Source organism: Suncus etruscus, chromosome 10 (assembly GCF_024139225.1).
Source record: "Suncus etruscus isolate mSunEtr1 chromosome 10, mSunEtr1.pri.cur, whole genome shotgun sequence".
Taxonomy (NCBI): domain Eukaryota; kingdom Metazoa; phylum Chordata; class Mammalia; order Eulipotyphla; family Soricidae; genus Suncus; species Suncus etruscus.
Window position 1 is genome coordinate 78,321,402 of NC_064857.1, and position 144,179 is coordinate 78,465,580.

Consider the following 144,179-nt stretch of genomic DNA (forward strand, 5'->3'; position numbering starts at 1 on the left):
GAGTGACCGGGTTAGGTCGAAGGTTGAAGTGACTCAGGAAGGTGAAAACTGAGTAGAGAGCCTACGAATTTAGTAAAGCATGTAGATACATGGGGTGGGGTACACAACCTAGCAATGAGTTCTTGGAAATAAAGAAGTTATATTGACATTAAACCTAAAATAACTAGACACATATAGTTGGATCCATAATATGGGCATGGAAGCTAAAGCCCAATAAGACTCTAACTGTTACCAGTACAGGTGCAGGGAAGATTGGATTCCCCTTACCCTATTCTAGAGAGAAGCTTCAGCAGGAACAACGGGTCAAGATAGAGACATGAAACCACAAGTTTCAAGCTCTTCTCTTTGACAGTGCCAAAACAAGGCACTCATCTAAGTAGAAACCCCACATAAGGAAAGCTTGGAAAACCCTCTGAAACCAACTCTACAAAGGCCAGTTAAGCACTCTGTTTTGGAAGGTGGCTGGCATCTCCACTGGAGATGTAGACTCTCAGCTCTCTTGTTCCTTCTTTATAATCTTTTAAAAAATGTTTACTTCACTATTCATCACTGCCTGAAATTTTTTTCTATGACTCAAAGAGGCAGACCTGGAAAGCCTGGGTAGAAATTTAGGACTGACTCCTTCCTGCAAAGAGCAGTTCTGCACTCCAGCCTGGATTTCACAACTCTTCAACTACCCCATGTCAGGGATTGTTTCCCAGAACAGGCAGAACAGACTGAACCCATGTGTGGTTTGATGACCACCTGATGATATGTGAGGTCCTTCTTACCATACAGGTATTCATTGCAGGCTTTGATTTGCCCAGTCACTTCCCCCAGGTGAACCAGGTGGGGAAAGAAGAGAGCAGAGAACCTTCTAGAAGCTGCCACCACTCCTCCCCACTATTTCACAAAAGTCACCTGAAACACTAGAACAAGCAATTTGACCTTGAGAGATGGAACCAGAAGCCAGATTCTGCCATCTGCCAGTGGCACCTGGAGTAAGTTACCCACTCTAAATCTCCACTGCTTCTGCTCCAAAACACACACCATCCCAAAAGGTGGCTGGTCAAATGTACTTGCACCCTGGCAATGTCTGACTGGAAGGCTTTACCAGTGAAGAGGACAGGGATGAAGCGAGCACCTGCTCCTCCATGTGCAGCTGAAATGGGATTGCAGGTGTGCAAATCAGCTCCTTCCCTGCCTCCCTCCCTGTCATTCATCTCCAGGGCTCTGGGAGGCCCTCAGGAGCCATCCCTTCCCTTCTGCAGAGGCAAAGGATGTGCCCTTCAGTTGTTTATTTCTTTGTTTTAATTCCAGATTGTCTGCTTGAAATTGCCTGGAAAGATGAAGTATCCTGAATGATAAGCTACAAATTAGGAATTCTACAAGGAGTGAGGGGTGCAGATTTTCCATTCTGCCTCTTCCATTTGACACGATCCCCTTCGGGCCTCCTGCCTGTTCTCAGAGCCCACCGACATATGTTTTTTGTGTAGACTACAGTGTAGGGAACAATAATGCAGCATGATTCTTAACCAACAGCTGCCTTGGTGAGAGGCATTAGTTACTTTCGGGGAAAATAAAACCCCAAAACACAGGCATATGTTGTTTCCACACGGGAGACTGAGGTAAGAAGGCAGGCAGAAAAATAGCCAAAGAGAATAACTAAAGCTGGCTTCCTGTTTTTGTCAGCCAGGGTCACTATTGGGGTCTCATTTACATACTTGCCAGGGGGAACTCAGAGATGCTCTAGGCAGGCCTTGGGGCATCATTTGCATAATCTCACTGAACTTCCAGGGGAGCATCTGTAGGAGGAAGTGAGGTTTAGTCACTGGAGGACCAAAGAAGACCACTTAGAGAGTCAAAGGATTTTGGCAAAGAAAATGAGCATTTTCTTTTGAATGGCTCCTATGACACCATTCAGGAGACACCAGGAGACCCATGAGATGCAAAGATGGGGTGTGTGTGAAGATATTCCCCCATAGGTCAAGTCACAAGAGCCAAGGAGCTAGATTGTAGAGATGTTTGCTCTATAGTGCCCCCCCAGGGTATCGCCCATCTCCCCTCCACCTCTTTCAGGGTCATCTCCAGCTTGGTGATTCTCAAATCAGCAGCCTATTCATTTCTGCTGTTGATAGGAAACATCTCTGATCCTTGCTAAAACTACAAAAAGGTTGGAAATGGAGGACTGAGACAATCTGTTGTAGTGAATCCTTTAGGTGTTAATGATGTTCCAGTAATGACTCTGGGTGTCCTGGAATTGAGGGGTTAACTTTATTGTCCCTAGGGTGGAAGCTGTCTGCAAAAAGCTCAAGTGCACTGCCTAAAACTAGGTTTTTTGATGTCTCCATTAGACCATAACTATCAAGCTTCTGCATCTGCCTGGCCTAGAGCAGAGTCAAGCTGAAGGGTCTGGTAATTGCCTTATATTTCTGCCATATCATCGGGGCCTGAAATTTTTGGATCATCAACCTCTTCCTGAAACTCTTTCTGAACTATAGTGACTTTGTGCTGTCTGCTATCTTCTTTAGATTGGCAAAAAAAATTCAAACCTTCCCTCTCAATGGTGTGTGTGTGTGTGTGTGTGTGTGTGTGTGTGTGTGTGTGTGTGTGTGTGTGTGTCTGTGTGTGTGTGTGTGTGTGTGCTCAGCTGTTCGATTTTCTGCTGATCTCACAAGAGAAAATGGTTGAGCTGTGGACTCTAGGAAAACAGGGTGGAGACTGAACTCTGGTCACCAAGATAGAGATAAGTAAGGAGTTGGGTGTGAGCAAATTATTGGGGCTCCTCATCTCAGATGCATCTAACACAACTTCTTTTCTGAGACAAGTTTCCTCTGCTTACCTAGAGGATCATGAAGGGGATCACAAATTTTGTTAGAGACTTGGAAGCCAAATGGCCCCATTTCACAGATTTCTCTGTTATTCATGGGAGAGTTATTTATTAGGTAGAAAAATATTACCCATTCCTGTAATTCAACTTTTTCATCTGCTAAGTGGTGGCTTAAAATGCAAACCCCAAGGGAACCAGAATGATAGGACAGTATGTAAGTGAAAGGACATTTTTCTTTCATGTGACTGACCTAGGTACATATGATATCCTTGACAGATCCCCAAGTACAAATTCAGGAGTAAGTTCTGAGCCCAGTTGGGTATGAGCCCAAAACAACAACAACAAAAATAATGGGCAGAGTGCCATTACTACCTGTCAAGACTTCAAATCCTACACGGCCCACAAGATCTAAGTATGATTGTAACATATTATTTGAACCTAGCAGTACTGGTCCCTGTGAAGCCCTGTGTGTCAAATGATAGCATCATAGTGAAGTCCAGTGTGTATAACACTAAAAAAAGAAGGAAGGGAAGTGTGCTCCTGGAGAACACAACTAAAAGTATATCTGAACATCCTAGCCAGGAAATGCAACCCCCCTGAGAGTATTTTGAGAACACCAAAACCATACCTTTCCTCAACTAAATAGTGTATTCCCTGATGATATCATATGCAAACAAACGAGCACAAATGTCAAGAACACACTGGCCAAGCTGCTGTAGAACTCCCAGCAAGCAAACTAAGAGTGTATAAGCATTAATACCAGGCATGTGTGCAAATCCCAGGAAACACAGCAATGATAAAGGCAAGAATGAGTTTAGTTAGAGAAATAACTACATTTTGAACTGTCCTAATATTGAGAATGTATGAGGGAAATGTAGAGCCTGTTTAGGGTACAGGCGGGGGTTGGGGGGGAGGAGGGAGATTTGGGACTTGGGTGATGGGAATGTTGCACTGGTGATGGGTGGTGTTCCTTTTATGACTGAAACCCAAACACAATCATGTATGTAATCAAGGTGTTTAAATAAAAAAAAAAATTAAAAAAAAAAAGAATGAGGAGGAAACTTAAATTTAAAAGATTAAAACTTATTTTTAAGTTTCAGTTAAAATTAAATAGAAATACCCATCAGATAAGAGGCTAATAACTAAGATACACAAGATACTGACAGCCTTTTATTTATTTTTGATATATTGATGTATATATACATATATATACACACACACACACACACACACACACACACACACAATCCTTCACCAGTGCAACATTCCCATGACCAATATCCCAAGTGTCCTTCCTCCCCACCCCAAACAGGCCTGTACTCTAGACAGGCTTACTACTTCCCTCATTCAGTCACCTTTTGTTATGATAGTTCTCAGTATAATTATTTCTGTTACTGAACTAAATGATCCCTGTGGTGAGCTTCATGTCAGGAGCTAGACCCTCCAGTCCTCCTCTATTTTGTCTCTGAGAATCATTACACAAATGTTTTTCATTTTTCTCAATACCCATAGATGAGTGAGACCATTCTGTGTTTATCTCTCTCCCTCTGACTTATTTCACTCAGCATAATAGAGTCCGTATATATATCCATGTATAGGAAAATTTCATGACTTCATCTCTTCTGATGGCTGAATAATATTCCATTGTGTATATGTACCATAGTTTCTTTAACCATTCATCTATTGAGGGGCATCTAGGCTGTTTTCCGAGTCTGGCTATTGTAAGCAATGCTGCAATGAATATAGGTGTGAGAAAGGGATTTTTATTTTTTTTTTTGTGTTCCTAGGATATATCCCTAGGAGTGGTATAGCTGGATCATATGGGAGCTCAACTTCCAGCTTTTGGAAAAATCTCCATATCGCTTTCCACAAAGTTTGGACCAGACAGCATTCCACTGACAGTCTTAATGAGAAAAAAAAAAATCTAACCCCATCAAAAATGGGGAGAAGAAATAAACAGACAATTCCTCAAAGAAGAAATACAAATGGCCAAAAGACACATGAAGAAATGCTCCACATCACTAATCATCAGGGAGATGAAAATCAAAACAATATCACAGAGACTGGCACACATCACAAAGCACAGAAACAATCAGTACTCTAAGGGATGTTCTAAAAAAGGAACTCTCATTCACTGCTGGTGTGAATGATGTTTAGTCCAGCCTTAATAAAAAGCAATATGGAGATTCTTCAAAAAACTTGAAAATTGAACTCCCATATCATCCAGCTATACCACTCCTAGAGATCTACCCTAGGAACACAAAAACACAATACAAAAATACCTTCTACACACCTATATTCATTGCAGTGCTATTTACAATAACCAGACTCTGGAAGCAACCCAGATGCCCAACAACAGATGAGTGGCTATCAAATCCATAGTACATATACACAATGGAATACTATGTAGCCATCAGAAAAATAATGAAGTTATGACATTTTTCTATACATAGATGGACATGGAAACTGTTGTGCTGAGTGAAATAAGTTAGAGGGCAATAGATAAATACAGAATAGTCCCACTCATCTATGGGATTTAAGAAAAATAGAAGACATTATTGTAATAATATTGTAATAATACCTAGAAATAGAGATGAGGGCTAAAGCTACTACAAAGAGTGATGAGTGCAGATAGAAAAATAACTTCACTAACAACTATCACAACAATGGTAGTGAATGAGAGAAGTAGAATGCCTGTCTCGAATACAGACAGGAAGTGGCAGAGGAGGAAGATGGAGGGCATTGGTGGTGAGAAGGTTGCACTGATGAAAGGGGGGTGTTCTTTATTTTATAACTGAAACTTAACTACAAACATGTTTGTAATCATGGTGCTTAAATAAAGGTATTTTTAAAAAATAAATATAAAATTAAATAGGGAGTGGAGTGATTGAACAGCAGGTAGAGTGATTTCTTTGAACATGGCCAACCTGGGCTCCATCCTCGGGATTTCAACTGGTTCTCTGACCCTTCCAGGAGTAATTTATGAGCACACAGAACCAGGATTAACCCATAAATGCCATCATATGTGGCCTAAAATACAATAAATAAATAGAACTTACGTAAAATGCTTATCCCATAAGGAGGTTAAAAACACAAAATAAGGTCACATATTGTAAAGTGTTTTTCCAAAACATGCTTACGTGTCATAAAAATCATTGCAAGTTTCCTTTAGTAGAAACTTTCCTGGGTTAATGCATAATATTTATTTTCTTCCAATTTCTTGTGAAATAATAAACCAAGCCTTATTATATGAAAAAGTAAAGTTACCCGGCCTTGGAAGGCTATGGCCACAGGCATGACCCTACTATGAAATTTCCCTCTAAAGAAGTGGGTCTCATCCTGTGCCATTTGCATTATGAGTCCTGCAAAAAGCTTGAGGGGGGAGGGGTGCAAAAGAAAATAAAAAAAACCTCATGCTTGAAACCTACTCTCAGAGATGTGGATTTCACTGGTTTAGGAGTGAGTTGAATGAGTCATGAAATAAAATGGAGGGGCTCTAAATCCATATCTCTCATGAATAGAAGCCGACCTGACAATGCTACCTACCATCCAATTCCATCTCTATGACATTTTGAAAAAGCCAAAACTACAAAGCAATCAAAAGATGAGTTGGATGAGATGTTGGAGATATATGTGAATAATAAGCACAGAGGAATTTTAAAATATACTAATGGCAACTAAAAATATACTAATGGCAACGTGTCAATCAACCTTTGTCCAAACTTATTTATTGCAAACTACTCCTCCACCAAAAAAGTAAGTTGTGATGAGAACTATAGACTCTGGGTGATTATCATAGGTCATTGCATGTTCATCATAATCATAAATTATAATTTCTAGTAGAAATTCTGATAATGAGGAAGATGTGTATACCTGGATTTATGGATACAAAAAATGATCTATTCTCTCAGTTTTGCTATGAACCATAACTGTTCTAGAAAACAACATCTTTAATTAAAAAATAAGTTTTACATTCTAGTTACTTCGTTGATTACAACAGTAATTACCCCTTTCAAACTGTGTTAATTTAACATGGCCCTAACACAAGTCTCAGCCTTCTGGTAAACCCAAGGTTTATTCTGGTTTATTAAGGTTGAAGTGTGTATTCAAATTCATCCAGTTAGATATAATACCTAAAAAAATCTCTGGGACATCCACTCTGAGGCCTGGGGTAGGCTATAATTGAAGTGATATTTCTATCATCAAAAGTGAGGGCAGGGACAGTAATTTTTTCATCCCAGTTTAGACAATGAGATTCTAATCCATTTCCAATTCAGTTCTGCAGGGCATTTCTGGGAATTTATTTTTTAAATCTTTCTAGAGTTATGCCCTTTCTAGCTCCTTCAGTGACTCTGAATCTGAAATAAAGCAGTTGGATTCCAGTCCCAGTTCTACTGCTTACTAATTGTGTGATCTCAAGCAAGTTTTACCTAGTTGCCTTAAGCATTCGTTTTCTTATCCCCAAAATTAGAGAAAATAGGTATCTGTCTCATAGGACTCTAGAGAGATATAAATGAATTAATGTATGCAAAGCATTTAGAAAGTAGCCTGACACATGTTCAACACATTAACGTTAATCATTATGTTGTTGTTGCTGTTGTTATTAATTTTAAAATATCTCTAGAGTAGTTTTTCTTCACTACAACTAAGAACAATGATTATCACAGAGTGTATATATAGGATTTGTGTTGATTTTTAGGTAAATAAGTATAAACACATTTAAGATTGTGGCAGGAAAAAAATCTTTTAAAAATTATGTGGATCGAGGGACCATGGTTGTAAGATAGAAAGAACAATCAACTTTATTGGAAATATATAAAATAATCTCCAATAGGGATAAGGGCTTTATTTAAGCAACTTTAGCAAGGAGCAGAAACTGTAAGACTAAAAGCAAACAAACTACAGATAAGCATGGTATTCTACTTGATAATAATTTTTTCAAAAGAATGTGGATTGGGCCAGAGCAATAGTGCCATGGGTAGGGTGCTTGCCTGGAGGCAGCCAACCAGGACTCAATCCCCAGGATACCATATGGTCCTCCAAGCCTATTATGAGTGATCTCTAAGCACAGAACCAGAAGTAAATCTGGAGCACAATTGGGTGTAACCCCAAAAAAGGGGGGTATAGATAATAATTCTGATACTACTGTTCATGTGTACTTAAACAGCTAAATAGATGAATGGTAGATTATGAAATCCAAAATTCTCCTTATTGTAATAGAGGATTACAGATAAAATTGTTTTAAAATGATCCCTTTTTTTTTTCCCTTTGGTTTTTGGGCCACACCCGGTGACGCTCAGGGGTTACTCCTGGCTATGTGCTCAGAAGTCGCTCCTGGCTTGGGGGACCATATGGGATGCCGGGGGATCGAACCGCAGTCCATCCAAGGCTAGCGCAGGCCAAGCAGGCACTTTATCTCTAGCGCCACCGCCCGGCCCCTTAAAATGATCCCTTACTGTAAAATGGATTAAAGTTACAGATAGTATGAATGCAAGTTTATTTTGATATAATGATTAAACATAGAAATATTTATTGAGGTCAGAAAAATAGTACATGGGGCTGGTGAGGTGGCACTAGAGGTAAGGTGTCTGCCTTGCAAGCGCTAGCCAAGGAAGGACCACGGTTTGATGCCCTGGCGTCCCATATGGTCCCCCCAAGCCAGGGGCAATTTCTGAGCACTTAGCCAGGAGTAACCCCGGAGCATCAAATGGGTGTGGTCCGAAAAACCAAAAATAAAAATTAGTACAATGGGTAGTGTAGCCAACCTGAGTAAAATCCCCAGCATCCCACATGATATCCTGAACCTGATCCTGTGAGCCTGACAGAAGTTATTTCTGAGTACAGAGCCAAAAGTAACCCCTGAGTACAGGCATGAGTGTGCCTCCTAATAAAACAAAAAAAAATCTATCATAGTTATGTATATGGGGTATTTATAGCAAATATTTCTTTGTTTTAAAATGGTCTAAAAGAAATAGTGTCCACTGGCACACCTAGTTTCCAAATGTGTGTTTTCTAATACCATTTTGCAATATAAAGAATCAAGACTACATGAATAAATGTCTGATTACAGAGCTGGAGAGATAGAACAGTCGGCAAAGCAGTAATCTTGATTACAGCTTTCACAGGTTTGATTCCCCAGTACCCCAATAAGGTAGCCTAAACATCAACAGGAGTGATTTTTGTGTTGAGAGTCAGCAGTAATCCCTCAGCATTTCCAGGTGTGTCCCCACACACAAAAAATGCCTTATTGTAGAGTTAATGAAGGAAATAAAGAAATGAGCCTAGAGAATATAGTCCTGACAGAAATTAAGTAATTGTTTAAGCAAACCCAAGATAATGAAGCAAATCAACTACAAGAGCTCCCAATAAGCAAAGTCAGAACAAGTTAAGCACAAATAATGTATTAGAATACAAACTAATTGTATAGGAAGACAATTCCTTGAAGTCAGACATAAATAAATATCAACAATTGAATAAATAATCAAAGAAGTGGCAATTGTACAGCATTAAAGAATCACAAATAAGTTACATAGATAATCAATATTAAAATAAAATTTAGGTCTGGATAGATAATACAATGGGTAAGATGTTTACCTTGCACTTGGCTTACCTAGGTTTGAACACATTGATCCCACTGTGATCCAATGAGCATTTCCAGGGGCAATTCTTGAACCCACAGCCAGGAGTAAACCTTGTAGACTGCTGGGCCCAACATCATAAAGAAACAAAACAATGAAGTTTGATTCTCTATTACTGATATGTGGACTAACCATGACCAATGTCCTTTCAAAGAGTCTAGTATGAAAAAAGGATTGGGAAGAGAGTAACTTTGTAAAGGAAAAATATCTGATAAGCACTACCTCAACAAAATACCCAAGGTCAATATCAACAGTAATACATCAAGATAATATTTCTGATATGGTCAATTTAATATTCTCTTGATGTGAGAAAAAATGTTGTTGCTTTTATAGTCTTTTTTTCCCAAACTCATAACACCATTCTAATCATGAGAAAAACATCAGACAAATGGAAGAAATTTATCAGGATAACTGTCAATCTCATCACCAACGAAGGAATTCTGAGAAACTATAGCAATCCATAGGAAATTAAGAGTCAGAAATAATTTTAAATTTTTATTATAGAAATCAGTATAATTCACAGATTCTAACTAATTAAAAATAGTAGACATTTTAGGCAAAGAGAGATGCATGGTAAATGTCTTATTTTGATACAATTTATTTTGTTTGGTTTTGGGGAGCCACAACCAATTGTGCTCAAGGCTTAGGGATCATTCCTGGCAAAGCTCTGGGTGCCATATTTGGTGCTGGGAATAGAACCTGAGACAGACACATACAAGGCAAAAACCTTTTCTGCTAAACTATCTTTCCAACATAGTACCAATATTAAAAAACAGACATTCTACCAGCTGCAAGGCACATTCCTTTCAAACACGAAATTCTTTCAAATTCTACAACAGAAAGAATTTGACAAAGGAATGAATAGCATCTACAACTTTGCAATTTGAATTGACAAGGAAACCTGGGAAATCTTTATTGACCAACTCTGGAAAACAAATGTGATTCTAAATCTGATTTAAAGAAGCCCCAGAAATGTTAAAGAGAAAAATCCTAATAAAATTTAAAAAAAAAACTTAAAAAATACTAGCAACTGAGAAAATTATAAAGAAGCATTAAAAATATAGATATTCAACCAGCTTGAATGGACAAGAAATTCTTTTGGATTCTACAACAGAGATAGAATTTGAGCAGGTAATGGATAGTATTTTCTACCACAGCTAAAACTTGAGACCTGGGAAATCTCTATGACCAAGTCTCAGGATCAAAAGTGGTTCTAAATTTGATTTGAAGAAGCCCCAGGAAATTTTAAAATAAAACCTAATTAAATTTTAAAGAAGTTTGAAAAATAGTAGCAGCTGAAAACATCATCAACCATCTCTTGAACAGTTGTGCTGTCCGAACCCAGCTAAAGTAAGATGGGTCCCCAGCTGAGACATGGGGGGATCAGATGATAGAATCAGGCTCGTCCTAAAACCCCAGGATGGTAAACCAGGAATGAAGAGAACAAAATCAGAGCATTTCTAAAGATACTATTCTGCAAAGTATTGCACAATCTCAACTACAGCAACAATTTAGAAGAACATTAGAATTTGAGAAGTGGTACCAGTCCAAATGCAAAGCAAAAGCAATTGGATCATTGGATTCTTAAAATAATAAGTTCCTAAAGCATATTATTACTCTTGTGTCTAGTTGTTTTCTCAAGTCAGATTCTGTTTCAATTTTATTAGTCTTCAAAGCATTATAATAATATTCAAATGGCATAGAAAGGTATATTTCTCTAAATAACACAAGCCTAATTATATGCACAAATGTATTGTACATATATTATAAAAGTTTTGGAAATTAAGATTTAGTCAGTTCAATTTTTTATCATATTAAAAAACACAATCATCATTATTCTATTTGATCTTCGAAGCCATTATGTAAGATGTTAAAACCAGGTATTAGAACTGATCATTTATAAGCCAAAGAAATAGGACCAGAGAGGTTAAATGATTTGCTCAAGGACACAGAGTAAGCTAGAAACACATACAACATAGTTATGCTAATGAAACAAATCCAAGCGCATAAAACATTTATAGGAATAATTAGAACCTTCTGATCTCCACAGTTATATTCCCAAGCCTGAAAGATGTCCCCCTTACTAAAGCTGCTCAGGCAAGCAAGTCATTTTGCCTGCCTAAGAAAGACAATGGGCTTTTTTCAAGGGTGGAAAACAAACTTGCCTTCTTCAAGCTTGCAGATGAAGTAGAAATATTGGTGCAAGACATTCACAGTTCATTAACTGTCATCCAGAGCAGGGAAGATTTGTGGCTTGCTTAAGGGACCGTTAGGCAGGGATGACAGACATGCCAATAGGTTTAACTCCAGCATCAGGCCAAGTCAGCAGGCCAGCAGGCCATCATCATGCATACAAAAACAAAGAAGACATCAGACGTTCCCAGAGCAGAATTGTGTAAGTCCTCAAATTAAAATAAATAAATAAATAAAACACCAAGTTTCTATAGGAGTATGCCTTTAGATTTTGATATGCTTCCTAGTGGCTTCTGTTTTAACATATATATATATATATATATATATATATATATATATATATATATATATATATATACATATATAATATCTAGTCACCACTTTGGAAGACTTATGTTTTAGTAGATTCAATAAATTACTATCACCATAAACCGCATGGACCTAATTCTTAGATTTATAATCAGTATTTCACAGGTGCCCAAGAAAAGAACAAAAACTGTACTAAAATCCATGACAGAAAAGAACAATGAACACATTTATTTAATGACAATGCAAAGAGCTCTTTTTATTTCCACAGAAAGACTTGGTACTCTACCCATGAAAGGTGCTTTATTCCTAAATAAATTTCAAAAGAATTGACATATTTGTTTGCAACAATCCTCAGAGACAAAGAGAGGAGGGCTAGAACTTCCAGCTCATTTCATGAAGCTCACCACAAAGAATGGTGAGTGCAGTTAGAGAAATAACTACATTGAGAACTATCATGACCATGTGAATGAATGAGGGAACTGGAAAGCCTGTCTAGAGTACAGGTGGGAGTTGGGTGGGGAAGAGGGAGATTTGGGACATTGGTAGTGGGAATGTTGCACTGGTGAAGGAGGGTGTTCTTCACATGACTGAAACCTAATCACAATCATGTTTGTAATCAAGGTGTTTAAATAAAGTTATTATTAAAAAATTGACATATTTGGCCCAAATTTGTAATCCCTAAGGATATAAAATACACTGGAACTTGATTTTAGAAGACAGGGAGTGGTGTCTGTTAGCTTGTCTCAAAAAAAGTAGTGATTGGAATTATTCAAGTGGGCTTTTCTTTGATAATTGTATGAGATAAAGTTAAAAAAACTAGAGGTTCCAGCAACTGTGGTTGGGTTGCTGGTTATTTTTATTCCCAACATTGCTGCATTTAAGTAGAAATAAAACCTTCTTGTGCATTTAGATAAGCATTGTTTGATATTAAATGACACTGATTACTTTTCCAAGTAAATAAGAAAGACCTGCATTTCACAGAAGGCAAATAGTTAATATTGCTGCACATTGAGGATGGCAACCAAGGCCTATGCTGTTATTTATGGTAACAAACAATTACTCTTCACAATAGAACTAAAAACAGAAATCTGATTCACAAATATGCTTACTTATTTCTCCCTGCTGTATCCATTGTTAGTTGTGCTAAATCTAGGAACATATTAAGAAAGAAGAGAAAGAGTGCTGTGTAGGTGCCCATGAGCAGGGTACATGTGCTTACATGCATATATTGTGTTAGTCTGAATAGTCAAAATGGAACTCTAACTTGCTCTTGCAGACTAAATGTCAATAACATCTGGGGAATAGCAAAAAATATAAAAAGGTCTATGAATTTTTTATTTGAAATATAAAACATAGAGCTGGAGAGATAGCAGAGAGAGTACGAAGCTTGCTCTATATGTGGTCAACCCACTTTCAATCTCAGGCACCAACAAATGGTCCCCCAAGCACTGCCAGGAGTGATCATTGATCACAGAGCCAGGAGTAAGTCCTGAGCACAGGTGGGTATGGTTCCAAATAAAGACAAACAAAAAATATAATATAATCACTGATAAATGTTTTGGGTAAGATTACTAATATAAATAATCTTTCAATGACTGATACACAAAGTATTGTAATCTTTTAAGCTTATAAGTCTGTGGTCAATGTTAAAATATTAGGATTCACCTTAGATTCAAATTGATAGGAAACTACTTTACTTTTATTAGTGGAACATTTTTATTATTATAAAATATACAGACATAATGTCCTCTATCATTTAAATGAATTGGCACTTGAATCTCAAACAGTATTTATGTCTCTGATCTTAAAATCAATGGTAGAACTATTAAGAAGACGACAGATTTAATGTAGCTGTCAATGCCAACTCACATATGATCTTAGTTATGCATGATCCATTCTTACTTTCATCTAAACCAGTTTGTTTAGTCTTTTTTTTTTTTTTTTTTGGTTTTTGGGCCACACCCGGCGGTGCTCAGGGGTTACTCCTGGCTGTCTGCTCAGAAATAGCTCCTGGCAGGCACAGGGGACCATATGGGACACTGGGATTCGAACCACCACCTTTGGTCCTGGATCCGCTGCTTGCAAGGCAAACGCCGCTGTGCTATCTCTCCGGGCCCCAGTTTGTTTAGTCTTTAAAATCAAAGATAATGTAGTAGAATTTTTTTAAGACATGCAGGATATTTTGATTTAATTTTCAGGTAGTTCAACTAACCAAACTTTTTTTAAAGGTTTTGCAAGTAGTGAGTTATAATCAGAATGATCTTCCCCAAGTTAAAATTAAAATGTTCTTACCTTTGGGCCAGAGAGATAATAGAGCAAGTCCTTGCTTTGCATTTAGCTCACGTGTTTAATCCCAGCATCAAATATAGTCCTCTCTCTACCCTCTACCAGGGGTCTCAAACTCAATTTACCTGCGGGCTGCAGGAGGCAAAGTCAGGGTGATCCTTGAATGCAAAGTCAGTAGTAAGCCTTGAACATTGGAGGGTGTGACCCAAACAACTAAAACAAAACAAAACAAAAAAAGATTAGGGCAGGGCCACAAAATGTTGTACAGAGAGCCGTTTTCGGCCTGCCAGCCGCAAGTTTGAGACCCCTGCGAGTCTACACCCTTCCCACCCAGCTAATTCCCTAGGCCTCCAGGAGTTATATCTAAGTTAAAGAGTAAGCCCTGAACACAGCCTGATGTGGTCATAAAACTAACTAAACAAATAAAGTATGTTCCTACCTATTATTTTTCACATTTTATTTTTTTTCAGGGCTGGTAGTCTAGCTCAGGATTCTCAAACACTTTTTATGTTTTTATTTCTTATTCATAAATCTTTGATATGATTAAGGCTTATTTTAAATATTTATCATTTACAATCTCTCTCTTCCTATATATTCGTAACTATGTTCTAAATTTTTTATATTCATTATAAGTTATTTCTGAGATTATAATTCTTTTTTCTGGGTTCATGTGTTGTGAAATCTTACTATTTTAATTATTCAGGCTTGATAATACTATTTCAATATGTGCTAATTTCATTTATATTTTCAATTGTCTGGCAAATACTTATTTTAAAGTTTCTCACCTGAGTGTTAAAATGCGTTGTCTAGGGAGCAGAAGCAATTGCACAGTGGTAGGGCATTTGCCTTGCAAAAGTCCGATCCGAGACAGACCCCAGTTCTATTCCTGGCATCCCATATAGTCCCCTGAGCCTGACAGGAGTAATTTCTGAGCATAGAGCCTGGAGTAACTCCTGAACATAGCCAGGTGTGACCCAAAAAACCCCAAAAATGTGTTGTCCACTTCAAACACCATCCTAAATGCTGCTTATATTCAATTTTAAAATTAACACATCAGAACTGAATGGGTCTGAGTCTGACTATGTAAAAGATATAATGTGTCTCTAATGATAAACTGTTCACCAAAAGCATCCAATGATGTGACTAGAAAGAGGGTACTTAGGAAGAAACTGCATTTTCCAGGATCCCTTGTATCTCGTTATGGCCACATGGAAGTGAGCAGACAGAAACCAAGAGAAGTTGCTCAGACATGTTGTCACTTCCAGGATCAGGCACTGTGAAAAGTTGTGCCTACCATGTCTCCTGTAACTTCCTCACTCTCAACAGACCTGGATATTGTGGCACAAACATAAGTCAGCACCATGAAAGAGTCCTGAAATCTCTTATCCTCCAACAACCGATACCTGCCTCTATTTATTTAGCAAGAAATCTATTTCAATGTACTTAACCCACTATATAGTCTAGGTTCGATATTTTTATGCTAGCCATAGAGTAGAACAAATAACTATCACATTTCTTCCCATTAGCCAACTGTTCTTTTGTGTTCTCTAGGACTATTTAAATGATTTGTGATAGGTTGTGGATTTCTTTATTAGTTTTATTCAAAGATACTTTAAACTTTTACTTGTTTTAGTAAATGGAGAATTTCTTTTATGACATTTTCTAATTGGCAATATGTATCAAAGCAATGGATTTATAAATGTAATTGTTCTCTTCTGTTACCTAAGTGAATTGTTTGCTGCTTATTTCTGTTACTTACTTTATAGCATTTATCATGTAAAATCAACTTTATAGATTTATTTCTCCTCATTTTTAAATTCCTATGTTTTGACATTGCTATATAATAACACATAATAATGAATGTCATAGAAGACACTTAGATATACTTGCACTTTGTGTGTCCTGCATTAAACACAATAGTGATGTTGAGCTAAATTTAATATATTTTATATTAATATAAATAATATATTATTAATCTTTATTGTGCTAAAATTAAAGCCTTTGGTTTCTTTATTTTGTGCAATAACTCAAGCTAAATTTTATCACATAATTTTCAATGTCTATAATTCTCTTTGGGTCAATTACTCATTTGTAGATCATAAATATATTTTATAGTATTAATGAGACATGTTCCCAGAATAAAACCCATTTGCTCACATATTTGGATCTTTTAATGTCATAATGAATTATTTCTAATGATTTTATTTGGGATAGTTTCATAAACCTTCATATGAGAGATTTATCTACAACTTCCTTATTTATTTTTTCAATTTGGGTTCCATATTGGGAAAAAATTAAGGTTTCAGAGATTAAACTTAAGCCTCATATATTCAAAGCATATTATGTTACTATGCTCGGCCCTTTGAGCTGTCTTCCAGCTCTCTTCTTTTACAGTCTTTATTAAGATTTGATATCTATAATTTACTCATATTATTAATTACTCATATTAATTAATGTACTCATATTTATCCCTTCTTTATTATTGAAGTTAATATATAATTTCCCTTCTTTCAGACATGTGGTTAATGTGCCAATAATTTTTCATGGCTTCATTTACATTTCTTTCAAGAACAAAGTGAGTCTATGGAAATGGTGGGATACAGACATGGCAACTACATTTGTGGTGCATATTTTAAGCTACCAGTGCTTCTGAAAGTACAAAAAAGTTGGGGCTGAGGGTGCCCACAGTCACTCCAAAAACGTTATGGTGCTGTCAATCCAAATACCAGCATACCTGGATTTGGGTCGCAATGGTACCTCTGCAGAAAGTCATAGATGAGTGGTGAAACACAAATTTCTCTTAAAATCTTCTATTAGACATATTTTTCACTTTTAAAAATTGATACAAATACAACTGAAGTTTTCTATAGTCACTCCTTTGGTTATCTTTTATATGTATTTATAAAAGCTATATGTTTTGATTATGTTTTGAAATCATAAAATTTTGACCATAGTTTATTTTGTAGTAAAAAATATTCTTAACTAGATATAATCAAATTTGTCTATCACTGCTTTAGATTGCTTGACCAATGACATTAAATCATTGAAGGTACCTCTAGAATCAATACATGAAGTGCACTGGCTATGTTTTCCTCAATAAAATGTATGGATTTGGGTCTAATGTTGAGATCTTTAAGCCATTTGAATGAACTTTTGTGAATGCATGACATAGTTATCTGAGTCAATTTATTTATTTATTTATTTATTTATTTATTTATTTATTTATTTTGCATGTTGCTAATCTGTTTGCCCAACAACATTTGTTGAGGGAGTTTTCCTTGATCCATTTCATTCACCTAGATCTTTTGTAAAATATTAGCTGTCCATATATCTGAGGGTTTGTGTCTGGGCTCTTTCTTCTATTGCATTAGTTCAGAGTCTGCCTTTATTCCAGTATTCTGTGGTTTTGATTACTATATAGTCTTACAATAAAATTTCAAGTTTGGGAAAGAAAATTTCTCCATCTTCTTTATTCCCAGAAATGCTTTGACTACTCAATTTTATTACTATGTAAATTTTATTTTTTATTATGTAAATTTTAACAGCATTTGGTCTAGGTCTTTTCAGAACACCATGGGAATTTTTATAAAATGCACAGAATCCGGATGGTCATTTCAACAATATCAGTCTTTTCCCTTCATGAATAGCGTATATATTTGTAGATAGGAGAAAGTAACTGCTTATCTTACATCAAAAATAAGACAAATATCTAAGATATATAAAACACTGGAAAATTTCAACGAAAACAACACCATCAAAATGTGGGGAAAAGAGCTGAATAGACACTTCCTTGAAGAAAAATACAGATGTCTAATAGGCCTATGAAAAAGTCCTTTCATCACATCATGAGAGAAATGGAAATAAGAACAATGATATATAACTTCACACCATTAAGAACTTCATACACATATAGAAGAGAAGAAATGTCTTATTCAATGCTGATGAAGATGTGGAGGAAAAGGCACTCCTCCATTGTTGGTGGTATTCTATTTGATTCAATCTCTATGGAAAATATAGACACCAAAACGGGTTTTTAAGAACTCTTTCTTATAAATACATGATTTAATAAAAAGTTTAAAATAAAAAAATTAAGAATTGAGCTTTCTTACCACCCAGAAATTCCACTTTTTGGCATCTACTCCAATAGCCCAAAAAATTATTTTGAAATTATTAAAATACATGTTCAATATATCACTATTCACAATAACCAATATCTGGAAACAACCCGAGTGTTTAAGAACACATGTGAATGGAAAGAAAATTGTGGTATATATAAACACAATAGAATACTACTCAGCTAGGAGAAAAAATGAATCATGTCTAATATTAAGGTTTTTACCTAGCTTGAGTTAACTTTTATTTATGGTATAATACAGGAATCTGAGTTCAGTTTTTTGCATGTCCCTAATGAATCTTACCAACACCACTTGTTAATGATATTTTCCATGCTCTGCTTTGTACACCTACATCCTTGGGGAAAAAAATTAGTTACACTGATACAACAAGAAAGTGAGTGAAGTCAGTAAGAAGGAGATAGACAAATGCAGAATGATCTACCTCATGTAAAATAGAAAAAAAGCATAGCAATGAAGGTGACAATGAGAGAGATAGCACAGCGATATGGCATTTGCCTTGCATGTGGCCAAACGGAGATGAATGTGAGTTCAATTCCCAGCATCCAAGCCTGCCAGGAGTTATTTCTGAGAGCAGAGCCAGAAGTAACAAGTCAATGCTACTGGGTGTGGTCCAACAACCAAAAACAAAACAAAACAAAAAAAAGAAGCATAGTAGTTAAATTATGAATGAACACTAGCACCAGACCCTGAGTGTCAGCATATAAAACCGAGTTGATCAAGAATTGGGGGGGGGGGGGCAGAAACTTGGGTTATGAATGGGAAGGCACCTTGAGACATTGGTTATAGGATGCTGATACTAATGGTGGATATGGTGTTGGAACATTGTATGCTTATCTTTGTTACTATAAATATTGTAATGATGGTGTCTAAAAAATTAAAAGTAAAGATTTATTTATTTATTTATTTATTTTTATTTTAGGCCACACCTGGTGACACTCAGGGGTTACTCCTGGCTATGTGCTCAGAATCTCGATTCTGACTTGTGGTCCATATGGGATGCCGGAGAAGCGAACCGCAGTCTATCCTCAGTAAGCCATGTGTAAGGCAAACACCCTATCACTGTGCTATTACTCCAGCCCCAAGATTATACTTTATCTTAAATTTTATTCCTATTGCACTATAAAAGACAAATGTGTCCATTTCACTAGCATTTTCCTGGAATGTTTTGACATTTTTCTCTAGTCCCTCACCTAAGATTTTTGGGGTTTATATTCTTTAGACTCAAAAGATAATGTACATTTTCTATTTTCATGGTATAGAGCATGAGTGATGTCTCTCTAACCTTTTTATGTTATCAGACTATTGCTTTTCTCAATATTTGTATTCACTGGGCCTATCAAAGAGGAAGACAGATAAATTTCCCTACTAATCATGATTCTCCTTCTTATATTTTTAATTTCTAGTTTATAAAATTGGATGCTATGTTATCTGATGTGTAGGTAAATATGACAGTCAAAATCTCATGAGTTGCACATATAAAGATAAAAAGTCTTTCGTTAGCTTACTAAACTCTGTTCTTGCCTAAATTCTACCACTTTGATACCAAGTTCATAACTCTTGCTTGCATCTATTTTTGTTGATGTTTTGAATTTTGTTTTTGTTCTCTTGCAGGGGTATTGGGGGTGTTCACTAGATTGGTATTTTGTATTTTTAAACCTTATGAAAGTATAATTAACAAATATAATTGTAAGGTACTTGAAGTATATATGAAGATGCAATTTAAAATACATTGTGAAAGTTGTAAGTTTGCTTGTCTTTCATTTTGCTGTTTCCTCTATAACATAGCATTTCTAGTCCACTCTGAAGTTCTTTCTTTTGATAAGTGAATCAAGCTTATTTATATGAACATGTGAAGCATATTTATCCTAGACATGCCATTTCATTTTATAATCTTTTTGTTCCCATGTGTTACTCTGTATTATATTTTCATTGCTTCAGTTTTTGGATATATAAAAAAAAGTTACTCATAATTATATATAACCTCTTCTTCCCATTGCATAGTGAATGTATATACTAATTTATTACTCTAAGTGAGGAGAAAATAAGTGCATGTCCTCTTACACAACTGCCCATTCTTAGTTACCATAATCTTCCTTAATGTTTACCTTTGTGTACTCAAGCATGCCAATTTGCTAACGATTAGTATTAGATAGTAGCAATTGACTATTATTTAGTTAAACAGTGAGCAAGACTATTGTATTTCTCACTTCATTCCATTCCATTAGCTGTAGCATTTCTACATAGTCAGAGCATGAGACCTGTTCTGATTCATGGCTCTCATCTCAAGTACCTTTTAGTGCTAATACTTGAATGAAATACGCTCAATAATCCCTGTCATTTGATATAATTTTCCCAGTCATCTCTTAGCTAAAATAAGTTTATCTTCTAGAAGTTTCATCAAAAAAGAACTCAGAGCGGCTGGAGTGATAGCACTGCAAGTAGGGCATTTGCTTTGCACATAGCCAACCCAGGTTTGATCCCCACTATTTCATATGGTCCCTGAAACTACCAGGAATAACTTCTGAGTGCAGGAGTTACCATTCGTGCTGCCAGGTGTGGCCTAAAAACCACAAATAAAAGAAAGAACTCATTAGCAACTCATTTATTTCTTTTTTTACAGTTTCATGACTTACATAAATAGACTTTATATTGAGTTGCATAGAAAAAAATTTATTCCTACTTTCTTTGGTTGATTCCCCTTTTCTCCTACCTCTATCATATTCTCTAGTGACCATATTCTACTGTTTATGTCCACTGTTTTATTTGTACTATGTTTTGTTAATTTATATGCTTTGAAAATAATTTAGTGATGCATCATTATCGATGGGAATAGAGTTTCACTCTAGCAGAATTTAATATTTGGCTAAATTTTATTTCTTCACTGTTGTTTTGATCTTTAGCCGAGATATTCATCTCACATTTCAAACCTTTACATCTAACAAATTAACTAGTCAATGTCTCTATGTTTGCCAGGTCAGTTTCTTTATCACATGATATAAGCGTTAGACATAATTGTTGAAGTCATTTTAACTTAAGGGGGGTGTTCTTTATATGACTAAAAGTCAATCGCAATCATGTTTGTAATCAAGGTGTTTAAAGATAATAAAAACAAGTTATACTTGTTCAATTACATTCTTTCAAATATTTGCTTTTTAGTTTTAGAAGCTATGGCTATGCAAGTGCCTTATTCCCTGGGTCATTCTTTTCCATCCATAATCTGTGTCTAATGCTGTATCTTCTTTTCAAAGGCGCATCTATGGTGGACCCAAAGATGCTTCAGTGGCTAAAGTGCCTGTCTTATAAATGTGAGACCAGGTGTTCAATTACTATTGATGCCCACATGCACCCAGCATGGTCCTGGAACTCTGCTACCAGCCATTCTTGAGTTCCTTTAGCAATTTTCAGCTCCCCTAAAACAAGGCAAGTGCTAAAATTAAAGAATGTGACCCCAGAGAATGTGTGACAACCACAAACAAAAAGATATGCATGTATCCCAACCACCCCTGTGAGGACATATGTGAAAAGCGCAAAGGAAGCCCCAATGAGTTCTACAGACAAAATGTGCCTAAGCACAAATATGTGACAAGTGCAAATCCTGGCAAGCAAGTGTGAAAGCACAGAGACTAAAGGAGTGTGTTCCCCAATAAGCACTGCAGTTAAATGTGCAACTATCACACACAAGTACTTGTAGGATCCCTCCAATTACAGAAATAACAGCTGTCACAAGAGGAGGAACAGTAGCAATCAGTAAGGTTACGTTCATGTTTGTGATTTCTCCTGTTTCTTCCTGAGTCATTCACTCTCCAATGTGCTTCCTGAATTTTTTTTTCTTCTATTATCTGATGGTTCCATGTCTGTCCTCTATCCTGAGATATGGATCCTCATATTTTGTTCTCTTTCATTATCTGGTCATCTTTTTTTCTGAGTTCTACCATTTTTCATCAAACTGTTTATTTGTAGAGGTGCTTGATTTGTTGTAGGATATTTTTTTCTATTTGTTGATCACAAATGTGTGATCACAAATTTTCTTGTTTTGTAGAAATATTTTTCTGGTAAGTGTTCTTAATTTGATTGTACCTTGTGATGCTCTTTTATTTTTTAATTCTTCAATTACCTTTGCATTAATATAGTATTTGCTCCTTAGTTTCCTTCAGTCATCATTGAAACCTGGGAAAGCTTTTTTCAGGAAGTCTCTTTGCTGGAGGGAGGCATGTCCTTCTTGGGATGACAACACCATCTGTGATGCCACAGAAAGCACACAGTCTTGCAAATGTGGCTCCCTGACACACTCTCATTGTCCTACAGCCATTTAGTATGACAGCTCCCACACATATCTGATCAAACCAGTTCTCTTGTTCATTGTCAATAAAGAAGAATACTTCTGCACCTCAGGCTGTCCTCCCCTCCTTGGAGAAAATGTTAAGTTTCTGAAATAATTGTCATCTCACCTTCCCCATCCCTCTGCTCTTCACTTCTTGTATTATTTCCTTCTGGTCTCAGCACCTTTGAGTAACCGTTGGCAACATATTTGTGGATATGTGAACATCATATCTTCTAATTTGAACAAAAATAAAGACTCCTTTCTAATTCTTTGCTTAAATTTACTTTTGAAATGTTGATGATTTCCAAAGAAGGAAAAATAAATGTCAACTTATGAAGTCTTGCTCCTCACTGCCCTCCTGCTCACCTAGCACTCTTGCCCAAGCTGCCTTGGAACCAGACCATTTATTTCCCTTCTTTCCCTTTGGCAACCTTGGCAGATTCTGGTATGGGTGTTTGTCCTTTAATACTAGGGTCCTTTTCAAAATAGATTCATCCATTTACTCAAAAGTGAATTCACACTCTAACCTGCCAGGCCAGGCAGGATGGCAGGATGCCCACATTTGTTCTCATTATTCCTCTCCTATGTGTATGTACATGCCTCATTCATTATTTTCTTTGCAGCCCTGTTAGCTTAGGCATATTATTTTCTTTGGGAAAAATTGCTTTCATCCCCAACCCCCATCTTTACAACAACTTGTCCCTCAATTGAACTCTGGCTGAAAATAATGTTATCTTACTTTTTAACTCCTATAATATTTTTCAATAGCTGCTTTCAATACTTTGTCTCTCACTGACATTATAGTTATTATATTCACATTTCTTATCTTTTTTTCTAGCATGAAGGCTCCAGAGGAAACAGTCCTGCTTGATATATTGTGGTTTCCCATAAAACATCCAGAACAATAAATATACTCTATATGTAGGTATTGAATGAATGAGGTCATTCTGAGCACTTTGTAAGATTAGAAGTAAATACTGCTTTATAGATTAATAATTATGCTGGGCTTCAGGAATACCAGTATTCCATGTGGTCAGAGATTAAGATTTTACTGTGGTTTAGCCTTTACATAAATTGAAAATTTTAAGTTATCATTCATCATTAGAGGTGCCAAGTGATTAAACTCCAGCTTTTTATAATTTTGAATGTTCCCTTCTCTACTGTTATTACAAGAATCTCTTCCTCCTCCCCTGGGTGGAATTACTCTCACCCTCTCTTTTGTCCTCAGACTTGACCCCTAAAAAAACCTATCCTTCCCTAAAAGCTTCTTCTGGACTCAGAAAAAGGTTTTCTTACTAACTCTCAGAAAAAAAAATGTGTTGACATGAATCTTTTAGCTGAGGTAACCTTACTCATGGTAATTCTCTGAGTTATTAAATAGCTCATCTTTCCAAATAGTTCAAAATAATTTAGAACAGAAATATACTATAACTTTTGCCTAAAATTTTAATTGGATCATGTCCAATCATTTTACTATAAGACTTTCTTCTAAGAACTTTAGTCAGCAACCCATACAAAAATATGTTATGCAGAGCAAATGACCACATGAATTCGGTAATAACTTCTCAGACACAAAAGCTCTCACATCCTCTCTCAAATACTGGTCTAGTATTCTTAGTAGAGATGTAGTGGGAAAGGAGATGCCATTTACTCTTGATGGGAATGTCATATGGTATATCCTCCATTAAAAATAGTATAGAACTTCTTCATAAAAGGAAGACTAGAACTCTCATATGGCTTAGTAATTCTACTCCTAAGTATATACTCTCCCCCCTAATACAAAGGCATTAATTAGGAAAGAAATATGCACATCTATATTCACTGACACACTTTATATAGTAATCAGAAAATGGCAACAACCCAACTGTACACTGACAGATGGGTGGGTAAACAAGTTATAGTTGATATACATAATGCAATATTTCACACTTTGAGAAAGACAAAATACGCATTTCACTATAACTTAAAGTATCTGGAAGGTATCACAGTGAGCAAAAAGTCAGAGGGAGAAAAACAAATGCCAGATAATCTCACTCATCTAGAATATAGAGAGTCAAAATAAGGGAGTAGCCAGTATCAAACAATGACAAATCCTTGACAATGGATTGTAGATTTTACTAACAAAAATGATTGGAGGGTAATTACATAAGGAAAACAGAGGAGGGTCATGGGCATATGTGTGGTATTAGTGTTCAGTACCTTGGTACATCAATACTAGAAACTTGAATATCTTATTACCCAAAGTATAATTTAAAATGACTTGAGAATCAAGAAAACCAATTATACACCATAATTTCCTGCTGAGAGGAAATTACATAATTCTGAGAGAATAAGAAATGTTTGTTCCATCACAATGAAGAATTCAACAACATAATTTATCTTCGACCAGTATTTTTGTTTATAAAACACATGAGAAAAAAAACCTCCAAATTCCAAACTCCATGGAATATAATCCATTTGTTTTAGAACACAAAGGCTGAATATACTTAAAGCCTTTACTTATAATAAAAGTCCATAGAACTAAATGTTTACTTTCACAAGAAAAGCTTTCTCACCTCTGGATGAAGGGGTGGTGGATATAGACCAGAATAGCATCATTCGCTTAGATCTTTGAACTTTAGGACTCAAAAGTGAGCAACTTGGGTGGCTGCAAATACACACTTGGGTCTCTATGAAAAGTACATGAATTCTGCATAAATAGCTGCATGCTGGGCTGATGTGTGGGCCAATTGGTCCCCCATTTTGACCATAAGGAACAGAGATGGTAAAGAAGGCAGGGTATTAGGAAGCTCTTTCTAGAGACATTGTAGTGTGTGTGTGTGTGTGTGTGTGAGAGAGAGAGAGAGAGAGAGAGAGAGAGAGAGAGAGAGAGAGAGAGAGAGAGAGAGAGAGAGAGAGAGAGAGAGAGAGAGAGAAGAGGTGGAGGAAACTTCTTACCTGGTTATAATGACCTTAGTGTTCCTTGCCAAGATTCATTGGGGAGAGGGTCAATTGTAACTGTACAAGACAATAAAGCCCCAAATATGATAACACAGCACAGCACATAAGTTAAGAACATCGTACATAAACCTTACACACCATACACAACACAGTACCAAAATTGAGTAAGTCGTGAGTTCTCAGGTGACCGTAAGGCCAAAATTTCCCTCCATTGAGATTAAGGAAGTAAAGCTAAACGCAGACTGCCACCTGGTGGTAAGATCTTCCACTGCACTAGGTTCCGGTGGTGAAAGACCTTGTGAGATGCAGACCCTGGGGGTCCAAGCAAGGAGCATGATCATGTGCCTGTTTCCACTTCATGCAGGTCACTATGCCTCCTGGCTGCTCAGGAAGCTAGTTGCTTGAGTCTCCACCCTCTGATGACTCTTGCTATAAGTAGTAGGAAACACAGAAAATACCATGGAGAGTGCCTGTGAAAGGGAGAGTGGAAGCCACTGGTTCAATTCTTCTCTTCACACATGTGTCTAAAATACATTTATAAGATTTGTTAAAGTCCTAAACAGCTTTTCATCCTTCCTGATCTTTCTCAAGGAAACTTTACCCCACTTTTTCTCTCTGTTCCTTCTTTAGGAATCCCCTCATCCTATAACTCCTAGGGCAGGGCAGCTTATGACTGGCATGGTAGCCAGCATTTATTTGTGTGACTCAGGAAACTTGGTCATTCACTCACTTTTCTTTCTCTTGCAGGTCATGACAGGAACTTCACTGTATCCTGCGAAGTGGAATCGCTGAACAAGACTGCAGGAGAGGCTGCAACTGGACTCCTGGGTTCAATCTTCAAAGCATTTCAGCCTAGCAGCTGTCGTTCTGGACAAGCTCCTTGGTGAGGGAATCAATGAGGCAGCATTTATCTTCCTGACAGAAGGGCCCCCTAAGAGGCTGTTTGTTTTCTGGGCTGGCACTGCAGCTGAGGAAGAGTCCTAGAGGGACTCCCGCCTCGGTGACTTTGCAAAGAGGCAGATTTTCCTCCCCAAAGGGAACCAAAGGAGGCCACTAAAGGGACAGGACTATGAGGTAACAGGGCTACAGAGAGCTCCCCAGCCCTGCCTGCCTTGGGAGAGCTTGGGGCTGTGGGAGCTACAGACCGTTGGGAGTTGGTACAGCTGGCAGCCTTGCATCTGTGTCCTTAGAAGGTGTCAGGGGTGCATTGGAGGTGTCTGTGGTACATGCTTTATCTCAATGACACGGTCCTGATTGGGATTTCATGCAGTCACTTGCAAGACCTATGATTTTTGTACTATCACTTAAACTCTTGGAGTCTCATAGATTCCATCAAAACAGGGATAACGAAGCCCTTCTTAAGAAGGAATGAACACAACAGTGCTAGGCTAAGTAGACTCCTTACAAATAAATCCCCTTTACAGTTCTAATATATAGAAAATGAAATTTATCTTTTAGGTTTGTGTGTGTTTGTGCATGTATTTTCTTTCTTACACACCTCCTGTATTATTACAATGAAAATTGAATTTCTTCAGATTTTAGAAGAACTAAAAAAATGCAATGGGAGGGGACTGGAGAGAGAGTTTAATGAACTGGTCACAGGCTCTGCATGCTGTTTGACCCCCAGCACCACTGAAATGTTACCAAGCACAGAGTAGAAAGTAAAACCTTATCATCACCATTCTTAGTCCTTAGTCTTATTTTCTTCAACTGACATATTCTTGGATAGCTTCACAATTATTTTCTGTCATTGTTTAAAGATAAAGGATATGATCCTCATAAAATATACATAAAATTGGATGTCTTGCAAACTGGGAAAATCTTATTTTACATCTGTTTATGCTGTGTCTAGATAATATGTCATCATTTCATAAGTAAACAAGATTTTGCCATTGAAATATTTCTCATTTTTCCATAAATGCAATGCCCCCTGGAAAATAGAAAAAATTTATTTATTAAGCAGTTAAATTCATTAGTTGTTGGATTTTTTATTGTTGTTGTTTGCTAATTTGTGGGCTTTTTGTAGATGTGTGCTCCCTAAATTTATTTGCATCAAATAGTAGAATTTAATCTTCAGAAGGGTACAGTTGGATGGATGTTGACAGTGTTGCATTCATAGACCCAACAGTGTACCTGTCTGATGGAGAAGAGTCCTAGGAGCACCCTAGATCTCTTCCTGCTGTCCCTTTGCTACCCAGCCTATCCTCATTCTCAGCCCTTACCTACCTCAACACTAATCCTCACCCCTAGTATCTTACTTTTTTGCAGTCATATAAGTAAACTTATATGACATTAGGTATATTGGGGGTGTGGCTTCATTCCCCTGAAAGAATGTGTTCATCATCTTTTTCTGAAATGTTGTGATGCACATCAGCATTTCATTATTCCTGTGGCCAAGGAGAGGTCACAACAACTTATAGACACCAAGATATCCATCTTTTTGCCCCTTCATTCTTCACTTGGTGTAGAAGCCAGTGCACACAAACTAACAAAATCCATGCTATTTATTTACATCTGTGCCATACTCAACATGATTATAAGATAGAAAGGAAAAAAAAATGGTCTCAGTGCCAAGAAAGGGAGAGTGTCACTGGCTAGTTCAAAAACCAAACTGGCTGTGTCCCTCAGTACCAGACTGCTCATTCGGGGCCTCCTTGGTGGTATGATGGAGCTAGAACTTTAGCAGTGAGAGTGACTAAAAATACAAAAAGAAATGGGAGGTACACCCTGACAAATTCCATCAGACTGTAAACCAATGAGAAATGAAGAGTCATCAAAAAAGTAAAAGTTAAAAACCTTCCCAAAGAAACAGTACCAGGCTGTTCTCATGGACGAGAAGATGAGTAAAGTGATGAAAAATAAAGTCAAGTTTTGCCAAGAAAACTGGGGAGTATCAAAGGAGTCCACAAAGAGGAGTTGATCTTGGTCGGAGTTTTATAGCAAAAGGAAGCGGGAGTGAGGGAATAAAAAAGAACCCAGGAGTGATCTAGATGAAAGAAGATAAGAGAACAGACTAGGGACTCATGCTTAAGGAAAGATAGGGTTTGAATGATTAGGCAAGAGACAAATCCAGAATGCCAAAGCACTGTGAGGAAGGGAACACTGGGAGGAAACAAAATGAGCTACACACCAGAGACCAAAGTAAAAGAGCAACCATAATTGTATTTAGATTTCTTGAGTGCCATGAGAACTGCAGGACAGTTCTGCACACCGGAAGGATATCCCTAACTTATTTCTGAATAGGCCCCCTCTGCTGTGTTGCAAATATTCTGTATTGGGAGGGGGTTTAAATGGAGAGCAAGGGGTTCTGAAGCCAAGGACCAGGTAGGAATTCTTTATTTCAACTAGATGATGAGTGACAATGACATGAGTCTGAAAGAGGAGTAGAAGTGGCCGTAGATGTCAGAATGTGGCTGCATTTTAAAAGTAGAGTTGACAGTTTGCAGAAATAAGTCATCAAAAGGAAAGGTATTGCCTTTATCTGAGATGGAACAATTGCAAGAGGAAGTGTGGGATAGAAAGTAAGGGGTCTAGTTTGGGATGTGTTAGGGGGTAGAATACTGTAGGAGAGGTTGAGTATTGGGTATATGCATGGTCAGGGAGGCTGGGAATTGGACATATAAATTAGGGTAGCATGCATGGTAGGAAAAAGTAAGGGTACACATTGAATTAGTCAGGGAATGAGGAAGTAATGGCCATGAAAAGGCACCTTAGTGGCTCAAGCATATTCAGAGAGAGGTTTGCACATGGCATAGGAAGAAAAGAATGTTGCTCAGGGGCAGAGAACTTGCCTTGCATGTTTCAGGTCTTGGGCTCTATCCTCGGCATCACCAGAAAAAAATTTACTCTTGAGTCCTGGGAACTAAGATCTTGGTACATCTTGGTGCTGGTCTCCAAGACTGGTGCTACCATATTGAAAATTGCATTGAATAGATACTTAGTTAAGTAGGGCTATAGGGTTAATCTTAAGCCCACAAAAACACAGACTTTATTATCATAACAAAAAGGAATTGGTTGGATTTTCTGTTTTGATCTGTGATGGTTTATCATCCCCTGGTGGGATCCATACCATTCCAATATTTGCAAAGCTGTTCCCCCTGCTCTCTTCAGAAGCAGCTTCTCATGAACAGTCGAGATCTGGGAATTGGTACAAACTGTTTTCAGAGTGGGGAGAAGGCAGAGTTGAAATAAATTCAAGTTCCAGTGCTCAAGTTCCCTTTCAAGCTTTAATGAAAATAATGACATCTTGCAGTCCTGGAGGATGCTTCACAAGGTCGAGATTATCAGTCATTAACCATCCATGGCCTCTGTTCTCAGGAGAGAGGAAAACTCAGCAAACTACAATGAGTCTACAATGAACAATGAGCCTCCATCTGGTACTCAGATACTGTTTGTTTATAACATTTTAAATCCCCTTCCCCAGATCCCTCCTTTCTTCTGTGACTGAGGGTGCAATAACTGAAAGTCACACACATACACTTGACTACAGTGCTCACACATATCCAAAGCAGTATTGTCCAGAGCTCTCACTCTCAAGCTTTGATGCTCTTATACACTTTGTGGCAGGGTGGCAGAGGTTAGAGGCTACACTGTGCCATTCAAATCACCCTCGGCCTGGGGGGCAGTGTCAGGGGTCAAAGTCACTGTATCAAATGTACAAAATTCCACTTATTAGAACAATTTAGTTCTGTTTTTAAATAGTTTCTCAGGGAATGAAGGATCTGATACCTGCTCTCCCAACTCAAGTGTCTTCCTCCTAAAATAAGGCACTCTTCAGGTTTCTCATCTCAAAGAAGGGTCTACTGCAAACTTGGAGCCTGAGATCATTCTATGTGTATTCTAAGAAGTCTATCACCTACCTGCTATGTCCTTTCTCCTCCTCAGTGACCCTCTGCTTCCTTCATCCTTCTCATCAAAAACACTACCTTTCTGAATCATTCTCCCCTAGGCCTTTATCTTAATTGCCCCCCACCCCCCAGATTTTCTCTCCTGTTCTCTCCTCCAGTCTCCTTGTCATAAGAGGGGCTCATAAAACCATTATCCTGTCTAACTTCTACAGTCATTTTCCATCTCTTTGAAGATGAAATCCCAACTTGTGGACATGACTGTCTGGAACTTCCTCTTTTAACCCATTTTTCTTCTTTTTCCTCTTCTATCAGAATCATCTTTCTATATGCTTCAGACCTCCCAGTTGCTGGATTCCTTCAGTTTTCTTAAGCAGCCTCAGTTATCACTTGCCTCTGTGCTTCAATACAAAAGCTTTTTCTGCTTTGATTATCCTAGAACTTTTCCCTGCAAAGATCCACCTCTACCTTGAAGACCCAACTCAGGCAGCAATCCTCTGGTTTATCTCCTCTGCCATCCTCCTCTCAGACCTCAGCTGGCTGCATTCATTCTCCTCACTTTCATCATGTTCCATCCATTCTCCATCCTCATACCATTAAATCACTACTACTAGATGAATGTTATGCAACATATTTAACTCATATGTAATTACATGGGTGAACATGCACACACACTTGCACATGCACACACACACACACACATAACTCTGCCTTTGTTTTCTTTTCTGCACCTAGCACAGACACATTCTTGCTTCAATTAGTGAACCCAAAATTTCAAGTTTATTGAGTGAGCCCTGACAATTCAAGAAGAGTAGAATGCAAATGGAAGTTATAAAGTTATAAAATGCATGTGGATTTTGCTACAGCACCCCCTCATTTATAACTTTCCACATCTGGATTCCTCTAGATAGAACAAAACCAGAATCCACGACTGAGAAGTGTGAACTTTGCCAATCACTAATCAATGTCTTGGAGCAGTTGCTTTAATGATAGATTACGTTGGACACTTGGCACAAAATGACTTTAATAGTCGTTCAACTCCAACCCAATCTTAAATAAAGATGGATGGTCTAGCACAAACCTATGAAGAATTGTCAAAGATAAATGCTTTCCTAGTTTACCCCAGGAGACTCTAGAGCATGAGAAGTCTGGTAGAGAGGAAGTAAAACCAGTGAGCTGTGTTCACTTTGGCTGAACCAGCAGTCTCGGAAGACCAAGATGGGACAGTCTTCTTTAAGAGTTAGAAGAGATGAAATTCATGTGCAGCATTAGCTACAGTCTTTAGGAAAGCATCTTCTCCCACTCCCCAGTGCTCCACCACACAAGTAGCGCAAACCTTGAACCCTGCACCTAAATGCAGCCTAGTTAAGGCTCTGCAACATTTTTCTTTTATTTATTTTTATATATAATATAATATAGTACAATATATAATAAAATATATTTATATGTGCTTATAATAACTATATAGTATAAATTTAAATATGTAAATAAAATAAGAATATATCATTACTTTATTTAAGCATATTACAAAATTGTTCTTTGTTGACTTTCAGTCATAGAATGTACATCACCAGTACACATTTCCCACCACCAATGTCCCTGGTTTCCCTCCCACCAACCCTCCCTCACCTATTTCTGGGACAGGCATTTTATTTCTTGCTCTCTGACTGACTCTCTCTCTCTCTCTCTCTCTCTCTCTCTCTCTCTCTCTCTCTCTCTTTGATACTGATTTGCACTATTCTGCAGCAGTTTTCAAACAAGAAGGAACAGTGGGGTCAAGTTTCACAATCCAGTCCAAGTATAATTTTCTTCAAAACAAGAGGGGCTCAGGTTTTCTGGGTAACTTTGGGCATAGAGGGTTCATAAAAAGGGTCGTGGGCACCCAAGTTGCACTTGCTTTTATTTTCACATCCTGGCCTGGCCTCTTCTTTGACGTGAATGTTCTACCCTGGGAGTATTTTCTACAATGTCTTCTCCCTCTTCTGCATGTTTACTTTTGGGATACCCATGTCTCTCCTGTGATTTCTGCAATGTCCTCACCTAGTCTGGATCTGAATGAGATTTCAAAGGCGTCTGAATCAAACCTGGCTGAGGAATTCCCCAGCCTGGCTGCAGGACAGGACGTGCATCCAACAGCAAATGTAATGGACGAATGATCCCTGTCAAAGGCGGGATTGTTCTCGGCAGTTCCATGAAACTGTCATTTTCCCCCAGAAGGCAGAGCATGCCTGCTTTTCAGGAAATGATACTCTGCAATTTGAAAGTGCGCAGGACTCTGGCGCGGTCTCTGGGGTGCCCAATAAAGCTGATCTGCACACTGATCTTCAATAATGCCCATGAATAAAACATGAATAATGCACATTTCAAACATGTCTTGAATAACAGTTTAAATAAAAATAGATGGTATTATGTCATGTCTGCTGAGGGAAGGGGTTCAGAGTGCAGAGCCAACAAATTAAACAGATGAAGAAAGCAGGGCAGTGGGGACTCATCAGAGAAATGGGGCGTTCAGTAAAGGAGGTGCTCAGTGGAAAGAGACTCAAGGTAGCAGAGGCAGTGGTTTGGTAAAAGGTTCGGACAAGAATACAGAGCTAACTGTGTCCTTGTGGGGTTTAATTAAGCCATCCTGAACTGGATACTTGTTGATAAAGTGGGATCTGGAAGAAAAAGAGCCTCTGGGTGAGGGTCAAAGGCACTAGCAGTAACAGAAAGAATTAGAGATGGCCCCCCAGGTGACTTTTGAATCCTTGGAAAAAAACAGCAGCAGACCAACTCGGTGGGATTTCTACTAACTGCTCACAGAAGCCAGCGAAGCCTGCTGAGTAGCTTAGCTGATCAAAATTGGCCCATTTACTTTCTCTGGCTGCACAATCACTGATTCTGGTACAAGACAAATATGCAGAATCCTCAGGCTTACTTGTAACAGACTCTACACCTTAAGTCCCTGGGTTTGCCCCATTAGTCTCTACCCTGGTTCTCTTCAAGCCTGCCTCACCTTCTCCACAAACCCATAGCTACTTGTGGCCCCAGCAGGAATCTGTTCAAATATTACCCAGATCCTACATTAAATAAATAGCATCAAGATAAACAGAAGAAGAATCATCAAAATAAAAGCCAGAGAGAGCAAGTCAATGTCAATCAAGTCTTTCCCTTTACTTAGTTTTTAAAACTGGAGGTTTTGACTTTGAACTGTCAGCTGTGATCCAAGAACACAGGGCTGGCACCTCATCACTTGTAAGAAAAGGAAAAGAAATGTAACATTCGGTTCAAGGGTACAGAATGAATGTTGATCCAAGGGGGTCAAGGACTTGGCACAGGCATGAGCAAGACAAGGCATCCCTGACCAGAAGATAAGATGAGCATGACATGAATAAAATATGTAAGAGTATAGGACAGGTAAACACAGATATATAGGGGAGTAATTTGAAGGATGAATATTATGAATCTCTCTTTTATTTTATCATTTTTATTAAAAAAAAGAAAGAAGGAGGTGAGAAAGAAGAGGAAGAAAGAGAAGCAGCTAGGGAGAAAGAAATGGTGTAAAAACAAAGATAATGTTCCTTATGATCCAGCAATACCACTCCTAGGGAGATACCCTAGAAACACAAATACAATACAATACAAAATACAAATATACAACACAAATACAAACACAATACAAAAATGTCCTCTGTAATCCTATGTTCAATATAGTACTATTTAAAATAGCCAGAATCTGGAAGCAACCCAGATGCCCAACAACAGAGGAGTAGCTAAAGAAACTGTGGTACTTAGGGCCAAACCGGTGGCACAAGTGGATGGACGTTTTCCTTGTAAAAACTAATCTAGGATGAACCGCATTTCTTTCTTTCCTTTCCTTCTTTTTACTAAAAAAGAAACTGTGGTACACAATGGAATACTTTGCAGCCTTTAGGAAAAATAAAGTCATGAAATTTGCTTATATATGGATGGGCATAGAGATTATTATGCTAAGCAAAATGAGTCAGAGGCAGAGGAATAAACATAGAATAATCTCACTCATCTGTGGGATATAAGGAAAATAAAAGAGAGTGTGAGAATGTTATCCAGAGACAAGAGACAAAGAATAGGAGAACCAGTCCATAGTGGAAAGCTTGCCAAAAAGAGTGAAGTTAGAGAAGTAATAAATAAATAAACAAACAAACATAAGGAGGCCAAAGTGATTGTACAATGGGTAGGGAGTTTACCTTGCATGCAGCCTACCAAGGTTCTACCCTCAGTATCCCACATAGTCCCCCAAATAATGAATGCCAGGAATGATTTCTGAACACAGAGTCAGGAGTTATGCCTGAGTGCCACTGGGTATAATACAAAAACAACAGCAAAAAATAATTTAAAAAAAAAAAACAATAGCAAACATAAGCATAAATGGGAACTGGCCACTATCCCTGATGGTGGGACATAATAGAGAGTAATAAGGACTGTGGTGCAGATAATTCATCTCTCAAGGACATACTTCCTCTTGATCACTTCCTTTCGCTCATGGCAGTGCTTTACACATTTAAAGGAAAACCAGCTATTTAGATTTATTTTAGGTGAGCACTCCTGATTTTTCAGTGCTGGGAAGAAATAACAAATTCAGTACACTCATCTGGTGTTAGACATCTGTGTTGTTTGCAAATTTGGGCTAATTGTAAGAAGTGTTGTTACTTGAACATAGGCATGCAGAGGGCATTTTTGTATTGTTTTTGTGTTCCTGGGGTATATCCTTAGGAGAGGTACTGCTGGATCGTATATGAGCTCAATTTCCAGTTTTTTGAAGAATCTCCATATTGTTTTTCAGAAAGGCTGGAGTAGACAGCATTCCCACCAGCCATCTTAAGAGTTCCTTTCTCTCTGCATCCATGCCAGCACTGGTTGTTCTTGTTCTTTGTGATGTGTGCCAGTCTCTGTGGCCTGAGATAATATCTCGTTTTGATATGCAGATCCTGACTATTAGTGACATGGAGCATTTTTTCATGTGCCTTTTGGCCATCTTTATTTCTTCTCTGAGGAAATGTCTGTTCATTTCTTCTCACAAAATTTTCCTATATGTAGATGAATATGGAGACTATTGTGTTGAATAAAATAAGCCAGACGGAGAGAGATAAACACAGAATAGTCTCACTCATCTGTGAAATTTAAGAAATATAAAAGACAGTATAGTAATAATACCCAGATACTATAGAGATAAGGGATGGAAAGACCAGCCCATGATATGAAGTTTACCACAAAGAGTGGTAAGTACAATTAGAGAAATGTCTACTCTAACAACTACCATGACAATGATAGAGAGAGATAGAATCCCTGTCTCCAAGATAGGCTAAGACCCAACTACAAACATGTTTGTAACCATAGTGCTTAAATAAAGAAATTATTATAAAAATTTCAATATAGACCAGGCTACCTACCCACCTCAGCAGATGAGACTAGCTCCCCAGGAGGCCATTTGCAACCTCTGTTTTAAACAGGCTCTTACAGGGTTCTAATCTGGGAGCACAGGACCAGACTAAGGCCATTAATTACTGCAGTGACGAGCTTCCTCCCCAACAAGGCAAATGCCTCAAAGAATACTTGTTCCTCCTATGGATTCTTCCTACAGCTCAGCCTCCCCACTGATTTAGCATTTTTCTTCAGCTTGATGAAGCTAGGGAGCTGTCCTTTGAGGCTCACACTGGACAGGGTGCCCTCAGAGGTCACTTCTGAATCTTATTTAAACCCATATCTTGGAAGTATGAGCATAATGAGAGAGTATCAGTGGCAAAGCCAAAGATGCATTAAGTCTTTCCAATAAGTTCATCTGCGGGCTCTGCTTTCAATGACTCCTCTCCTTGGCTGTCTTGTCGGAGCAGTGGCAAGGGTCCTGAAACAGGTGCAATGAAGAAAATAAGAGCAGAACCTACCTCTCTGCTCTATACATCTTGAAGGCTTGTGCAGAGATCTGTATAGTAGCTAAGAAGCATTTTTCTTTCCTGGTTCCAGTGTAGCCCATCAGGTGAGCAGATGCCAAAGAGCACAAGCTGAATTGAGACCTCCATTGATTGAGACCCCCCCATTGGTCAAGACCCCCCCCCCATCGTTGCTCTGTGATGCACGTGCCCAAACCTAGATGGTTCGGAAGTGGGTTTGGTTGCTCCGGAAACTGCTGAGGGACAAAGGGTTGACTTCAAGGGACAAAGAAGCCTTCTATCTGAGCAGAAAAGCAAGTGCTGACTCAGGAACCAATTCACAGGAGAGTGAAGAGAGAGGTGTCCAACCTGGGGTTAAAATAGTTCTCCTTGCAGAAGGGGACAGTTTCCCTTGAGGGGTGAATCAGACTTGGAATGCCAGGAGGAGGAGAGAAGGTGAAAGACAAAACACTTCCTGCTTCTGAGGTCCAGGTTTTCTCTTCTTTTGGCAGTCTGGGTACAGCAGCAAGATGTACATTGGGAGAAGAAAGGAGAGTTGAAGAGCCCAGAAGAGCCCTTCCAAGTTCTTTCATGGCCACCTGGGCCTCAGATTCAGCAGCAGGAGCTCAGGATAGAAAGGAGAAGGAGCAACCTTGCCCCTGTGCCCCACAGTTCCAGATGCATTTTCTGGGCTCCCGGCTGGCGGCTGGTGCAGGGTAGGGCTATTGTGGCCCCTCAGAAACCGGGCTACAAACTGCAGCACTAAGATCTGGCACAGAACTGGCCACAAAGAAGAGGAGATGGGGCTAGAGGTCTGGAGGAGGCCTGAGCATCTCCTCCATAGTCTTAAGGTCTGAAAGTTGCTTTCCTGAGCCAGTTCAGGCCAAACAATGAAAACCGTCTGTCTAGAGTCCAGGAGGGGACCCTGCAGGGGTGCATGGAGAATCACCTCAGAACTGTGAGCTGGGAGGAGGAAAGCAGAAAGGAGAGAGGCAGAGCCCATTAGGAAATCCGGAAAAGGCTTTGAACTTGCAAATTGCTCCAGCAGAGGCCAAACCCACAGGAAAGCGGGCGCAGCTGGGGGCTGCAGGGAGTCTGAGAATAAAGGGGAGAGTGGGATGACAGCTCGGGGGCCTTAATGCATTCACCCCAAGGTGCTGCGGGGCATCTGTTCCCTCATCAGCTCAGCTCTTCCCTCCTCCGCCCTCCTCCCTTCAGCTCCCCAGTCACTGGGAGGACTCCCCCTGAAACATTTGCCTTAATGACTTTGAAATCACTAAAGAGTCCCTTAGAGGAGGTTTTTTTTCCTTCTCCACCTCGCCTTTCAGGACTGGGTGGAATCATGGGGTTTGCAGAGCGTCCCCTTTCCCAAGGCCACTGCAATCTCCCAAACCCACCACCACCGCCGCCACCACCACCTTTCCAGGCATCTCTGCTCACACTTGGAGGCTCATTGGGGCTGGAAGGAGAGAAGAATGGAGCAAGGGGGCGTTTTCTATCCTATCCCAAAGCTACCACCTGACGTCTGACCAATAGGCCAACACCTACTTTGCCTGGGATTAATTCCCCCCTCTCTTCCCAGGCCTGGAAAAAGGATATGTCTCCCGGCTGCACCCCTACAGCCCGCACCTCCTTCCCAATATTTTCATCATGAATATTCACCACTGCAGCAACGGTTGCCTTTGTTGTGCTGCCTGGGAAGGTGCGGGGACTATTATTGAGCCCCAGCAAACCCGCACCTAGGGGTGAGTGAGCACTCTGGGGTTCCTGTTCTATTCCTGAAAGGGCAGGTCAGAGCTGCGCGCGCGCCTTACACATGTTGCCTCTGAAGATCACAGCACCCGACATGCCGGGAGTGAGATTTTTGGTTTGCCTGGCTGTTTGGGTGTGTTGGATTGGGGAGCCACACCCTACTCTGCGCAGAGAAGGAGTGGGGTGCTCTGACCCGGCCTCCTGCAGGCAAAGCTGTTGTCTGTCATTGGGGTGGGGGGTGTGGTTAAGAGGAAGGAAATTGAGACTCAGGTTGAGCCAAGTACCCAACCAGCGCAGCAAATAAGAGGCCAAATCAGATGCCAACGCTGAATGGACTCTGGGACCCAGGTGTCTCTGCTCCCTCATGCTGCTGGGTCCCCGAAATTGGCCGGCACTTCTCTCTCCCCCTCAGTTCTTCCTTGAGTAACTCCTTCCTGCACAGTCCCGAACTTCAAGACTCAGTTCATTTGAGGATCTTTTGTGAGCCTGACTCATATCTTCTCTCACTCTGTATCATCTTGGCAATTCACAAGTACCTAAGACACAGTAGGCCTGCAATATATATTTGCTCAATATAGATAGCACAGCACATTAGGGCATTTGCCTTGCACTGGGGGCGGGGTGCAGGCCAGGTAGATTCCTGGCATCCCATATGGTCTCCAGAGCACTGCCAGGAGTAATTCTTAAGCTCAGAGCCAGGAGCACCACCGTAAGTGGTCACAAAACTACATATATATATAACACAAATATTATTTTACATAATGCATCATATTATATGATATAATCATTATATAATACTATATAAATACATATATATTTGCTGAATTTCTATTTTATACGTACTAATGACATTCAAAGGCCATGTAATTAGGAAATATAAAATCAGTCATCTGTTTCTTGTGAAAATCAGGGATCTTTCTATAAATTCTTTGATCACTCAGCTCCCCAGCACATCATTTCATTTAACAATTAAAGTTCTGTAATAGTGATATCCCATTTTTCTGTCAGCTTTTTAATCTATACTACCAACTAATAATCATAAACCTGAGTTACTTCTTTTTCATTAAGATGAAAGTAATGTAAGTTCATTATACAATATTAGAAGATAATAAAAAATGAAATCAATAGTCCCAAAACATTTAAAATGACTTTTTCTCAATATATTCATGCCTTTTTATATAATTTAATTTATCGTCTTTATATAACTTGGAATCCTAGCCTTTTTTTAAAACTTAAGGTCATATGATAAACATTTTCCTACTTCAATGATTCTTCTCTTATTCTTTAAATGACTGAAAATCATTATTTTATAAACTCAATCACCATTTTAATGACTATAAAATATTCATTGTACGGACTGTCGTGTGAACATCTCAATGCTGTATAATTTTTATGGTTAAATAGAACAGAGAACATCTTTTCTTTTTTTCTAAATTTAGAAACCTTTGTAAGAGATGTTTTCTAAGAGAGAGATGAGTCAATGCCTATGAACGTTTCCAAGGCTCTTGACATAGATTACCAAATTGCTTTTGAAATGATTTGTACTAATTTTCCCCCCACTAACAGTGATTTGGATTCCCTCATCATTTTTAATTTGATCATCTCTTTAAAACACACAACTAACAATATTTTGAATGGCAATATGAAAGTATTAGAGATGATTAAATTAGATGCCCTTCTGCCTCTTATAGACCAGGCCCTTTCAATGATCATCTCAAGATCCCAGGAACTTGTGGGTCTGAGCTGGACTGAAACCAGATCTGCTGATCCCTCTGTCCCACATTGTCTCTCTCGGGGATCTAAAAGCAATTTTAGAAGCTCTTTATCTACTCAACAGCCATGTCACATGGCTGCCCTCACCTGACATCTTAATTTTGATTATACCTCCAAGAAAGTAGCTCTGTGAAGCCTCTGGACCTGGCAAGTAACCAGTTCCCTTCTGTGGTGAGAAGAGGGCACATCCTGATAACACTCTCTACCTGCCAGGGTTCTGCAGGGAACCTCGTATCTACTTAGCACTTCCTCCCCCTGGCTCAGGCTTTTGGAACTCAGTAAGTCCCGCTTGACATGCACCTTGGCAGCTCTCACAGCCTCCTTCCTGCAGGCCCCTGCTTTCCCCTTCCTGCACAGCATGATGGCTGCCTACCTCATTTTCAACCTCAGGCCAAGTACAAGTGTTGCTCCTGCCCATCTGCTACACTGGCCCAGTTTCTCTGATTGTGAATCAATGCCAGGCTCTTCTCAGGAGACCAGAGGAAGCTGCAAGCGAAGCCACTTCTCCAAGACCATATCTATTCTCCATCACTCTCAGAGCTGTAGAAAGGAATACAGAAGCCCTATCTCCATGCAGGTCCACATGGGTCAGCATCAGGTCAAGGGAGCATTTAGTCTGTGTGGGACCTGCACTGCACTATAGGAGTCAGAAAGAGCATCCATCAACAACATAGTCCCTGTATGGACAACTCAACACTCAGCTTCTCTTAGAAGTGTGCTGGAGATCATGGCACAGAAATCACTGAACAATATTGCTAACATGGGCTGAGTTCTCTGCTCAGAGACTTAATCTAAGACCACAAGTTCAAAATGGTTTGCTTGGCCTAATTTTCAATCCTGAGCCTCTATTCTAACACCTGCTTTCCACTAGTTTCTAGTTCAAATTCTTTGCTTGCCAGCCAAGTTAGGAAAGGCTTTCAAAGGGAGAAGAATAGCAGGATGAAATGAGAATTGTAGATGGAATAAGGAGGATATTGAGTTTGGGTTTTAGAACAGAAAGCTCTATTGATGCAGTCTACACTGCCTAAAAGATTCTTTCTGATATACTTTCTTGCAAACCACGCATACTTCAAATTCCACTTCTTCTTCTTCTTCTTTTTTTTTTTTGGTTTTTCGGTCCACACCTGTTTGATGCTCAGGGGTTACTCCTGGCTAAGCATTCAGAAATTGCCCCTGGCTTGGGGGGACCATATGGGACGCAGGGGGATCTAACTACCGTCCTTTCTTGGCTAGCGCTTGCAAGGCAGACACCTTAACCCTAGCGCCACCTCGCCGGCCCCTCCACTTTATAACTCACCTTCAAAATTTCCCATAACCTACCTTGCCCCAAACTTCAGTCTCTTTTCTCTCTAGTCAAAAGGCTTGATCCATAATTCTGTACTACCATTTTTTAGATTATTTTCTAAATTTATTAAGTCTACCAAAGTAAATATGTAAGATAATTTTAAAGGGGGTCAAAGTCTATTCATCTTTCTAAAATACTGAATAGATGATAATTGTATTGTACTTGATGATGAACAAAATATTTCTTAAAATAATGAGTATAATATGTAAAACAGTATTAATAGTGGAATGAGTTAATGTTGGTTATTTTGGAAAATAAATGTCTGAGATTCTGTCATGAGTGATTATATAATAACTGTAACATCTGGGGCCAGAGAGGTGGCACTAGAGGTAAGGTGTCTGCCTTGCAAGTGTTAGCGTAGGACGAACCATGGTTCGATCCCCCAAGTCCCATATGGTCCTCCCAACCCTGGAGCAATTTCTGAGCACATAGCCAGGAGTAGCCCCTGAGTGTCAAATGGGTGTGCCCCCCCAAAATATAACTGTAACATCTGAGGAAGGTACATATATATGTAACCCAAATGGTGGCCTTTAAAAGCAGAATGTGGGCATGTAGCCATATAATTGGGAATTTTTCAGGATATTGATTTTGGAAAATGATCAACAAATACTGATTAATAATTGAGCTTGATATTTTTTTTCAGATTACCTTTATTATGAAGATTTATAGTCAAAACAAGTCATCTGTCCTTAGCCAGCCAAAGATAATATTTTCCATTAACAAAGCATATGTCAATGAGCCATCAATGGCCATTTTCAGGTACCCATGACATCCCTTAATCTGTTTTTAATCTATTAAGAAATAGAAGGCTTCCGGTAGAGCTAACATTTATGTAGCCAAGAGGAATTTCAAAGCATAAAGATCTACACAAATGTTAATCACCAAATAATTTGGAGCAGTGACAATATCCACAGAATTATTTCCACTTGGACATTTGAAGAAGCCTCCTTCCTACATTCTAATTAGAGGACATTTGGAGATATATGACAGTGTCATTTACCCATACTTCTTAAACAGGATGACCTTAGAAATGCTGAGGTAATATCCTTTATTCTTTTCCCTTTTCTTTGACAGGCATGTTTGTACTTTATAATGGACACTAAATATGGCAATGAAGTATTTTTAAAACCTGAAGATTGGAAATACTTATTAGAAGAGATTGGTTTCCAGGTTGTAGACTTGGCATTGGGATCAGTTAAGGGGCTTGGAGATTATGACAGAATTAAAGCTGGCCGGAAGAGACGGAATGCTGAAGAAGCCAAATTTGGCGTATGAACTTTAGTGTCAGCTGCTGTAACCTGGCAAATGGATAGGTAATTTTTTCACAGCCAGCAGTAAAATGAAACTTATGGAAACAATAAAGTCAATGTTCTGTCCTGCCAATAAGTCAAATTAGACAGAAGTAGAATTTTTCCAACCAGGCCTGAAAATCAAAGTCCTTTGGGGTTCCAAAGATAGTGAGAAAGTGAATGATATTTCAGGTTTTCAATAATGATATTCAGCAGAGATCAGCAAACTCTATGCTCTGTGAGCCAAATCTAGCACTGTACCTATGTGGACTCAAGAGAGAAAAGGGGTTTTCACATTTTTAAGGATTTAGTAAGATGGGGAGTGTGGCTTAATGTAGCTGGTGTGCCTCAAATGTGTAAGGATCTAAATTTAATCCCTGGTGCATTAAAACAACAATTACAGGTAAGGGTCCAAAGGTACTATTTAATAATGTGCAAAACATGTGAAATTTGAATTTCAGTATCTACAAATAGTTTCATTGAAACACAAGCACTGACAGAATTGAGTAGCTGCAAGAGACTAAAGATGCTGCAAATCCTAAGAGGTCTATCATTTCCAGAAGTTTCCTGACTTCTAGTTTCCAAAGGTGTCAAAGATCAGCTCAGCTCTTGGTCTTTCCAGAATGAGGTAGCAGAAGCATGTTATAGTTTAAGGCACAAAGCTTGTGCCACTGCTCCAGCCCCAGTGTGAGAATTATTTAATTTCATAATAAAATTTCTCTAGGCTGGAGTGGTGGCACATGAAACAGAGGTAGGGCATTTGCCTTGCACACAACTGATCTAGGACAGATCTCAGTTCGATCCCCATTATCCCATATGGTCTCACAAGCCAGGTGCAATTTCTGAGCTCCCAGGTGTGGCCCCAAAACAAAATAATAATAATAATAATTATTATTATTATATTATTATATAATATATATAATATCACTCTGTGATAAGCTTTTTTATCTATAGATAAAATTTGAGAAAGTATTAATCACATTCCAGCAGACTCCTTACCACCTACCATGAGTGAACACATCGTATCACTCAACATTCTTTCATATGCATCTTCCCATACATGTTTTCCCACTAGGGAATAGTTTTATTTAATGAACCCTACTACAGCTGAGTAATTCAAAAACTAAAAAGGTTATGGAATAAATTGCGTCCATTCATCAGTGGGCAAAACTCTGCAATTGTGCCTGAGATGCATAGAATAAAGCCCTTAGCCTACGTCTAAGTTCCACACTGCCTTTGGAATTAGTTCCTTGAGGGAGATAATTAAGGTTAAATGAGGCCAAAAGAATCAGTTCCTAATTCAATATGACTAGAGCCATAGTACAGGGAGTAGAGTGCTTGCCTTCCATGTGGTTATTCCAGGTTTGATTCCCAGCATTCCACACAGTCCCCTGAGCTCTATTAGGAGTGAACTCTGAAAGTAAAGCTGAGAAAGTTTTGGGTGTTGCCCCCCCCAAAAAAAGGAGAGAGACACTAGAAAAAAAGACCATGTGATGGCCCAAAAGGCTATTTGCAATCCAAGGAGAGCCTTCTCACCAGAAAGTGACCCTAACTATGCTGTGATTTCAGCCCCCAGACTATAGAAACAAAATAAAGTCTGTCATTTAGATCAGTTAATTGGTGGAACTTTGATAAGGCAGCCGGGCAGGAAAGACAGCTAACTCAATTAAAGTACATGCTCAGAATGAGTCATCTCACCCATGACAGAGGAAGGTTCCACTCTTAGCACAAGTATTTATTAAGCATTTACTAAATGTATCTAGCCTCATGGAGAAGAGTGTAATTAATTAATTAAAGAACTATAGCCATACCAAAAGTACTTCAGCCATGGTAAGTGCTGCCACAAAAAGACATATGTGCTATGTGATGTAAAGTTTTTCCAGAACAGTCTAATAAAATGATGTCAACACTCAACTGAACTGAGAACTAAAGGGGTAAAAGAGGATTTTAGGTGCAAGGGGAAGAGAGTGAACAACCAGCATCTCTTTGATGGCTTATACAAAGAACCTAGGATAGCAGGAAGAACAGGGTGTTCATGAAACTAAAAGATAAACCCAGGTACTGTACCAGAAAGAGGTAAGGAAAGTTTGAGGGCAAGAAGACAAGAATTGTTCAGGTGTCCATGGCCTTGCCTGAATTTTCAGTAATTATCACCTTAAGACCATTAACAGCATTAAAATGTGTTCAACAGGAGAATGGCTTTTTTAAGTTTTCCAATTACTCTAGTTGCAGCATGGAAAACAGATTGGATAAAGTCAAGATCGCTGCAAGAAGATTTATTAAGAGAATTTTGTGCTAGCTTCAAGAAATAATGAAATCATTCAATTTTCTGCAACCTGGTTGGAATCAAAATATATGTTGAGTAAAGTAAGCCAGAAGGAAAAAGAGAAAATACAAGATGGTCTCACTTTTCTGTGGTATACAAAGTAACTGGATGATGAAATATAATGTAGTAAAGAAGGAATACCTAGATCATCCTTAACACTAGAGGGTAGGGAGAGAATATCTGAGAAGGAAAATTAAGGAAAGAAAAAGATGAGAAAAGGAAATAATAGGTGACTGAAGGTCAGGATCCTCAGGTATAAACCAATGATGTGGGAGAGCGGTATAGCTATAAGTCCAAAGCACCAAGTCAACAACACTGAAAACATGAAATCTAAACTGTAACTACTGAATTATGTAACCACTGAACTATGCCTGACAAGGTTGACTATAGAGACCAGGCAGGATGGAGTATGGTAACACTGGTGGAGCGAAGTTAATACTGGTGGTGGATTAATGTTGAAAACGTGGATGCCTAAAACCCTAAAACTCACATATTAATAAGTTTGTAGATCATGGTTCATTAATTAAATATTTTTTATTTAAGAAGAGAATGTAGCACGTGGACAAAACCAAGAATGCTTGTGACTTTGACTGCTTTGAAGATATAGATATGAAAAAGTGGATTTCTGCTGTGGTTTAAAGCACAGCAGACATCTTTGGCCTTTTCTCTGCTTGCTTCAGCCTGGGACTTGATTTTCTTTGGCAATCTTCCCTGAGGGCTCATCTTCTTCAAGGTGAGTTGTCCCACCCACAAAGGATGGAGACAGAGGAGAGCAGCTGCTCCGCTTCTCTTCATGGCTGTGTGCATCATCTAGTCAATGAATACCACCACATCACATAGAAAAACCCACAATATAATCATGACAATGGGGAAACACAGGCCAACACCAGGCATAGAAAATGAAGATGGCAACTCTGATGACCTGAAAATGGCCAACAACCTAATTAGTCTCTCAGATATGGAGTTTAGAGAAAAAAATATGATGTTCACAGACCTCAAAAAAAGCGTAGATCGAGTTGAACAGAACATTAATAAAAATCAAGAGGATCTGAAGATAGAAATCAGAAAACTTCAAACTGAAATAACAGGTCTGAAAAACTCAGTAGATGAATTGAAAACCTCAATGGAAAGTTTCTCCAACAGGGTAAAAGCAGCTGAAGATAGAATCAGTGAGCTAGAAGATGAGATGCATAACAACTCCATACAGCAAAAGATATTGGGAAAAAGTCTAAAAAGCAAATTATCAGACAATGGAAAATTACTCAAAGAATGTGAACAGATAAAAATAGAAGTCTTTCCTGGCAGAGACTGTCCAATTCTGAGACTAAGACTTCAGACATAGAACTCACATTGTTTACCACAACAGAACCAGGAACCAAATTTTCCCTGGAAAATTCCTAATACCTCTCTAGCACCAACTTACACCAGTTTTGAGATGACATCCTGACAAAAAGGAAATGACAATAACTTGATCCGAGAGCAGAATATTCTAATGGTAAGATGAAATTAGAAGACACATTTCCCTTTGACCTATGCAAGACCAAGATTACCAACTACTGAAGACTGATGCTGACAACCAAGACTTGGCAGTATTTATCCGGGGACCAATAAAAAAGACCCTAGCCTAGGCTTCGGCCTAGGATCAGTACAAAAACCATGATCTCCAATCCTAGAGGTCTGACTGTGACAACTGCAACAGAACAGAACTTCTGGAAACATAATGTAAAAACTCTATCCCAGGCTTCATCATAGGATCTGTGCAAAAACCAAGACCACCATAATAAAAGACTGATTACAACAATGATAAAACAGAACTTCTAGAACTATAAAGAAAGACTATTCCTAGGCTTCATCCTATGACCTTTGTAAATACCAAGATATCCTGTTAGAGAAGCCTGATTATATCATCCACAACTGAGCAGAAAGTTGCCTGGCACCATAAAAAGACCTTGGATGTGAAAATGAGTATGTACAGAGCGTGTAGCTGATCCCATGACAGTATGCTTCAAGGGCAGAGAAACCCGAAATCTCTTCCCCAATACTTACTATGCCTTTGCAAAAAAAAGGGGGGGGGAAGAAGAAGAAGAAGAAGAAGAAGAAGAAGAAGAAGAAGAAGAAGAAGAAGAAGAAGAAGAAGAAGAAGAAGAAGAAGAAGCACAAACCTTTTTATGTAGTTGCTGGTTGGGTATGTTTGGTTGATTGGGTTTTTTGTTTTTTGTGATTTTTTTTGGTCTTTTTCATAGTTGCTGGCTTTAGTTTTCTGGTTTGTTGTTTTTGTTTTTTGTTTGTGTTTTTTGTATTTTTCTTGTTACTGCTTTGTTGTTTTTGTTTTTGTTTTGTTTTGTTACCTTTTTCTTCTTTTTTCCCTTCCCTCTTCTAAATTGATATTTATAACACCTAGAAGGACCCTTTCTAGTTTTGTTTTGGTTTGCTTTCTTCTTCCTTCCTTTCTTCCTTCCTTCCTTCCTTCCTTCCTTCCTTTCTTCCTTTCTTTCTTTCTTTTTTCTTTCTTTCTTTCTTCTTTTCCTTTTCCTTTTTCTATATCTCCAACAAAACCACACTGATTGAATCATCTTGTTCAGCCTCATACATTGAGGAGGGGGAAATGAATAGTACCAGGTCCAGATACTCACATGAACATTTAGTGGAAATAAACAATAATTAGACCTGAACATCAAACCCAAAGTCAATGACAACAGAATTTATACCTAATTCACAGCAAGCTGTACAAGTGGGGACCATTTACACTAGTATTTTGGAAGGTTAAAGAGGGTCATAATAGATGTATTGGACATATTGGATGTAATATTGGAACAGGGGTGGCAGGAGGACATCTCTGGTGGTGGGAATGCCCCTGATTTATTGTCACTATGTGCCTTAAATATTACTGTGAAATATTTGATAAGCTCAACAGAAACAACTTAGATTCATTGGAGTTACAGAGACCCAGGAAGAAAATCTCCAGGAAGAATCAACAGTCAAGAACATCATTACAGAGAAACTATCAAAGATAAAGATTACATGTGACCAAATCCTGCATGCTTGAAGAGTACCAGCTAAAATAGACCCAGGAAAAAGCACCCCAAGACACATCCTAGTCATAATGACGAATCCCACAGATAGGGACAGAATACTGAAAGCAACAAGATCAAAAAGGAAAATTACATTCAAGGGAGCATCCTTAAGATTTAGAGCAGACATGTCACAAGAAACACTCAAAACCAGAAGGTAGTGGTGGGGCATAGTGAAAATATTCAATAATATGCTTTGCCTATAATACTACAACCAACAAGATTCAGTTTCAGGCTTGAAGGAGGAATACACTTCATAGATAAACAGCAGCTCAGAAACGTTGCAGTTTCAAAACCAGCCTTAAAAGAAAAACTCAAAGGTCTACTTTAAGACAAATCTGACCAACAGACTCACCAAACTTCTACACAAAGATAGCACTAAATCCCATAACAATTGTCTCTCTCAATGTCAATGGACTAAATGCACCAGTTAAAAGATATAGAGTGGCTAAATGGATCAAAAACCTGAATCCAACCTTCTGCTGCTTACAAGAAACACAGCTGAATAGTCAGAACAAACTTAGACTCAAAATCAAAGACTGGAAGACAATCGTCCAAGAAAAAAAACACCCTTCAAAAAGCTGAGTGGCCATACTAATATCAGATGGCACAAACATTACCCTCAGAAAAGTTGTAAAGGACAAAGAAGAACATTTTGTACTAATCAAGATATATGTACAACAGGAAGAAATCACACTCCTAAACATATGTGCACCCAATGAAAAACCAGCAAAGTATTTAACACAACTGTTTAAAAATCTGAAAAAATATCAATAACAACACAATAATTGTGAGAGACCACAACACTGCCATGCCACCCTTTGATAGGTCAACCAGAATGAAACCCAACAAAAATATACTAGTTCTGAAAAGAGAAATGGAAGATATTGGTATATATGGTATATATATAGGTATATATATGGTATATATAGGGCACTCTATCTCCAGAAACAGGGATACACATTATTCTACAGTGCACATGGGCCATTCTCCAGGATAGACCACATGCTGGCCCATAAAACATGCCTCCATAAAATAAAGAGGATAGAAATAATGGAAACTTTCTTTGCTGGATCACAAGGCACTGAAATTAGAAGTGAATTACAAAGGGACACAGAAGAAAAACTTTAACACCTGAAATTAAACAGCTTACTACTGAACAACCAGTAGGCCAGAGATGAAATCAAAGAAGAAATCAAAACATTCTTGGAAACAAATGACAATAAAGACACAAATTATCAGAATTTATGGGACACAGCAAAAGCAGTACTGAGAGAAAAATTTATAGCTTTGCAAGCACACATGAGGAAGGAAGAAGGGGCCTACATGAATAGCTTAATGACACAGATTATAAAATTAGAAAATGATCAACAAATGGAACAAAAAAATAGGTAGGCAGAAGGAAATAACAAAGCTTAGAGCAGAAATCAATGACGTGGTAATCCAGAAAACAATTCAAAAGACCAACAAAAGCTAAAGTTGGTTCTTGGAAAAAATAAACAATATTGATAAACCATTGGCAAAACTTACAAAGAAATCGAGAGAGAGAAACTGATAACCCATATAAGAAATGAAAAGGGGGAGATCACTACAGATATTGCAGAGATTCAAAGGGTAATTAGAAACTACTTTGAGAAACTCTATGCCACAAAACATGAGAACTTGGCAGAAATGGATAAATTCTTACTCTTATAACCTTCCACGGTTAAATAAGGATGAGGCAGCATATCTAAATTGCCCCATCATTATTGAGAAAATTAAAATGGTGATCAAAAATCTTCCCAAAACTAAAAGCCCAGGCTCAGATGGGTTCATTAGTGAATTCTTTTAAACCTTTCAAGAGGAACTTCTACCATTCTTTTAAAGCTCTTTCATAAAATTAAGAAACAGAAATACTTCCAAATAGTTTCTATGAAGTTAACAAGATCTTGATAACAAAACCAGACAGAGATGCTGCCAAAAAAAAAAAAAAAGAGAGAATTACAGACCAATATCCCTGATGAACACAGATGCAAAGCTCCTCAACAAAATTCTGGCAAATTGGATCTAATGCATCCTGAAGAGGGTCATACAACACGACCAAATAGGTTTCATCCCAGGAAAATAAAGGTGATTTAAGTCAAAGGTGGTTCATAAATCAATCAACATAATAGACCATATCAACAAAAAGAAAAACAAAAATCATATGATCAGATAATAGATGCAGAGAATGCATTCAATAAGGTCCAACACCCATTCTTTATAAAACCCTCATCAAGATGGAAATGAAAGGCACTTTTCTCAACATAGTCAAGGCCATCTACCACAAGCCAATGACAAATATTATCCTCAAGACTCTGTCAAAAAGCTTCTAGAAACAATAAATTCATATAGCAAAGTGGCAGGCTACAAAATTAACACACAAAGTCAATGGCCTTCTTATATACCAATAATGTTAAAAAAGAAATGGACATTAAACAAATAACCCCATTTACATTAGTGCCCAACAAACTCATATATCTTGGCCCAACTTAACTAAAGAGGTGAAGGGCCTATACAGAGAAATCCTATACAGAGAAAATCTATAAAGAGAAACCCTGCTTCAAGAAATGAGAGGAATCAAGGAAATGGAGATACATACCCTGCTCATGGATTGGCAGGATTAATATCAATATGGCAATACTCCCCAAAGCATTGTACAGATTTAATGCAGTCCCTCTAAAGAAGTGGATCAAACACTCCTGAAATTCATTTGGAACAATAAATACCCTCGAATAAAGCAATCCATGGGAAAAAGAATATGGGAGGCATTACTTTCCCCAATTTTAAACTGTATTATAAAGAACAGACCTTGATATCAGGCCTAAAACCATAAGGTATATAGAACAACACATAGGTAAAACACTCTATGACATTGAGACTAATGACATCTTCAAGGAGAAAACAGCACTCTCCAAACAAGTGGAATCAGAGATAAACAGATGGGACTATATTAAGCTGAGAAGCTTCTGCACCTCAAAGGAAATAGTGCCTAAGATACAAAAAGCACCCACAGAATGGGAGAAACTATTCACCCAATTTCCATCAGATAAGTGGCTAATATCCAAAATATACAAGGTACTGACAGAACTAAATAAGAAAAAACATATAGCCCCATCAAAAATTGGGGAGAAGAAATGAACAGGCACTTTCTAAAAGAAGAAATACAAATGGCTAAAAGACACATGAAAAAATGTTCCACATCACTAATCAACAGGGAGATGCAATCAAAACTACAATGAGGTACCATTTCATACCACAGAGACTGGCACATTTCACAAAGAACAAGAACAATCAGTGCTGAAGGATATGTGGAGAGAAATGAACTCTTTTTTTTTTTTTTTGGTTTTTGGGCCACACCCTGTGACGCTCAGGGGTTACTCCTGGCTATGCGCTCAGAAGTTGCTCCTGGCTTCTTGGGGGACCATATGGGATGCTGGGGGATCGAACCGTGGTCCGTCCTAGGCTAGCGCAGGCAAGGCAGGCACCTTACCTCTAGCGCCACCGCCCGCCCCGAGAAATGAACTCTTATTCACTGCTGGTGGGAATGCTGTTTAGTCCAGCCTTTATGGAAAACAATATGGAGACTCCTCAGAAAACTGGCAATTGAGCTTCCATATGATCCAGCTATTCCACTCTTAGGGATATACCCATGGAACACAAAAATACAATTCAAAAATCTCTTCCTCACACCTATATTCATTGCAATGCTATTTACAATAGCCAGACTCTGGAAACAACCAAGATGCCCCTCAACAGATGAATGGCTAAAGAAACTGTGGTACATATACACAATATGGAATATTATGCAGCCATAATAGAGATGAAGTCATAAAAGTTTCCTCTAGGGGATGTACATGGAATCTGTTACATTGAGTGAAGTAAGTCAGAGAGAGAGAGAGAGAGAGAGAGAGAGAGAGAGAGGGAGGGAGAGAGAGAGAGAGGGAGAGAGAGAGAGGGAGAGAGAGAGAGACAGAATAGTCTCACTCATCTAAGGGTTTTAAGAAAAATTAAAAATATTACTGTAATAAGGTCCAGAGACAATAGAGTTAAGGGATGGAAGGGCCGAAAGGACTGGCTCACAATTTGAAGCTCACCACAAAGAGTGGTAAACGCTGTCAGGGAAATAACTACACTAAGAACTAACATGACACTGTTAAAGAATGAGAAAAGTAGAATGCCTGTCGTGAATACAGGCAGGGTTGGGGGAGGAGGGGAGCATTGGTAGTGGGAATGTTGCAGTGGTGAAGGGGGTATTCTTTTTAGGACTGAAACCCAACTACAAACATTATGTAATTATGTAATTATGGTGCTCACATAAAGATTTATAAAAAATAATAAGCAATAAAAAAGGTGAAAATTTCAATAAAAAAGGAAAAGATTATGGGTAATACTGATGAGGTAGAATTCTAGGATATATAATTGATGGAAAGTAGGGCTGGGAGGGAGATAATCATGTATGAATTCTTTGTCCTTCTGCATTTACTAGGATGGATTAAATGAGGATGACAGTTACTGAGATGTGAGATCTGAATAAGAGATGCTGATGTTCTCCAGCCAAAGATGCCCAGAACACACCTTGCCAAGGTACAGTCAGGTGTGTTCACTTGTTGCAAGAGAGAGAATGTGCATAATGGACACTCATGAGGTACCTCAGTAAAAGCAGGTAAGAAAGACCAGATTATAAAATTTGAGCTTTTCTTAGCTGATTGGGATTTCACAGGAAAATAGGTCTGTGCTCTATTTTGGAGATCGTCAGAAGTAAGGGTAATTCAACAGTTGGATTTTGGGACAGAGCAAAAGTGCTACAAGTAGAGGATTTGTCTTGGGTACATTTGACCCATGCTGGCTACTCAGTACCTCATATGGTCTCCTGAGTCTTCCAGGAATGAGCCCTGAACAAAGAACAAGGAGTAAGCCCTGAGTACCACAGCCCCCCCATCCAAATTGAATACCTTCATAATTCTCTCTGGAAGGTTATATAAGCAAAGTTAAAGCAAAACAAGTATATTATTTAGTATGGAGTCATTTGTGGAAGAAAAACATCTAGACATTAGTCTCCTTTTAGATATGATTATAAAATTGTTTTCTTTTTTACTTGTCTGCATGGCCCTGCTTGGTGGTGTTGTACTTTGATATTATTTCTGTTTTACATGGAAACACCACATCCTAATTATCAACAAGAAGTGTGCTCAGCAACACCACAGCTATCCTGAGAAATTCATATAAATTCTTGGCTGTAACAGAATGACTTTACTTATCTGTAATAAATAGAATAACTGAATAAGGAAATATGTAGTGGGGAGGATGCCTAGATTACCTTTTACTCCAGACCATAGGGAAAACAGAGAAGAAAAGAAATAAAGAAATGGAAGTAATGGGGGTAGAGGGGTTGCGACTTTGGTTATACTAGTGATGTGGGAGAGCATATAACTATGTATCCAAACATAGACTCAACAACACTGCAAATTTGAGATCTAATCCGCAATCACAAAACCGTTGTAATGTACCTGTCAAGATGGTAGGTGTGGGGTGTGGGGCAAGAAGATGGAAGGTGAAGAATGATGACCTGTGTTAATCCCATGACAGTATACTTCAGGGGTGGAGAAACCGTGTGTCTCCTAGGTCAGGGAATTCCCTCTACAATAACCCCAATAGTTACTGTGCCTATGCAGGGGGATAAAGAAAAGGAGGGGGAAAAAGCACAAAACAATCATTTTTCCACATGTTTATTTATTGATTGATCAATTTTTTGACGTCTTTATTTTGGTGTGGAGATTACGGTTGATGTCTCCAATATTATTTTATTTTATTTTGTCTTGTCATTCTCTTTCTTTTTGTATTCGAGCATGAGTTGATTTCAGAACCGAGACTATTGTGTGGTGCCTATCTTTATTGCTGTAGTGCTCGCCGGTTATTTAATTTGATAATTTTTTCTGTATTGTTGTGGTATTTCAATTACCTTTTTCATATCCTCTCTCAAACAGAGGTTGGAAGCCTTTAGAGGGACTCAGCCCATTTTCAGCGTATTTGACTTTTGACTTTTGACTTCTTTTTTTTTCCTCTTATTTTGTACCCCATTCTATTGCTTTTCTTGCCTTCAAACAAAACCACATACCTTGATTTTTCTAGCTCTACCTCTTAAATAGAAGGGGAAACGAGGGTTCCAGGACCAAACAAATATGAGATCACTAATAGTAAGCCAGACAAAGAGGGGTCCACCTACTCTAGCAGCCCGGGGGTGATGGTGGGATATAGGGGTTGTAGAAAGGGAACTGGAATGGGGGGAGGACATAGTTGGTGATGGATATTCCCCTGACTCAATGTTAATATGTATCTAAAATACTACTGTGAAAGATATGTAAGCCATTATGGAAAAAATATGTTTTTAATCAGAAACTTTCTTTGACTTACATGTATTATTATATCAATTATATTATATGTTATGTTATGTCACTATATTATGTTATGTTAGCTTACCTCATTATGTTAATCAATTTTGTCTCTTGAATAAATTCTTACAATAAAAATAAAAATATAATAAATATTTTATAAATGTCAATGTTAAACACTGTCTACCTTCTATTATCTACTTAATTAAATCATTATTACATGATTTAAATGTGCAAAAAGAAAAGAATGATGAAGTGTGGGAACACTGGTGGGGGAAGGCGACACTGGTGGTGGGATTGGTGTATGCCTAAAACTCAACTATCAATAACTTTGTAAATCATAGTTCTTTAATTAGATTTAAAATTATTTAAAAATAATAATAAAAGTTCTTGGCTGTTTCTGTCAGTCTCCTTTTCTTTTTCAGCCCCTCTTTTTTGGTCAAGAACAGATCAAATTTGACTACAAGAATTTCATTTAAGATAGTCACGTTGTCATGATTTTGTGAGATTTCTAATAATTAGACAGGCACTTTCGTGGATCTGACAAACAGAACCTAGTCTATGGTGGGATTAGGATTTGTCTTTGCTGTTCCCTTTGTAGCAAGACAAGCTGCTGAACATCTGCTCAGACAATAGCAGCACAGCAGCAGTTATAACTCTAGACAAATACATCAACCAACCGCAATGCAGGGCATTATTAGAAAGAGAAGCAAAGATGATTATTAGTTCTTGTGGTGAACACAGGAATTTAGATCACCTAACAGGCAATGAAAATGTTTCCTCATTTTCAAATAGCCTGTTGGAATCCAAATGGTGGTTTTCTTTTACCTTAGCTTAATTATAGACTTCACATAGGTAGAATAAAAAGTATTTGCTGGAGTATAAATTTCCCCTTTGTAAAACAGAAGACATCAAAAGACTATACGACTAACCATGACAACACAAATTAATGAAAAATACTAGATTGCTTGGTAAAGTTTCTAAAGCAGAAGCTTTATCACCCTGATATTTTAGAGGAAGTTACCATGGGAGAAAAGTTCTGGACCATTGTTTTTGTTCTAGAGATTGCAGTCTGCACAGCAAAACTAGAGGAATGAGTCCATTTTCCCTCAGGAACATTCTCCCAAGTTTCCTTGGGAAATTTCCAAAATCCCTGTGCTTGTTCTTTTAGGGATGTTTCTGAGTTTTCTTTATAGGGACTTTCATAAATCCAGGTGCCTCTTTTCTACTAGCTGGCAAGAAAGGCAAAGCAAAAGTAACAGGATTTTCAGTGCCCAGAAGACCAAGGAAGGGCCCTCTCATTGGAGAAAAGCTGACTAGAACTGCTTCAGTTCAGGGTGAATTTTGCTAAAATTATCCCTTTTGAAATTATATATTCCAGCATAATGTTTCAACCCCCTGATTGATTGCCTGCATTAGAGCTGTGATAACAGTGGTTGGTGTTCTTCAAGAGGCAGAAAATGGCAGCTCTTGGGAAAATGACAGTTCTTTGAGAAATAATCAGGTTCCCCGCACATCTTCCTTCAATAGGAAGATTATCGCCAGGTTCACAAAATTACCTATGATGGTCTTTCCCCCTGGCACAGAAGGCCTTTAACTACTACCTAGAGAGCTTGTGCAAAAGGGGGAGGCATTTTATTCCAGCTTCCTGTAATGCCCTTTATTATTTTCATTGGCCATCACATCACAAAGAATGGTTTGCATAAAAATAAATTTCTTTAGCCTGATTGGAGCATTTTTTTTCCCTGGAAAGCAGAAGATTGGGACATATGACCTCTGATCTCCCTTTGCATCCTACAGATCCGAGGATACTCAGATACTTGATTGGGAAACATTCAAAAAGATAGGAAATGAAGACACTCCTGCAACATATTAAGAAGGCAGGTGATCATAATAACAAAATTGTATGATTGATAAAGGGAATCATAAAAATTTGTACTTTGGAGTAAAGTTGGTTTTCTATTCTTTTTTTTTTCTTTGTGGTTTTTGGGTCACACCCGGCTGTGCTCAGGGGTTACACCTGGCTCCATGCTCATAAATAGCTCCTGGCACGCATGGGGGACCATATAGGATGCCAGGATTCGAACTGATGACCTTTTGCATGAAAGGCAAACGCCTTACCTCCATGCTATCTCTCTGGCCCCGGTTTTTTATTCTTATTTGAGGTATATGAATAATTTGAATTCAATGTACAAAGAACTTGATGAACATTAATTCTTATTGGTAGTTGGAAATGAAAAGCCACTAATTCATAGAGGAATCAGAGATGACTTGACATAAGGGTGCTATCTTTTAGCAGTTGTCAAGCCTCGGCTTTTAGCCTTGTCAAGCCAAGATAACATTAGCTAAGGTAATTGAAATCAATTAAAAGAACAGTGAGTTTTGACCACCCAAAATCTCACCTTAACATAAAGGAAATTATATGTCAAAGCTTAAAAGTTCAGAAACTTGTTTTATTCTTTAAAATAAAGTGAGCATTCACTTCCTCCAAATACAAAAGCTATATCCATGTGTCTACACATTGACAATTACACATGGCACCATATGGATATATTTATAATTGGTATAATGAATAGCTCCTTGTGACAGATATTAAAAGCAAGATGATTTCAGCACACAATAAGCAAGCCCAAGAATAGGCCTCTCTAGCCAAATGATGGAAGTAGACTTAATAATAAAAAATACCAGAAGAAGCTACTGCTCATCTGAATTTAAAGGAAACTTTCCCTGCCATCTGCTGTTGTTAGCATTTTATATCACTATATTTGCCTGCTTCCTTCCAAAGCCAAGCACTACTGTTAAGCTTTTTATACAGGATAAGCTACTGAGCAGAACAAAGCAATTGAAGGAATGGGAATAAATATGAAAGGCATTGCACCATCTCTAGACCCACAGTGTCACTTATACCATCAAGGTACATCCATTCATACTAAAACCAAAGCTATATTTCTCCAGGAAATCTTTCAGCATGAGGTTAAAGGATAAATAAAATATCTATGTGCAGATGCTATAGTTGGACTCTGAGATCTCCAGGAACATAAAGAATTATAAGAGCATCTGGACACCACAGCATTCTACAACAAAATAGCCAGAGTCAACTAGGCCTAAAGAACAGGACAGGGGTTCTGCTCTGAGGCAGAATATCTGATGCATTGAAATATCAGCAACCAATATTCTTGACCTATTGGTCAATGGTCCAAAGCCTAAGACCATCCAAAGATGGTTACAGGAAATTATGGCTTCTCCTAAGCATAATGCAGCATAGGCTTGGATGGAGGGAAATGTTTGATCTTTCTCTATCAAGGGAATAGCCCAGAAACTAAAAGGAACTAAAATGATACTGAGCTCAGGCTGGTGAAACTTCCAGTGCCTGGGGCAAAGTAACTAGAGTTAAGTGGACCATGAGAATAGCAGTGAACAACCTCTCCCCTGTTGCCCAGAAAGCTGATATGTTGGATTGCACTACCCAGAATATAAAAAAGGAAACCCTATCGTGGGTTACCCCTAGTGTTAGAGAGAGCTAGATTATGACCAGATTTTCCAGAGAGAATAAATAGACCACCATAGGGAGATTAGAGTACAAGGTTGTCTGACTAGTGAAGAATATTTGTTCCATTGACGCATTATTTAGAGTATTTACGTTTGACTTGTACCACAGAATTCTGCTCAATTATTTCCCAATTGTGGTTCAAAGAGGTAAGAGAGCTTACCTCTCTATGCTACTCAGCAAAAATAAAGCAAGAGCTCGTTTTTAAACACAGACAAGCTGACTCAATACTTATTTACTTTTAAAATTATACAACAGACTGTCCTTTCTATGGCAAATCTGAAGTATCCAGAGAAATAAAGTCATACCTCTTATACAAAAATACCAATCGTTTGTTGTCTCCAATAATGCGGCAACACACTTTAGAATAAAAATTTTCTTCTGATGAAATAATAAAAATATAAAACTGTGACTAGGTCATCTGACAATAGATGAAGTTTTGAATCACAAGTGAAAAACCAAAAAAGGTGCTCACCATACAATTCAGGAAGATGCTAAGTCATTTTGGAAAAATGGTATCCTAAATCAGTTTTGAACGGTGTGAATTTTAATTAAGTCAAACCTTATATAGGATTGTGTATAAATTGTCTAGAATCTCCAAACTTTCACCTTAAATATTACTTTTGACAAAGAAGAATATCAAAGGAAGATGGAGAAGGGACTTTTGAACAAGGACAAGGTTCTCACTTGATAAATGATCACTTTCTTAATTGTGTTCACAATACAAAGCTCACTTTTTTGAGTGTGTTTCAAAGACCAGACCCTAGTTGGATGCATTCAATCCTTATAAAAACACCTAGGTTACTGTGCTCAGTAACCTAAAAAAAAATTTTAACAATATAAACTTGATGAAGATGCAGCAGGAAGGAATGAGCAGAATCAGGATGCCAACCTTCAAGAATTCCTGTGCCAGCTTGCTCCTGCATTGGCTGGAAATTTGGGGATTCTGACTCAATCTATCATATTAAAACAGAAATACAGAAATATCCTGTGACAGAGGAATTATAATGTGTTAGTGCACATGAATGACTGTTTGGAAAGCAAAGAATGCCAGGTCATTTCATTTTGGCTCAACTATCTAAAAAACAAGGATAGCCATGTATCTGTCCCTTTTTGTCAAGCAAACAACTCCATCTTCCAAAAAGGATTAATACTATTAAAAAGCATGCTTATTTCACATTGCTGCACTCCCATTGGAGACTAGAAATTAGCTCTGAAGGGCCCTAATCTATTAGCCAGGCTTCTTTTCCCCTTAACTCACCCCTTAGCCTTTTTGTGGGTCTATCTTTATGAAGTTGAAGTGACTGCCATAAAGTCAAGGGGAAGACGAGATTTAGAGTCTAACTGCCTAAGCCTAGGTTTACCTAACAACCACTTTGGTGGATGGTTCCTACCTCCCCTTCCTAAAGTGGACCACTCTAGCCCACTACAGGTCCACCCCCAACTTGATGGTAAATGGTATGTCTATCTCAATCTCAGTGCTGACTAGTATAAACTGAAAACTGAAATAAGCAAGAAGACCAAAAAAACCCTTGTTCACTCTGATTGGTTCAAGACTGAAGGCCCAAAGAAAGACACCCCAATCCACAGAGAAAAGCTGGAGTATCTGGCACCTACTAAAAGGACTCATTTGTGGAGAAACTTAGCAAATAGAAACTTCTCTAAATCTTTTTAAAACCAGGGAGTAAATGGATTATTAAAAGGCAGGAAATATCAAGATTGCGTGGCTCAGAATAAAGTAGAGAAGTTCATTTGTATGTAAGTCATATGGCCCTTCTGAGTTCCATTCCTGGAACCTAGTACTTTGAGCACTGCTTGCTATACCTCTGGAGAATTTTACTAAATCTAAGCTTCAACATGAATATTATATTGGTACTTCTACTTCTCACATTTAATGTTTAAAATGAGAGAAAAATGCATTTGTTTCCTTAACTTTGGGAGACTTAGTACTTTAAAATAAGGTTTTTAATTATTTAATATATATATGTATATTTATAAGTGATGATAATATAAACAATAATATAAGTTACTTAATGTGGCCCTTGTTAGTGTCTTCCCAAGTATTTCTGGTGCTGGTGTTTTCCAGCACCACATGGCCCTGGCAATCCCCAGAAACACATATCCTGAGAAGCACAAGACCATTGGACCCTCATACTGAACTACCAACCCAGGTACCAGAATATTGCCAGAAGTGGCCCTGAGCTTTCTGAATCCCACTTAATCCATAAACTCAATTTTACTGAACAAAAAAAAAAAAACTTGCTTAAAAATCTCAGTAAGGGGCAATTACTATGTTTGCATTCAGTCAGCTCCATAGACTCAATCTATTCTCAAAAAAAAAAGAGATGAACACTAAGACATGAAATATTATGGTTACACCAGCCACAATGCTGAAAGCTAGCAAACTCAGGAGGAGAGGCCAGCCAAGTAACCACCCTGCCAAAGTGACAACAGTTGCACCCATCACCTACAATTGCCATTTCACCAATGGCCAATAGCCCTGATTCACTGATGGTTCTCTACACAGATACCTATCTGACCAAAACTCTAGGTATGCCAGTGTTTGGATAGACATTACCAAACTTTTTGGAGTGAGTGTGAGTACCCTCCCCTCTGCCTTTATATACTTCTAGAAGCCCTGGCAGCCAAAAACATGCCCCACAAAAGCCACAGTATCAAGAATAGTGTTTGTAATTCTTGGCTGCAAATGTAACCATTTTAATACTATCATCCTTGTAGGAACATACCAAATGAGATATCAATGTGTATTTTAAGCCACCTAATTTTCAGAAACAAAAGAATTAACAGAATGATCGATCAACTAAAAACAAGAAATTCTAACAATGACTTAATAACCTCATTGCAAGATAACAATAACTTTCACGAATTTTCTTATTGCTGTATTCCTTTTTCTTTTGTCCTTTCTTTTCTCTTTTTATTTCTTTTTTAATAATTTCTCTCCACTTACCTGGAAGCAAATGCATTATGATCAATGATCAACTATGTCAACTATGTGATACATGGTCTTTAAATAAAGTAATTTCTCTATATAAAATAAAAATAAATAAATAAACATAAATAAAAAGTATAAAAGCTTTAAATCTCAGCAAGAGTAAAACATAATGAAAATATAAATATTACATAACAAATAAAATATATAACTAATAAAATACATTATTTGTATTAAAATATAGCCTTGTCATTTGAATAAAATGTCCTAAGTCAAAGGACCATCAAAATACAGAACAAGTGATATCCTGAAACAAATAATGATGATGATGAAGTAGTCAGAACAATCGCTAATAGCAAAGGGATACTAAAATGCCACTGGGAAAATGAATAAAACTACCACCTGAGTGGCAATGACAAAGGACAGAGGTAGATTTCAAAAATGCATGGGACAGATCTAATTAACTTGCCACCTCTTCTAAACAAAAGTGAAAATCTGGGGCCGGGAAGGTGGCGCTAGAGGTAAGGTGTCTCCCTTGCAAGCGCTAGCGTAGGATGGACCGTGGTTCGATCCCCCGGCGTCCCATATGGTCCCCCCCCAAGCCAGGAGCGATTTCTGAGCTCATAGCCAGGAGTAACCCCTGAGCATCAAACGGGTATGGCCCAAAAACAAAAACAAACAAACAAAAAAAAAGTGAAAATCTCTTGTGTAACTCTCAGTTCCATAGAAGACATTTCACAGGGGCTAATGAAATGCCTCAAATTTCATTTCTACAGTGAAAATGACGTAGGAATCAGAAGTAGATTTTGCTGCAACACTTAGTAATTGACATTTTCTGGAACAGCCACCCTGACAGTTTCCCAGCTATGAGTCCCTCCTCACTCATTTCATCAAAGAACATGGACTCTGCAGGGGTGCCCCATATTCTGAGAGGTAAACTCCAACTAGTTTTGTGTAGCCTACATCAGTCAAGGTATTAACCACCCTCTTAAATGTGTCACCCCACAGAGCTAGGTGACCAGATTTTATCTGAAAAAAATAGTCATTTCACAGTTTCCTTCTGGGGGTTGCTTCTTATGAGCATGGTACCAGAGAAGTAATACCAGATCTTTATTTAGCAATAAGAACCAAACTTGAAAGGAGAAATTGCTCTTGACTTGCCTTATTTTGCATCATCTATCCAAAGTCCATGAGCAAAATGGTGACATTTCCAAACAGGAACTCTCCAAATTCTGTAATGAGCCATCAGAAGGTGAATATTTTTCTTAGTCTTATCTAGAAACTCATTTCTCTTTAAGGCAAATGAACAGAAAACCCAGAAAAAATTTTTATCATTTCTTCTGGGGCAAGGGCTATAGCAAGAGATAAGTCCCTAAGAGGAGGCTCTAATCAGGTCACTGCAGATACAGCCCTGGATTTTGAGACACACAGCTGTGACTGCTCCCCGGATGGCCTCCAGACTGGAAACAAGAGTTGGCTGATTTTCTGAAAACCATTTTTATTGAGGTACCAGGGTGTACACTACTATTAATCACACTTTTCATGCATATATCATTCCAACACCACACCTCTCACCAAAGAACCTGCTTCCCTCCACCAGTTTTCCCTCCCAACCACTCACTCCCATTTAAGCTCAGTACTATGAGCAAAATCCTCAGTGCCAATGACTTTAACCATTTTTTATTCCCTTACTATATTTCTTTCTTATCCTACATCTGGAGGAAATCATTTTTTCTAAATTTATTGTGGAGGTAATGACTCCTACACACATACAATGAATAAAGCTAACACTCCTAAAATTCCACAAAACTGTAAAGTTGATAAGACAATTTTTAAAAAATTTTAGATCTCTCTTTTTAACAGATTTTTAAATTTGAAAAATTGACATAAATAATTCTGTGCTAATCATATATTTTTAATTTACATGATTTTAAAATCACTTGGCCAGTATTTACAAGAAGACATGTCTAATGCTTAAGAGATAATTATTAAATTAATCACTTATAATTAATTACTTATAAATTATTATCATTAATAATTTTATATGTTATTATTGTATTATTATAATGCAATACTATTATTGTGAAACATACATAATTATATTATTATATTATATAATACAATATAAATAATTATTATATATTAATCTCTTATACCAACATGACCCTATAAAATAAGATTTACCAAACTAACCCCTTGTTTCTGTGTTGACCAAGTTATTAGGAGGAGCAGCAAATGTCAAACTAGTCCATGGATAAAATGGATGATCACGGACTGAGGAATGGGTAAAAGGTACATTACCTAGTTAAAGAAGAAGTTGTATATGCTTTCAGTATACTTTATTCTACCTAAATTTTAATGTGTGGGTATCAGGGGAATGAGGGAAAGCTTCTTTCACAAATGCTGCATATTTGGCATATTTTATAACTTATTTGGCTATATAGAAATCAGATACATGATATTTTGATGTAACCTCTTTAAAGATATTATGACAGGCCTGAAATTTTAATTATAAAGAATTTTAAGTGCTAATTGACATAATTACATACACATTCACTTCCGGATGTTCAATCCATTTCAGAGTCAATTTTAGAAGTACAATAAGGTGAAACCCAAGGACAGAGTAAGGCTTTGAAACATTTGTTGTTGAAATTGCTAGGAAATAAAAAAACATTTTTATATTATGGTATTCTTATTTTTATATCACTGAATCAAAGTAGCCATGTCAAAAATCTTTTTCCGGGTCCAATTTCCACATTTTCATCATTTTAGAGTTTATCAACAGCAACAAGGACAAAACTCTTGGGATACCATGAGACATTTCCTTTCTAGGTTGGTAATAATTCATTGTGCTTCTAGTGTTTGTAAGAACAGAGAGATTTAAGGTGTAGTAGTAGCTGGTGTGTGGGTCTAGTCATTTTTACTAAACCTCCAAAGAGCCAGATGGCTTTTTCTTTGCTATGGGAAATGTAGGTAAAGATGGTTTATCTCTCTAGATTCTTCAGTTGTAAGCAGCAGACACAGATTCTGGCTGAGCCAATTGAGAAATTTATAAGAAGGCTACTGAATAATGTCTAAATAATCTTCGAAGACCCAGATCACAGAAGCCCAAGGGATATCTCAAACACTGCTTCTGTAGGCAAGGCCTTCAAGACCTTCAGTTCCACAGGAAAACTCAGCTGGTTGCATAGGGCCTCTCTCCGCTGATATCAGGGCTGTCTAGGACATATGACAGACAGTACAGCAACAAGGAAAGAGGAAAAACTTGCCCCAGGAGAATAGGGTGCCAGAAAGGGTGTGGTCCAGACTCCCTTCTCTCTACCTCTACCAGAAAAGAGTGAAATGCATCTAGCACCTGATGGCTATTTTGACATCAGCATAAAGAAGAACCCAACTCCAGGCTCACTCCCAACATAGCCTTGAGAGTTCTAAAGTTAGGCTGTGTCCCTCTAAAGTCATGGTTATGAAACCCCATAATGGTAGCCACGTTTTCATGGCACCTATGCCCTGATCTCCATGTTCACCTATCTACCCTGGGTGGTCTTCCCACTAATTCTGGTCCCCCAAAACCTTTCCTCTCATTTGCTCTCTTGATTTAGAACTGGAGCACTTCTGCACATATTGGTGACTGGGTTGTGAAGCTCTCCCTGGTGAGTTTCCCTCAGGAGAAAGAATAAGCATCTCCATTTTCCTTTGTGGATCTTGATTGATGCAATCCTGTAAACCCAGAGTGTATTCTACAGATAGAGAGGAAGTCGAAGTCATGCTATGCTTAGAAGGTGATCCTTGGACAAAGGAAAACTTGGGGAATATGATAAAGAGCTTCAGCAATCTTCAGAGTTTTCATCAGAAATGTAGATTCTATTTATCCTGGTTCATTCTAGGGGCAGAAGTAGGAGGATCAAGCACAAATTACAGAAATTCAGGTTCCACTCAAAAGTAACAGTCTTATGCACTTGCCACATGCAAAGCACCAGGGAACTTTTACTGGGGGGGGGGGAGAACTTTTACTATCAAGCTGATGATAGGCTTCTACAGAGACACTGGAAGATTCTCACCAGAGTGAGATCAACTCCAAAAGTCTGCTAAGCCCTTTATGAAATTTAGAGGCTAAACTCTGTTGTCTCTAGACAACAATGCTAAGATCCTTAATGACCACAGACAAAAATAACAGTATCCTCATTTCTCTTGGCTTTCAGAGCTTAAAATGTTTTATTAAACTATTATTCCAAAATCAAAGACATTCAACTCCCCATTTTTCACTCTCAGCTAGAAGCAAGCACCTAAAAGGGAATAGGAAGGTTCTCTACCATTGCTCACCTCTATTTCTACAGGGTCTGCTCTATGCCTCTGTAACCTTCACCTCAATTTAGAGGGGCCAAGATAACCACTATCTGCTCCTCATGAAACTACAGCCTTCTCAGATCTCAAAGAGAGATGCTCAACCTTGAGAATCTGGTTTGAAGGCTCCAGATATCTGACTCCATCAATGGCAGACTGGGACTTCTCAAATCAGCCCTGAACTCTCGGGTGAGAGGGGGATGATAGGAGAAAAGCAAACAAGACCTCAGAAGTTTAATGAGACTGTCTACCTGTCACCTGGAAAGCCCGCCTCTCTTGTTCTTGAACAGCTGTCAACAGCACCTGAACATCTGTTTCACCCACCCCTCTTATGTTTGGGCCGTATGTGAAGAAGCTCAATGCAGCAGTTTCCAGCCACAAATTTTCCTTATTTGGAGTAAAATTGCCTCTAAATACACTATGCTGTTTGGGGTAGGTGGTAAGGAGCCAACCACTCTAAAACCAAGTTAAACCCAATATAGAAACAGAAAAAATTCCAAATCCTAATATAGAGTTTCCCAAAGTGGGAGGTATTGGCCCCTAGGAGAGGTGCTGGACCCATGCAGAGGGACAATAAGCAGTGCCCTTGACTACAATTCTGAAGGAAGAGAAGGGAAAAGAGCGACTTTCAATTTGCTTCAAGATACACTTTCAGGGGACAATGTGTACTTTTTTTTTATGCAAAGGGAATAGTAATCCAAAAGAAGTTTGGAAACCTCTGCTGTAATATGCTAAAAAAAAAAAAAAAAAAAGGAAGCATTGAAAGAACTATTCTCTTGATCTTTCTATGGGGAACACCAAAGAAGAGAAAAAAACAAACATTTATTCACAATCACATAACCCAGATATAGCAGGACCAAAAATTAAACTAGATTTCAGGAAGCTGGAGAAATAGTACAAGAGTTAAGGTACTTGTCTTGCTTATGACTGGCCTTGTTTTGATCCTTAGTACTTTATATAGTCCTGGTTAGTGTGACCTCTGAGCAAAGAGACAGGAGTAAGCCCTAAGCACTGACAGGTCTGACCTCCAAAGCTCCAAAAACAAATAATATTCATCTAAACTTGATCTAGAGATTCACCCAACCCCATCTTGATAGCATTGTTTCAAATGATCTAACAGGACAGGACAGAAAACCAAACAGTTCCATTTCAGTGGCTTGGCTGGTCAAGCTGACAGCAGGAGAGCAATGACCTTGAACTTATATATTTTGCCAACAGAGCCTCTTGTGAATGACTTAACTTTCTGTTCTGCTTCTCTTCTGTCCACCTGCCTCACTCATGTCCTTGCATAACTGTCCAGAAGACCAAAGACAAAAACACCCAAAGAAGAGGTAGCACAGAATGGTTCAGTGATCTTCCAGTCCTCTGGACACTGTCCTTGGCTGGGGACAACAGGGTGTAAACAAACAAGCTCATTCACTTGTATGCAAGCAAAATTGGGACAGAGAACCATTTTCATTGAACAATCAGTTAAAGGGCCCATGTCACTGCCTCTTTCCTGGAATCTGAATCTTCTAGCTATGTTCATTCGGCATAGTCCCTAAAGTAGCAAGAATGACACTGAACGAGGTTAGGGAGATTATAGTGGACTATCCTGGCATGGACGAGGTGGGGAGAGGGGAGGAAAGAATGGGAGTCTCGAGTGGATGAATCCCCCTATGAACTCCCATACTACAGTTTACAAAAACCCTCTGTCCTCCGATGACAGAGACTTGAATGGCAGAGTTCATCCAGCTCTGCTTCCTGTTTCATCTATCTCCTTAGGACCCCTCCATAACCCCCCCCCCGTCTTAGTGCTTCCCTGTTCCTTTATGTTCCTCTGCCCCCCCTGCCCAGCCCCCTTCCTATCTGAGGCAGCCACCTGGGGACCCTGCTAGCCAATAATTAGCCAGGGCAGCTGCTCAGTTCTGCAAGCTCCAGAGATCCGCAGCTGGGAGAGTGAAGTCCTGCCTGGAGGAGGGGGAAAGCCAGGGGAACCCACTGAGCCTTCTCAGGTGGCCAGATGACGCCTAATTAGGCCCCCTGCTCTGGCGGCCTCACCAGATGGGCCAAAGCCCCCAGCAACCTTGGTTTACTGGCCAAGACCCTGAGGGATCTCCCAGCTTGTGCCTTCCCTCCCAGCTGCTCTGGGGCAACAGGGGAGCCAGAGGAAGAGTAATTGACTCCTGGGGTCAAGGGGGCCCCCTTGCTTTTCTCTGCCAGGAATGGAAAGGCCTGGTTTCTGAGCACACCCCACTCCCTGCTGGTGTCTGAACTCTTGATGCAATTGACTGACAATCATTTTTTTAAAGGCACACCAGGACCATCTTTCTAAAACTCAACGACACACACCAGAGGGCCATGGAAGCAAAAATGCAAGAAGAGAAGCATGAAGAGAAGGTAAGACTAGCCTTCCTTCTGTCTTCCCAACCTGCAAAAGTAGATTGCAAGCAGCAAGATCCAGGGAATGGTGTGGTTAATCATTTGATTCAGACAGATTGTTGTGTCTGGGCAAGGGAGGTGTCAGGAAGCGGAGAAGAAAGAAGTGGTGTGGATAGTCGATTTATAGTTTTCAGAACACAGCCACTGCCTGCAAGAGACACAGGCACTGTCCACAATTGCACCCCTACATGGTGCTATCTACAGGGAGAAAGATCAGCAGAGAGAGTTAGGAAACAGCCCTCTCCTCGAGTTCTACATCAACAAGGATCCTGTATTTCAGTGGCTAGTTGAGCATTTTTGGAAACCAGAGTGGTAAGGATTATGGACAGTCAAGGTAGGGGGGGCAGAAACAGTAGCACTAAGGAGCCTTCTTTGCCCTTCTTTTCTTGTGACCCTTTGTCCTAACCCTTGTATGGCAAAGATCATGCATGCTTTGGGATGAATGTGGTCCTATCTGTGGTGCTTAAATCCTTGGCTCCTTTATTCCAGGAAAAGAAAGGGGCAGGGAAAAAGTTCTTGAAATCACTAAGCCACAGTCCTCACCTCCAACCCCCTCCAAAAGTCTTTCGGTACTCCCAACAATATAGGGAATCAGAGAGACTCCTAGGTCTCCTCTGCTACCTCTTTCCTAAAGTTATTGGAAAAGAAATTCCCACCCCCACAAGGCACAGTGGGGAATTCTTTTCTGCTCCGTGCAGGAAAAGCTTCCATAATAAAAGGTAATAAGACTGGTGAAAAGAAGCAAGTGAATCATTTATTGTGATATTCCTTGTTTACCCTTATTGTTAATGTTTCCTCTTGGAGGGGCCATTTGTGGATGAGAAAGACTGTCTGATTACATTTCTGGCCAGCAAGGAGCATTCTGGCAGCGAGTGTCTCTGAAACATATCAGCTCTCTGTCGTTTCTGGAGTAGAACATATTTTCTGCAGGCTTTGGCTCATACGGTGGACATTAATTGTTCATTCTCCTCCAACAACCATCTTCCATAAGAAAAATGTGGACTTCTGGAAATCTTGGGAAACAGCGCCATCTAGCAGCCCTCAGACTAAGTGCACCAAGCTTGGGCTTAGTGTGTGTGGAGGAGATAGAAAAGCCTACCATTCTTTGTGGGGACTTGAGTGGGAAAGATGCAGCCACAAATCCACCTCTACTCTCAATGCGCACATTTCGCTTGTAAAAGCCAGAAGTTGGTGTGGTTCAGACAGCTCACTAGCTGGGTACTTAGGGTAAGGCTTCGTAAAGTGGCATTGTGAGAGCTTTTCATTCAGAAGGCACGAAGATAGAGCACTGAAAAGTGGAGAAACAAGAAATTCAGGGAGAAAAGGGTCTTCTTCGACATCCTACAACTCATTTGTGATTCGAGTCAGGGTAAAAAGCCAGCACCAGTCCCATTATGCAGAGAACAGACCAAGCTCTTTGCAAAGGGCAGCCTCAGACCAAGGTAAGAATAAGACAAAATAAAGAGCACCCATCACTTTCCAAAATGTGACAAGGCACCTATAAAACACAATCAGATGTGGGCCAATGCTTCAGGCACTGGCAGAGATGTGGACAAATCTCTGAGCAGCCTCCCTCTGAAATGTCACTAAGACATAGACATGGGTTTGTGTTTCATTACTATTCTATTCCTTACCCCAATCTCTCTGCCCACTGGCCAGTCAAGCATTTCCCTCAAAGGAGAAACATTGCAGTGTTGAGTCCTGGAAATAGGGTTTTAAGATAGTTCTCTTCCAAAAGTCCTTGGGACTTGGGGATAAGCCTCTCCAATGGGGTTCAACCTGAATGCACATTACTGGAGATATTTGAAAACATCACAGGTTGGTCCTCACCAAAGAGATTGAATACAAACTCTCCAGAAAGGGCCTATGCTGTGGTGCTTTTCAAGCTCCCTAACTAATTCCACTACCCAGCCAAGGTTGAGCATCACTGATTTCCTGCCTCAATTTTGCTCTTCAAAAGGCAGAAACCAAGGTTCAGGAAGAAAGGGGTCCAGTGCCATGAGGAGAGAAGATTGAAACTGAGACTACTCTTGCAGCCTGGCCCAGAATACCACATCATCCTTGACTGTATCATAGGCTTGCCTACCTGTCCACCACTACCAGCAGCAAGAGAGGCATCAGAGATTTGAAAACAGCACCCAGAGTTATCAGTGGTAAGTCTGCATGGTAGTTGCCTAGACAACTCAGAAAATTTAACACTAGTAGACCTGAAAAAAAATGATGTCAAAGGAGTCTAAGGAAAAGATGGAGCCTACCACTTGCTGATTTGTTGATTAAAATAATAAATTAGACCCTTAGGATGGAGCTGGATGGAGGTGGATGGTGATGAATGCCTTTCTTCTCCAGCTCAGGACCATGTGGCTTCATCTTCTCCATTAGCCAGTGAGTCTGCCAGTTCAGGTGATTGCGGCAAGTAGAAAACTCACATGTAGTTAGGATTTCAGAGAGATAACACCTTTATTTGCCCTGGCCAACATCTGTGGCCTATATCATAAACCTATTTAAGCACATGCCATCCTTAGCTTGCCCTGTGTCTTAACTTCTTTCAGCCATCTCTTCTCCTGCTCCTATCTCCAACCTCATCAGGGCAAAATCCTCTCTCTCTCTTGCCCTTCTGGTCAAAGGCTTTTATTACCTCCCAAGATCCCTCCCAGAAATGGGAGGCTCTTTCTTGAGGTCAGGTTACAAGAAGATTGAGAGGTGGGGTTACACTGATATGTACTTCCTTTTGGAAATTCTGGAACTAGAAAACTAAACATGCAACTCAGGGAACTCAAGGCTCCATCACAGAAGGACAAGAGCCAATGCCCATTGGCAGCTTGTTGATGAACAATAGTGGCACTCTAGGTCTCCAGTAGTTCCCCAGCCACAATAGTCTAGTGACGTTCCTTTTCCTAGGTACAATCACCCTAACAAGCAGCTACAGGATGCTACAGTGAAGGTGACAGGTTTACTGTGAACTAGAAGCTCTTAGGGGCTCCCATCCAGAGCTGTGTCCCCCCACCACTCTGTGACTCTAGTTTGAGGAACAACACCTTGCTACAGTATCAGATCCACTCAGGAGATGTGCAATTGTTCTATTTGCACCTCCAATAAGCCTTTGTTAGTCTTCCCCTCTATGTCTACTCAAGGAAGACCCTGATCAAGGAGCTGAGATAATAGGAATAATGTTTTGTGTGTCCCTTTTGTGCTGCCATCTCGTACAAGCTCCATAGCTGCCTTGTTTGGTAAATAAACTCCCACTTCGACTTCTGGTTTCCATAATAGACCCTGAAGTCAGAGGCCATTGTTATAAGATCAGTTCTTACTACCAGTCTGGCCCAGAGGAACCAGTAAAAGGCTCTCCCAGGATACAGGGGTGCTCCCAACAATATATAGCACCTAGACTTAGTGCATAGGGCACTGAGGAGTAGAGCACAGTTAGGAATCTCTCTCACACAATGCTCCAGCAACCCCCATCTCCTGAAGCTTTGGCTCACTTTCTCAGTCTTCAGCATCCAGGATAGCTCAGTCCTGCCCTTATCCTTGTCATAAATAATTGACCCAGTACTTTTCTGATTTGTGGCAATTCCCATCCCCCAGAAATGTCAGCCTCTATTCTATGCATCCAAAGTACAAACTCTAGAAAGCTGTTGCTCAAACTTTAAAATAGCTCAAAAATCCCATCACGCCACGTGCCCCAGGTTTTACAGAAATGGCTGATCATGAGCCATGAAATGAAAAATTGCTGCAATACTAAAAGTTCAGAAGAGAAACGCAATTGAGACAAGCTTAGCATAAGCTTCAAGAAGATGAGGACCCGGGACCAGGGCAGTTCCAAAGGGCATTAGCATGATCAGCCTATGCAGAGCATCCCTGCAGCCAGCTCCCAGCCATACCCTCTTCTCTATCCAGGATACAAATGGAGAGGGCTGGAGAATCTAAACTTTGGATGCCAAAAGAGTTGTGAGCTCATCCAGCTTGGCTGCTGGTTTTGGCCATTGGTGTCCCTGAGAGTCAAAACAACAAAGGTTGTATAGGGGCCTGGGTGAGAAGTGATCCATGGCAGAATTTGCCTATGCCCCCACATACCATACTTTGGAATGATTTTACCATGGAGGAATTTGATGTTTCCACCAAAATAACACACTTTCCCAAATAATTCAGTTCAGGAATCCTTCTGCATGTCAGTTCTCTGTCAAATCCCAAATTGGCTTTGACTTCCCTCAGATTAAGGAATTAACAGAGGCAAGAGAGATATTACAGTGGATAGGGAGTTTTCATTGCATCCAGCCTACCTGGGTTCAATCCCCAGTACCCAGAATAGCACCAGAAGTCATTCTGAGTACAGTGTAATGTGGCCCATTCCACTCACCCAAATGAAAAGAAATAAAGAACCACCTGATGGGCACAAGCCTAAGTTATTGGAATCCATTCTTCCCTGGCTCATCTCTTATTTGTTCATTTATTTCTGTGGTCTGGATATACAAGTTCATCCACTTTCTTCAGATATAGTAGGAACTTCCCCTTGTGGCCACCTCTAGCGTTGGTCCAATTGTCCCCTGAGTGCTACCTCTAATATCCCAGTATTTTTATTTCAGTGGAGGGAGGTTGGGACCATACTTAGCAACGCTGACATTATTCTTGCTATACACTCAATAAGCTCTGATAGTGCTCAGAGGAAGACCACTTACAGTGCCTGAGATGAAACCTGGTAGGATACATGCAAGGTAAGCACCTTATTCCTTATACTCTCTGTCTCAGGTCCCTGGCAGTCCTATCTTAAAACATAAACTCCATCCCTTCTCTTTGTCTCTTTCCATGGCTTTCTATACACTTTATTTATTTTAATATTATCTATTTTTACTGCTAGAATAAAAGCTCTATAACGTCAGAGATGACTGCCTTTATTGGTGATTTCCGCATCTTCAACACCCTAAAAAATGCTTGCCACATAACAGGTGATGAATATGTGGCTCTTGAGTGAATTAATGATTGCAATGTGCCTGATCTGGAATGGAAATAATAACAGCTTAATTAGTGGGATCCCTGAAAGAGCTAGAGGGGGCCAGTTTGTCTGCTTTTCCTCTCTACCAAAGTGGAACAATCTCACAGGGATCAATTCAATTAGTTAGAAATTGCCCAGGCCTGATAAGACATACAGATACAGCAATTAACATTTCTACTGAATTTCTTTGTTAAATTCTTTAATTAACAATACACATGGATGGTTAAAGTAAAATGTTTTTACTCTACCTAAGCTCACCATATGCCTGTAGTTTAAAAGGCAATCTTGCCCTACTAATAACAGCCTTCATCATTTTGCTTGGAGGCATTTTTAAATAAAAGGAAAATTATAACTAGGACTCCTTTTACATTGGTTGAATAATGACCACATAGAAACAGCCTGTGTTTAACTCCACAGATGTGCCTTGACCACCTGCATATGAGAACTATTCACACATGATATGAGGAAGCTATATTCATTAGACCTGATTCAGTGGTATTTTAGACACCTAAAAGCTCTTCCCAATGAATTACTTGTTGTTAGGTTTTATTCTGAATTCAGAGAGCAATCTGATTTTCTCAAAATTGATTTTGAGAAAAATCAATTAGTTGCATCCCTCAGCTAAGGGATTTGTGGTACACTCTAGTAAATACATGTTGAATCATGTTAGAATAGTATTTCCCAAAGTGAGTGATGCTGCCCATAATCTCCGGGGTGGGAGAGTCATAAAAAGTCCAGGGGCCATAGTAGTAGTCTTTGATATTATTGAGAGGTGCCTTCTGAAGGTCCACTGAAAGAAGGTTGACTTCCTGGCAAAGGAAGTGGTCAATAATTGGGGATCAAATAAGTTTGGAAGCCTCTGAGAATCTCATCTGTATACTGAACATGTCCAGGAAAATATTTCTATGGGAAAGACAATTGTGGGAAATGGTGAGAGGAGAGCATTATACATTGGGGCTACAGGGCCACCAGCAAAGCCTCACTAATCATGTTCTCCTGAAGAGAGGAATCCATGGGACCAAGTTTATTAAGGACTTCGAATTGATGGACCTTCAATACAAATCACAGAAGATTCTCCTTTGGGTTTGTCTCTTCCTCTAATGAGGAATTCAACACCTCAAAATAAGCCCACCCACAAATGTTCGCTGCCAGTGGCTCTAAGACTCAGTCATTCTGCTAAACAAACCCATTTTGTCCCACACACACAGAAAGCTGCATATTTCTGGTCTTTCAACACAAGTTTTTCATTGTTGATAAACTCCTGAATCCAAAATCCCATGTTGGCAAGACTTCATTACTTCTCTGGGCAGACCCTGGGTATTCCACTCCTGCATTCCTCTTAAAGAACTGAAGCACATAATGAAAAAAAGGAGCAGCAGAAAGGAAAGGTGGACAGGGAAGCCATTCTGCCCCATGTCTCTCAATATGATTGAGCCTTCAGACCTGAGGGAGCTTAATTCCAGCCCTCAACATCTCCTACCCTTCCAATCCCAGTTCTGGCCACATTTGAGTGACAAACTAATTAGTAACATACCAAGCTAGCTCCTATTCCTATGAGCATATCTACTCTGAGCTCAGCCATCCTGGAGATACAAAAGGAAGTGAGGAGAAAGGAGTCTGAGACTTCACAGCTTTTCCTGAGCATATGGTTATAGCCAACAGGGAGGAGGAAGCTACAGATTCTATGGAAATGTCCTAGGCTGTGGATGCATAAAGCAAATATTGTTTTCCATTTGCCTTGCTTTCAAAAAGTCACCTACTTATAAGCAAGACTGGTTTGTTTTATAAACAAAAATGGCATCCACAATGAAGGTAAATGATGCTTAGAAAGGCCAAGTGAGTCAAATATCATTTCGTTATTCATGGTCTGATATTCTGCACACTACTAATTACTGTGTCAACAACTTGAGGTGAGTCTTTGTGTTACCATTCTGCAGATGAGAAGACCTAGTTCAGAGAGGGAGAGATCAGAGCCCCCCTAACCCCCCACCCCATCACACAGTGAGAAATGAGTATGAATTGGTTCTGGAGACCATTTTTGGTTGGTTGCTGTTCTTGCAACTCCAGGCAAAGACATCTGGAAGAAAGCTAATTTTGTGTTGAATATTTGTGGGTGATTTAAATTGTCTAACTCACCCATTAAGAATGAGAAACAGAGCACTAGGATCCCATTAAATGTCTGGTAAGAGGATAGGCCACAGGAGAAAAAGGAACAGGAAAGATGCAAACCCAATGGAGTCTTGCTGACTCCATGCCATTCCTTTGCTGCCAGAGCTGGCTTTTCCTCTTAGGAATGAACAGAGAGAAGCTTGCATTAGTCAGCACCTTCCTGAGGCCAGCTTGCTATCCTGCCTGGCAACAGGCTAGTTTGCTGCATAAACAAAGAAGCAAGCCACCCAGGCAGCTAGAAAAGAGGAAGCCCACAGACCTGCCTTTGAAAACCTCCCACCCCCAGGGCTTGAAATGTCCCAGCATTTTACAAATGCAAATAGGGAGATACACAGAGTAAGGGAGCTGATTCATAAGCCATCTTCAGTGAGAGTAGAAGTAGGATTAGAAAGAACTGAGCTACTTTTCATAGTTCACTCATTCATTTTGCCCTCATAGACCTCAAGTTTAAGTGAGACAGGCAGAAAATAAGTCATAAGCATAAGGGACAAAGGAGATAGAGAAGAATATAAAGAATCTGGGAAGGCATCCCTAGATAGATCTGATCAAAGTGTGACATGACAGTAGGTACAGTTATTGAGAAGGGTTTGGTGGGTGAAACTCTTGCAAAGAGGCCAGAATCATTGGAGAGTACTGAGTGAGGAACAACGAAATAGAATTAGGTTGAGAGGCCACTGATGCAATACAGAAGATAGGACTTGTAATGTCTTAAAATAGTGATACAAAGTTAATGAAGGGTTGAAAATAAAAGCTCATTGTGATCTCTGGTGTATTTTGTAAAACACTATTGGGGTTAGTGGGTAGGGTACCTTTCATGCAGTCGACCTTAGTTCAATTCCCTGTATTGCAGATAGTCTCTGGAGTATCACCAAGCCATCTTCAGTGAGAGTAGAAGTAGGAGCACAGATCCAGGAGTTAGCCCTGAGCACCATCTACCTGAATAAACCCCATACAAGCAAACAAACAAAGAAAAGGACTTTCTACGGATTAAAATGACACTGAGGGAACAGAACTTCTAGACCCACAAAGAAAGACATAATCATAAGTTCAACTCCTTGATTCTTGTAAATACCGAGACCTCTAGATACAGAGGTCTGATGTTATCACCCAGGACAGAGCAGAAGTCTTCCATACACGACAAAAGCACCAAGGGGAGAATAAATGAACCTGAAAGGAGTCTATAGTTAATCCCATGACAATATACTTCAAGGATGGAGAAACCCTGTATCTCTCAGGCAAAGGAAATTCCTTTTCAAATGACCCCAATATTTACTATACATCTGCTGGAGGGGAAAAAAAAAGCACAAAACAATTTTTTATTATTATTTACTTATCTATTTTTTTTGTTGATTGCATTGTTGTGGTTTGGCTATTGAAGTGGATGTCTCCATTTATATTTATTTATTTATTTATTTATTTTCTTCTTTTCTTTTCTTATGTGCTCTGCCACATTTTTTTTTTTAATCTCAATACCATGGCTTTTATATGGTGCTTACCCTTTTTGTTTGGTTTGGTTTGTTTTTTTGTTTTTTTGTTTTTTGTTTTTTTTTTTTTTGGAATGCTCACTGGATATTTTATTTGACAATTCTTTATGTACTGTTGTGCTGTTTCACCTTATTTTTCCCCTTCGTCTCTCAAACCAAGGATGAAAGTCTCTAGAAGGACTCTGCCCATTTCTGGAGTATCTGATTCTTTTTTTTTTCTTTTTTTTCTCCAGGTTATTACTTTTCTCTTCTTCAAACAAAACCACATAACTTGAACTATCTAGTCCCCCCTCCCAATTGGGGTGGGGGAATAAGAGAGGTGCCAAGACCAAATAGGTGTAAGACCACTAAGTAGTAAGCTAGGCACAGAGGGGACCACTTATTCTAGCAGCCCCGGGGGTAAGGGAAGAGGTTATGGGAAGAAGGACGGGAATGGAGGTGGAGGGAGGACAATTCAGTGATGGGAATTCCCCTGATTTTATGTTAATATGTACCTAAAATATTATTGTCAATGATATGTAAGCCCCTATGATTAAAATACAAGTTATATTTAATTTAAAAAAAAAGAAACGCACTTTCTATCATATAAAGAAGAATCCGAGGAGGAAAAGTGGAAGATGATGGTACAAGAGAGAGTGGGAATGATGAAGAGCAGGAGAGGGTATTGGAGCCAGGAAATGTTGCTTAGTTGCACAGATAGTGTTTTGCAAATAGATTGCATATGGAATATGAGAGAAAAGATATGATTCAAAGACAACTACATGTTTTTTTTTATCCTAAGCATGTGGACAAATCACTTTATCACTCGCAAAATTAGTCTCATACATGTCAGAAGCTATGTTCTATTTTGTTTAGGATCAAGGGAGTAGATCTTACATATAGGAAATTTAAGCAATTTAATTGGGTCTCCATGTCTGCATTTGGCCAGCTCCTTTGATTCACCCTATTCTCATAAGAGATGTATAACAAGCCAGGAAAAACGAGGAACCACTGGTTAAGCAACTGAAAATGGCAATCTCAGAAGGAGAGATGGTCCAAGAGCCCACTCTGTTGAAGCCAAGACAGCTGCACCCACCAGTCATCAATTCCACAATGGCCCAGCTTAATCATTTTACCATGGAGCTTTACAGATTAAAACTATAGTTAGGTCCTTAATTGGGCTGACATCTCAAGGACTTTTCAGGAATGATTGTGGACACCCTCAACCTACACACCTTCTTGTACTTCCATAAGTCCTTGCAGCTAAAAGCTGCACTATCAGTCACAAGGCTTAGAATTCCTGGATGTGTAGCTGCATAAGTCCCCAGGTCTTAATTTTTTTAAATCTGTATCTCATGACAATATTTAACAGATCATAAGTGTTCCAAATTAAGAGTCCTTAATGTAAAATGTTATTTGTCATTTAACATTGTCTATAAGTAGCATTAAGTTAACTTGTTTTACCATTAATGACTCAGCAAAAAGACAATTACTGTATTATCATGTACATTCAGAGAATTTTCCATTATTACTCAGGAACAAGCCTAAATACTTTGTAAAGCTGACCTTTTTCTTTTTCTTCTTTGTTTTTGTTTTGGGGTCATACCCAGAGATGCTCATGGGTTACTTCAGACTCTACACTCAGGAATCATTCTCGGTAGACCTCAAGAGACCTACAGTCTATCAGGAATCAAATCCATGTCAAGCACATGCAAAGCAAGCATTCTACTTATTTTATTATCTCTCCAGACCAATGATATTTTTCAATTAAAAATATGTGTATGGAAGCTGGAGAGATAGTACAGTGAATAGGGTACTTGCTTTGCATATGACCAACCCAAGTTCACTATTTGGCATCCAACATGGTCCCCTGAGCACCACCAGGACTGATCCCTGAGTGTAAGTTATAAGCAAGAACCACCAGGTGTGACCCAAAGCCATATTTAACATATTAGAAGTATTACACATAATGTTATATTACATAATTATCACACATTTTATATATATTGATACCTCTCATACATATAAAATATACATTCAGGGGCAAGGAGATAGCTCAGTGGTAGAATGTTGGTCTTGCAGACATAAAGCCTCAATTCCTGACATTCTCCTCCTACAAAAATGCCAGTGCCCATTGTGGTTGTTACCCCTCCCCCAACTTCCTGCCTATCTCACCTGGAAAGGGAGACCCTCCCATAGCTGAAAGGGTCCTGTGGTTAGTAATTTATTTTTTAATTAATATCTTTATTTAAACACCTTGATTACAAACATAATTGTGGTTGGGTTTCAGTCATGTAAAGAACACCCCCCTTCACCAGTGCAACATTCCCATCACCAATGTCCCAATTTAAAGGATTACCTAGGGGTAAGGGAGAGACAGAAGCAGCAGGAAGGAAGGCGAGATGGGAAGAGACACAGGTTGGGTGCTAAACAGAGAGGCTGCTTAGCTTAGAAGCCATGTGAGATTTCCACATGACAGTTAGGGCCTTATTAATAAAACTTTATGTCTCCTGAAACTTTATATGGCTGCCAGTGGATCATTTCCTTGCCATTACTCTGATACCTACAGAACTGCCAGGCTGTAGGGGCTGCAGGCACTGGATGAAAAAGGCCTTATCTTCCACGGTTCATGCACCCATAGGACTTTATAATTAATAATTAATACAATAGTGGTCAAGGTAGCACAACAAACTATGCATTCTTTCACACACTACAGTTAAAATATGTGACTGCTGTTGAACACAGAAACTAAGGTATGTGAGTACCTTAGTACTCACCACTAAGTACATCACCAAGTACACAACCCTCAGGGAGCACCATGTAGTGTGGGCACTGCGATCAAGTGTATGCAAATCTGGTCAGTACAACAGCAAAGCAACAATAAGGGCAAGAAATAAATATATTTATGCTATAAATATTTATAAATAAATACAAATAATAAGGAATAAAAAAATCCCCAAAGATGGTAAGAAAAGCTTAAATAGTAGATTTTACTCTGCTACCACACACAAAATAAATCTGACAATACTAAAATAATAACACTTGCTCTTATACTTAACATTAAACATGTTTACCAAGGGTATTTTCTGCTTATAATTAGTTTTTGATGAGATTAAGAGACAGTCTTTTAAAACATTCAATTTCTCCCATAGTAAGGTAAACATTAGTCATAAATAAATAGTTTTTGACAGTATTTTTTCCAGGCACCCTGTAAATATGTGAATCTATTAACAAAGAAAAGAATGATGCTATCAAGAGAGCAAGACAACTGGGTCTCCGAATAAAATCCTAAGTCTGCATGTGTCCAAGGACTGAAAGAAAATCCAGTAATTGAGTCTGTGAATAATAAACCCTTTCCCTTTGAGATGTATGTTGTCTCTTTGCCATTGAAAGAAGTTTTTAAGTGTAGGAATTCAGCAAAAATAAAAATGAACAGTTCACTTAAAGTGGAAAAGACTGATTTAAATCAAGCACAGGATGTTTTAGAAATGTTTCCAGAGATGTTGTCTTTCTGAAGAAAAAAAATGGAACCTCTAGATCCCTTCCAAAATGGACAGAATAACCTAGAAGTACTAGTCATTAGGTGACAGGGTTCAAATGCATAAAAATTTTATTTTTGGTTCAATTGTCTCCATTTGAAATTTAAATTACAAGGGGCCGGCGAGGTGGCGCTAGAAGTAAGGTGTCTGCCTTGCAAGCGCTAGCCAAGGAAGGACCGCGGTTCAATTCCCCGGTGTCCCATATGGTCCCCCCAAGCCAGGGTAATTTCTGAGCGCTTAGCCAGGAGTAACCCCTGAGCATCAAACGGGTGTGGCCCAAAAAAAACAAAAAAATAAATAAATAAAAAGAAAGAAATTTAAATGATAGGGCCAGAGAGATAGCATGGAAGTAAGGTGTTTGTCTTGCGTGCAGAAGGATGGTGGTTCAAATCCCGGCATCCCATAAGGTCCCGGAGCCTGCCAGGAGCGATTTCTGAGCATAGAGCCAGGAGTAACCTCTGAGCACTGCCGGGTGTGACCCAAAACAAAAAAAAATTTTTAATTATAGAGCATTATCTCTAATAAAAGTTGAAAACAGAAAGGCTCTCTGTGACATCAAACCAAGAAGAATTGATATATTTTGCCTTGGAAAGGTGAAGGAAACACTACAAAGTTCTCAGTGCACTTTTTACTTAAAATATAACTTCAACTCCAAGTAAAGCAGAAACTATAGATATTATTCTTGATTTACTTTTAATGACAATAGGCTTTTTATCCAGTGCAGAAAAACTAGGCTGTGTTAGTCACTGCGCCAAAGGAGTAACAGATGCCATACTCCTCCCCTCTTGGTATTTAACAATTGATACCACAGTTTCTTGCTATTTTAGCTCCACCTGACAATGTGGCTGTCACCCTAAGATCTTCCTATGTAGAACCAGAATGCTAGAGCTATTTGTTTTCTCTTTACTGTACTTTTAGCTAAGCCATTTGACATCCCGTATAAACTCAGAAATACTCAAGCCTCTAAAGTCTAATGGCTCCAGTCAAAGGAAGAATGTATGATTGCAGACAGTCTTTCAAAATCTACAGCTGCTTTTGCTTTCCTGTTCCCAATACTCTACTCAATTCAACTCTTGTTACCTCAGTCATGAAGAATTCAAAGATAAAGCAATATCAAGAGTCATTAAGCTTAAGCCATAGCCTACCCATCCCCTCTTTTAGAACCATACCTTCTGGAGATAAAGTTCATCAATAAATTACACTTTTGCTCTTACTTTTGTGCTTAATTTAGTGCCTTGTTTATTAAATTTTCTCTGAAAAGTCCTTAGCACATCAACACGCTACTAAAATGCAATGTGGTTTTAACAGATAGCATGCTTTAGGAAGCACATAAGAAAAAGCCTAACTTCAAATGATTTCAACAATGAACAAAGCATATTAAATCCCATATGGGATACGAGGACTATATATTATGCTTAACTCCTTCATTTCTTTGAGGACTCATTCTTCTTTCTCTTTAATCTGCATGATGCAGCCAACGCTTCACTCTCCTCTCTAGTACCGGGTATCACAGCCTGACCTCTCAAAAGCCAGTAGGAGGAGAGAAATGGTTTCCTTGCCTACAATCCTAACTTCTTTCACTGGAAAGTCTTGCAAAAGACTGTCAAAGCTAATGCATTCATCACTTCTCTAGACCTCTGCCATATTTCCTTAATTCAAGTAATGAGTAATAAAAGGGAAACAAACCCATCAACTCTCATTCAGAAGGATTTTCATTTGCCCTGGGCTGAGATTTTAGTTCTTGCCTTAAAATAAAAAGAGAGATAGAGAGAAGAAAAATTTAAAGAAAAGCAATGAAAAATAACAAAAATGCAAGGAAATAAAGTGGGATACTTGAAGCAACCAAGTTCACTAAAAAGTGACATTTAGGATCAAAATATCAGTAAAAGCACACACCAGCTCACACTCTTGAATATTGTTGAAGTTATTGTCCAGAGTTCTGCCTTCAACATAAGGACATGAATGTCAGCAGAGGCATGAGGATTTCATTTATTACTAGTGATATAGTAGTCAAATATATATTAAGTAGCATAAACTCTCCTGTATTATAAGGTACTTTACCTGACAGTTTTCTGAAATCAAAGTGAGTCTAACTCAGCTAACATAAAATCAAGTTACCATCTAAGATCTAGCTTACTTTTTCTTTTTTTTAATTTAATCCCCCAATTTAATTTAATTTTATTGAAACCATTGTGATTTACAAAGTCCTTCATAGTTGGGTTTCAGACATATATTGCCGATCCCACCTCTAGTGTTGACCTCGCTCCAACACATTCCCTGAGTGTATTCCAACCACCACCCATTGCTCCCCAGCCTGTCATTATAACAGGCCCATTTAAAGTTTAGATTATTAGTGGTTGGGTCTCTTGATTCTATTGTTGTTGACTTTGGCATGGATTTTTACTTTTGTCCTCTTTTTTTTTTTTTATCTCCACCAATGAGACCATTTGGTCTCTTCCCCCACCCTTTTATATTTGTATTTCTCCTCCTCCACTCAGTTTCTTTCCTTCTCCTTGCTATACTCTGGCGCCAAGGATGTTTGAGACATTTAAACCATTTAAACCATTGCACTTCTTCACGCAGTTATTCTAAATACTATGTATAAGTGATATCATTCTATATTTATCCTTCTTCTGGTTTACTTCATTTAACATAATATAAGGTCTAGCTTCTTAAACTGTGATTGAGACCTCACATGAGTTTATATGACTGAATGTGATGGTGATAAAAGTTTTAGTAAGAGTAAAGAGTCTCTGAATGTGCAGAAATCAAAAATTAATTCAAAATCTCTGTGTAATAATTTTGAGGCATTTTAGCAGTGTTTATGCATGTTACATTTCTCTAGTGAAATGAGATCCTACATGGAAAAATATAAAGCTCTGATCTATCAAAATGGATGCAGTTTATTGCCATTGTAAGTAATTCATAAATGCATATTACAACATATATAAGCAAAAAACTACAAATGTGATTTCCAAATTATTGGGTTTTTTATTATTATTATTTTTTGTTGTTTTGGTGCTCAAGGGTTACTTCTAGCTCTGTGCTCAGAAATTACTCCTGGCAAGCTCAGGGGACCATATAGACTCATGGGACAACTGCTTAAAAGGAAAATGCCTTATCCACTGTGCTATTGCTCCAGCCCCTTTTACTTTTAGATATATGATATCACAATATATTTTAACTATATGTCTTTTAACTATAACCTATATAAAGTTACCAACTATGTGGCAGCACACTTTAAAATGATATAGCTTTCTTACTAAACATTTTACCGAAATATAAAAAAGTATCAAAGAAAACTTAATTGTAAAGTTTGATATTTCATGAAATACTGACACATAAACTATCTCTAAAATTAATGTGTAAAACATCGCGAGTATCATAAAAGAATACTACCACAAATACCATAAGTTTTGATGCTGTCTAGTGCTCCATTTTGTGAATAAGCAACTATCTATTCTGTCACCTATTTTAATTTAATATTACTAAAGTTGCTGAGAACATTCTAGTGTAGTTTTGATGTACACTCATTTACTGGTAAAAGATACTAAGATGTTCCATTTATATAGGTACTGACAGTTTTCCAAAACGGTTGTGCCAGTTTACAATCCCACCTGTAATATACAAGAATTCTAGTTGTTCTATATCCTTGTCAATATTTGATATTGTCAGTTTGGGGGGCTTAGTTTTGTCTAATTATTTAACTTTTATTATATGTATATATGTAGCAGGGAGGAGAATTTTTTTTTATTTTATTAGAATCTAAATTATGGTTTGAAGCTGCCTTTTGAGGGGAGGGTTGGGTTCTGGGGCCATACCTGGTGGAACTCAGGCATTACTCCTGTCCCGGCACTCAGAAATCACTCCTGACAGGCTTGAGAGACCATATGGGATGCTGGGAATTGATCTCAGGGGCCATCTTGGGTAGGCTGCGTGCAAGACAAATATCCTATCTCTGTGCTATTGCTCCTGCCCTGAAACTACTTTTAAAATTTAACTTACATTTGAATATATTGTAGCTTAACTGTCTTGAAAACAATTACATGAATTATTGTGAAATAATGTTGTATGTCAGAGCACAAAGGAACAGGTAGAAGAAAATGTGGTGATATGACAATCAATATGTTCTTATAAAAACAATTCAGAAACTAAGTGCTGTAAATGACCAATGAAAGATAATGAAGTTTTACTTCCAATGGAACATAAAATGCATGTGTGGGTGAGAGATTTTAGGAAAAAATTAGCCTGACAGAATTTAATTCAAAACTCCTGGCAGTAGAATTGGCCAGGTCTTCATGTTAACTCCATGAGTAGAGCGATCTCAGTATCTCTATTTTACAGAAGAGAAAAATGATTATCAAAATCTGAATTCAAGCTCTCATGCATCCAATTCTAATGTCTTTGTCTTTTCCATATATATAAGTCAAGAAGAATATAAAAGAAGCAAAAAGAATCCCATATCTTGAATTCCTTATGGCACTTGCCTATATTATAAACTGTAAGTTTTAAATTCACTATCTCAAAAAGCATGCTTTTCAACATTCTATATGTCCCCCAAATCAGGTAGACCTCCATTTTAGCATGACAAAACAAAGAAGTTGACTGAACCTCAAGATCACATGGGTGGTTTAAGAACTTGTGTCAAGGATAGGATCAGAATCACCACCACTACCACCCCACCCCTGGGCTGGTCCTTATGCTTCACCATCTTGGAGAAATTAACCAAGAACTCCCATCATCCATCATCATTCCTCATGCCTGAGTTAGAATATATGAGGTGGAAGGCAAGAATGTTTTGGCATTCTTTCAACCCCTTCTTATTACTTACTGTCTTGTCTATCTCAGAAAGGTAATATAGGATGGTCTGAGGGGGGAAATTGACTCCCAGTATTTGATTTTTTTGTTGTTGTTTATTTTGTTTTGTTTTTTGGCCACACCCAGTGATGCTCAGGGATTACTCCTAGCTATGCGTTCAGAAATCAGTCCTGGCTTGGGGGAACCATATGGGACACCAGGGGACGCAGTCCGTCCTAGGCTAGCACACACAAGGCAGATGCCTTACCCCTTGCTCCACTGCTCCAGCCCCAGAATTTGATTATTTTTTAATAATTAAGCAAGATTCTTTTATTGGAACTTATCTAGAAAGATTTACTGGGAAATAAGTACATGTTCAAGAGAGAATACAGACTCCTTCAGAGTGGACATAAGCAAGAAAAGAAATATAGAGACAAACAAGCAGGATACGTGATCAAGGGAGAACACAGGTTTGAAGAGCAAGGCAATATTTGATGGTTTTTTTTTTATTTGTTTGTTTTTTGTTTTGGGGCCACACCTGGTAGTGCAGAACTAGGTATTCCTGGCTCAGAGCTCAGGAATCACTCTTGTGGTGTGTGGGGGGGGCCAAATGGGATGCCGCAGATTGAACCTGGGCCTGCTGCATTTAAGGCAAGCATCCCGCCAACTGTCCTATTGCTCTGGCCTCAAGATCTGATATTTTAATGAGCCATTCTTCTCCAGAATTAGACATTAATAAGAATCATTTCTTATTCATCTACCCTTCAAAAGTCATCATGGACTCTAATTGCTTAGGAACCAGAGAAATATATGTCATTTTCTAGAGGTAGACAAACCAGACAGTTAATAAGGCCTAGATATTTTAAAGCCCAGTAACCCAGAAAAAAACTATCATTCACTGAAAGATCAACTCCATTTAAAGCAGAAGTTCTCTTTGAACTACATCACTCATGATAAAGATAAAGACTTCCCCATTCATTGACTAAGAAAGATAAGTCTTTAAGTGGCTTAATTATGCCTGAAGTGGGAAGTAACCCTTACAAGAAAGTTAATGCATTTTGCCAACATACCAATGATTCAACTGTTCTTTTGTCTTCATAATGATTGAGTTAACAAGGCAGGAAACACCTTAGAATCAGGTTTGTGTACAATTTGATTCGCTGTAGCTGTGTGATGCTTGAGATTTTCTCTAACCATAGATTTCTGGAAAAGTCTAAGCAATTTGGATAGCTGCAAAATAAAATGTTTCAGATACATGATCAAATTAAACCAACACCTTGATCTAGATTTGTTTTCATTGGTAATCTCTGCAAATAAATACCTCCAAACTGCAAGCAAAATGAGCAAGATATTAACTGGGATTTTACATGCTTAAAACAGTGGTCACCACTTGTCAAAAAGTACTTCATGATCAGCAGAGAATTTGAGAAGCAGGCCATTGGCCATGTGAGATGAGGTCTGTCATGTCTAAGCCTAAAGGTGTTAAATCTGCCCACTGGTTTTCAGTGGGTGATGAAAAAAATCAAAGATCTTTCTTCCCTTCCTCCCTCCTTCCTTTATTTGCCTTTCCCCCTTTCCTTCCTCCTTCCTTTCCTTTCTTTTTCTTTCTTCCTTCCATTCTTTCTTCCTTTCTTGCTTGCTTTGAAAGAGTATTTGCTTTGCTTGTTTTGAAAGGTCAAACGATTAATGGAAAACTACAGTGCTTAAATAAAGAACTTAATTTTAAAAATACTAATACAAAGTGCTTTTTAGTTTAATTTTTATAAAGTGTTGACTTATGGTTTTTATATACTAATTACCATGCCTTTACCACCAACAAAATGTCAAGGCCTCTAGCACTGTCCTTAACTTACTTCTCTTCAACATCTCCATTCCCCACACTCTCTCCCAGATCCTACTTTTTAGTAATCTCAGTTATGTTAATCTGAGGCAAGGGTTTGTCATCCTTTGATATTCTATTTCCTTCTTTTGTTTCTCCTTGTACCACATAAAACCACCTGGCATTTATCCTTTCTCTGTTTTTAGTTCATTAATGTGATACCCTCTAGTTAAGGAAATGACAATATTCTATTTTTTTATAGCTGCATAGTATTGGATTGTGTATAAATATAAAAAAAACTTTATATACCCATCTGCCAATTGAATATTTGGGCCATTGTTATATCCTAGCTATTTTACTTTTTTTATTACAATGAACACAGGTGTAAATATATTTTTCCAAATTAATGTTTTCAGGGTTTTGAGTATAGATACCAAGAAGTGAGATCGGTGGGTTATATTATTACTGTTTTTGAGAATTCTCCATACTGTTTTCCATAGGGGCTAACCCAGATAATAATACTGCCAACAATGAAGGAGGGAATAAAAGTACTTTGCTCAGCAAATACTGTCAGCGCTCATTTTCTATCTTTTGATATATGCCATTCTCACTGATATAAGATAATATTTCAGGGGCCAGAGTGGTGGCACAAGCGGTAAGGCATCTGCCTTGCATGCGCTAGCCTAGGATGAACCGCGTTGTATCCCCTGCCATCCTATATGTTCTCCCAAGCCAGGAGTGATTTCTCAGTGCATAGCCAGGAATAACTCCTGAGCATCACCAGGTGTGGCAGATAGAGAAAAAAAAAGATAATATTTTATTGCTGTTTTGACTTTTATCTGCCTGATAATAAGTAACAATGAACACTTTTTCATATATAAGTTCTTGATCTTAAGGTGAAGATAAACAGAGACATCTAAGAAAGTTCAGGTTCATAAAAGGCTAGTAAATGCTTCAGAACACTTCCATCAGTCTTTCATTTTTTTCTCTTTAAAATAGACTGGTGGGCAGAGTGATAGTACAGCAGATAGGCTGTGTGTCTTTGACATGGCCAACCCAGATTGTGGCATCCCACAAGACCACCACCAGTGATCCCTGAGCACAGAGCCAAGGTTAAGCCTTGAGCACTGCTGGGTATGGCCAAAAATAAAATAAAATAGACTCTGGAAGTAAATCATTTTCAAAGTGAAAAATTCCCCTATTATATAAATAGTTTTTCTCTAATTTTACATTATATGTTTGTATGTTTGTGTATGAATTTCTACAAAAGACTTCAGAAAACAAAGAGGAAAATCATCCTATGGGAACAAAGCAAATTAATCAAAGAAGTTTCCTTGAGAATTGTTCTAAACAAACCTTTCCTATTGACCATAGAAAATGTTTTTTACTAGCTAGAGCACAGTGTTCCTATGCTATGAAAAGTATGTGAAATATTTTTCACTATGAAAAGTAGTGAAATAGAAAGTGGCATCCCAGAGAACATAGTTTTCATTGTGGTCTTGATGGGCACTGGGTTTAAGAGACATTTCAACCCTTCTTCTAAAACAGCTAATTCACTCTAACAATTACATTTACAAAGCTGAAAGAACTTTGGTGAACAATAATATCATAAGAAATTCCTTCAATATAAGGTAATTTTCTTTTATTTTTAATTTTTATTGTGACCAAAGTGCATTACAAATCTTTCACAAATTTACAAATGATGGGCATTCCCACCACCAGTGCTGTCCTCCCTCCGCCCCTATTCCCAGTATGCATCGCATATCTCCCTCCTCTACCCCCCAGTATGCTAGTGCAACTAGTCTCCACTTTATAGCTTGTTGTAGATTGAGCATCCATTTCACCGTCATTGGAGATAAAAAGGATAAGAAAAAGGGGAGAAAAAAAATTTGGTGACAACTACCAAAAAAAGAAAGGAGAAAAGAAAAAAAGAAAGAAGAAAAATGGAAGAAAAAATAAAAAAATGGACCCGGCAAATAAAAATAAATCTCTAAATAATAACCACAAGTGTGAAAAAGAAAGAGAAAAGTGGAAGAACAAAGAGAAGGAAAATAAAGTCAAAAACTAACAAATCAACACAGAACAAGAAAAAGTATGGATGCTGGAGTGGTAGGGTTTGGCGTTTCCCCCACTTTTTTTTTTTTTTTTTTTTTTTTGCAGAGGCACAGTAAGCATTGGGGAAGAAAGGGAATTCCCGTGGCCTAAGAGATTCAGAGTTTCTCCATCCTTGAAGCATACCATCATGGGATCAACTCCTGGCTCCATATATACTCACTACCCCATCCCAAAGGCTTTTTTGTGATGCTCGGTTGTGTGTGAGAAAATCAAGCCACTGTAGCTAGCGATCTTGGTATTTGCGCAGGTTATAGGTCAAGGTCTAGAATAGAGTCTCTAGAGTCTAGAGAGGTTCCTATCCATCTTTGTTGTGGTGTTCAGTGTTCTGTAACACTTGTTCCCTGTTTTCCTCGGTCCCTAAGCCGAGGCTGTAGTCCAGGACACATAAACAACAACAACAACAATAACAACAAGATGTCTTATTGCAGAGGTCCAACTTGGACAACAGAGACTGAGCCGAACCTTTGGATCCATAATATCCTAGGCTTAGGCTTAGGGACTGACAAAAATATAAGGTAATTTTCTAATTGGAGGAGGCCTTCATTTTAATAGCTTAATCAGAGAGAAAAAAAAGCACAGCTGCAGTGAAACTAAAAGTTCTATATTAAAGAAAACTGTAAAATATAAAGAAAAATTGTTTCATACACCAGTTCCCAATCATTTCATCCTTGAAACTGTTTTTCTTACAACACCTATGATCCAGTAAGAAAATGTTAAAATAACTCAACATCCTCGTTTATTTGGTAGAAACAAACAAGCATAGCACTTTGAAGCCAGACATAGGAAAATAGATTTGCAAGCTGATACATCAACAGGAATTGGAATGTTGTGGAAACTCCCAGCCAATCTCTCTAAATGGTCCAGAGGATCACAGTGATACAGGAAGACACTATCAGGTTTTGCAATTAGTAAATTGTTATATGGAATAGATTTGGGTCATTGTTTTCTCCTCTATAAGTAGTTCATATTACAAAGTGTATCTGTGGAGTATATGCTCTGGAAATGCTCTCTGGTTCCTTTCCAGTCATATTACGGGTTATGGCAGCAAATGAGAAAGAATAGCAAGTATCCAACTCTTCTAGTCCTAAGAAGGAGGAGTTGATAGGTAACATGAAAGCCAGTTGGGAGAAGTCCTCTGTCCCTAATTACCAAAAAATTTATTGAAAGGAAAAAATGACTAATATCATCAATCCATTCCATAATCATATATGCACATGGGCATTCTTTGGAACTTAAAAGATGTTCAGTAATTTGATACTGAAATAAAAATAAAAATTACTATTAAAATATCAAGAGCTACAATGAAAGAGACTTTCCTTTATAATTCAAATATTCTGATCCCAAAGCAATACAACTGTTCTAACAGAACTCAAAAACAATGCTGTCTATTTTCATATACCTTGGCCATGACTCTAGACTCAATTGATGATCTCCTGTTCTCTAGGCTATATTTGATCAGTGTTTGATCCCACTGTTATTCTATCAGACAGATGTCTTAACAGGCAAATACTTGTTTTGAATCATAATTGTGAAATATAAATTATTCTTCTCATTTCTTAATTCAACACAGAAAGTAAGTTATAAATTTTAACTGGATCTGAGTTCTGTGTGGCTTCAAGTTTGGTTTAATATTTGGTCTAATCCAAAATTACTGGCAAAAGAAACCGTCCCTACTGAAATAATAAGTGGCAAATATCCCAGACAATTTGGCTGGTGTATTGTCCTTGCAGTTACTTCCTAGCCCTTCCCCAGTGTGGATGAATTTATTTTGTGCTTACTTCACCATGGGTTTGAAGGAAAAGAGAGAAGAAAATGACACGAAAGGATGGAGAGACATTACATCTGATGTTATTTCAATTGTGGTCTCTTAACAGGTTATTATGATGCTCCTATTCATTATTCATGTCACACATACAAATGGTGTGGACACCAAACAGTACTGATGTAGCTTTTTTTTTTTTTTTGGTTTGTTTGGTTTTTGATTTTTGGGTCACAACTGGCAGCGCTCAGGGGTTACTCCTGGCTCTATGCTCAGAAATCGCTTCTGGCAGGCTCGGGGGGCCATATAGGATGCTGGGATTTGAACCACTGTCCTTCTGCATGCAAGGCAAACTCACTACCTCCATGCTATCTCTCCGGCCCCCTGATGTAGCTTTAATACCTCTCTCTTCCAGATTGGTTCCAGAATACAAGCTTCCCCCTTGCTAATTCACAAGAGGATGATTAAGAATGAATTGTTTTCTCCCTAGAACTTGAAGCCTAAAAATACAATTTCTAGCAACATGTTAATTTTACCCAAGTTCCATAATATAAATATTTTGCTTCTTTCTTCAAATAATCCAAATCAGCCAATAACCAGTAGTGGACACTGTCATGGGAGAAAGGAGAAGAAAACAAGAAGGGAACAAACACTGGCAAAGAAGAAGTTAACTTAGTCTAGGGCAATGAGAAGGGAAAAAGAGATGGCAACTTGCTCAGGTTTAAATTCCCAGGGAAACTAAAGGAGGTTTGATGAATATCTTCTGTTTAAAAGCTCTTTTCCAATAAAGCAAAAAAAAAAAAATCCATTCTCTTTAACTTGATCCCACAGGGAGACATCACTGAGGCCACTTTCAACAGATGGAAACATTCCACCTGCCTCCAGGATGTAGCATAGCATAAACAGCTACTGTTTTTGTGTGTCTTGTTAATGTTTTCTGTACACTAAAGTCCTATGCAATTATACCGCATATTTCCTCCTAGGAGCTTAAGGTCTTTATAAAGAGCTTAATGTTTTAGAAAGTGATTTTCTGGCTCCCTCTATGAGGTTCTGTTATTAAAGAAGCTGTCATGATCTAAACTGGCCTGTTCTTGTTCGCTCCTCTATCACTCCCCTCTTGTGGCACATTCTTTGTACTTCCTACTCCATTCATTTCTAGAATGTCCCTAGTGGGGCCTTCTCTACACTGTACATTGTAACCTCTTGCTTTCTACCATGAACTTTTCCAATAAGAACTGAGGGACACGCAACTGCATGCGCCATCTGAAAGCAGGAAGAGGTTATAACTCTACCTCTAGAGATGTGAGTTCTACTCATAAGTGCTTTCTGTCTGAAAAAGACTTCTGGTCCTCAGTTAACAGTTTCTTGCTGCGTTTGTTAAAATATGATCTAATGCAAGGGGTCTGGGTGGGACCTACGAATGTGCATAGGTAGTACCAAAATAGCTGATTTGAGGGCCAGGATTTAACAATTATTCTGCAAGGCATTTTCTACAGACCCTCAGGTACTCTCAGCACAATTAAATTCAGCCACCCACTCCAAATAGTGGTGCTTCTGCCTGCCTTTCCCCTTCTTTTGCCCTCCTATTTCTGGGACCATTTCCCAAATGTAGTAAAGTATTTTCTTTTAGATTTCAGAAGAGACACAGCAAAGGTATAATAAGCAGGGGTCTCAAACTCAATTTACCTGAGGGCCGCAGGAGGCAAAGTCGGGGTGATCCTTGAGTGCAAAGTCAGTAGTAAGCCTTGAACATTGGGGGGTGTGACCCAAACAATTAAAACAAAACGAAACAAAAAAAGATTCCTCTAGGGTAGGGCCACAAAACGTTGTACGAAGGGCCGCAAACGGCCCACAGGCCACAAGTTTGAGACCCCTGGATAAACCCTTAACCAGACCCTGTTAGCCTTCAACACTTTTTTAGGAACTTATCTGGCTTCATTCCCTTAGACAAAGAAGTTATGGACCCTGCCTTTCTACTACAGCAATGTAGTATGATCAGAACTCGATTCAGCTGTTTAGCCAGTAAGATTTCTCTAGGATCTGATGTTTAATGGGACTTCTTCCTACTGGTGTTTTGTTCATTGAAGTCAATAAAATTGGTTTTCAAACATTTTTTCTGATATGTTAAGCTGTCATAAGCTTACCAAGGCCTCTCAGAATTTACCAAGGGAGCTCTCATCACATCAGAGAGGAACAAAGAGCTTTAAGGGCTTTAGTAATGACATGTTAGGTGTTTATATAATGGGCCCAACCCTAGGGCACAAAGCATCCTTTGGTAAACCCATCATGGCTACAGATAAGTAAACCATTGCCAAATGCTCATTTATTTAATCTTCCTGTTGCTTCCTGTTGCATGCATATGTTTGTACCAAATTTGGTTCTATGAGAAATAAGATAAAATTTGAAAACATTTTTGGGAAATTATTTTTGCCTCTAGTACTTACATTTTTGCCTCCTTACTCAAGCAGCAAATCTCTTGTAAACATGGATTCCGCTTTCATCTTCATGGTTCTCTATCCAATCGCTGTTGGGAAATGTTAACAGTTTTAATGATTTAGGTAATTATATTTTTAGGAGGAATTTGGAATTGTCATCCTATATGCCATTCACTGTTGACCTGTTGACCCAAATGTTTCACCACTGATAAACTCTTTCTTCAATCCCATCTGCAGTCTCTTTTGCTAACATAAGAAAATATGTTCATAGATTCAAGGGAATAGAGAATGTATATCTTTATGGTCATTATCCTTTCTACTAAACCAAGTACATTTTCTTCCTTTGTGGTCCAGAGATTGAGGTCAAAACCTTTATCACATTAGGCCTGAAACTCAGCATTCTTAACACATCTTGATGCTGCTGAATACAGCAGCTATTCAGGTTCCAGCCCTCACATCTGTGTTCTTGACAACTGGAAGGAAAAGGAGTAAAAGAGCTTTCACATACATACAAAACAGCTACAAACTTACAAAAATTCAGATTCTACCAAGAAACAGGGGGAAAAGGTTAACTAAAGTGAAAAAAGTAATATTATCTGTCACAGCACAATTCCCTTGCTCAAGAGCCAGCTAACCTTTAGATAGAATCAGAGATTAGGTTTTGCTAAACCAATATGTCAGAAGAAGAAAGATAAAATCAGTTGATGGTATGTACAAGAAATGATTGCAATAATGAGTCATTGGATTCAAGTCCAGAAAAATAATCACTGAGAGTAAGAGGCAAATGATAAATAATAATAAGGTTGCGACATTTGATATTCTTATAGTCAAATATCTGTTGAAGAAGGAGACAAGGAAGAAGGATGTAGAAAAAAATAGTAGTTCAGATATTTGGACACAAAAAATTATTAGTAAAGTAAGATTGGGAATATTTCTGAGATGAATGAGATGAAAATGGAGGATAAAATCAAGGGATTAATAGAAGAACCTGCCTGGACATTGAAATAACCAAAACTATTGATGGGAGGAGAGTTAGAATGTAAACCCGTAGTAAAGACCAACTGGTCTGTAGATCTAAGGCAGTCAAAATTACATAAGATATTCTGATTGGGTCTGGAAAGTCATAGAACAATGCTGAATGGCTTGAAAGTAGAAATTAAAAACAAGAATTTAAAAAAGAGAAAGAATGACAAATGAGACATTCATAGCCTTGTGCCGTATAGAGACATTTTGGTCAACAGTGAATGGCAAATAGAATGATGATCTCAAGTTCCTTCTGCCTAGAGACATATTGTAAATTCATAGCATTTTATGTTGACAGCAGCCTTTTATCTTTGATGGTCATACAGCAACAAATCCCGAAACAACACATTTTTCAGAATATATTCTCATCTTGAATCAAAGCAGGACTCAGGCACATAAAACAAGTAGGTTATCAAGTATCCACCTTTAGGAAGGGATACAAAGAAGTGGTCCTAGAAGAGTTGATTCAAAGGATACATCTGAAGTGAAAAAATAATAGATGAGGAGAATGAAGGCAAGAGTTTTTATTTTGATTGAGATGGTCATATTATTTAAATTAGTAATTTTAAATCATTAAATTATAAACTGGAAATACTTTAAGTGAAAGGGTACTACTAAGACAGAGACATAAGCTAGGATTGTCTCAAGATAACTAGGATTAACTTCATCTTACTTGGACCAATTTACAGAAACTGCAACTCATCTTAGATTCCAAGTAATTCCACAATGCCCCTGCTACTAGATCACATCCTCCATTGCCTCCTTCTGTGTCTCATTGGTGAAGACACCTAATTGATTAAGATATTATTACATGTTCCTTCAAGCTTCAAAGGAGCCTGGGAAAATATCTGGTCTTTTCAGCTTGCTCTCCTGTCACCTTTTCCAGCAGAATAAATATGAATGGAGGCCATTTATAAACTAGAAAATTTCTCAACCATAGGAAAGGGCTGTGTACTCTAAGGAATCAAACATAGTGGATGAATGGATTGGTGGATAGATGGGTGGGTGGATAGATGGATGGATATAAAGATAGAGAGATAAAGAGATAGGGAGATAAATAGATATATGCATAGACAAATATAGTCATCCCTATCTTTGGCTTGAAACCTTGAAAAGCATATGACATCCTCTGTCTTTTTATTAAATCTTATAAACTATATTTCAAACTATTATTATGAGTTCAATTTGGGACTATTTAATTAATATTAGAGATTCAATCAGAGTACATTTACTACTAATATTGCAGTTAGTTTCAAATAGGAAAGAGGTAGCTGTTCGCAATAAATTCACATTTTGAAATGCCAATTTGACACTAATAAAATCTATTTTAAATTAACTATCTTATAGTCACTGACATTTCTTAATAAAATATGAATGATTTAAATTAATCTTAATAAGTATTATATAAGACTTGAAGTTTTCATGGGTTTTCCCATAAAATGTTTTACAACTTCATGTGTCACACTCCATTTATTCATTGTATGGACAAAGTTTCTCAAAGTTTTGGATGCATTAGCTAATCAATACACCCACATTAGGTGTAGGAGTTCTATTTGGCTACAAAAATACCAAAGGCATGCTTTTCTCAAAAACATATACTTTCTTATCTAAAAAGCTATATGTCAAAGTAATATGCTATCTGCAATGCAAAGTTCCTTTCAAAGGAAGGATAAATTATCTTCACATAATCTTTTCTTTTATTCTTTTATTAATATTTTTATTTTGAGAAAATGCATCACATAGTTAACATAACTGATCATAATACATTTGTTTCAAGATAAGGGAAAGCAAAGTTGTTAAAAAAAATAGAAAGAAAATAGAAATAGAAACAAAAATAAAATGGAAGAGTAGAAAAAGAAAGAAGAAAAATGGTTCCCCCCAAGCTAGGAGTGATTTCTGAGTGTATAGCCAGGAGTAACCCCCTGAGTGTCAATGACCAAAAAAAACATAAAAAAAAAAAGTTCAGTAGCTTGTGTATTTGTGAAAATTATTGTATCTCCAATATTATCTCCAATATCCAGCATTAATATAAAAGCAGAAGGTTTAGTAAGCTCTTTTGTTTTAAAGATAAGAGATAAAAAAATACAATAAAAAGGTGTGTGTGTGTGTGTGTGTGTGTGTGTGTGTGTGTGTGTGTGTGTGTGTGGTAGTTCCTGTTTGCATAGGCACAACAAAATATGGGGAAAATATAAAGGAAAAACCTTTGGCCTAAAAAAGAGAGAGACCTTACCCAGTAAGTATCCTGGCATAAGACCAACTACGGACTCCAGGCATACTAAATTGCCTAACCCCAAAGTCTTTGTGGTCGCAGTAAAAACTCTTCACAATCATGGTTGTGCTGTTAGGTTTCCATAGTTAAAGAACCTGGTTTCTGTACAGATCCTATGACAAAGTCAGGGTGACATGTAGCATATTCTGGTTTTATCTCACCATTACGTGGCAATAAAGAGCATCCTGCCCTGAAATCAGGTTGTTGCTGTTACCAAGTCATCAGGGTGTCATTGAACCCACTCTGAAGTAAGTTGATACCAGGGCAGTAGTGCGGCCTTCACTGGTATAAGTCTGATTCCTGGTGCTGGTGTAAAAAACAGTGCTGTTTCTATAGATGAGATCCAAGTTCAGGGGTGATTGATCAATGCTCGATCTTTTGAAGCCTAAGCCAAGTCACTATGACAAGTGTTCATGGTGTAAGGCCCCACTGAAAAATAAAATTTATGTGTCCCTATCTCTATTATGTAAGAACTTGTTTGTGCATGTAAGATTTCCCCTTTTTAATGTAAAAGGAACAAGGCCATGTGGTACTACTGGTGCATATGGGGGTAAAAATAAACAAGCTAACCAATCCCAATAACCTGCTTTTAACATGAACTCAAAACACTGAAGAAACTTATCTACTAGAATTCCCTACAAAATAGATTCAAAAAACGGGGGAAATTTCTGCTACATAAGAAAATAGACAATAAGGGTTATATCTATTAAGGAAATACATCTAAAGAAATATTAAAAGGAGATATACATGTTCCTTTAAGTCTTTTGAAATAGTCTGGGAAGGAAGGAATAAAATCCAGAGCACAACTTCAGCCTGTGATTTGGTTTTATGGAGTCTAAAAAATGTCTGCCAGTAGTCACATATCAGGAATGTCCTTGAGCTGGAAGCTTCTCAGAAACTGAATCTAGTAGCAAGCAATAGTCCACCGTGAAGGAAGATTGGGGCAAAGGGGCTTCTGAGAGCAAATCAGCAGCAGAGGCACTGGCAACTTCTTCTCAGTCTGAGAATCTACTTTTTCACTTTGGGAGCTGGTTGGCAGCTGGCTGGAGTGGAGGGAATGTTCTGCTTTCTGAGAGTTAAGCACTGAAGTAAAAAGAAATAGATGGGGAGAAATGACAGATGGGGATAGGGAGAGAGAATAAATAACTAGAAAAGAATTTATAAGGTGGTAAGCTAAAGGAGGAAGGAGGGGTTATACATAACAGGGGGAAGGAGAGTATACAACATAGACAGACATAATGTATATTTCAAATGGACATTAGACAGACATTGAGGTGGCCAATACATAAACTCATGTGCACACATAGCCAGACACTGAAGATCCAGGTGAAATGGGACAGAAGACTTAAAAATTATAAGGCTGGCAAGTCAGGTGTAAAGGATTTCCATTTTCTAGGCCAATCATGATTGGTGAGGGTAAACTTCTTTTTGAATGTTCTCTTAAATTCTTTATGCACTAGGATATCAAGAACTAATAATAGCTTCATAATATGCTTTTAATGTTTTATTATTACAACGTTAATGTTGTAATACCCCCAATGTTTGCAAAGACCTTTATGGTTTGAGAATTCCATAACAACCTGGAATAAGAATCCAAAAAAAGGAGTAATTTTATCCATTTTTGGATTAAGAGCATTATCTTGTGAGAAGTTAAGAAACTAGCTATATTTTCCATAGTGAAGCCAATGATTGGTTTGCCTTATTTGGTAGGGTTCATTTGCCTTTACAGCCCATCTCCAAAACCCCAATTTATTCTAGCTATTATAAAAAGTAGGTTCCAAATGTGTAAACAGGTCAAACATAATAGGAAGTTACATCTTGTACAACAATAGCAGTACTTCATGGATCAAAAAATTCAGTGAAGTTTTCTTCCTCCCTTACATCATAAAAGAACCATAACTGGTAAGACCTTTGTCATTTTCAACATCTGGCTGTTCAAGATGCCCTGAAGGAAATCTTCCATAGCCAATAAAGCTGGCATATCATCTGGCCTATGAATACCATTCAAATACCCAGTGGCCATGAAGTACCAACACCCACTATTGGAATTAATTTGTTCTATCTCTTTGAGAATAAAACACTGTTTGGTCTACAATTTTACTACAATGTTTGAGTGACTCTGGTACCAACATGTCAGATGTGTTTCGAGAATTATTCCTGGGTGATGACATTGTATTTTTCTTTGTTGTCCTTTATGAGATTGGAGTCCTCCCCTAACATTGGAAACCAGTGCATGATACTTTGTTGGACAATTTTCAGTGACAGTTTATTTAAAACTCCATGGCATAGCCACATTTAGATAAAAGCACGAAGAGTATAATTAAGGTAAAACTTAGACAGAAACTTCTGTGTGATATTATGAATGGAATCTAATTATCTGTATTGCACTTCCAGAGGAAAACATCAGAATGTATTTGTAGAGCAATATTCAAATTTTGCACAGTGCTACATTTAATTTTCATAACAAAGTACACTTAAGTACATAAGGTGATATTTAACTCTTCCTTGAGGTATTTTCATTTTAACAATAACCTTACATCTTAAAGCCAAAAGTTGTTTTAACCAGTGGAAATTCAACTATTAGCTTATCATCAGCAGCTTACATGGAAAGCTGAAACTTATACAGCTCTGAAGCTTCAAGAAGTTGTGAAGCTTCTGGCAAGATAGAATCAGCCCAGAAAGGCACTCCTCAGGCTCCTGAACACATGAGGGGACAACTATGAAAGACACAAAAACAAAGCAATACTCAACCCTGGGCCAACATGAGCATTCCCCTAATTCTAAAACTATTTTATCAGTTGCATAAACTTTCTGAAATTCAGGCCTTACATCCTAAAGCACAAAGAACAATCCAACCCAGAATTAACATCAGCCTGGAAGGAAGGCACCCTAACTCTAAGAATCACTGGAGAAGTCTTCGTAGCTATGAACATTGACATATTATCTGGATGCAAGAAAATACTTGTAAGCTACCTTTACCCTGAGTAAGTTATCTTTTTTTTTTTTTTTTTTTTTTTGGTTTTTGGGCCACACCCTGTGACGCTCAGGGTTACTCCTGGCTATGCGATCAGAAGTTGCTCCTGGCTTCTTGGGGGACCATATGGGACGCTGGGGGATCGAACCGCGGTCCGTCCTAGGCTAGCACAGGCAAGGCAGGCACCTTACCTCCAGCGCCACCGCCCGGCCCCTGAGTAAGTTATCTTGACAATATCCACAAGTGTGGTACTTGGGACAGGTCCCGGTCTATCCCCAAAAAGAAGGTCTATCCTTCTTTTGGCCAAAGATACCTGGAACAGATGAATGTTATTAGTAAAGGCAGAACACATAGGTGCTGCCCTCCAATCTTTATGATGCCTCCCAAGAATAACAAGAAAAAGAAAGATACCAGAAACCCAATAAACAAATCTAGAAGCAAGACAATAAAAAGAACTGGACCAAAGGCAAAGTTTGGAACAAGCTCAATAACCTAGTATTGTTTGACAAAGCTCTGCAAAAAAGTCCCCAACTAATAAGCTTCTAACCCCTGATGTTGTGTTTGAGAAGTGGAAGATTCAGAGGTCGCTGGCCAAGACAACCCTTCAAGAGCTCTTTAGTAAAGAATTGATTAAATCAGTGTCAAAGCACAGAGCTCAAGTCATTTATATCAAAACACCAAGAGTGGAGATGTCCCAGCTGCAGGGGAAGATGCATGAAGAGGTCCCAAATGTACATTTTGAAAATAAAACTTTATTAAGTCAATCTTTTTCAGAATAAAGGCAGAACATGCTTGAATTCTCAAAATGTAATCTAGAGTAAGAATGTTAAATTTAAACATGCTCCTCTAACCTTTTCTTTTGTTTTGTGTTTTTGCTCCTTCACAACACCAATTATTTATGAGATTTGCAGAAAAATAATCTCTTCTTTAATAAAAAACCATACAAAGGAAAAATACCAACATTTGAGAAAGTAGCATCAATATTCTTGATTAAAACACAAAAACGTTTTTAAAAATTAAATAACTATTCATACATACAGGAGTAGGTAGCAAATCCAAAGCAAATTTTAACTAAAGCTTGAATCTGTCTCAACATCCATGCTCATGCATTCCAGGAAGATTCAAGTCAAAGAAGTTGACACTGTTTTTTATTGTGAACTATCATTGACCCATTGGAAAATCAATGGAGGACCACAAACGAATAAAAGGTAAAGTAGTTCTGTGCTTTTCTGTGAGAAATATAAAGCATTCAACTCATGCACTTTCTAAATTATAAATAAGGACATGGAACAATTCAATACAAGTCTAGCATCAAAAAATAAGCAAACAGATATTTATAAGACTTAGCAAAAAATAGTTGTCTCTATTAACATATTCACTCTGAGGTAATCCACTTACTGATTTTCTTGACTTTTATTTTTTTGTTTGTTTGGGGGCCCACACCCTGTAAGGTTAAGAGATTTCTCTTGGATCAGAGCTTAAATATTACTTATCTGGAAGGCTCTGGGGAATCAGACCAGGGTTGGTCACTTGTAAGAAAAATGCCCTCCAATTGTACTCTCACTCCAGGCCCTGATTTTTCTTGAATTTAAAGTTAATCTTAAACTTTGAGAAAGAGTAACTGTTAACTAGATTGGATATGACAGAATTATTCATGAAAAGTGGGACATATGTGTGTTCCTGAGTCTACTATTATACTCATTATTACTTTGACTTGTGTATCAATAATGATTTTCATGCAATACCCTGGTTAAAAATTCTGCCCTTAGCTTTTGCACTCAGTAAATCAGTCCACTAGTCACAAAGGATTAAAGAAGCACACAAACACTGATTGGAAAAGACCTATGTAGTTCACTTTAGCACTGTTTATAATAGCAAGAGAAGTTGCCATTGATGGCTGACTGGAGGACAGAAGAAATGGTATACATACTTAGTGGAATTCTACTCAGCAATGAAAGAAAGATAAAAGTCTTTGTTATAAAACAACTGAACCTTGTGGGAATGAGGCCAAATATAATATGTTAGATGAATAAAGATAAGTATTTTTTCATTTCATTCATATGTTTAATGTAAAAAAAATAAGCAAATGAACAAAGAGAACAAAACAAGAAAACAAACCTCTCATTTTGACAGCTTAATGATAGTTACTAAATGGAAGAGGTTGGAAAGTAGGTGAAGTGGGAAGAATGGGTCACTTGAATAGTAAATGATGGTACTAGCCCTTGGGGAACAGTGATGGCGTGTTATGGATGTGTTATGAATGCCAAGGTACAAAAGTGTACCCCTGAAATGCAAACCAATAGATGATAATACGCATGATAAATGCAATACCAATAAAGAAAAAATGGCTTCTTTACCTGTATCCTAATTGTGACAATTTTGCCAATAAAATGAGTGATATTCTCATGATTCACTACAGTTTTTCCCTCTGCCATTCTCTTCCTGGATGTCATAACAAAGAGGGAAAAAGATAGAGGCAATCCTCAATGAATCTGTAGCACAAACTACAAAGTGAGTCATTCTTTTTTGAAGTCATTGAAATTTGTAGATCACTATTAACACAACGCAATCTAGTGCACTTTGACTGATTCTGCTACTCCTCAAACCTTTTCAACTTTTTACAAGCTGGAGGATTCCTATCTCACCCTCAAGAAAAGACAAAACAAACACATATTATGTAACTTGTCTTATACTTTATATACACAGGCTTCAGTAGTTTTTTTTTTAATAACTCCAGAAGAAAGTACTATCCTCATTTTATAATTAAGATAATTCTGGCTAAGAAAAGTCAAGTAATTGGCCAAATAGTAGTAGTAAGTGATTGAATTTGGAACTGAACCCACCATATCTGAGTCTCCACCACTGAAAATTATTTAAAACATATATAGCAACTTTCTTGTTTTTTTCTTTCTACTGTTAGGGTCTCCGCTTATGATATTAGGAAAGAAGGTTCAGAACAAGAATAAAAAGACAATATCTCAAAAAATTGTGAAAAAGGATAGCTTCCAGGTCGGCCTCCCTCCAGGATCTCTGGTGCCAGCCTTTGATGGGTTGGAGCTTTGAAACACATGACAGCTGGAAGCATGTCTCACATGGTAGCAAAGAAAATGCTGATAATTAAGTAAAAAATGAAATAATTAATGCAAATTTCATCAAAATGTAATCTAGCTTATTTCAGGCAGAGAGAGGGTGCTAGTAACTAATTACAAAATTTACCCAAAGAGCTTTGATTTCTTTCTAAAGGACTTACATATTTATAACCCCTTTCAAAATAAATTGTCATGCAAGCGCCATGCTGGGGTTTGAATCTCCATTGCTCCCAAAATAAACACAGGAGTGCAGCCCAGAGTAAATAGCAAAGGCCCCCCAGAAGCCAAGCTTTTTCATGATCAAGACCTAAGCAAGCCAAAGATTCACAGTTGCCTCCCCTCTGTGCTCCTGCCTGCCTCTCTCCACTTGCCAGGTCCCGAACTATAGACAAGAGTGATGACAAACCCAACAGACAGACACACTCCTCCCCAACACAGTATGATTCTGAGAGCAAAAGATCACATGCTCTTGAGATAATGAAACACAAATAACACATATTATTTGCATAAACATTCTCCTATAAAATATTTTTATAATTTTTATAATATACAGTTAAATTTTTATAAAAATGGGAAATGTGCACTGGTGAAGGGAGTTATACTTTATGACTAAAATCAATCATGAAGGGGTCAGAGAGATGGCTCAGTGGTAAGGCATTTGCCTTGCATGTGGCCACCCAGAATGGACCTGGGTTCGATTCCCCATGTCCCATACGGTCCCCCAAGCCAGAATCTATTTCTGAGCACAGAGCCAGGAATAACCCCTGAGTGCTTCCAGGTGTGGCCCAAAACAAAACCAAAAACAAAACAAAATCAATCATGAAGAAATTTGTATCTATGGGGAAAAAAAATGCCAACTGTATTATTATGAACAACCTTGTAAGCATAGTTTTAAATAAAGTTTAAAATAATGTTTATTTTTAATGTTTCTACCATGTCGCAAAGCAAATGTATGGAGTGGTCAGATACCCAACCTCTTTTAAGATCACCAACTGGCACAAACTCATTGGTCTGCATTACAAGGAATGTCCTTGAATAAGAATCCCATCTTCTACGAACTTCATTCCCTCTACTTCCTGAGACACTCACCTTTCATTTCAATATCTTTTTTTTTTTAATTTTTTTTTATTTTTGGGCCACACCCAGTAATGCTCAGGGGTTACTCCTGGCTATGTGCTCAGAAGTAACTCCTGGCTTGGGGGACCATATGGGACACCGGGGGATCGAACCGCGGTCCGTCCAAGGCTAGCGCAGGCAAGGCAGGCACCTTACCTTTAGCGCCACCGCCCGGCCCTCATTTCAATATCTTAACTCAATCAGTCTAAACTTCTAAGAATCTTATCTCTTATTTTGGGGGGCGGGGGCACACCTGGTGGTGCTCAGATTACTCCTGGCTCTTCACTCAAAAAACACTCCTGGCAGGCTCAGGGGACCATATAGGAAGCCAGGGATCAAACCTGGATCCGTCCCAGATCAGCAACATGCAAGGCAAATGCCCCACCGCTGTGCAATCACTCCGGCCCTTAAGGGTCTTGTCTTAACTTATGAACATTCCAACATGGAAGATAAGTCACAAAGTTCTTCTATCCATGGGGCCAGAAAGATAGTATAGTTGGTAGGGTGCTTGCCTTGCATGTGGCCAATCTGGATTCAACCCCCAAGCCTCACATATTTTCACCCAATCATGCCAGAAGTAATTCCTCAGTGGAAAACTAGGAGTAACCCCTGAGCCTAGTTAGGTTGTGGTTCCAAAACAAAAAATCTTTTATCCAGGAAAGGCCACAAAAGTAATTTCATAAACGCATTTTCTTGGTGCAATTACAGACATCTCTTAGCAAGTAAATAAGGAATTAAGGAGTAAGGGCCTTCTGTGTCCCTTGAGAAATGCCCTGCTGTGCAGATAGAAAAGCTGGACCCGCTCTCCCTACCTGCTGTGCCTCAAGTCCCCAAAACCGCCACTATTTTTAAGGGTGTACAGATTCCCCAGATGCAAACAATGCTTTGATTTAGGTCTGGGAAGCCAAAAGAACACTGAAAAGAAAAACATCAAAGGTAAATTTGCTAAAATATAAAAGCGAAGTAGGAAGCTGCATGTTTTATAACATCATTTGTTTTGGATGAGCCAGGCCATCGCCTGGAGATGAACTTTCCTTATCGCAGGCTTTCCCTCTCTGGTTTTCTGCCTGAGTCTGTATTTCTTTTATTAACCACTATCTGTCTGAAAGCTTACTTTGAAATCCAGGTCAAAGAATGCTTCTGTCTGAAACTTTCTCTGTGTTTCCTCTGTAATCTTTCCCTCTTTGGGGAAGTTCAGTTCACAATGTCCTTGTAGAGTGGTTTTCTGTGACATGCCATCTAATGTGGTCATTAATTGCTTCCCCTTAAAATGTTGTTGATATGTGGAGGTTTGTTATTAGTACAATATTCTCTGCTATGAGAAACACTCTCCCTGATTTTAAGGTCATTCTGCTCAATCCCTAAGGTTAAAATGGGTTAGCTTCTTATCACCAAAAATTGGACTCAAAATACAAATTTAATCACTACAATTATGTTGTTCTCTTAATTTCAGAGTCAGTCTTGAATTAAGGCAACTCTGAAGTAGCATTATTTCATGTGCCATTGTCCAAGAAATTTCAGAATTATAACAAAGTGCAGTCTGGACTAACATCTTAAAACTGTGACATAATGAAAAGCAAAGTAAGCAGAGAAAAGAAAGAATGTGGAAGAATGCCAGTCATGCCTGAAGTTGCATATATTCCCTCTGAACTTAATATTTCCATGAAGTAATTGTCCTTTTCCTTCTCAGTTAGTTCACCTTACTTGCAACAGTACAGACTATAACTATACATATTCCCAATATTCTAAACACTGGTGCCTAAATTCCTCTGCCTTCCCAATTAATCTATTGCAGAGGAGTTAAGAAACATCACTTCTATTAATATTCAGTCAAAAAATCAAGTATTATGATTTACAAGACCTGGTGGGCCTAGCACCTATCTTTGCTTCTGGAGGTTGAGGTTTCCACTGAATGGCTCACAGAAGGCCTTTCATAAGAATAAGAGTGGAGATATACATCTTAATAAGTTTAAAATAAGAGACATGGGGTCCCAGAGAGATAGCACAGTGGCATTTGCCTTGCAAGCAGCCGATCTAGGACCAAAGGTGGTTGGTTCGAATCCCAGTGTCCATATGGTCCCCCTTGCCTGCCAGGAGCTATTTCTGAGCAGACAGCCAGGAGTAGCCTCTGAGCACCGCCAGGTGTGGCTCCCCCCCCCCAAAAAAAACAAATAAAAACAAACAAAAAATAGAGACGTGGGCTCCTTATACCACTGTACCATTCCTAGGTACATACCTTAGGAAACCAAAAGTCCAATACAAAAATCCCTTCCTCACTCCTATATTCATCGCAGCACTTTTCACAATATCCAGACTCTGGAAACAAACAAGATGCCCTTCAACAGATGAATGCTAAAAAAATTGTGGTACATATACACAGTGAAATATTATTAGCTATCAGGAGAGATGAAGTTATGAAATTTTTCTATACATGGATGTACCTGGAATCTATTATGCTGAATGGGATTAGTCAGTGAGAGAGACACACATAGAATAGTCTCATTCATTCATTAAAAAAAAAAATTAAAGAAATTGAAATAATTCACAGAGCTGAGGGCCAAAAAGACTGCCTCAAGATATAAAGCTCACCACAAGAGTGGTGAATGCAATTATAGAAATAACTACTCTGAGAACTATCTTAACAATGTTAGTGAGTGAGGGATGTAGAGGACCTGTCTTGAATGCAGGCGGGGGTTGGGGAGGGAAGCAATGGGGGCATGGGATGGGTGATGGGAAGGTTGCACAGGTGAAGGGGGTGTTCTTGTTATGACTGAAACCCAACTACAATTATAGTTGTAATCATGGTGATTAAATAAAGAAATTATTTAATTAAAATAAAGCCCAACTATGAAAAAATAGATTAAAAATAAGGGACGTGGACCAGAGAACTATTATAGGAGTAAAGGGTTATATATATTATATGATATACGTTATATATTATATAAGGGTTACCTTATATCTAGTCAACCCTGTTTGATTCCTTGTATCATGAATGGTCAACAATACTGCCAGGAGTAATCCCTGAGTATAGAGCCCTAATAAACCCTGAGCACTGCCAAGCAAATCCCCACAGATCCTCCCCTGAAAAAAAAAGTATAAAAACATAAAAAGGAAATGCCAGAGAAATAGTATAAAGGTTATAGTACCTGCCTTGCATTTGGCCAACTCTAGTTCAATCTCTTGCTCCACATATGGTCCCTCAAGTACTACCAAGTGAAATCCATAAGCATAAGCATCATGACAGAAGCAAACTCTGAGCCTTAGATGTGGTCCCACACCCACTTGTCAAACAGAGAAAATGAAGAAAGAAGAAAAATATATCATGTTTATGGTGTTTCCCCTAAATAAAGGCCTACTCATAAACATCCTTTGTACGTGTGGTTACAAAGACTTACTCCTGCTAGAGAAGAGTCTAGTCAATGGCATTCTCACCTACTAGAAATCGAATGTTAAGAATCCTTTTTAGCCCATAGCCTAAAGTATTTGATCTGATGTAGTCTGGGGAGGCTGGGACTCTTGTGAGATCTCACAACATAGAGGTGATTGTTCAAGACTTCCCCAAAGCACACAAGGCAGTAAGATTATGGGCCCTGATTATTAAGCCTGAACTCATAGGGAAGGTAAATATCACTCTTTAGATTAAAAAAAAAAAAAAAGAACTGAATACTGGATTCCGACATTATGCTAGAATCCCTGGCAATGTTTTTCTATTAACATGTGATTTATGATAATGTCTGTAGAAACACATAGAGGTCTGGCCCCTTACTAGTAGTGTTTGTCAAACATCCAGGTCTCTTAGAACAATATTGTGGAGTCATTTGGAATGTTCACTATAAAAGTACTTACAGAGAAAAAATATATATAATTACTATAAACACTTGAATGGGATATTCTTCAAAGTCAGAAAACCATTTAAAGAAATGAGATCCACTGGAAAGCACAAAATAAAAAGAAGATAATGAGTTTAAAACATTTTTAGTTTTTAAGAATAGACTTTTCATGTTCTTTAATAAAAGTTTTTTTGAGGTGAAAGTGAATTAGAGTCACATTTTAATGACTAGTACAAAAAACCTCTCTGAAACTACAAAAATCAGTATTTGAAGATAATTTTTGTACCATGACTATGAAAAAAATATGGCAGAAAATGTGAGAAAGTGACAATTAGGTCAGAAATTATATCCAGCCACACCAGACAATGGGTCATTTGAAAGTTCTTACTTGAAGTCTACAAATTAGTATATTGAATAAGGAGTCTTAGATAGCACACTAAACGACAAGCTTAAAAATCTTAAGGTTAGGTCTGTGACTAATTATCTCTTGACTAAATAAACCACAGTCCTCAAATAGCAAATTTAATTATCCGCAAGAGCCTCCTTTCTAATCTTTGAATAGAAAGGCAAAAACAAAGAAATTAGTTTAAGTTCTAGGAAAGAAAAACTCAGAGTTAAAAATTCTTTTAGTTTAATAGCAAATCATTATTAATAAAAATTCAATGATGATGATTTGTTGAAATTAAAATAAAATATATTATTTAATAAGTATTTACTAGGGGCTGGAGTGATACTGCAGTATGAGGGCATTTGCCTTGCCCAGGATGGACCTCAGTTCTATCCCCAGTGTTCCATATGGTCCCCCAACCCAAGAACAATTTCTGAGTGCATTGCCATAGGCAGGAGTAACCCCTGAGCATCACCAGGTGTGCCCCCCCAAAAATATATTAGTACAAGCTGAGACCTTTATATGTAGCATTTCTTATATTAATCTTAGAAAGAAACATTACTACTCCAATTTTGCAATCTTAAAATTAAAGCTTGGGGAATTTAGGTAAATTGCATGATTGAGAAAACTTACACAGCTATTGAATGTGTACAATTCTGTAGCCAGAATTCAGAATAAAGCTTAATCAGGATTGTGTCTCTTTCTTTAATGTACCTAGTATGCAACTTTATTGGTTATGATCTAAAAATTCTAACAAATAAAGAAAGAAGTGGGCATGATTTCTTATCACTAGTAACAGTATTATAAATCACAGTGACTGCAATAAGTTTTAAAAAATTATTGTTAAAATCAACTTTAAAATGTGAAATTTATTATGTGAAATTTCTGATGACTTTGTAAGGGACAGTGAATAGCTGACCACCAAACTTAGGTGCCCATCTAGGGATTTTTGGCAGACACTACCAGATAGAGCTTTGCCCACTTGCTTCTCAGTATGTCTGAAGGAAGTAACAATTATACTTATAGACCCTTTTCTTCACAAACTAAATCAAAACACTCCACATCATAGAAGATGTAAGCCGAAGATTGACAACAGAGTCTGGATTTCTTAATAACTCTGGGGCAATCAACCTGGAGCTCAGGAACATTGTGCTATCGAATTAGTGAGGAAAAAATGTCTATTATACAATCATAAAATACTACATTTTAGGATTTGTTTATTACATCATCCAATATTTCCCTAAGACAAGGTACCACTGAATAGTAATAGCCTTATCCCTTTGTCTCTTTGTTCTTAGCATGTTTCTCAATCTGTCTGTTGGGTAAAGGTAAGGCAGTTGAAATGAGAGGATGGGGTGTTGCCAATGCGTGTGTTAATGCAGAAAATGTAGATAGACAAAGAGCATACAGACAGACAGATGCCTTTGCTGGAAACACACTGAAAAGATCTCAAAGGTGCTTGTAGGTTCCTAATTGGTTTCCATTTTAGAATATCTGGGTCTAAATCTGCAAGACATTCCACCTCCAAATTCTGGAGAGAAAGTTTGAGAGCAATGACAGGGCTGGAAAATAAAGAAAAATCTTCTTGGCCCCAGGCAGCATATCCTGCTGAGCACTCACAGAGCTTTCCAAGATGTGCTGGCAGCAAAAGAGCCCCCCAGATTGCCCCCAGATTGGGGCAACAGGAGGCACTCAAGAGGCCAGGCCGCAATCAGACCCCATTCATTAGCGAGCCCGACCCTTAGGACAATCAGAGCAAAGAATTTTCGCACTGTCGTGAGTTTAATCAATCAGCACGACAAGCTTGTTAGATCTGCCATCTCAGCGGGGTCTCGAGCCGCCTGCCAAACCCTTCCTGCCAGGAGCTTTGAATAAAGAAGAAAGGACTGAAAGAAAACAAAAGCCAACAATCTGTGCTTGTGACAGGGCAGGGGACTGGGGACTGAGAGAGGACAGAGCTAGGCTAAGCCTGGGGCTCAAACCTCCCGCTCGTGGTTGGTTCCCAGAATCCCAGAGGAAACCTGTCACCTGCTCTTCACAAGGTGTGATAGGAGAAAGGGGTAGGCTGTGTCGGGGGAGGAGCAAGGAGCACAGCTAAAAAGAACCTTCCACATTCTTGTGTCCTGGTTGAGTCTCCCTGCATCTTGCTCTGAGACAGTCCCCATTGCTGGACCCTCTCTGTCACCTAAGATTACCCCCAATGCCCAAATTACTGACAGAAGCCAATACTGGGAAATCTATATATGTTTAGTTCAGAGATTTAACAAGAGATAGCTCTATAAAGAACTAAGATTCCTGGGAATATTGAAACGATTGGGTCCAGGTAGAGACTCTCATCTGAAAGTTTACATGTGAAGCTATGACTAACGTTCGTAGTGTCAGTGAGGGGATTCAAAGTTGGATTATCAGTGGTTGTAATGAGTCTAGTAGTTCCAAATAGGCTCTGGCATCACTGCCCATTTGGGGAAAACGTGTCTTTGCTGATCTACTCATTAGAATTTCTTCAGGGTAAACAAATTCTCCTAGAGTTTCTTCAGGGTGATCTGCAGTACCAGTTTTTGTTTTTTGTTGGTTTTGATAAAGCAAGATAGTGTTTATTGTAACTTATTTTGAAGGATACTAGAGGAGAAAAAGAGAGAAGCATGTGCTTGAGGAACACATGAGTTTCTCCAGGGTGAAAACAAGCAAGCAAAGAAACATAGACAAGCAAATGAGATACAAATTCAAAGCAGAATACAGGCTTGAAGAGCAAGCGTGAAGCATCTGGTTTAATAAAAAGACCAGAAAATCATTTGGTTTCTGTCAGTTCTCATGCAGTTGCATGCCTGCTATTGGTCACTAGGGCCAAAGCCTGGTAAAGGTCCTAGAAGAATTCATGTTTCTTTCCTCAAGAATTTTAGGATTTAGGGGCCAGTGTGATAGTACAGTGGTTAAGACACTTGCTTTGCATGTGGCTGACCCAGATTTGATCCCTGGCATCTCATATGGTTCCCTGAACACTGCCAGAAATGACTTTTGAGGGCTGAACCAGGAGTAATTTCTGAGCACCGCCAGGTGTGACCCCCCCCCAAAAAAAAACAAAAAAATTTAGAATTTCAAGGAGAGATCTGATGTTCATATAGAAATAAAGAAGTAGAAATGACAACAGAAAATATAGGGCATTCATACAAGGTGTGTAGATTTATAGAGAGGATTCTCCACATAATCAGTTCTACCTATTTCACTCTGTCTCACAAACTTTAAAGATCTGAATACCTCAAACTTGAGATTCCCAAACAATCCCATCCATTGTCCCAATTTCTCTTAGTTTGCCTTTCAATATGAAAACTTTTTATTAGAATTTAGTGCTCACATACTAAGGCACCAGGGAACAGTATTATTCTAAATTATATCCTCTTGCTCTTTTGAATCCACTTCCCCTCTTCTCGTGCTGAAACACATGGGTCCCATTAAAAGAATGTTGCATTGGTGAAGGGGGTTATTCTGTTTATGATGACTGAAACCCAACTACAAACATGCTTGTAATCATGGTGCTTAAATGAAGATTTATAAAAAAAAATCTCTTAATTCTCTGCAAAGACTGAGAGAAGTCAAAAGGATACATCAGAAAGCAATATGGATGCAGTAGTGGGCAGAATTGGACATGTTTTATATCATCTGTCAACTACTGACTTGCTGGGAGATGTCTACCTTGCTCCCCAGATTTTGTCAAGCAGCCTTCTTCCCACAGTGCTACCAGAATTTCTCTTCCTTGTCCACTCTCAGAGTAATGGTCTCTCTGATATCATTAGGACCAGGTTCCTACCACCACTCTATTTTTACCTTTGTGAATAGTCTTTTGATTGACTCTCTTCACAGTACTCAATTAGGGCATCATCTGGTTGCTGCTAGTACCTCACTAATAAAAATCTCACCCTCCTTTGCCACATAGGGTACAATCTGATCTTTGCAATTCTATTCTTCAAAAATATAAACTATTGTATCTTACTTAATTGAATCCATAATCCACAGTCTGGTAGGGCCCCATAGTTTGAGAACTATTGCCTAGTTGGACCAACAGTGATTGAATTTGTTTTGACTTAAACAAGAGTCCTGGAACTTCTGGATGAAGCATTTTTTTTTTTACTAACATAATATAAAGATGCTTAAACATAGTCTTATGGTCGACCTGTGCCCTGGTTGACCAAGAATTCACTATTCTGCTATCTCTAACATTATTAAAAGTCCCCCTTTTAAAGGTATCACCCTTCTAACTTTTTTTTTATTCTATCCTGACTCCACGCTCACTTGGTGGACCTGTCACTTGGCCTGACTGTGATCTCCATGTCCTGACATAATTATTTAGGACTGATGCGTTAATGACAATATTCTATACGCATTTGATAGAAGCCAGAAATGCAGATGTTTTATGAACATGATGTTAATGCTCCTTCCAGAGACTCCAAGAAAGATCCCAATCTTAGTTGAGTTCCTACTTCTGTCTTTACAAATCTTTATCCTCTCCCTGTCTTTTCCTTTGATGGCCTTTCAAATACACTTGCCATTGAATTGAATACCTATCCAGATAATAATATAGGAGAGTCTCCTCTTATGGTACTTTTCTAAGCAAGTGGCTTTCCTAGGATCCACAGAGGAGATAGTGCCACCATTCAGCCTACTAGATCAAGTAAAATAACAAACATGACAGTTTCTATAAGTTTCCTTATAGCTTGTACATTTCACTTGAAGACAACTTTAACACCAATATTCTGGAAACTATTGCTCTAGAAAGAACACCATAGATCAAGACAGCTGGGTGAGACACCAACAAGCAGATCAGTAACTGGGAATAACAATGTTGAATGCCTGTGCTTGAATATAGGTTAGACACATTATCAATAGCTTTGACCATGAACAGTGCTGCTTTCAAAGATCATTCTTGTGTTTGTTTTTTGGGGCACACCAAGTGGCTCAAGACTTACTCATGTCTCTACACTCAGGGGTCACTTCTGATATGCTCAGGTATCCATACATGTTGCCAGGGATCTCTCCCATATCAGCCTATGTAAGGCCAATGCATTAGTCACTGTATTATTGCCCCAAAGTCACCAAAGATCATTTTTTTTATTTTCTTTCGATGGTTAAATTTAATGTATTTTTCTTTTTAATAAATAAATTCTTTAATTTAATCACCATTAGATACATAGCTACAAAGTTGTTCATGATTTTCAGTCATACAATATACAACACCCTTCACAAGTCCATATTTTCTGTCACTAATGTCCCCAGTTTCTCTTCTCTCTTCTTCCATGCCCTCTCCCCTACCCAGCTCTGAAAGCAAACATTTTTCTTCTCTCTCTCTCCATCTCTCTCTTCTTTTATTTCCTTTAGATACTATGGTTTGCAATATTCTTAGTGAAGGAGCATCATTAATATCACTTTAGAAATATTATTTTTTAAGGTGACTTCATAAAAATTTTCTTTTTTTGCTCAGGAGTATTGAAGCCTGGTCACCTTCTGCCAGGTACCAGGCTTTATAATCCAGGTACTGCATTAGGCTGCTTTATCTAACTTTATCAAGCATGGAATGACACCCATAGGAATCAAGATAAATATTTGGCATTTTAATGAACTTTTATCCTATATTATATCACTTAAACCTAAGAATAACTAGATAAATTTAAGATTCTATAATTCTATTTTGCATTATCCATAAAACCTCCAATAAAAAATTCTGACAGTGCCTAGAAAAGACAAGTGAAGACACTTCTTTGTTAAACTTTCTGAATGTTGACAGATAAAGTCATGATTTTTATCTTTCTTGTCTCATCAAAATTATGAGTCAAGTGGTCAAGGCACAAAAATAAAGCCTTTTCTTTCACCCTGTGGAATAGAAATGACCCAGCCCTGCCCAGTATGGGAATCTTTTCATCTGAAAACTGGTACATTTGATGAAAAGAACCTGAAAATGCCACTAGGAAAATTCTGCCTGGCTCTAGATTTCCAACTTCTCACTATCCCATCACTGTATTTCGTGGGGCCCTCAGGATTGGTGCCCCTTCTTTCCTCTGTGAAAAGTGCAAGCTGCCTATGTCCCTCATTCTTTCTCACTAAAATACTGTTACCAAGTAAGAATAAAATGGGAATAACATGGGCTTTGTCACTGGAGTCAGGCTTTAGAGTCTTGATCTTTTAATCTGAATGGTAAATCATAGATATCTTTATGAGCTATTTACTTTACTTATTTATGAGCTATTTATTTATGAGTTTTCTGAGCTTCTCTCTAGTCATTGGATTCTAAGACAAATTGTCATCATCCAATGCATATCTGAGAGTTTGCTACGAGAGCTAACATAAAAATAAGTACAATAAATATTGTTCAAATATGTTGAACAGTTGTTATGTGCCAGATACTGTCCTAGGTATTAGAGTACATCAAACAAACAAAAAGTCTATTTGCACTGAGATTGTACCCTTCAATTGACAGAAACTAAACAATAAACTATAAACAGTTTAAACTAAAATGGTATCAAATATTAATAAGAGATAGCACTTTTCAACCAACACTGCAGAACCAGCACTTGTAACTGTCACCACTTCCCTGCCTTTTTTTTCTTTTGCTCACTTCTTTTCTCAACGCATGCATTGACTATTATTACCTGCTTGTTAGTTACATTCAAGGTGCTGACATAAGAAATGAAACAATGTTGTCCTTGTTCTTCACGAGAATTAATGTCATAAATAATACCCCCACTTAAGATCCCACTGTAATATCAAGGAGTAATGATTTAAGTGAGCTGTATGCAATCTTCACCTAAGGATCAACACCAGAAATTAAAATCCACTGGTCTGGAGGTGAATTTATTAAGAGCCCATCCAAATCCAGATGGGCCAGATGTTGAAGTGCAACTCAGGCAGATGAAAATTGCATGGGAGCTCAAATTGCTAAAAAAAAAAAAAATACTTGGAAAATATGTACTTAGAAGTAAGTAGAAGAAACTGGATAACAGTCAAACAAGGATCAGTTTATGATAGTTAAGTAAAACAGCTATGAGAGACACCCACTGACTATCAACTGAGTCACAAACATATGTGAACTATCCCCAGGAAAAGTACATAGGTGAGAGAAAGCAAAAGAAATAAAAAGAGAGAGAAAGAAAAATAAAGAAATATCCATATAGAATTAAAAGACAGGGAAAAGTTCTTCATGATAGATAATTAAGAATAAGTGTTTAGGAAAGCAGGAAATGGCACTATAGGGAAAGCATCACAATGGAAAGTACACCAGGGAAATTGGGGAAGGGAAGAACTAATGGCATCTGTTAGATTTGGCTTTCAGGTAGTAGACTCTGGAGGCCTTGTGCAAAAGTAATTTAGAGTGATGATTGGGAGAGCCTAATCTCAGGATTCTGAAGATAAAATAAAGTAAAATGCGGAGGCCATGAGATAAACAATGTTTTCTAGAAGATGGCAATGAAATAAGACAGTATGTTGACCCATTAGGTTAGCAAGATGAAAGAGGGCTTTCAAAAAGAGAATACCCGAGATTTATAGATTACAGCAGGCAATGAATAATTAACAATGTTGATACCAGAACTGCAATTTTTGTTAATTAATGAAAACCCAAGAGTTAGCCCATGATGGTATATACCAGCATTAACAAAGACACAGGAGAGAATGAAAGGAAGAGAAAAACACGGCTCTCTTCAAACATCATGGATATTACTGAGACTTCTCTCTCAATGCCTCTGCTACTGCTTTTACCATGCCTTATTTTATTAAGGCAATTTTTCCTCTCTCCCAAACTTCACATACCTGCTTTTCCTTCAAAAAGACAATGCTAAAAGCTTTCATGTTGATGTGGAGTAAGGCTCTTGGTCTCTAAGTGGTGTGGAACAGTCGGAGAAGATGGAGAGAGAAGACAGAGAAAGCAATCTCAGGAAGATAGAGGAGACCTTTAGGTAAGAAGTTCCTCTTTCTATGGGTTCTAAATTTAGTGTGTACAAGTTTCTAAGAGTGTTTGAAAAACACTCCAGATTTTCTAGCCAGAGAAACTAGAAAACTGATTCTAGAAACTCAGTAATTAAAGTGTAGATGTTGGAGTGGGGCACAGCATTTGCCTTGCACAATATATGGCCCACCAAGGTTTGATATCCCATACAGACCCCAGCCTTCAGGAGTAATTTTTTCTTTCCAGGAGCCTTCCAGGCATAATTTATAAGTGCAGAGCCAAGAGTAACCCCTGAGAGTTGCTGGGTGTGGCCCAAAAGCCAAACAAATATTGCACACAAGCAAATAAATATTATCAAAAAACAAATATTATAAAGTGATATATTACACACAAGCAAAAATATTAAAAACAAGCAAACAAAAAAAGAATAAAGCTATAAGAAAAAACAAGTAAAGTGTAGGAGATGAGTCAGAGAGACAGTATAGAAGCAAGTAGGGAACTTGCTTTGCTTGTGCCTACCAGAATATGATCCCTGGTACCAGGAGTTATCCCCTAAGCCCACTAGAAGTGCTGGCACAGATGTGAGAAAGGGATTCTCATTCACTGCCAGTGGGAATATTGATTGGTCCAGTTTGAAAAAAATATGGACATTTCTCAAAAAACTAGAAATTGAGCTTCCATATGAGCCAGCAATACAACTCCTAAAGATATACCTTAGAAACTCAAAACATGATGCTGAAAAGCCCTCTGCATTCTTATGTTCATCACAGCACTATTTACAATAGCCAGAATCTGGAAACAAGCCAACTGTCCAACAACAGATAAGTGGATAAAGAAACCATGGTACATCTACACAACAGAATACTATGCAGTTCTAAGGAAATAATGGAGTATTGAAATTTGCTTATACTTGGATAGATATGGAGATTGTTATGTTCCATGAAATGAGTCAGGAGAGAGAAAGACAGAATAATCTCATTCATTTGTGAGGTATAAATAATAAATAGTATGGTAATAATACCCAGAGATGAGGATCAGGAGGACCAGTCCATGTTAGCAAACCTGCCACAAAGTGTGGTGAATGCATTTAGTGTAGTGAACAGTCCATGGTGACAGATATGGTTGATCATTCTGGACAATAACTGACTGCTGAAAGGGGATAAAGTGATATACATGGTACCTCTTAATTAGCCATTGTACAAACAACTGTATCAACAAAGAAAAGAGAGAAAACAAGAGAGAGAACAAAAGAGAAAAATAAAATACTTGCCCCAGAGGCAGGTGGAGGAGTGTGGGTGGGTGGAAAACTGGGGATATTGGTTGCAGGAAATGTACACTGTACTGCAAATCAAAGTTTCTGAAAGGAAAATAGAGGAGAAAATGTATGCCCCAGAGACAGGAAAAGTAGAGGAAGGGTGAGAGGAAAACTGGGGACATTGGTGGTGGGAAATGTGCACTGGTAAAAGTTGTGATACATTGTATGACTATAACTCAACATGAACAACTTTATCTGTTTGGGGAAAAAAACAAATGTATTATGAACAACCTTGTAACCATGGTGTTTAAATTAAAATAAAAATAAAAATTTTGGTTCTGGGGCAATAGCACAGCAGTAGAGCATTTGCCTTGCATGTGGCCTATCTAGGATGGACCTTGGTTTGATTCCCTCAGCATCCCATATGGTCCCCCAGGCCAGGAGCAATTTCTGAACACATAGCCAGGAGTAGCCCCTGAGTGTCACAGGCTCTGGCCAAATAAAAGGGCAAATAAGTAAATAAATAATTTTAAAAATAGCATTTAAATTGAAATGGATTCTTTCAATGCATTAGGCAGGTTTTGAAGACTTAGTTAAAAAAAAAAAAAGAATTTGGTGGGTAAAATTAAAAATTCAATGGAAGGCCTTAGCAACAGAGTAGCAGTAACTGTTGACAAAATTAGTGAGTTCCAAGATGAAATTCTGAAAACATGAAAAAAATATTTGAAATAAACATTAGACAACAAAACTCTGGAATGAATTTGAGAGAAAAAAACATAGGAAGTACCAGGGTCCCAGGGGCTCAGGAAGGCAATTCCAATGAAAAAGCAAGTCAAAGAAATAATTGTTAAGATGTCTTCAGGGTTGAAGATACAAAGACCAAAAGGGTATCAGCTAAAAGAAATCTAAATAAAAACACTAGGGCAATCCTAATCATAATTATGAAAGCCAATTATATATATATATATATATATATATATATATATATATATATAGAGAGAGAGAGAGAGAGAGAGAGAGACTACTAAAAGCAACAAAGAAAATCATGTACAAAGGAGCTTCCTTTATATTTATGGCAGATTTCTCAAACAGCACCGTGTCAGCCTGAAGAAAATGGTGGGGTATAATTTAAAAAATATATCAATGAAATGAAAAACTCACTAAGAATATTCCATTTAACCAGATAGTCATTCAGATTTGAAGAAACTTCACAGATAAGCAATAGCTCATGAATTTCATAGTTTAAAACCAACTTTACAATAACTTGTGGAACTTAAGGAACTACTTTAAAACAAAACAAATCTGACAAACATGCCAATCTCCTGCAGAAAGATGGCACAAAACTCCATGGTAATAATCAATGATCTAAATGCACCAATTTAGAGACAGAGTGGCAGTATGGATTAGAATATTTATTTCACAGTAGCCCAAATCTGAAACAGCCCAAGTACCTGAAACATATGAAGATGAAGAAACTATGCTACATTTACACACTGGAACACTATGCACTATCTTCTTAGACCATGATGTACACAGAAGTTAATCACAAATAGAATCAGCAGAATAGCTCAAGCACCTGTAAACTAAGTAGCTCATTACTGAACAAAGAGGGAAAAAAATCAAAAGATTTCTTAAAACAAATGAGAATGAAGGCACAAGGTATGAAAACTTGTGGGACACAGCAAAAGCAGTGCTAAGAGGAAAGTTTATAACTAGCCAGAATTTATCAGGAAAGAAGAAAAGGTCCACAGAAATAATCTAAAAGCACAGTTTAAGAAACTAGAAAACAACCAACAAAAGGGATCCAATTCAGGCAGGAAATAAAACTTAGAGCAGAAATTAATGACCTGGATTACACCCCCCAAAAAAATTCCAAAAGATTAATGAATCAAGAACTGATCTTTGAAAAAATAAGATTGATATACCACTAGCAAGACTTCAAAGAAAGAAAGAATCCTAATTAACTAAATCAAAAATAAAAGGGAGGATGTCAAAACAAATATTGGAGACTTTGAAAGGATCATCAGAGATTACTTAAAAAATCTTTATGCATAAAATGAGAGAATCTAGAAGAAATGGATAAATTCTTGAACTGCTAGAACTTTTCTAGACTAAACCAAGCAGACATGAAACACCTAAACAAATCTATCACGATTGAAGAAATCAAAATGGTAATTAAAAAAAAATCCCAGACCAAGATGAATTCACTAATAAATTCTTTCTATCAACAATCCTTTTCAGGCTGTTTCAGAAAATTGAAGAAACAGACACATTCTTAGTTTCAATGAAGCAAATATAATATTACACTGAATACCAAAATCAGATGGAGAACAGCACACAAAAAATTGAGAATTACTGACTTATATCCCTGATTAACTTATATGCAAAGATCCTCAACAATATGCTAGCAATTGAATAAAACAACTCATCAAAAAGATCACACACCAGAACCAAATGGGAATACTAGAGTAAATGGTGGGAAAATAAAAGCCTCCCCTCTGAAAAGTTCATCACAAATAGAATCAGGTTTATGAGATCAGGCACAAGACAAGGTTCCCACTAGCATCACTTCTATTCAATATATTACTGGGAGTACTTGCCATAGCAGTTAGACAAGAAAGTTATTAAGGGTATCTAGATAGAGAATATAAATATTCATAACAGGGCCGGGCGGTGGCGCTGGAGGTAAGGTGCCTGCCTTGCCTGCGCTAGCCTAGGACGGACCACGGTTCGATCCCCCGGTGTCCCATATGGTCCCCCAAGAAGCCAGGAGCAACTTCTGAGCCCATAGCCAGGAGTAACCCCTGAGCGGCACAGGGTGTGGCCCAAAAACCAAAAAAAAAAATATTCATAACATAAATATTCAGGCCTATATGCATAATTGTAAACTTTAAGATCATTCTATCAACAATTGCTGAAACAACTGCACAATATCAGAAGAGAGATCATCTTTGGTCTATCAACCATATTGACTTAAATAAATTATATAGGATACTAAATTATTTTGGGGGGTGAGGGCAAAGCTTGGTTGTGGTTAGGGGTTACTCTTGGCTCTGTGCTCAGGAATCATTTCTGGCAGTGCTTCAGGGACCACTTGGGATGTATGAAATTGAACTCAGGACAAATGCATGCAAGGCAAATGCCCTACTACAACTACTACTACTATCCAGTCCCATGGATAACTAAATTACAAGGAATTTTTTTACAAGTATAAATAAAATATTCACAAAATAGTTTATATGCTTAACCACAAAATTGGTCTCAAACATGAAAGATAGAAATTATTTATTTAAAGTATGTACTTTGACCATAATGTATTTAAATTAAAAATCATTAACAATAAAAATAGATAACACCACAAGTAAATTAAAAACCATACTTCTAAATAATTCACTATTCAAATGAACTCATAAGAAAATATTTTAAACTGAACAATAGTTGTTATTCAACCATATATTCAGAATGCCCCTGAATCTATGCTTAAAGAAAAATAATTGTTATATTTAAATGACTGTTTATTTTTATTAATATCTTTATTTAAACACCTTGATTACAAATATGATTGTAGTGGGGTTTCAGTCATGTAAAGAACACCCCCTTTATCAGTGCAACATTCCCATCACCAATGTTCCAAATCTCCCTCCTCCCCACCCCACCCCTGCCTGGACTCTAAACAGGCTTTCTAGTTCCCTCATTCATTCACAATATTATGATAGTTCCCAAAGTAGTTATTTATCTAACTGCACTCATCACTCTTTGTGATGAACTTCATGTTATGAGCTGGACTTCCAGCCCCCCTCTCTTTTGTCTCTGAGAATTATTGTAAAAATGTCTTTTATTTTTCTTAAAATCCGTAGATGAGTGAGACCATTCTGCATCTATCTATATCCTTCTGACTTATTTCACTCAGCATAACAGATTCCATGTACATCCATGTATATAAAAATTTTATGACATCATCTCTTCTGACAGCTGCATAATATTTCATTGTGTGTATGTACTACAGTTTTCTTAGCCATTCATCTGTTGAAGGGTATCTAGTTGTTTCCAGAGTTTGGCTATTGTAAATAGCACTGTAATGAATATAAGTGTGAGGAAGGGATTTTTGTATTGTATTTTTGTGTTCCTAGGGTATATCACTAGGATTGGTATAGCTGGATCGTATGGGAGCTCAATTTCCAGTTTTTGGAGGAATCTCCATATTGCTTTTCATAAAGGTTGGACTAAATGGCATTCCCACCAGCAGTGAATAAGAGTTCCTTTCTCTCCACATCCCAGCCAGCACTGCTTGTTCTCATTCTCTGTGATGTATGCCAATCTCTGTGGTGTGGGGTGGTACCTTATAGTTGTTTTTATTTGCATCTCTCTGATGATTAGTGATGTGGAACATTTTTTCATGTGCCTTTTAACTATTTGTATTTATTTTTTGTCAAATTGTTCATTTCTTCTCTCCATTTTTTGATAGGATTAAATGTTTTTTAAGTTCATACATAGAACTTTACAAGTTCCGGAAAGTACACCGGCCCAGTGGGGCTCAGCTGTGAAAGACTGTGAGTGTGACCTGTCTATGTCTGTCTATTGTCCTCTTGCGTGAAACTCTTGCGAGTGGGGCAAAAAGAGCCTCCAGAAACCTCGCTCGCCCAGACGCCATTTTCAGGGAGGGACTTCAGAGCATAAAAACCGGCTAACCTTTGCAAAAGCTGGCTCCCTGTGTGTGACACCAGGCGGGGAAAATCCGCGAAAGTACACCGGCCCAGTGGGGCTCAGCTGTGAAAGACTGTGAGTGTGACCTGTCTATGTCTGTCTACTGTCCTCTTGCGTGAAACTCTTGCGAGTGGGGCAAAAAGAGGCTCAGAGGAGCACGGCCGCTCCACTTCGCTACGCGGCCGTGCACTCTTTCTAAGGAAAGAACTCCATTGCAACAAGAAGGAAAAATCACACTAAGAATGGCGCTATATCACAGAAGCAAACATTTCTCTCTGGACTGTCTTCTCTGTTGCATGCTCGGGCCTAAGATTTGACCCAGTGTGAGGCTTCATCCACGGAGGACTCCCCTCCCTTAGAGGCAAGTCAGCCCATCCAGAAAGGGAGGAGCCAGAGGAGTGTGCTGCCTACATCATATAGACAATGAATACCACTACAACACGTAGAAAAACCCACAATACAAGTGTGACAATGGGGAAACAACGCAGGCCAGCATCAGACATAGAGAATGAAGATGACAATTCTGAGGACCAGATAATGACTGAACAACTAATCAACCTCTCAGATAAGGACTTTAGACTAGCAATATGGAAGGTGCTCAACAGACTCCAAGAAACCATGGATCGAGTTGAACAGAACACTAATAAGAACCAAGAAAATATGAAGGCAGAAATCACAAAACTCCAAACTGAAATAACATGTCAACTAACAGGACTGAAAAAGTCAGTAAACGAAGTGAATGACAAAATGGATAAGCTCTGGGACAGGGTATCAGAAGCTGAGAATAGACTTGGTGCTGTGGAAGATGAGATACATAACAATTCCATACAGCAGGAGAGATTGGACAAAAAACTTAAAGCAAATGAGCAGACAATGGAAAAATTAGTCAAAGAATGGGAACAGACGAAAATAGAAGTCTATGATAAGATCAACAGAAACAACTTAAGAATCATTGGAGTCCCAGAGACCCAGGAAGAAAATTTCCAGGAAGAATCAATGGTCAAGAACATCATTAAAGAGAAACTTCCAGAGCTAAAGAATATATGTGATCAAATCCTGCATGCCCGAAGAGTACCAACCAAAAGAGACCCCAGAAAAACCACCCCAAGACACATCCTAGTCACAATGACAAATCCCACAGATAGAGACAGAATTCTGAAAACAGCAAGATCAAAAGGGGAAATCATGTTCAAGCAAGCTTCCCTGAGATTTACAGCAGACCTGTCACCAGAAACGCTCAATGCCAGAAAGCAGTGGTGGGATATTGTGACAAGACTGAATGAAATGAATGCTTCACCCGGAATACTATACCCAGCAAAACTCACTTTCCGGTTTGATGGAAGAATACATGGTTTCACAGACAAAAAACAGCTCAGAAACTTCACAGACACAAAACCAGTCTTAAGAGAAAAACTGAAAGACCTAATCTAAGACAAGACTACCCAAAAGACACACCAAATTTTGAAATAAAGATGGCGTTAAATCCCAGGACAATTCTTTCTCTCAACGTCAATGGACTAAATGCACCAGTTAAGAGACACAGAGTGGCTAAATGGATCAAAAAACTCAATCCAACCTTCTGCTGCCTACAAGAAACGCACCTGAATAGTCAGAACAAACATAGACTCAAAATAAAAGGCTGGAGAAAATTATCCAAGCAAACAACACCCATAAAAAAAGCTGGAGTGGCCATACTAATATCAGATAATGCAAACTTTATACTCAGGAAGGTTGTAAGGGACAAAGACGGACATTTTATATTAATCAAGGGGTACGTAGAGCAGGAAGAATTCACTCTCCTAAACATATATGCACCGAATGAGGGGCCAGCAAAATATTTAATACAACTGTTGACAAATCTGAAAAATAATATCAACAACAACACAATAATTGTGGGGGACCTTAACACGGCTTTGTCAACACTGGACAGGTCAACCAGACTGAAACCCAACAAGAATATACTAGACCTGAGGAGAGAAATGGAAGAAAGAGGCCTAGTGGATATATATAGGACACTCCATCCCCAGAAACCTGGATACACATTCTTCTCCAATGTACATGGGACATTCTCCAGGATAGACTACATGCTGGCACATAAAACATACCTCCATAAGATCAAGAGGATAGAAATTTTGCAGACTACCTTCGCTGACCACAAGGCTCTGAAATTATTTGTGAACTCCAAAGGGACTCAGAAGAAACACTTTAACACCTGGAAGTTAAACAGCCTCATGCTCAATAACCAGTGGGTCCGAGATGAAATCAAGGAGGAAATAAAAAGGTTCCTGGAAACAAATGACAATAAAGACACAAACTCTCAGAACTTATGGGACACAGCAAAAGCAGTACTGAGAGGAAAATTTATAGCTTTGCAAGCACACATCAGGAAGGAAGAAGGAGCTTACCTGAGTAGCTTAATGACACAGCTAATAGAACTAGAAAATGCTCAACAAAAGGACCCAAGAATAGGAAGACAGAAGGAAATAACAAAGCTGAGAGCAGAAATCAACGAAGTGGAAACTCAAAAAACAATCCGAAAGATCAACGAAAGCAGAAGTTGGTTCTTTCAAAAAATAAACAAGATTGATAGACCACTGGCAAACCTAACAAAGAAAGAGAGAGAGAGAAACTTGATAACTCGTATCAGGAATGAAAAAGGAGAGATCACTACTGATATGACAGAGATTCAAAGGGTAATCAGAAACTACTTTGAAAAACTCTACGCCACTAAAAATGAGAACCTGGAAGAAATGGATAAATTCTTGGACTCTTATAATCTTCCACGGTTGAAGGAAGAAGATGTAGCATATCTAAACACCCCCATCACCATTGATGAAATTAAAACAGTAATCAAATGTCTGCCGAAAAACAAAAGCCCAGGTCCAGATGGATTCACTAATGAATTCTATCAAACTTTCCAAGAGGAACTACTGCCAATCTTGGCAAGACTCTTTCATGAAATTGAACAAACAGAAACACTTCCAAATAGCTTTTATGAAGCCAACATCACCTTGATACCTAAACCAGACAGAGACGCTACCAAAAAAGAAAATTACAGACCAATATCACTGATGAATGCAGATGCAAAGATCCTCAACAAAATCCTGGCAAATAGGATTCAATGCCTCGTTAAGAAGATCATCCACTACGATCAAGTAGGTTTCATCACAGGAATGCAAGGCTGGTTTAACATCCGTAAATCTATCAACATAATACACAACATCAATAACAAGAAAAATAAAAACCACATGATCATATCAATAGATGCAGAGAAAGCATTTGATAAGGTCCAACACCCATTCTTGATCAAAACTCTCAGCAAGATGGGAATGGAGGGAACCTTTCTCAATATAGTGAAGGCCATCTACCACAAGCCAGTGGCAAATATTATCCTCAATGGAGAAAAACTGAAAGCCTTCCCTCTAAATTCTGGCACAAGACAAGGCTGTCCTCTCTCACCACTCCTATTCAACATAGCACTGGAAGTACTTGCTATAGCGATTAGGCAAGAAAAGGATATCAAGGGAATCCAGATAGGAAAGGAAGAAGTCAAGCTCTCACTGTTTGCAGATGACATGATACTCTACTTAGAACACCCTAAAGACTCTATCAAAAAGCTTCTAGAAACAATAGACTCATATAGCAAGGTGGCAGGCTACAAAATTAACACACAAAAATCAATGGCCTTTCTATATACCAATAGTAATAAGGATGAAATGGACATTAAGAAAACAACCCCATTCACAATAGTACCACACAAACTCAAATATCTTGGAATCAACTTGACTAAATATGTGAAGGACCTATACAAAGAAAACTATAAAACTCTGCTCCAAGAAATAAGAGAGGACACACGGAAATGGAAACACATACCCTGCTCATGGATTGGCAGGATTAACATCATCAAAATGTCAATACTCCCCAAGGCATTATACAGATTTAATGCCATCCCTCTAAAGATACCCATGACATTCTTCAAAGAAGTGGATCAGACACTTTTGAAATTCATTTGGAACAATAAACACCCTCGAATAGCTAAAGCAATCATTGGGAAAAAGAATATGGGAGGAATTACTTTTCCCAACTTTAAACTGTACTACAAAGCAACAATTATCAAAACAGCATGGTATTGGAATAAGGATAGGTCCTCAGATCAGTGGAATAGGCTTGAATACTCAGAAAATGTTCCCCAGAGATACAACCATCTAATTTTTGATAAAGGAGCAGGAAATCCTAAATGGAGCAGGGAAAGCCTCTTCAACAAGTGGTGTTGGCACAATTGGATAGCCACTTGCAAAAAATTAAACTTAGACCCCCAGCTAACATCATGTACAAAGGTAAAATCCAAATGGATTAAAGACCTCGATATCAACCCCAAAACCATAAGATATATAGAACAGCACATAGGCAAAACACTACAGGACATTACAGGCATCTTCAAGGAGGAAACTGCACTCTCCAAGCAAGTGAAAGCAGAGATTAACAGATGGGAATATATTAAGCTGAGAAGCTTCTGCACCTCAAAGGAAATAGTGCCCAGGATACAAGAGCCACCCACTGAGTGGGAGAAACTATTCACCCAATACCCATCAGATAAGGGGCTAATCTCCAAAATATACAAGGCACTGACAGAACTTTACAAGAAAAAAACATCTAACCCCATCAAAAAATGGGGAGAAGAAATGAACAGACACTTTGACAAAGAAGAAATACGCATGGCCAAAAGACACATGAAAAAATGTTCCACATCACTAATCATCAGGGAGATGCAAATCAAAACAACGATGAGATACCACCTCACACCCCCAGAGAATGGCACACATCACAAAGAATGAGAATAAACAGTGTTGGCGGGGATGTGGAGAGAAAGGAACTCTTATCCACTGCTGGTGGGAATGCTGTCTAGTTCAACCTTTATGGAAAGCGATATGGAGATTCCTCCAAAAACTGGAAATCGAGCTCCCATACGATCCAGCTATACCACTCCTAGGAATATACCCTAGGAACACAAAAATACAATACAAAAACCCCTTCCTTACACCTATATTCATTGCAGCTCTATTTACCATAGCAAGACTCTGGAAACAACCAAGATGCCCTTCAACAGACGAATGGCTAAAGAAACTGTGGTACATATACACAATGGAATATTATGCAGCTGTCAGGAGAGATGAAGTCATGAAATTTTCCTATACATGGATGTACATGGAATCTATTATGCTGAGTGAAATAAGTCAGAGAGAGAGAGAAAAACGCAGAATGGTCTCACTCATCTATGGGTTTTAAGAAAAATGAAAGACACCCTTGTAATAATAATTTTCAGACACAAAAGAGAAAAGAGCTGGAAGTTCCAGCTCACCTCAGGAAGCTCACCACAAAGAGTGATGAGTTTAGTTAGAGAAATAACTACATTTTGAACTGTCCTAATATTGAGAATGTATGAGGGAAATGTAGAGCCTGTTTAGGGTACAGGCGGGGGTTGGGGGGGGAGGAGGGAGATTTGGGACTTGGGTGATGGGAATGTTGCACTGGTGATGGGTGGTGTTCCTTTTATGACTGAAACCCAAACACAATCATGTATGTAATCAAGGTGTTTAAATAAAAAAAAAATTTAAAAAAACAAAAACAAAAACAAACAAACAAACAAAAAAAAAAGAACTTTACAAGTTCCTTATAAACTGCCTTGTATATTTAGGATAGTAGCCCCTTATCTGATGGGTATTGGGTGAATCGTTTTTCCCACTTAGTGGGTGGCTCTTGTATCCTGGTCACTATTTCCTTTGAGGTGCAGAAGTTTCTCAGCTTAATATATTCCCATCTGTTTGTCTCTGCTACTTGTTTGAAGAGTGCTATTTCCTCTTCAAGGATCCTTTTAGTCTCAATGTCATGGAGTATTTTACCTATGTGTTGTTCTATATACCTTATGGTTTCAGGTCAGATATCAGAGTCTTTAATCCATTTGGATTTTACCTTTGTACATGGTGTTAGCTGGGGGGTCTGAATTCACTTTTTTGCAAGTGGCTAACCAGTTGTGCCAACACCACCTGTTGAAGAAGCTTTCCTTGCTCCATTTAGGATTTCTTGCTCCTTTATAAAAAAATGTCTGGGGAACATTCTCTGAGTACTCAAGTTTATTCCATTGATCTTAGGGTCTGTCTATATTCCAATACCATGCTGTTTTTGATAACTATTGCTTTGTAATACAGTTTAAAGTTGGGGAAAGTAATGTCTTCCATATCCCTTTTCCCAAGGATTGCTTCAGCTATTTGTGGGTGATTATTTTTCCAAGTGAATTTCAGAAGTGTTTGATCCACTTCTTTAAAGAATGTCATGGGTATCTTTAGAGGGATCACATTAAATCTCTACAATGCTTTGGTTGCATTGCCATTTTAATTATGTTAATCCTGCCAATTCATGAGCAGGGTGTATGTTTCCATTTCTGCATGTCCTCTCTTATTTCTTGGAGCAGGGTTTTATAGTTTTCTTTGTATAGGTAAATGAGCATTTTAAAAAAAGAAGTATTTAGAATTAAGTGAAATTACACATTAAACGATTAAAAAACAGAGTAGATTAAACTAAAACTATAATTAAAAATAAAACAAAATAATAAAATAAGTAAACCACAGGACCTGGAGAGATAGAACAGTGGTAGGGTGCTTGCCTTGCATGCTGCTGACCCAGGTTCGACCTCCAGTATTCTATGTGGTCCCCAGAGCCTGCCAGGAGTAATTTCTGAGCACAGAGCTAGGAATAACCCTTGAGCACTGCTGGGTGCGATTCCAAAACCAAAAATAAATAAATAAAAATTTAAAATAAAGTGAACCACAGTAATGTGGGAATGTCACATCTGAGTATATTTTAGGGCTACTCTTTACACACTGTTTGGAGGTCACTCTTGATATAAATTTGAAGATTATATGGTACTTGGAGGGGTCAAATATGGGCTTCCCCTGTGCAAATCAGGTTCACAAATTAGCTTCTTGAAGAGGGATATACAGAATGATCACATTTATTTCTGGAATATAAAACCAAAAGACAGTATGGAAATACTATCCAAAGACAATAGAGATGAAGGCCAGGAGGACCATTCCATGGTAGAAAGTTTGCCACAAAGACCAAGGAGTGCACTTAAGGTAGAAAGAACCACTATGACTATGATAGTTGTAAATGATCACTTTATAAAGAACTGGGTCCTAAAAAGCAGTAATGTGATATGCATGTTACCCCTTCATTAACAATATTGTAAACCACAGTGTCCAAAGTTGGAGAAGGAGGAGAAGGCAGAAGAGGATAATTAGGAGGAGGAGGAGGAGGAAGAAGAAGAAGAAGAAGAAGAAGAAGAAGAAGAAGAAGAAGAAGAAGAAGAAGAAGAAGAAGAAGAAGAAGAAGAAGAAGAAGAAGAAGAAATATCTATCATAGACTCAGGCAGAGGGGAAGGCAAGGGGGAAGGCAGGCGGAAACGGAGGATGCTAGAGGTGGGAAATTGGCACTGGTGAAGGGATGGGTGTTGGACATTGTATGTAAAGTCCAATCATACCAACTTTGTATCTGTATCTCATGGTGATTCAATTTTTAAAATTATCTGATAAGTAGTAAATTGAATAAAGTTAGCTCCCTGAACTCAAAACCATGATGTTTAACAAGTAAAAACAAAAGCTGCTTCTTTCCAAAGATCTAATTGATTCCATAGATTATATTGATCATTGATCAATATAAAGATCTAATGATCTTCAGAAGATCAATGTAAAATTTGTATGTCTCAGATTATTTCAAAATAAATTGAGCAAAAATAAATTAAAAAAAATAAAAGATAAAATATAGGTAAAAACTTTTTGACCTATACAACAAATGGTTTTTACCCTATACAACTATAGGTCTATAGCCAATAAATGCATAGTAGATGAATTTAGTATATAGTTTAGGCCAACACATATAATAATCTATCTTAAAGAGACAAAATCTTTGAAAGACACAGAGTAAGGCCCTGTATCAAGAGCAAAATAAAAGGCATAATTGAATTCATAATGTAAGAGTATTCCAATGATATTTCTTTCAAACAGATAACAAGAATATAGTTCCCATGCTATAGAAACTCTTTCTAAAAAAAAAGAGCAAGAAGGAAGGTTGCACATATCATTTTATAAGGTCAGTATTATACTGTCTAGAAAACTAGAAAAAGATATATCAAGAAAAGAAAGCCACAGCTGTAGCTAGCTCATAAATGTAGACACAAAAATCAACATTGGGAGATAATTTGCAGTTTCTTTCCAAACTAAACAAAATCTTAGCATTCTATCAAGCAATTATAGTTCTAGTTAAAGAAATGAATCAAAAATATAGCCACAAAATACATGCACCCAAATGTTTATAGCAATTTTACTCATAATAGCCCAGAATTAGGAGCAGCTAAGATGTCTTTCTATAGGTGAGAGGATAACAAATTGTGATATGTTCATTTAAAAAATAGTATTCCACTTTTAAAAGAAATGAGCTTTTTAATGCTACAAAAATCATAGACATATTAAATTAAATATTAATTATTAAAATTAATATTTTAATTAATTATATTTATTTTATTTTAAAATAAAATATTTCTTTAAAAATTAAATATTAAATTAAAATAATGTGTTTAAATGAAAGAAGCCAACTGAAAATGCTACACTTTATATGATTCCAACTGTATGACATTCTAGAAAAGGCTAAACTGTGGAAACATTACTAGGAAATTAAAGAATGGAGCCAGGGGATTAAAAGGTGATTAGAACAGGCAGATTAGAGCAGAATAAAGATTTTATTATATTATAATAAAGGATAAACTCAATGTATATTCATCAAATATAAAATAAACCCTAGTATACATGGCAACCTAAAGTTCATAATTATATATGTAATTATTAATTATAAAACTCTACTAATAAAAGATATAATAGGAGACATGATAGGTAGAGGTGAAGAAGTATGTGGCAACTCTGCACTTTCTGTTCAGTTGTACTGTAAACCTAAGATTTGTTCAAAATAAAGTCTATATGGTCCCCAGCATCCCATGAAAAATAAAGTCTATAGGGTCAGAAAGACAGCACAGGGGTTAAGGCTTTTGCATTGTATGCTGTCAGCCGTGATTCAATCCTCAGCTCTACTTATGGGCTCCCTAAGCATACAGCCAGATGTAAACCCTGAGCACTACCAGGTATGTCGCTCCCCTCAAAAATTAAATTAAAACAAAACAAACAAAAAGTCTATAGTTAAAAAATAGAATGTGGGCCAGGCAGCGACCTCTAGTGGTAGCAAAAGTGCGTAGCAATAGTGAGACCTTGAGTTTGCCCAGGTGAGACTTAGCATCCATCACAAGGCTGTCAAACCTTAGGTCTCCCAGCACTGCAGAATGGACCCCCTACGAAACTAATTCCAAAAAGTAATAATTTAAAGACTCAAAGAAAAAAGATTATTTTAATTTACAAAAAGCATCCTTCAGAATATTTTAGTTCTGTCACAGTTGAAATTTTCCTAGAAACTAACTATAGGAGAACCTGAAAAATCTGAGAGCAAAGCAGTTGCTTCTTAATACTGTAACCCTAGTGGCCTTTTCTCAGACCTCCTGGAGCTCTGAGCATCCGGCTTCCTTCTATGACAGAGATAAACTTGGGTCACTCAGTGAAGGTAGTTGAGAAAAGCCTGGGATTTACCTGAGTCCTTGGCCCCACTTACTTGCCTTCTCTGACTTTGGCCTTGAATTGTAGCCATCTCCCTTTCCACGAACGGTGTATACTGTTATGAACACCTTACTTTCCCATAGCAGTGCCTTCCTCCATGAAATGAATAAAGGGACCAGTGGGCTGAATTTGGAATCTCATTGGGAAGCTGTCTTTTAAAACAAGTTGTTTGTTTGTTTGAGGGTGGAGCCCTTTGCCAATGAACAAAGTGATTTGTAGGACAAATAAAGTGGCCAGCCTCTGTTCTCAGCACCACCACACTCTCCATCCATGCCTACAGCAACGTTCTAAACTTTCCTGATCAGTTCCTATATTTTATTGTGAAAAACAACACACAACAAATGAATACATGAGATCAAATTTACAACTTAAGAATTGCCCGTGTAATAACCCCTAGGTCAGGAACAAGAAAATGCCCTGTTCCTCCTCTTGGGAGGGTGAGGCCTAGTTTAAGGGGAGGTTGTGGAAGCTCCCAAGCAGTGACCAATGAGGCTGAGGGAAATTCCTGACAATACTGCATCAGTCAGTGCAGATTAGTGCTCTATTTAGTACTGGTGATGTTATGCTACTTGGATCTAGGACCACGGCTAGCAGTTCTCTGGGGCTTTGAGATTTACACCTGGCAGTGCTTGAGAGCACCTTGTGGTATTGGGATTTGAACATGGGCCTCTGACACATATACCTAATCTCTGAGCTCTACCCCTCATGTTCCCACTTGATTCTTTAATACAGCACTCCCTCTGCCTGAACTATTGCCATTAACTTTATATCTAATAGCCAATAATTGGAATATACAAAATGCCCTTTAATAGAGAAACTGATAAACAAATTGCTATACATTTATATAGTAGAAATACTGTGGGAAGAAAAAAAGCAACCAACAGGCCAGAGATGTGATTCAGTGGTAAAAATAGATGCATGCATGTTTCTCATTTTTAAAGAAATATTTAAATTTACAACCCAAGTTTATCTATTTGTCTTTCTTGCATAAAACATACCAGACACTACATCCTCCACCAGAGATCCACTTCCCTTCATCATTTTCCTTGTGTCTCCTTTTCATTATCTTCCCACACTCTACACTACACCATGGTCAGCTTCCCATTGAAGACTAGTTCTGTTTCTATTGCCTGTGGGCATTTGTTATATCCCTACCTGTTTCTTTATATCCCAAATATGAAAGAGATCACTGTCTGTCTCTCTCCTGCTGACTAATTTTGCTCAGCATGATATTGTTCAGCTCCATCTATGTAGCAACAAATTGCAGGGTTTCATCTTTTCTTATAACTGAGTAGTATCTCATGGTATATATGTTCCATATTTTCTTAATTCAATAATCTATTCTTGGGCATTTAGGCTACTTCCAGAGTTTGCTTCTTGGGAATAGTGCTTCAATGAACATAGGAGTAAATGTCTTTTCTAAATAGAGTTTTGGGGTTCTTTGGATAGATGCCAAGAAGTGGAATTTCTGGGTCATGTGGAAGTTTAATTTTTTAGTTTTATTTGAAAGTTGTCAATCAATGTGGGGCCAGAGTGATAGCATAGCAGTGGGTGTTTGCCTTGCACGTGGCTGACCTGGGTTTGATCCCTGAAAGTTGTCTTATGTTTTCCATATAAAATGAAACTAATTAATATTTCCAGCAGCAGTGGATGAAGGTCTTTTTTTCCTCACAGTCACACCACATTTTATAAAACCCAATTTTTAATTTTCTCTGTATATTTCCCACGTTAGAGTGGATGCCCCAATTATTATTGCATTTTTTCATTGTTTTGGACCTTTGTGTGAAAGAGTTCCTAATTTTTTTTTGTTTGACATATTTTGTTCAATATTGTCTCTTAAATCTCATCCATATGATGAACTGTAGCTGTAATTCTTTTCCCTATGTGCTGTCTAGGACACCATTGTATGAATATAACATCTTTGATTTATTCATTCATTACAATACTATAATTCATTGACTTTAGGGTTGTTTATTTTTCTTAGAAATGCTTCCATCAAAACATTTGTGAGCATGAATTCTAGTGCACTTGAGCATACCTTTTTTGTGAGGTTCATGCCAAGAAGAACTGCTAGCAGTCAGATCTCATCAATTCATCTACAAAGCAGAAATGCTTTCTATAACCAGTATACATGTACATTCTGATTAGTAATGAATGATATGATCTTTAACAGTCTGCATCTATCCTTCCCAGTACTTGGCATCAACTTTTCACTTTAGTCAACTAGTAAGGATGCATGCTATCTTATCAATGTTTCAATTTGCATTTTCCTGAATAGTAATAAACACATGTGACTTTCCATGGATTACTTAGTCATTTGGATTTCCTGCTTTATGACATGCGTGTTTCTATTTTTTATGGAATAATGCATATTTTCTTATTATTTTGAAGGATTATTAAAATATATTCTAAATTCAAATCTTTTATATAGTCACCAACTCTGGTTTATTGGTTTTCTTTTTGTCTCTCATTTGTGCTTTAGTGAGCAAAAGATTCTATTTTAAAGTAGCAAATATATAAATCATCCTCCATTTTATAGATATAATTTTCTGTATATTTTCTCAGTACCAGGAAATCGTGACAATATTTCCATATATTACTTTCTAACAGCTTTTATGCACTGCCATACAGACTTAGGTCTATACCTACCTGGCATTATTTTTATATAGTATGAGAAAAGAGTCATATTTCTTTTATATGGATAGTCAGTTACCCTAGAGTTATTTATCTATATAGATTCCAATAAATATCTAGGTCATTTTTCAGTTACATAAGACCATTTTTCAATTCTTTTGCCAATATCACATAGTTTTAATTACCATAAATTTACAAATCTCTATGGTGAGGTTAGGTTTTCCCATGTTATTTTTCTAATGGAGTGACAATTAATTACTGTCAATCTTTTAATTTTAGAAAAAGTTTATTAGGTCCTTGCAAATATCTGGCTGGTATTTTAATAGATTTTGCATTAACTCTATATATTCATTATGCATTTGGTATAAATCTTCCCCAATCTGTAGATTGAGAAATCTATGGTCACTTTCTATAAATATTCTATGTGGAATTCAAAAACAATGTACATTTACAATTGCTGGATGCAATGTTGTCTACACATTAAGTAATTTTGTTCATTTTACTAAATTATTATTTATTATTTATAAAAATATTTATTGTTTACATTTAGTATTGTTTATTTATAAAATAAATAATTTATTATAAATAAAAGTGTATTACTTATAAAATAATATTATTACATTAATAATTAATTTTCATGTTCTATCAATTATTGGGAGCTGTTTCTTCACATTTATATGTATGAACATTTCTCTATTTTTTCTTTGTAGTTCTATCAGTGTTTTATTTATAATTATGAATATGTTAATAAAAACATACAAGTTAAGATGTGGATGCAAACGTCTTATTAATCCACTGTAGAGACAATACAGTGGCAATTGTCTTGGACGCAGCTAACCCAGAATTGATCCCGGAAGCTCCATATGGTCCTCTGAGCCCACCAGGATTGATTGCTGGTTGCAGAACCAGGAGTAAGTCCTGAGCACCACTGAGTATGGCCAAAAATAAATTAATTAAATTAAATAAAGCTAGAACAAACAATGACACAGTAACAAGAGTTACACAGGTTGCTTTAATCCCCATTTAGATGCAGCTGAAGGTCTTGAACTAAAAATTGGGTTAAAGTTCTCTCTCAAGATTAAGCATGAACAGACAGCAGGATGGGAAATACAATGAAATAAATTTAAAAAAGAAGAAGGGCCAGAGAGATAGCACAGCAGGTAGGGCATTTGCCTTGCATTCAGCTGACCCGGGTTTGATTTGGTCTCTCAAAAACTCAGAACCTGCCAGGAGTAATTTTTGAGCTGGTGTGCCAAAACAATAAAATAAAATAAAATAAAATAAAATAAAATAAAATAAAATAAAATAAAAAGAATATACAGGGAGAATGTGTATCTCACAGTTGCTTGTGGAACACACAATTAGTTTTTCTGAAAGAGAAGCAAAAGAATGCACCTGAGTCTTTTCTAAAACTGATTGATTCAAGAAGCCTTAGAGGCCTTAAGCCATCCAAGACCAACTTAATCAAATTGCAAAACTTGATGTTTTAGTCTCCTCACAGAACTGGAAGTCAAACTGCGGTGCCTGCAAGAGATATTTTATTTCCCATTAACTCTTCTTTCCCGGGGTAAAATCTGTGACAGAGCCTAGATCCCCGTTGTTTTTCTTTTAGTCCCCCAAAGCTGTCAAAGTGAAATTCACAAACTCATTTATCACGTCAGTTAGTGGCCAATAAAGACAAAAGGAACATTTTCTATTTCTATATTCTATTTCTCTTAGGGGAAGAAATTTAGTAGTTTACTGTCAGAGATTGGATAGGGAAATGGAGAAACCAAAGGGACCAAAACTAGAGGAACATTTCCAGACATCAGGAAGCTTCCTCTTGTTCTGCTCTGGAGTCCATAAGCCCACATGATCATAGAGGCTCCTGCCACAACTGTTGAAATGGACCCAAATCAGAAGCACAGTATCCCACTAAAGCTTCAGGGATCAATACCAAAAAGACAAGTATGAGTCTTCAATTACTGTCAGCGGGAATGTGGCTTCTTCCTCCAGTAGCCCTGCCAGTGTAGGACCAGGAGCAAACCTACAGGTATAGCCAGGTAGTTTAACCTATTTCCATGAAGGAGCCCTGCCCGCTTCCGCAGAGCAAGCAGGGAGCATTTTAGCAAACAACCTAAAGGACCCAGTTACCTACTAACTATAGGCTGTTAGGGTGGTATTTGCATGACATTTAAGTGAATTGGCATTTGGATAGGTATAAAGCAAAGCAGAATTCTGAGAAAAGGGATTGACAAAGTGGGTTAAGGGCCTTGTTTCTTTAGAAGCTAAAAAGTTTAGAGTGATGCAGATGTTGTGTCTAGAAACCACTTATCTGAAACTGCAAATGGATTGGAAACCAAGGCTTCTCTGTATCAAAGCGGCTAAGCTCCTGCAAGCAATAGTGAGGTGTTTCATTTTTACTGATACAATATCAAACAACAAATGATTCGAGAGAAAAGTATTTTTCACTGGCAAGAAAGCAGCAGTCAGTTATAAAGGTCATTATGACACTTCATAACTGCATCCTGTCCTTGGGAAAATATTGTCTGCCATTAATTTTGCAGTTAGTTTTATCTGTGGCTGTTATTCGAGCTGGATGAAATAACAGGGAAGTTTCCTCGTGTCAGTCTATTAATTTTTATCATCTCGTTCCTCTTACTTTCAATTTTCTAACTCCTTTTTCCCCTTGCTAGAATCTAATTGGAAGTAAATTGCAGTGGGGTCCTGGGAAATGTAGTCTTCAGGTTTTGGGGGCTCTGTAGAGTACTATAAAGAACCCAAGAACCAGAAGGGAAAATCAATCTAGCATGTATCTTTAACTTCACCAGATGCCCTAAGAACAAAGCAGTCTTGAATGATAACCTGTACTCGCCAGTGCCTCGCCTCCATTAAGATCTCGCCTCCATTAAGATCTCGGCTGATAGTTTCTATTTTTTTTTTCAACCTTTGATACATTAAGGAAGATGATTTTTAGATCTTCGCCAGCTATTGAAGTCTTTTGAACAGAATGGTTATTCCAGTACATTACCCCTAGATTTTCTAATAAATCATGTGAATTTCTGTCTAATCAATCTTGTGAATTTCTGTCTAATCAATCTTGTGAATTTCTGTCCAATGAAACATTCTAAACTCAGCTCTCATCATGCCTGGTCAGAGATTGCAAATGGCTTTCTCCCTCCTCAAAAAGTCAACTTCCTTCATGTGGTGTTCCAGGACTCCTGCAGTCGACTCCTCAGGCAACTCCTTCCTTTATATCCTCCTTCTCCTTCTTAATGAAACAAGATAAGTCACTTTGACAAAATACTGGAAACAAATCACAATCAGGAGGGACTGAGGCCAAGTCACAAGAAACACTAGGCTCCAGAATTCTTTGTGCCTTCACTAAGACCAAGGCATTGAAGTGTCAAACTTTCTGTATTTATGTGGGTATCTCAGAAAATTCTGCAATGTTATTCCAGATTCTAAAGTGTTACAGATGGGAAACACACAAAGACCATAAAATAACTTCAACCAAAACAAGGACAGCAAATCATAGGGAAGATATGAACAGAATAGGCATAAAGGAAAATTAGGACCAAGGGAAAGAAAAACATTCTCTCATATTTTGGGGGATCAGCTGACTGTACTCAGGGCTTATGGCTCTGAACTCAGAGATTATTCCTACTAGGGCTCAAGTAAATCATATGTGTTTCCAAAAAATGAGTTAGGGTCAGCTATATGCCAGCATGGTAATATCTTTCTGGCTTTCTTCTTTTCTCTCTCTTCTCCATCTTCCTCTTTATCCTCTCATTCTCCCTCTCTTCTTTCCTCCAACTCTCTCCTTTTTACTTTTTCCTCTCTTCTCCTTTCTCCTTCCCCTATGGGACTTATTTCTCACAGACAAGCTTCCCCCAGGCAGCATATAAAAAGCATGGGTAACCCTGGACTCAAATATGTGCACAGGAAACAGGGGCATTGACTCAAGCATGTTTGGAAACTGTTAAAGTAATAGCATTGATCTGTCATCTAATACATTCACATTCTGGGTCCCTGTGTCTAGGAATAAAATTCTACCCACTGCCATCAGTGGGTATCTCCCTGAGATTGTGGGTAGATGTCAGATGTACTGTGTGAATGGCCCAGTATGGACTATTCTATCCTCTGAGACTCAGCCCATCTCCACAACTGAATGAAGCAAAAAAAAAAAAAGGGTCTCATTTCTGAATCTCACCCATTCCTGCTTTCTGGACAGATGTAAACAAAGCATGCTCACTTTCCAAGGTGTAGTAGAATCCTTGGTGTTCCTAGGCCTCATTCTGGCCTCATTCAGACCCAACTTTCACAGACTCCAGCCAGGTCCCTTGAGAGCTTAGTGGACAAATATGACTCAGAAAGTGACAATAACAAGTTTTGCCTCTCCATCACTTACACCAATTCTATTTGACATAAGTAATTTTTGGGGAAATGTTTTAAGTGAGATTTCGAGTTTATCATACTAATAATAATAGTTTCCCATTTCCATAATTAGAATACCACACCTATCATCAGTGTGTACCTTCCCCCTTCCAAGCACCACTTAAACCAATCCTTTACTCAAGCCCTCCCAACTCCATTGTGTAGATAAGTTCTCCCAATTTATTGCCTTTGGACCTTTGTTCCTACTTTTTCATGTATTTTTAATTCCCACATTTGAGAGACCATTCTAACTCTGTTCCTTCTTTTCTGACTTAACTCAACATTATATCCTCTACCTCCTCCATTTTGCTGCAAATTACATGATTTTGTTATTTCTTGAAGCTGCATATTGTATAGTATATATGCGTATATATAGCGCATAACTTATTGATTCATTTATTTGTAGTTTGGTGGTTGGCTGCTTCCATATTTTGGCTATTATATTAAATGATGAACATAGGTGTGTTTATGTCCTTTCAAATTAGTGGACTTGTGTTTGGGATATAAATGTCTAGAACTGGTACCATTAGACTGTATGATAGCTTTGTTTCTATTTTTTGAAAAAATTTCCATATTTCCATAAATGCTGAACCAACACATTCCCACTAACAGTAGATGAGGGTTCCTTTCTTACCACAACCTTGCCAACACTGTTTCCAGACTTTCAGATATGTCATATACACTGGTATGAGATGAGATCACATTGTTGTTTTGATTTGCATTTCCCTAATCATGAGTAATATACAGATGGCCTGCAGGCATACAAAAAAGTGGCACAAGTACTTTCAGCAGAATATTTTCTAATAGCAACCACACCCAGCCCTGCCACATATATGGAAAATGCCTATCCAATGTACTACATCTTCAGCCCCAGTAGTTTTTTTTTTTTTTGGGGGGGGAGTATTTTTTTGAGGAACTTTTAAATAAGGGACTATCACAGGGACTAAAGAAACAGTACAATAGGAAAGGCTTTTGTTTTGCAAAAAGATGACCAAGGTTCGATCCCTGGCACCCCATTTGGCCCTCTAAGACCATAAAAACAACCAAATAATTATGTCACACATTCATTGTCCTTACATTTGGTCAAATCTAAAATTTTCTTTCAAGCTATGAATCATTTCAATCAAAGTGTATCCATATGCTTTAATTTGTGGACAATTGACTCAGCAAAGTGTGTGGTGAGAACAAGTTGATCACAAAATTTTAAAACCTTTCAGTGAGTCTTATTTTTAAGTCATTTTTCTTAGAAATATACAGCCCACTAATACCAGGAAATAAGGAGAAAATTAAAAATGTCAAAAAATCCCCCATTCTCTGTAATTTCAATCTGCCAGAAGGTGTTTCAAGAATCTCTGTGCATGAGAGGGGATATGGCCTGAGAACCCTAGGCTTCCCCACTGCCTCTGCCTTTCACACCTTTCATCCGCTCAATTTAAAAAATCCAATGTACTTTGCAGATAACAAAAGTTTCTCAGTCTTATTCTCACTTTATTCTCAGTAAAATCAAATGAAGTACATACCACTAGTCAACATTTTTATTCCCATTTACTACAGGAGAATGTAAGGCTAATTTAAAAATCTCAGCATCTACTCTCAAAAACACGTGTTTTTGTCATGTTCCCTAAATCCAAATGCACTTTTAATTTCTCTCCACATTCTTTCTTAATGCTTTTTTGCTAATGAAAGACTCAGTAGAAACCTGGCATGTTTCTGAACCCACCTTCAACACCAATGGGTTCTCGTTTTTTGTCGTCCAATTGTCTGACTCAATTTTCTGTATTACTAGAAGGATGTCTGGTAATTTCTTTTCCTACAACATGCTTACAATTTCTTCATTGAGGGTGCAAGGAGATCAGGCACAATTATGGGGCACTCCCACTGGGATAGGTGTCACACTAGGCACTTAGCAAGGATGACTGAGTCCATAGATGACTTTCTTCTTAGGTGTAGTTTTGTGAGAATTACAAAGCACTTGGTGAACTAGGAGCCTCCTCAGTAGCTGCCCATCCACAATCTTGGGTTTTGATGAACAAGTCTAGCTCAAACTCAAAACTGACTTTTGTTTGTTCATTTTTTTTTTTTTTTTTGGTTAAGATTGACTCTTTTTAGGCTCTAGTCAGATGTGCCCATTCTTGACTCTCCCTAACGAGAATGGCCCTTAGAATCCCAGGTCACAGCTGATAGGGCTATAGATGATCACGTGATCCCAAACCATCACTGTTTTGAGACTATGACTCAAAATGTTCCATCTCTTTTGTTGTTGTTGTTGTTGTTGATGTTGTTGTTGCTTTGGGGCTACACCAGGTAATGCTCGGGGCTTACTCCTGACTCTGCACACAGGAATTACTCCTTGCAAATCTCAAAGGAATACATGAGGTGCCAGGGTTTGAACCAGGGTCGGCCTCATGCAAGACAAGCCACCAACCCACAATACCATCTTTCTGGCCCAAGGACCAGCCCATAATATCAAGCATACCACAAAGATTGATGAGCAGGTTACAGAAATAACTACACCAACAACTATCCTGATAGTGAGTGAGAGAAATAGATTGCTTATTTCGAATACAGGCAGGAGATGGGGGACTTTGGTGTTTGGAAGGTTGCACTGGCGAAAGAGGGTGTATTTTTTTATGACTGGAACCCAACTACAAAAACATTTTTGTAATTATGGTGCTTAAACAAATGTATTACAAAAAGAAATTTAGCAGAAGCAGGTTTGTTAGTGTCTGTAAGAACTGATCTCAAAAGGTATCAAATCAAGCTGTAGGTCAAAAAGTCTAAGCAAAAGTGACAATGTGCCCAAAACACTCAAAATCTTGAGATTCAAAAAGTTAGGCATTCTGAAGAAGAAACAAGACCTTAGTAAGAATTAGGTAGATGGAGCAAATGAATAAAGGAAGAGGAACTGAGGAAACTGGAGTTTCTCTGAGGCTGGACAGAATCAACTCCCTTTTTTCCTTCCCCTAGATTCCCTCTATGCTGTCTTAATTTTTACTTCCCATCTTGGAATTTCTTCAATGGCCTATCAGTAAATTTTATGATTATCTATTAGTAATTACCAATCAGTAATTTTCCTGGGCTAATCTGACAGGCTCTATTCCTTGTAATCAAAAAAGCCTGAATAAAACAATATTCACTATATTTTTAAGTTAAACAGGGAAAAAAGTGAGTATTTCAGATTCATTGACTCCAAACTATGAAAGTCACCTTTATGCCATAAAATCATAGCTACTATCAATCTTAGATATCCTCTAGCAAAACCTTTAATGGAGGAGGAAACAGATTCCAGAAAGGGTGACTTACTCCCTAAACACATGGGACATGATGGAACAGCACAAGGACTGAATCTTTCCTATTCACTTTTATGACATTCACTGGCTCTGCTTTCTAGTCACTGCCTTCCAGGACATTCCAACAGGTCAAAATTAAAGAGAAATGTGTAGCTAATGACTGTGTCCCTCCTCTCAAGCTCGTCCTGGCATTTGAAGGTATTTTCTTGGATCTCAGGCAAGCTAAATGGATAAGATGAAAGAGATGCTGAGACTGCATTTTTTTAAAGAGCTGGGTCAGAGAGAGAGAAGAGAGAAATGAAATGAGGTCACTGGCTACCCACTTTAAAATATAATTCATATGCATCTTCAGAGGACACCAAGAAGAAAAGTTGATCAATTTTCCCATAAAAATATGAGGTCAGTCTGTTAATAAGAGAAAAATATTGCAACTTCTTCAGGCAATTTGCTGAGCAGACTGAATTTACATAAAGAAAGCCATGATTACATGCATTCTTACTATAAAATACCCACTCGGTAATTTGCTACTTGAAACAATCAAAATCATTTTGGGTTACAATGTATTAGGTTTCCAGTAAAGGGGGGATTTTTTTCACTAGTCTCATTTCCTTGGGCACTGTACTACCTTAAATTTTTTAATACCACTGCAATTAAGTTAAAATGTTCTCAAGGAACTTTTATTAAGATTTAACTTATTTAAATGTCTCAAACAAGTGAAGTAAAGGCTACTAGCATGAATTATTAAATGATGGTAATTAGACTGAGGGACCAAAAGATCACTAGCAAAAAGGAGGTGGTCCCACCATTAGCACACAGTCAGTGATAAATAGGCATCCATAGCTAGACAAGCCCCAGGGTCTCAGCAGATAATAAAGAAGAAGTTCACTCTGATCTTTAGCTTTCATAACCACCATCAACATGTAGAATTTTCTCTATGCTAAGCATGTGCTATGCAATTTATATGCTGTGTTTCCCATAGTTTTTATCAGAATCCTAATAGCCAGAGGATGGCTTTTTTTTTTTTTTTTTTTTTTTTTGGTTTTTGGGCCACACCCGGTAACGCTCAGGGGTTACTCCTGGCTATGTGCTCAGAAGTTGCTCCTGGCTTGGGGGACCATATGGGACACGGGGGGATCGAACCTCGGTCCGTCCAAGGCTAGCGCAGGCAAGTCAGGCACCTTACCTTTAGCGCCACCGCCCGGCCCCAGAGGATGACTTTTATTTTTTTCTATTGTTTAGAATAAAACACAGCGTTATGGAAACTAATTAATGTTATCATGTGTTCTGACTAACAGGAAAAAGGCTTCAGAAACTGAACTCCCTAGATTGGAGTGATAAGTACTGCAGGTAGGGTACTGGCCTTGCATATAGCCAGCTTGGGTTCAATCTGTGACATACCATAGCAGTTCCTGAGCCCAACAACTGGAAGAAGAAGAAGAAGAAGAAGAAGAAGAAGAAGAAGAAGAAGAAGAAGAAGAAGAAGAAGAAGAAGAAGAAGAAGAAGAAGAAGAAGAAGAAGAAGAAGAAGAAGAAGAAGAAGAAGAGGAAGAGAAGAGGAAGAGGAAGAGGAGGAGGAGGAGAAGAAGAAGAAGAAGAAGAAGAAAAGAAGAAGAAGAAAGAAGAAGAAGAAGAAGAAGAAGAAGAAGAAGAAGAAGAAGAAGAAGAAGAAGAAGGAGAAGGAGAAGGAGAAGGAGAAGGAGAAGGAGAAGGAGAAGGAGGAGAAGGAGAAGGAGAAGGAGAAGGAGAAGGAGAAGAAGGAGAAGGAGAAGGAGAAGAAGGAGAAGAAGAAGAAGAAGAAGAAGAAGAAGAAGAAGAAGAAGAAGAAGAAGAAGAAGAAGAAGAAGAAGAAGAAGAAGAATAAGAAGAAGAAGAAGAAGAAGAAAGAAAGAAGATTCTAAACATCTCCTCTAATTCCAGCCTCCTCCACATTTAAGGAGACCTGGTCACATTCATACATCTAAGGACCCAAGGAGAAACTCTCCAGCACAGTAAAACTAAATCCCAGAGAAAACTTTGATTTGCCTGAGTTGATTTATATGCCCAAATGATTTGATTTATATGGATCCAAAACTATATGCATAAAGGTCCTATGATTAGCCAAACCTGTGAGCATATATCTTCCCTTTGAGATTAATTAAACATATGCCAGTACTGGCAGCATCACAAGAAGCCATTCTTATGATAAGGATGTATGTGGTGAGGGGGCGAGGCAATTAAAGAGAGACCCAGGGTCCAGAGAGATAGAACACTGGATAGAATATTTGCCTTACACACACAGCCAACCCAAGTTCAATCCTCAACACACAGTATGATCCTCTAGCACTGTCAGAAGTGTTTAGAATTCTTGAGCACAGAACTAGGAATAAGCTCTGAGCACTGCTGGGTATGGTCCAACTCCCCCCCTCAAAAAAAAAAACAAATAAAAATTGATTTCATAAAACATATGTCATGATAACTATATCTTTGGAGTAGAAATTAGAGAGATGTTCAAGGGAGCTGAGATCTGAGATTGAAGATTTTGAAGAAATCTGTGATACATCAGAAGGATCTAGGGGAGAGTAAAAGAGCATTACGGAGCCTGTAGTTATTCCTATGACAGTATACTTCAAGGGCAGAGAAACCCTGTATCTCTTACGCCAAGGGAATTCCCTTTCTAATCTCCCCAATATTTACTGTGCCTATGCAAGGAAAAAAAGAGAGAGAAGTGTTAGAGACTGTTTGGCATAACTAAAAGCCCTTTTTACTAAAATCAAAATGGAGTCTCTGAAAGTCTGAGCAAAAGTGCCTACATGACAATTAGCAGGAGCTGCCAGCCTAAACAGCTAGCAAATGTGGCCTTTGCCTTTGGACCTAAAGAAAAGGGGAGTCGCTGCATACCTCAG